This window comes from Thamnophis sirtalis, unplaced genomic scaffold (genome assembly GCF_051295495.1).
Source record: "Thamnophis sirtalis isolate CommonGarterSnake01/CBP01778 unplaced genomic scaffold, rThaSir2_p1.2 scaffold_7, whole genome shotgun sequence".
In the NCBI taxonomy this organism is placed as follows: domain Eukaryota; kingdom Metazoa; phylum Chordata; class Lepidosauria; order Squamata; family Natricidae; genus Thamnophis; species Thamnophis sirtalis.
Window position 1 is genome coordinate 83,471,552 of NW_028261387.1, and position 128,207 is coordinate 83,599,758.

General features: G+C 42.1%; 1 protein-coding gene across 1 annotated transcript; it reads right to left on the minus strand.

The window, feature by feature from the left end:
- Positions 1–6,853: 6,853 nt before the first annotated feature.
- APCDD1L (APC down-regulated 1 like) lies at positions 6,854–69,665 on the minus strand. The gene is made up of 4 exons (XM_087720506.1): positions 69,342–69,665; positions 17,064–17,238; positions 14,049–14,604; positions 6,854–8,038 (listed from the first exon to the last, which is right to left on the minus strand). Exons 1-4 carry the CDS (start codon positions 69,376–69,378, stop codon positions 7,274–7,276), a joined length of 1,533 nt encoding a protein of 510 aa, XP_087576632.1. The 5' UTR covers positions 69,379–69,665; the 3' UTR covers positions 6,854–7,273.
- Between the last annotated feature and the right edge of the window lie 58,542 nt (positions 69,666–128,207).

The following is a 128,207-nucleotide window of genomic DNA, read 5'->3' on the forward strand; positions in this document are numbered from 1 at the left end:
AATTCTGAATTCCCCTCTAAGCCTAAGGATTAACTGCCTCAGTACTTGAGCTGAAAGGCTTGGGTGGCTTTAAGCCAGGCATTCTGAAATGGTATAGGGCAGTGATGGGACTGAGTGCCGAAAAGGGAGCACACATGTGGGTGCGGCACTAAGTGCTGAAAAGGAGAGCTTCGTGCATGCGCTTGTCTGGGACGTGACCCGGAGGTGGAGCTGCCCAGGGGGCATGCGCACGCCAGAAAATGAACTTTTGGTTTTCAGCGCATGAATGTGTGCTGGCTAGCAAGTCATCCGGTTACTGCCGCACGTGTGCATGCACCAAACAGCTGGCCGGAGCACATGCTTACGCCGGAAAATGAAACACCAGCACTTCCAGTTTCCGACACTGCCGCACGCACAAAGGCCAGCTGATAATCAAGTGTGCATGCACACCAGAAACTCGGAAGAATGGGCGATGTGCATGCCAGGCGACATGGCTCCGCGTGCCACCTTGAGCACCCATGCCATGGGTTCACCATCACGGGTATAGGGTTTCCTGCCTGAGCAGGGGGTTAGACTAGAAGGCCTCTAAGGTCCCTTCCATCTCTGTTGTTGTTATTCTTTCATCCCTGTTCGCCAAGTGGTGGCTGTAGAAATAATAAGTGGAGGGCCCAGTGTATATAGTGGAGAGTTAGACAAGGTTCCCTTGCTTAGGCCAGGTAGAGCTGGCTGAACATACACACCTAGCTTTAGAAACTGTATCTTGGCTTAGCACAATCTAGTGCAGAGATACCTTGGTACTCGTCTGCTTTTAAACTACTCGAATTTGGCACTTAACGCATTTTGACAAAGTTTTGTCTCAGTGATTGTCTGGTACTCAACACCCAAGCTAGAACTTGGTATCGGCTGTCTTGTGAATCATTACAGGTAGTCCTTATGACCACAACTGAACCCAAAATGTCTGTTGTTAAGTGAGTTTTGCTCTATTTTACTCCTTTTGTTGCCACAGTTGTTAAGTACAATTGATAAGTTAATACCCGGTTGTTAAGTGAACCTGGCTTCCCAAAAGGGGATCACATGACCTTGGGACCCATCAATGGTCATAAATATGAACTAGTTGCCAAGGATTTGTATTTTGGCCACATGATCATGGAGATGCTGCAAAGGTCGTTAACTGAAAAATTGTCATAAGTCACATTTTTAGTACCATTGTAACTTGGAACAGTCACTAAACAAACTGTTGTAAGTTGAGACCTATATTATTCCTTATGGAAAAAAATTGTTTGGTGCTCATCGTTTTTTTTATCGCACCTCCTGGAACCAATTAATGTTGAGTACCAAGGTAATGCTGAATTGTGGTTTTTGAATTATCTACCATATTTTTGGAGTATAAGATGCACCGGAGTATAAGACACCAAGATTTTGAAGAGGCAAATAAAAAAGTTTTTGCACTCTGCAGACCTCCCCAAAACGGCCCGTTTTTCACAAAAATGGTCCCTTTTTTTCTAAAAAAAGAGAGCATGAATAGCCTTTAGGAGGCTTGTAGTGTGTTCCTGGGGGTGGGGTCCCCCGAAACTTTTCACAAAAATGTGCCTGTTTTTTTTCCCCAAAAAAGAGCATGAATAGCCTTTAGGAAGCTTGTAGAATGCTCCTGGGGGCTGGGGGGAGAAAAATTGAGCAAAAGTTGGCCTGTTTTTCACTCATTTCTGCCCTCCCCAGCCCCCAGGAGCATTCTGAAAGCTTCCTAGAAGCTATGCACGGCCATTTTGGTGAAGGGGATAGGGTTTTGGGAGGGAAAAAATGTTGTATTCTGTGTATAAGACGCATCCAGATTTCCAGCCTCTTTTTTGAGGGAAAAAGGTGTGTCTTATACTCCAAAAAATACGGTATGTCTTAATCTCTTATAAACCTAACCAATTTTGATTTGAGTCAAAGACCAAAGTTAAGCACGTAGAATAGTGGTTCTCAACCTGTGGGTCGGGACCCCTTTGGGGGCCGAATGACCCTTTCACAGGGGTCGCCTAAGTCCATCGGAAAGCACGTATTTTCGATGGTCTTAGGAACCGAGGCACCAATTTTATGGTTGTGGGTCACCACAACATGAGGAACTGTATTAAAGGGTCGCGACATTGGGAAGGTTGAGAACCACTGCCGTAGAAACTTAGCATGAGATGTGAATCCATTCTCTGAAATTTTCACTTGATTTTCTTCCATTTTCATTCCAATTCTCTGAATCTTTGTTCCTATTACTGGTGCATCAGAAGTACAATTGTTATTCCCAAGAATAACTTGGGAATAACAATTCCCAAAGCTTGATTTAATTTTAATTCTAAATTCAAAGTAAGTTAAAATTTTCTAGTAAACTAACTTCAAAGTAAACTAACTTTTCTAGTATCCATCTCAAAATAGCCACACCTATGTTGCACTTAAATTATTAAAACAGTCTGAAGATCATTTGCAGTTAATAGCTCCTCAAGTATACTATATTTGTAAAAAAACAACAGCAACAACTTTTTTTAATTCGTGAAATCCTGAGATCTATTAAGTGGAAAAACAATTGGAAGACCCTCCCCTAGGCTATATGTGGCGTTTGGATTAGCCCCCGTCCCGCCCAATTACCACCAAATGGAAAATTTAATGTAACCGAAGAGAATTTTAATGAAGACAGAATAGCATACATCAATCATGTTTAACATTTTAGCTGCGTTGTATAATTTATTTTCCCAAATGGCTTTGTTTTGTTTCCAACTGCTTACTGGAATGCAAACCCTGGGATCCTCCTCAAAAGCTAAATGTAGCCCAAATTTTAAAAGGTTCATTTCTTGTGAATTATAAGACCATTCAATTTAAGCACTGCCTATCTTCCCCCTTCCCCGTATTTGGAACTTGATATCTGGAACGCCTTTTAATAGATCAAAGGTAGAAGCTTCATAGGCAGAATGTTCTCATTTACAGAGAAACCACCAGGGGTGAAATGCTTCCGGTTCGGACCGGTTCGCCCAAAGCGGTAGTAAAAAAAATGCTACAGGATCAGGTGAACTGATATTTCCAACAATCAGCTGTGATGCGCGATTTACATTAGCTAGAAAGCAAGATTTCCTGCTTTCTAGTTAAATCTAAATCATGTGGAATAGTGGATTCTCCCCCCCCCTCGCTGTTCTACGTAGCTTTGCAGGCGCACTCGGTAGCAGGCTCCACCCACCCACCCAGACTTCATCACGTCCGTTTTTGATGCTTGCGCATGTGTGGAAGGTCCTGCGTGCACGTGACCCGACAAAAGCGCACCGACGAAACCGCGATAAAACCGCGATGTCATAAATACGCCCACAACGCGCCGACAAAACCGTGCCCACAAAAGCGCAATTTAAGTTAAGATAAGGGCGATTTAAGTTAAGGTAAGGGTTAGGTTTAGGTTTAGGGTTTATTCTTTGTTGAAGGTGTGCTGTTGTCGGCGCGCTGTTGTCGGCGCGCCTCTGCGCTCATTCGTTGGCACAATTTTGAACTCGTGGTTTTATTGCCATGGTTTCGTCAGCGCGCTTTTGTCGAGCGCGCATTTGTCGGTGAACCCTGCATGCATGCTCACATTTGCAAACCAGTAGCAAAGGTAAGTAGATTTCACCCCTGGAAGCCACCCTTCTTATGATTTAATTTTGGGAGTTTTGTACTGGCCCATACAAAATTAAGAGTCTCAAACAGTTAAGTGTCAGAAATTGCAAAGATTTAATACTATATCCTGTTGCTGATCAGTAAAAGGAAAGAACGGGCAGTTCCAGGAACAAAAGACTCATTTTCTAGAAGATGAACAGTTGTTTTTATGTACAGAACATCTAAATACTTTCCTTTGAGGTTTTGTTTTTTTAAAAAAATCTGCTGAAATACACTCTATTGTAACAATTATACATTAAGAAAAGCATTACATTTGGTCTCTGGCAAATGGAATTTGGCTCCGATGTTTCTATAAAATCTCATTAACATTTTTTACATATTAATCATAATCCTCTAAGTACACTGTATCATTTGCAGTCATTGCATAGTTGTTCTTTTCATTAAAAAATATATCAGTTTGCAAAAGACTTATCAAAAAAAGCTTTTGAATATACAGAGCTAAAGACAAAATTACAGCAGCTTTTTATTGTGTGATCCCATAGGCATCATCCTGAGTTAATTTAGGTTGTAGAGGATCACTTGTTCTTTCCTACGCTTTGGAATGCTTGCCTATTTTTACTGAAAAATAATGAAAATATTAATTGCTTAAAATGAAATAGCTGCTAACTCAGACTGGGTTTCCACAGGTCTGAAGAAATTTTTGAGCAGTGTGGCAACCCACTGTTGCCTGCTTTGTCAGAAGATACATCTTTGACAGAAATCAAGTCGATGTTGATAACCGAGAAAGCTAAAACAAGCCAAATTTTTTTTTTAGGATGGATAGGAGAAATCACTAGAAGACACCAAACAGCTTCACCGAAGTGTGAGAATCCAGTGCCTCTCGTTTTATGACACACTGACTAGGAATTATGGCCACTGTAGTCATCATGTCTGAAATCTAGCCATTTGAGGAAGTTGGAGACAAAGCCTCCTGAACATTCTCTTTTCTGTTTTACCAAAATAAATCCCCTTTCTTAAACATTATTACTGCTGCAGAACATGGGGCCAAATCCTTTATGCAACCCAAATGCTTGAGGAAAGTCCCACTTGCCCAGGGGTCAGCAACCTGCGGCTCTGGAGCCGCATGTGGCTCTTTTATCCATCTTCTGCAGCTCCCATGTCGCCAGTCAGCTCCACAATCATTTAGGACAGGTAGAGGAAAAAGGATGCCACGTTAGGAGGAGACACTATGGTTTTGTGGTGTTTTTTTTTTGGGGGGGGGGGAAACAGACTTCCAGTCGGCAGAAAAAAAAGGACACCGCGCTAGGAGAGCACTCTATGGTGTGGGAACCAGACTTCCAGTTGGACCTTTGTGGCTCTGAGTGTTTAAGTTTGCCGACCCCTGCACTTGCCCCACTAGTACTTGTGTTTTTAAAATGCTGTTTTGTAGCACATGTGAGCAAGACCTGATGGTTCTCAATGAAGCCCAAACCCTGAGGAGTACAGGTAATCCTCGTCTTACGACCAATAATTCAGCCCAAAATTTCTGTTATTAAGCAAGACATTTGTAAAGCGAATTTTGCCCCATTTTACAACCTTCCTTGTCGCCGTTGTTAAGTGATTCCCTGCAGTTGCTATATTAGTAATGTGGTTGTTAAGTGAATCAGGCTTGCCCATTGACTTTGGTTATCAGAAAGGTACAAAAGGTGATCCACATGACCCTGGGACCCTACAACTGTCATAAATATGAGTCAGTTGCCAAGCATCTGAATTTTGATCACGTGACCATGGGGATGCTGCAATGATCATAAGTGTGAAAAAATAGTTGCCAATCACTTTTTTTCAGTCTTCTTGTAACTTTGAATGGCCACTAAGTGAAGTGTTGTAAGTCGAGGACTACCTGTATGTGCCAGCAGTGCTGACACCCATGGAAAATGGACAGGGCTTTGATCGTGAGCCCCGTCTTGGCTTTTTTTCAACCTCTGCAGATACGATGCACATGTGTCATTGTTGACAGGATTAATGATGAGGGTTTCACTTCCCCTTCCATAAGCACCATGCTTAGCCTTGCTGTAAGCAACATATTCAACACAATACAGAACTTTTTAGATAAATAAGTTGGCATCCACGAATTGTCACCTTGCTGAGAGGTCTACCTTTTTAGCTTATTCTCCCTGAGGACTGAAACCATACAATGTTTATTCCAAAGATAATTTAAAACTGCTTACAATTGGTCAACAGAACAATTATGGGACATCATCATCCCTACATTTTGGGTCTACCCAGTGGTGGGATTGAAAAATGTTTGGTTCTGCGGGCGTGGCTTTATGGGCATGGCAGGGGAAGGATACTGCAAAATCTCCATTCCCTCCCCACCCCACTAACCTGCTTTCCAGCTCCGTTCCCCTGTTCAGGGCAACAAAAGAAGATTGGCTGGGAGGCAGGCAGCCTATTTGCCAGTTTTCCAAACTATTCAAAATTTCCGCTACCAGTTCTCCAGAACCGTGACCCGTCAAAACCGCGGTCCACAAAAGCGCGCTCGACAAAAGCGCGCATTTGACGTCATCACAGCGCGACGAAAAAAATTAAAAATTGAAATAAAAATAAAATTAAAGCAAGCCGATTCACATAAAGGTAAGGGTTAGGGTTAGGGTTAGGGTTAGGTTAAGGGTTAGGGTTAGGTTTAGAGCGTTAGGGTTACATTTAGCGTTAGGTTAAGGGTTAGCATTAGGTTTAGCGTTAGGTTAAGGGTTAGATTTAGGGTTAGGTTAAGGGTTAGGTTTAGGGTTAGGATTAGGATTAGGTTTGGGGGGGTTAGGGTAAGGTTTTCGCTTTATTTTTACATTTATCGATCACAGCGCGATGTTTTCGTCGCGCTGTGATGACGTCACATACGCGCTTTCGTCGAGCGCGATTTTGTCATCCGCGGTTTTGTGGTGGAACCCTCCAGAACTTGTCAGAACTGGCTGAATACCACAACTGGGTCCACTGGGGAAAGGCGTTTTCCCCTTGCTAAGATGGACCATCCGCCCTGGCAAACAGCCTCCTCCTCACTAATGCTCTTAATTTAGGTGTGAATTACATCACACTGTTTTTTCTTATGGCACCTAGAATTCAATTTCTCTCGTCCATTATTATTTCAACAGGGATAACTTTTTGCATTGTAAAAAGTGGCGGCTGCGTATCAGTAAAATCAATACGAAGCAATGTCAAGAAGAAAAATCAGTGAAAGCAATATTTCTTCCATGCACAAGAGATGTTTAAACAATGGGAAGTCTTCGAAGGAATTAAAAAAAAAAACTTTCCTATCTATTTGGGCCCTTCAGGACAGTGTTTCTCAATTTAGGGACTTGAAGATGTGTGGACTTCAACTCCCAGAACTCTCCACCCAGCTTAATTGAATTGTGGGAATTGAAGTCCATGCCTCTTAAAAGTTTCTGAAATTGAGAAACACTGCTTCAGAAACAGGCAGTTGTGTGCATTGAGTCACATGGTGAAAAGTGAGTGATTTTCCACTTCAAAAATCAAGAAAACCAATTTACATGTCTGTACCTAAGCAAGCATGGCAGTAGAAAACACAGCTGTCAAACAGACATATATATTTTTTGCAACCTATAAAAAAAAAAACACCTCTGTGTGTGCTTATTTTTTGGTATGACCTATACACAACCTGACGGTTATCTGCATTTTCTGCTACTCCACAAGCAAGCTTTTAATCCCAGTGGACCAGCAATGTAGCTAGAAACACCAGCAGAGATAAAGGAGTCTTGGATGCTCCATGGTTCACTTGGGCACTTAATCTTTCTGGATCGTGTGGCATATTGTGTCTTGCCAAAGTTCCCGAGGGGCCACCACACTGGAGAAGAGGAGATTGGTAAGAGGTGGGCCGCTTATTGAGCGTGTTAGGACTTGACCCATCCGTTGGTCTCTCACCAATAAAGAGCAGGCTCCTGTCTTTTCCATCTCGTTCGAGGCGAAAGAGTTCATACTCGGAGTGGGGGAGCTTAATACCTAGGGTCGCGCACCCATTGGTGTGGGTCACATCTAGCTCTTGCCCAATGTGCCAAGATCCAGCCTCTCCACAGCTCCCAAAATCAGAGGAGTTCAGCATGGACACGGTGACCTGATCCATAGGGGTCACCCGAGCATGAGTGACCTTGAAGACTAGCTCGGTGCCTCCTCTCACGATGCGGGAGGGTGCTCCCTCATTGTAATGACCCAAAGCGTAGACGGTGAATGTTGGTTGCTTGCAGAGAGGGTCAGAGTAGTGGTGATAGTAGCCTTCCCAGCTACGGTTGTTGGCATGGAAGATGAAGTACCTGGTAAGAAAAAGCACCGCTGGGCGGACTTCGCAGCGAGAGCTAACCCAATGGCCGCTCAACAGCATAGGAAGCTCAGGTCTGGCTGGTAATACTGGCGGGTTATGTTCGTCAGCTCTGTATATCACCCCACAGGCAGGGCAAGGATGGATGTGGTGCTGCGGAAGGAAATGACAGCAACATTTTAATTGCATTGTTAATGTTTCCTATCATGGAGAAAAGACCTTACAGTAGCAAAGATGAGCCTCTGTTTTAAAGACAAATCTCAAGCAACAGAGGGCTTTTTAGCTGTTGATGAATTGGTGATGTGCAATTGAAATGCGATTAGTATTTTATATGGGATGCACAGAGGGAGCTTTGATCACCCCTGCACTAAACTAATTCACAACAGCCTTTTCCACAATGGTCAATGCTGAGGAATGCTGGGAGATTTCATTTAACAGAGTTGAACACTAAAAAAAACCCTAAAATATGAAATATTAACAGAGCTTGGTTTGAACAAGAGGCAATGAAACTTCCCCAGACAGGCCAAAACATTCACTTCCCTAATTCTAGCAGATAATTTGTATTAATATATGTATTTATTTATTTATTTTAATTTTAATTTTATTTATTTATTCAGGGCTAAGACGCTGACAATCAGAAAGGTTGGCAGTTTGGTGGTTCGAATCCCTAGCACCACATAAGTGAGTGAGCTCCGGTTACTTGTCCCAGCTTCTGCTAACCTAACAGTTCGAAACAGTGCTGGGTTGCAGGCTGTACAATCTGGTACGGGCGTACCGGAGCCTGCCCAGAGCACCGGGTACCATTCCGGTACGGTGCTCCGGAGGGCTCGCCCACCTGCTCGAGCTCCTTACCTGTCATTTAAAGCCTTTGGTGCTTCCGCGCACAGCACGTACAGCACCTGCGTGATGCTCCACCGAGCAGCTGGAGCGTCACTGACATGTACAATGCATGTGTGCACCCCACGTGCATGCCACACGTGTCCATGTGGGCAACACCGGGCTTGTTCCAACCATACCGGTTGGAACAGGATCTGGAACTCACCACTGGTTCGAAAGCACATAAAAATTCAAGTTAAAAAAATAGGAACCACCTTTGATAGGAAGGTAATAGCGTTCAGTTTGCCTTCGGCATTTAGTCATGCCAGCCACATTACCACAGAGACGTCTTTGGACAGCACTGGCTTTTCAGCTCTGAAACGGAGATGAGCACTGCCCCCTAGAGAGGGGAATGACTAGCACATATGTGCAAGGAGACCCTTTGTCTTTTTTTATTCTCACTACTCTCAAAATAAAACATTTCTTGACTGTTCCAAAGCCAAAATATGTAAATTGCTTAAGGTTTACTGAACTTTGTAGGAAGAAGTTTGTCACACAGACATATGCTGTATGTTTGATATCATGAATTTGTTAAGCTAATAAACATAACAAAATGCCATGGGTCTGAATTCAGTAGAAATTAGAACCTCTGAATACCAACCACTTCAAGACGATTGTATTAATGGACAAAGTAATATGATGCCTGCATATTGACCTGTTTCCTTTTGTCTGCTGAATTCCAGCTCTCCTATTTCCAAATTGGCCCAAGTAAACAATAGTTGTTGTAGTGAAACACGTCTACAAAACACCAGCTGGGAAAGCTGATTTCGAAGTCATCTTATAAAAATTTGTTTGTTTTAATTCACAACAAGGAAGGGTGTTTTTCTAACATTGTTGATCTGGGGAATTATAGCTAACTATGTTATGTAGTTGTTCAAATAGTTTCTGGTCAGCATTAGACATTAACTCCTGTTCTAATTATCATAGTGGGCACCAAAGGATTTATGACGAATGATACCTGTTTTTGTAAGCTATGAGCTGTTCTATAGGGTTGATTTTGAGAGACACCAGCCTTGTTTGCATGGGAAGGAGATTTAAGTAACACTATACTTAACACCAGGGCAATTTGACGTGTTGACTGAAGTCTGCTGTAATTGAAACATTTTTAACCACCTTATTGCAACTGTCACTCTAAGGAGCATTGGTGCTACAGAGTCTGTAATAACTAAATAGCCCAGTAGTTACTGAAATATGCATGTTCCCTTTTAAAGCAGGAAATTCTTTAATAATGTAAGATAATTTCCCCAAAATAGGAGACAGGTTTTTTTTGTGTGTGTGTGTTAAAATAGGCACAGATTTGGGGAAAATCAAAGAGGTATTTTATATAGAAGCAATTTGGGGTGGGATTTGTTTGTCTATCTGTGTTGGTGTGGAAATGGATGGACGAATGGATGGATAAATGGAAGGAAGAAATAACAGTCCTTAAGAAGTTTCTGCTAACAACTAGTATGGTGGAAGGCAATGGATTTTCCTTCAGATGTAGGAATACCCCAGTTCAACAAAATTCAAGGAAAACCAGAGGTGGTATTCAGCCTGTTCGGACCAGTTTGAGCAAAATGCTAGTGGAAATTTTGAGTAGTTTGGAGAACCGGCAAATACCACCTCTGGTTGGTCCTGCCCTCTTGCCCCCATCATTCCCTGTCCAATGTCCCCTTGTTTTTTAGGTCAGCTGATTCGCGCAGCATAGTGAATTGCCACGCCTCATTTGAGCTAAAAAAAACAGCTCAGCTCACCAGCGCTGACACCAAGGGCGGTCTCTGAGTGATGTGTGCGTGCGCAAAGCGCGCATTAAGTTCACTCTCATAGAACCAGTAGGAAAAGATTTAGAATCCCACCAATGAGGAAAACATAGAATGAGAGTATTAGACTCTTATATCTCAGTAGAAATAACCTGCTACTGAGAAAGACCTTCACTAGATTCATGCTTTGTATTAAACCACTAAGCCAGCTCGGTGATCTTGGGCCAGTCACTCTCAACTCACTTCATTGGGTTGCTGTTGTGGGGGAAATAGGAGAAAGGTTACTGGATACGTTCACCATCTTGAGTTTATAAATATAATAAATGCGGGATATAGATAAAAAAATAAATAACCCCAACCCTAAATGGCCAAGTGCACACAACACCCTAAAATACAACTAAGATAGCTTAGCAACCAGGGGGAATCCAGCCCATGCATCTGTGTGCTTGGAATACAGGTTGTCCTTGACCACAACTGAGCCCAACATTTATGTTGCCATGTGAGACAGTGGTTAAGTGAGTTTTGCCCAATGTTATGACCTTTCTCTGTTAAGGGAATCACTGCAGTGCTTCAGTTAGTAACACGGCTGTTAAGTGAATCTGGCTTCCGCTTTGACTTTGCACGTTAGAAGGTCACAAAAGGGGGTCACATGACCCCAGGACACTGCAACCATCTTAAATACATGCCATCTGTCTAGCCTCCCAATTTTGATCCTGTCACCATGAGGATCCTGCAACGGTCATAAGTGTGAAAAATCATCACAAGTCTTTTTTTTTCAGTGCCGTTGTGACTTCAAACAGTCACTAAATGAACATGTCAAGGCTACTTGTATTTGTTTTATTCAGCAGCTCTTTTCAAGGTTTTCCTCAAAAGTCTTACAGCACCTCAGACTATGCAAGGTTCCTTAAAATTATGTTTTTCCCAGAGCTGATGTCTAATGCTACTGAAACTACAGGTGCCAGGAAGAGAAGCTGAGATCGTTCATACAAAAAGTATGAACCTATTAGAAAAGTTGTTTATATAAAGAACCACACAGAGCAAATGAAGAGTACAGTCACCATGTGCTTTACTGCTCAATGCATGCAGTTTTAGAAGGAATGATTTCAAGGATCCTCTGGGGATCCAAAAAATATAAATGATTTGTCAGGTATTGAAGATATTTGCAAATATTTAAAACCATGTACTCATTATTTTTTCTTTGTTGAAAAATTACAGGGCTTTTTCATGAAATGTGTTTTCTTCATATTAATAGCTAATGTTTAACATTTACATTTTTTACAAGATTCAATAAATAAATATTCTAAGAATTAGTCCATTTTAATTTTTAATCTGGTAAACATCGATACATATAACCCCCACACACAAAAGCTCTTTGGGGGTCTTTTGGAAAAGGGTTCCAAGAGCAAAACAAGAAACCAAACTTTCAGAACTCAGGAACCACTAAATTCATAATTTTAAATCCCATGGACCAGTAATATGAATTAGTGACGGGATGGGGTCCTTCAGGCACTTAGTTTGGCTGCCTGTTAAGAGGAGAGAAGCGCCTGGGGTCAAACCTAGGTTTGCTGTCCATTGCAGCTAGGAATCTCAAATACAGCCAAGAATGAATGTTTGTCTTGTAGTCAGCTCGGGTGCTAGATCGGCCCCCTGCAAACTCTGTCTTTCGAGCAGCCCTGCCAAAGTTTTGCGCAACGTTCACTGAAGCGCCTGGACTCCCAGGGAGGGAAGGGCTGGAGTTACTAAATAGGCGGCCAAGCTAAGTGCCGGAAGGACCCCATCCCGTCAGCGAGCGGAAGTAATTGCTTGGGTGGCCCGTATCCAGCCCAGGGGCTGAAGTTTGAGTACTCCTGATTTAGTGTAATATAAAAAATGCAAAAAACAAATTCTGCGGACCACCAAAGTTTTCCACCGACCACCAGCGGTCCACAGGCCACCAGTTGGTGACCACTGGTTTAGAGTATTTCCAAGCCTTAGTTGGAGTTTTGCTATCCTAAGGTTAGGGTTAACTTAGGATATCACTTCAGCACTGATGAAACTTGCAAAGCCTTGCTTGCAGTCAAAAATCTCTCACTTTCAATTAAACAAAGCTCGTTGGGTTTAAATAGACCGCATTTAACCCTCTTCAAGCAGTGATATTGTAGATGGAAAATATGAAATGTAGAACTGTTAGCTGATTATCTAAGGGGCTGCAATGTAGTCCCTGCATTTCACCACACCTCAGACTGGTTTTAAATTAATTTTACAAAGCATTCCTGTTTACCATCTGGCTTAACTCATGCCTCCATGGTTTTGGCCCAGGGCAACTCCACTTTAATGCCAGTCTGATCATCTGTCTAGGAGGCTGGTTTGTTGGTGTGTTATTCTATCACCCCAGTTGTTGCAATATTAAATAGGTGGAAAATCCGTTTTTTTTTCCCTTCTCTCCCTACACTTTCCTTCTGTTCCCATCTGGTAATGCTCAAGAGGGTTTTTCTGCTGAAGTGCAACGAACTTATCTTAAAGATCAATCATCTTTCTAAATTGATTAGTTATGATTTTGATAAAAATACACATTCTGGGAAGGAAACCAAGCTTCTGAGCAAAAACAAAGCAAAAAAAAAAGAAGGAATCACATTTCAGCTGCATTAAGAGTTGGGTTTCCAGGCCTGCTGTTAATTACATTCAAGGCTTATTTCCTCTAGTAATGACATTTTCATAAGGAATAATGGTGTGTACTACGTTTTCCTTGCTGCTCCTTCTATCGTAGCCTCATTCTAGAAGACGAGAGGGTCAATCTATTATCCAAAGCGCTTGAAGGCAGGACACGAAGTAATGGGTGGAAATTAATCAAGGAAACAACCAACCTAGAACTAAGGAGAAATTTCCTGGCAGAAGAATTAAGCAGTGGAACGATTTGCTTCCAGAAGTTGTGGGTGCTCCAACACTGCGGGCTTTTAAGAAGAGATTGGACAACCATTTGTCTGAAATGGTTTAGAGCACGGGTGTCAAACTCAATCACGTTACTTGCAGGATTGCGACGTATCGGGACATTTTTTTTCCTTTGCAGGTCTGGCCTGCATGTCACGTGTCTGGCCCATGGACCATCAGTTTGGCAGGCCTGGTTTAGAGTTTCCTGCTTGAGCTGGGGGTTAGACTAGAAGACACAGGGAGTCAAGCTATTCTCCAAAGCAGCTGAGGGCAGGCAAGAAGCAATGGGTGGAAACAAATCAAGGAGAGAAGCAACTTAGAACTGTGGAGAAATTTCCTGAGAGTTAGAACAATTAATCAGTGGAACAGCTTGCCTCCAGAAGTTGTGAATGCCCCAACACTGGAAGTCTTTAAGATGTTAGATGTCCATTTGTCTGAAGTGGTGTAGGGTTTCCTGCCTAGGCAGGGGGTTGGACTAGAAGACCTCCAAGGACCCTTCCAACTCTGCTAATCTATTCTATTCTATACCTCCAAGGTCCTTTCCAACTCTGTCATTCTGTTATTCTTTCTATGGACTTTTGGTGAGACCCAACAATAAAAGACCAAGTTAATGATACATTAATGGCCAGCATAGGTCTTACCATAGCGTTCTGCAGTGGGCGCTGATATCCTGTAGGCCGATACTGGAGCCGCTCTGACCATTCAGTGTGAATGTCTCCAAGATACAGCTCCTCAACCTGCCTGCTCCCCTGGTTGTGCTGGAGGAGCAGGGGCTGGTGGTATTTCTCCACCCGTACCAGGCTAAGCTCATGCATGGCAAAGCCAAGGCCAGGGGTGCAGTCCTCTTCCCCTTTAGCACTCAGAAGTTCGTAGAGGGCTCCGGGAGCCCAAGTCCGTCCAGCTGGCAAAAATCCACTGCAACGCACTCCCGTTTGGTTGAGGCGGGCAACCGTTTCCTGCATGGCCCTCTGGCTGTAGAAGACAATGCCAACTTTATGAAGGTGATAATCTGCTTCTGTAGCCCCTAGGGTGATCCACGATGCCTGCCGGAGCCTGATTTTCCCTTTGATGACCAAAGAGTAGGTGGGCTCTCTACAGGAAGGGTCACGGTAGTAAAACTGATAGGCTTTGAAGAGGCGGTTGGCAAAGAATATGTATGACCGAGTAAGGAATTCGGGTCCTGGGCGTACTTCACACCTGAAGACAAGAAGAGGAAATTCCTGTTAGGGGCTGCCACAACGAAGAGGGGCTCAACCTGTTTTCCAAAGCACCCGAAGGCAGGACAAGAAGCAATGGATGGAAACTAATCAAGGAGAGGAGCAGCCTAGAACTAAGGAGAAATTTCCTGACAGTTAGAACAATTAATCATTGGAATAACTTACCTCTAGAAATGGTGGGTGCGCCAACACAGGGAATTTGTAAGAAGAGACTGGACAACCATTTGTCTAAAATAATATAGGGTTTCCTGCTTGAGCAGGGGGTTGGACTAGAAGATCTCTAAGGTCGCTTCCAACTCTATTATTTTGTTAGTTACCAAAAGTAGACATGTACCAACACTGTATTAGTAAACCTGTTAGATATCAAAGATATCTAAAGATACCTAGATATCGAAGATGGTACAGTAGCTAAGCTGCTGGCCAAAATTGTTAAGAGGATAAATTTAGAGAGTTGAGTAGAACTTAGCAAAATCTCTTCATTTCCAGGAACAGCATGACAGGGCCAATGGATTCCCAGAGTTGCATCTGATTTCTTTTTTAAAGGTTATTTTAATTTCAAATATTAACAGAAAGCAGGCCTATGCAAGGCATCAGCCTCTGCCTGCATATTCATTTACAAGAACACTTTTTCATCTCACAAAAGTCCATTGCAAAGGGAGAAAATATCTTTGATAGCTCATTTGCCTTCTGGTAAATGGGCATTTTGTGAATGGCCATGGTTACCAAGGCAGCCATTTTGTGAATTATTCAACTCTGTGGCACTGTTTCGTGAGGGCATGCACCCAATAGTCTCCAAATCTCCTGTCCTGACAGAAACAAAAAAAAAAAGGAATGATTTGTAGAACAAAATCAAGTTCCAACTATTTGGAACAAGTAATTCATCACGGGGGAAATTCCAGAGCTATCAAAAAGTCTGGCATTGTCTCATTTTTTTTCTTATAAAAAGTCTGATCTGCCAAGTCTGCAGGGTTGGCTTAAGGAAAATATAAGTGGCCTCTGGATTGAAAGATGAGATAAATATATCCCATGTTATCGTTTTTAAAAATGGGAAGGGTGGATCCGTGAGCTCTGATTTTCCTATTTCAATAAAGATGATGATGTCAGACCAGACTGGGCATTCTAAGACATTTGCAAGCCATTGCATCTTGAGAGCTAAAATTTGGAGAACCCTACACTATCAATAGCATTGATGTACTAGAAACTGGGGCTGTGCACTTAGGGAAATTCTTCTGGGTCTTATTTTTCATGAGAAGCATTAACAATTCTGCACCAAGACAGGAAGGTCCACACAAAGGTATCTGGAAATGAATCCAAGAGGTGTCCAAGAAATTTTTAGAACTTTTTTTTGTAATTCAACAATTTGCAGATATCTCCGAGCTGATACTTTTTAAACTTGGAATCCTAGGTGATGGATTTGCAGTTTTATATTTCTTTCCTTACCTTCCCAACTGGAGGACTTTAAAGACACTTATTACTACAGGGTCTGATTACTACAACTATGTGTTGATTTCTAAAGTGCCATAAAAGTCACTACTGCAAGAGAGGAACATGTTTACTACCAACACACACACACACACACATTAATACGAAATACTTTCCACGGGTAGAAGAGAGAGGAAGAGAAGGAGAGGAAGTAGGAGAGGAAGAAGAAGTGTGGAGGAGAGGTAAGGTAAGAAGAAAGAGGTAAGGGAAGGTGGGTAGAAGGGAGAGAAAAAGAAGAAGAGGCGGGAGGAAGAGAAAGAAAGAGAAGGAGAGAAGGTAGGAAGGAGAAGAAAAAGCATAGGAGCAGGGAAGAGGTAAGGGAAGGAAGAAGGGGATGGAGACGAGGAAGGAAGTAGAGAAGGAAGGGAGGGAGAAAAGAAAAGAAAGAGAAAACAAGGTGGTGTCTTAGCAGGTGCGAAGGATGGTAAACAAAGCATTTTAAACTATACCTTATAACCTTTCAAATGGAATAATAATAATATAAGAATGGCAAAGAAAAAGAATAATTATGTGAATGTATATCTATAATCTGTATGTAAGAGAATAAATGACAGTAAAAATATAAAGCATAATATAGGTAAATAATATTTGGTCATAAGTAGCTAAGTTTAAATAAATAAAGAAATGTACATAAAAATGGATAACGAATAAGGAGATTATGAATGAAAGATAGAAATGTATAGTAGGGAAAACACTAACTGCAAAGAAACCGATTCGGAACTGCATTATGATATACGATGAAACTTATTGTTCCTATGTTGTTTTTAAGTTATGTGTTTGTTTTTGTTGATGTGCTTATGTGTTTAAAATAAAAAAAAATTATCAAAAAGAAATACTTTCCACATTTTAGCAAAAGCCCACCTTGACAATCAAACACACTGAATGTGTTACACAGACATATAAGCGGTCATGTTATCCTGCTTCACCTCTGTATTTTGAGACAATGTTCATACATACCCTGTTGAGATCCAATGACCTTCTAACCGTGGTGGTAGAACAGCTGAAACTCTCACACCGTCCTGAAGGTGGCGCAATTGGTACTGGCACTGAGGCGTCCACCGTACTTTTTCTGAGCTGAGCTGGCTGATCTGTGCTCTGGGGACATCCCATATTTTCTTTCCAGATACAAAAGCTTGAAAGAAAAATTAGATAGATATATATATTTTAGCATACAGAGTTAGAGAACTCTCAGGAAACAATGCTTCAGTTCCTAAAAAGAAGTGATAGCATTTGTTAATAGAAAGGAGGTTTCCAAGATATCACTTTTCCTCTGCAATTGCATAAAATGTCACAGTGATGTCCATTTTACTATTATGAAGATTATTAAGGCTTGTCTGTTAGAGAACTGAAATAGCAATAGGAATAACTTTTAAATTTAATAATAATAGTTCCAGAGTGCTAATAGGATTCGGCCCCTTCTGTCATGCATATATAAGCATGTGATATCAAAAAACAAAGCAAAGTTTTCAGTACCAGGCAGGTATTTCCACATGTAATGGACATGCAAAAAAGCAAAAAGCAAATTTTGGCAACGGATTCAGATATGGTTAGAAAAAATGATTGGACAAAGATTAGAATTTAAAGCAGAATTATTTTTATTAGGGATTATAACAGAGGGTCTTATTAAGGGTCAACATCTAATATTGCTCATTATGACAGCAGTGAGAATGGTCTACGCCCAACAATGGAAAAGTGAATATACACCTTCAGAGAGAGAGATAATAAAAAAAATATTGGTTTGCGCCGAAATGGATAGATTTGACGTTAGAATTAAAGAATAAAGGAGAGACAGAATATCATGATATATGGAATAGATTTTACCAATGGTTGGAACCGAGGGATAGGAAGTTGGAACACGAAATAAACAGGATTTGTAGACCTGAAATGTGATGTAATATATGTAAATACAAATGAGCAAAAATGGGCAGAATAATTGTAAATAATTAGTAAGGTATGATGAGTATATCTGATATTTGTTCTATATTTTAGTGTGTATGGCGGAAATAATGCCAGGAGGGTTGCACTGTGTCTGATATTTTAATATGAAATGAGTAAAAATTATTTAAAAAACAAACCAAAGTTTTATTGTCTTTCATATTTTATTTTTGCTTTTGAGCTAATGCTGTTAATGTGACTGTATTACTTGGCTAAGATTTAATTGTTTAGCAGTTTCAGCCCAACTCACTGCACAAGGTTGTCGCTGTGGGGAAGATAGGAGGAAGAAGAAGTGTTAGGTATGCTCGCCACCTTGAGTTATTTATAAAAATAATAAAGGAAGGTTTTTTTTAAAAAAAATGGAAAATGCTGCATTATTTATTATCATGGTTTTGCGATACTAATTATCCGTAAACTCTCCAATATCTATTTGGATGGAAGTGGTAAGTGAAGTGAAATGAAACAAAATGAAATTGAAGAATAACGAGATCTTGAGTGTGACATTTAATTTGTATTTTTAGTAAGCCTCATATGTAAACCAACTCTTGCTGAAGGACTATCAAGTGGAAAGTGAAAAAAATGATATAAACAAACCCAGCACCGTCTGCAAAGCTGCAGTCAATCTCTCATTTTTTTAGTAGTATTTTATCTCTGGAGGTCTAGCCAAGAGGCCCAAAATTAAGTCAGCTGACATCCATTTCCAGCTACCATGTTCTATTTACAGGAAGTAATTTTCTGGTGTTCAGTAAGGAACATAGAAATAGCAATAGCACTTAGATTTATATTCCACTTAACAGTGCTTTAAAGCCCTCTCTAAGTGTCAGCATATTGCCCTCAACAATCGGGGTCTTCATTTTACCAACCTCGGAAGGATAGAAGGCTGAGTCAACCTTGAGTGATGCAGTCAGAATCAAACTGTTGGCAGTCGGCAGACATTTGTCCAGAATGGTATAGGATCTTCTGCTTGAGTAGGGGTTTGACTGGAAGACCTCCAATATCCCTACCAACTCTGTTAATTTGTTATTCCCATCCATCACAGCAAATATTAATGAGTGGATTATGGAAATGACTCTATATTATATAGGTCTCCATCCTACATTATCAATGGAGACTCGGCCCAAAGGACTGCATTGTTGTTCCCAATGCCAAATAAAAGTTGTGGGGGGAGGGACTGATTGATTTGACTCACCCCAGAAAAACCTTCCTCTTTTCTTTTGAAGTTCCAAGGATGTCACAGAATAAGGAAAAGGCATTGGAAGGAGCAAGTGAAATTATCAGAAATATACCACAGTTCAAAGAAAAATAAAGAATGAAGGATTAGAAAAACAATGTTAGCTTAGGTCCACTTCATTTCAATACTTTCACTTCAAACATTAGTTCCACTACTTTCACTTCAAACATTAGTTCCACTACTTTCACTTCAAACATTAGTTTCACTACTTAGGAAATTTAGGAGATACATGTTTCTGCTGCCACTGAACAGTTGGCAGAATGAATGATAACACCATCAGCCTTGGGAGCAATTTCCTTCTGGGAGGGGCTGCTACTGAAAAGGCCCTGTCTATAAGCTTTACCAAATTGGCTTCTCCGGAGTGAGAAATTAAAAGGATCGAAGTGAATATGGGAACTTGTGGGAAGTCTCATAGGGAAGGAGTATTTATGAACCCCCAAATGGGTGGCAATTTTTTTTTATAATGTCTGAAATGATATAGAGTCCCTTGCTTGAACACAGAGTTGGACTAGAAGACCTCCAAGTCCCTTCCAACTCTGTTATTCTGATATCTTTTAGGACTTTGGTTTTACAAAGCCAGTAACTTGAGATCGGTCCAGAAACAAATGAGAAGTAATTCATAACCAGATTAACGTATCAACCAAGCAAATGATGAAATACAGCTGCCACATTTGACTAGAACTGGAGTTTCAGTACATTTATCAATATCGTGTGTGTATTCCTGTAATTAGGATGAAAAATGATTAAGGACAAATCAATGTAACCAGATGTTTTCTTTTTCTCAAATGTTAATAGCATCCAATTCACCAGGTGCAGCTGAATAAAGGCACTTCTGAACAATAGCATATCTTGGCCTTCTAGGAGGTCTATGAAATCTAAGACACCCCCCCCCCCCAAGCTATACAACTGAGCTTTCCGCAGGAAATATAACACATCCACAATACTTTGTACCAAGGCTCATGGAATTCACCCAAGTAAGTATCTTGCTCTTTGGAGTCTCTTTTACATCTCAAAAGATGCAGTGCAATGATCACCACGGAAGCCCATGAAAACTGGGATGCGTTTTCCAAAAATGAATTAGAGTTAGAGGAAAGGAAAAGAGCACCACTGATTATAATTAACAGTTCCCAAAAAAAGCAAACATAAAGGAGTTCAAATTCCAAAATCATTATGGATAATTATGTGAATAGTGTTTCAGCACAATCTATCCTCTAATCTCCCAGCTTTTAGCTGGAAATTTAAGTAAGACAAATACACATCTCAAATAAAAATAGAGCTAAAAGAAGCTAAAATAAGTTTAAAAGAGGCTACGTTATTGTGTTCTGCTCAATAGTTTGTGTAACAGCTCCCAAGTACTCTGTAATCTTTATTTGATCATCTGCAACTGTTGTCATCAATTCTGGTAATTTATACATGGCTCCTACCAAGCATTGATATGTTTCTAAAAGTGCTGGCAGCACAAACGACACATATGGAATCAAGATTTGGAATTAACAGTGTCCTTTCTGGAGAGTAAGAATTGTTCTCTAAAACATCTGAGGCAAATAGACTATTTTCCACCAGCAAGTGACAAAATGGTTCAAAGAAAAAGAATAACAAACCAAGGGACTCTGAAACTGAAAAGGGGGTTAACCATTCCTTCCTCAATAGTGCTAGGAAATAATGAGAAACAATGTCTAAACCAGAAGTGTCCAACTTTGGCAAAGTTTAAGACTTATGGACGTCAACTCCTGGAATTCACCAGCCAGCATGTTGTGGAGTTCAAGTCCAGAAGTCTTAAACTTGCCAAAGTTGGACACCCCTGATCTAGAAGATAAAATTAACTCCTGATTTATCTAAAACCAAAGAGGGTGCCCAGATTTTAAAAGTTGCAAAACTAGAGGAGAAATACAAATTTCAAGGCCAGAAATGCATATGAATGATTTATACTGCCGCCATTTTCAATCTCCTCAATCTTCAGAAATATAGGTAGTGTTTGAGTTATAACCACAATTGGGACCAGAATTTCTGTTGCTAAGCAAGGCGGTTGTTGGACTGATTTTACAGCCGTTTTTGCCAGTTGTTATCTGCAGTTATTAAATGAATCCAGCTTCTCTCACTGAGTTTGCTTGTCGGATTTTGCTAGGAAAGTCACAAGTGGCGATCACATGAACCTGGAATATTGCAACAGTCGTATATACATACCCATTGCCAAGTGCCCCGGTTTTAATAGTCTTACCATGGGATGCTGCAACAGTTCATAAGTGCGAGTGGAAAAGTCACTTTTTCCAGTGCCGCTGTAATTTCAAATGGGTGCTAAACAAATGGTCATAAATCAAGGACCACCTGTAGCTGGAAGGTAATCTGTAATCGTCTTCCTATCTTAGTGATGTGAAGTGCCATGGACAAAGAATGGAAATCATTGTCCTGCAATGGGTTCCTGCAGGTCAACAAATTAAAAGTCTTTCACCTCACCCTACCCATCCTTGAAAACAAGGAAAGCAAATGTCCTTGGACTTTACAGGAGTTCATGGAGTGCTGAAGGAAATCGACAAAATTCTTGTGCACTACTGAGGGGAGCTGCAAAGCTTTCAAAATAGCATTTCCTTTCGAAGGCTTGAGTTTCAGGAGTCAAAAAGGATGCGATGAGGCAAGAATTACCTCAGGAAAGTTGCCATAGCATCTCAGGGGAAAAAAACACCTTAGTTTTAGAGCAGTTTCGACTGCAATGCAGCTGAAATGAAAGTAAATCAACTGAGATTTCATGCTTCTATATCTGGTCTCGAGATTGGCTGAAACGATGGAATCAATAATTTCATCTGGAGAGTTGAAAGGAAAGCACATAGAGAATCTTGGCGTCTTGTTCGCTTCACAAAAAAGCTATGCTACAAATGCCAAATAGGCATTATGGGCCTCAACAAAACAGTGTTGTTCCAAGTTGCAGATGGACATGCTTTACCATTGTATTATTTTCTTTCTTCAAGCTACTGACTGACCAATCAACTGATCCATGGACCAGCAATTTGACTTTACCTGTATCAGCACCTTAGTAAGAATAACTCCCTTCGAGAAATCAGAATAGGAAGTCTACATCTTTTGAGAACTGATCAACAAATAAAATGCAACAAAGAAGAGATTTGGTCATCTTTGTCTTCTCTCGATTCTCTGGCTATTTGTTCCAGGACAAAATGCATTCTTGAGTCAGGCAGCAGATAATGGCGTGGCGTGGGGGGGGGGGGATGACGACACCAAAGGCACAATTACACAATTACACAGAACAGGGAGCCAGCCAACTTTCATTCTTCCAATTCTACAATTTCATTCTTCCAATTCTGCAGTCTTCCATTCTACAATTTGGTTGTACAAGGTGCAATGGCAATAAATACTACTACTACTACTACTACTACTACTACTACTACTACTACTACTACTACAACATTGCGTGGCCCAAGAGCTTCAGGGCCATGCTAGAAGTGAGTTGTCCAGCAGCTGTTCAAGCGTGCTGGGTGTGATCCCATTCCTGAAGACCTTATAGATCTAAGACAGGATCCTACAATCAAGTTCTCTGCAGATATTTCAGGATAATAACTCTCAAAAAAATCCTGCTCAGACTAGCCATTGATGTGATTGCAAATTCTTAAGAATTGTAGAGGAGAGCCACATCATCTTAGTAATCTCTGAAAATGAAGTATTAATGAAATACTTAATGAAATTAACTATAACACATTAATGTATTAATGAAAACATCGATGAACCACTATTTACATCAGTAAATGTTTTTAATCAAGGTGGGTATTTTAGCTGTCTATTGATGGCTTATGACCAACTATACGCACAGTGACATTTCAAGTGGTATCTGCTATTACACTTTGAATGAATCCTTATTATGATTCCTTGGCAAATGCATCAAGCCAGCATTGTTTTATATCCCAGCTGCTTTGAAAAAAACTATCAGGGAGTCTAACACATTTTAAGCCTTTTTTTCTGAATTAGAGATAAGGGGAAAGAGAAAAGAAAAAAGCATTGCTATTAAGATTCTTTAATGTCTGTGGAATGGACCTTGAGCGTGAAATAAGCAGCACTGATGGGAGGAGGTAAGAAAGGGTGTTCATAAATATTCCATTTTTTAAAATTAATTCATCAAAATATAAAATATAAAGAAAAATGAAAATAGTGGGAAAATAGGGAAGGAAAAAGGGAAGAGGAAAAAAGTATAGAGCCAAAAGAGAAAATGAAAGAAAAGCATTGACTTCCGACTCTTTATAACACGGTAGAATTAGACAATAACACAAAGTCTCAACTTTTTATTTTTACATAGTAAATATACTAGCTATCTCTGTAACAACAAACCTATTGGTGTTCATAAACATTCCAATTGTTAGAACAAAGCTCTGAGAATATATGCAGTCCAATTTCTTTAGGAAAGAAAAAGGGAGTATCTAAAACTTTAGGGACTAAAACTTGAGATGGCTCCGAGTGGTGGGAATCAGAAGTGGTATTCAGCCAGTTCTCTCCAGTATGGGCAAACTGGTTGTGGCGGCTGCAGGAGGCTCCACCCACCCATCCCGACATAATGCACGAGCACTGTGCATGCGCAGAAGGCGGTGCACGTGCACAGATGAGGCAAGCATGCTCACATTTGCAAACCCGTAGGGAAGGTAAGTGAATCCCTCCTCTGGTGGGAATAGTCTTGAGGGACTATACAAAGAAGACTGGAGAAATTAGAAAGGGGGGAGTTGAAAGCCAAAGTAACTCCACAAAGGAAGCCAAGAGGAGCAGGGAAGAGATTTTAAAAAATAAGGGATTGTAATTGAAAAAAGAGAAGTTAACAAATACAGAAGGAAACCATCTAAGAAGAAAACTGTGGAAAGTTTCTTAATGTGATTCCCAGCCAGTTTTCCGTTGCCTAGGAATTCTGGAAAACATGTTCCTGTCATATCTGGAGGGCTTCGATTTAGAATAGGTTATGCTCTGGCAACAGTTTAAAGTCACTGAACTAAATTAAATATTGACTCTTGCAGATTGGCTGCCTGACTCCCCATAGGAGAAAGATGATGTTTATCACGTTTTTCCCTCTAACTTCATTTTCTGACCTAGATTTCACATAATGGTAGGAAAAATGGATGGAGAAGAATGTTGGAAATGGGAAGATTGGAACAAATCTATCTGCGTTCACAACCTGCTCTGCTCCTCAGCTCCAAGCTCAAACCAACTCAGAACCTCAACTTGGTTGGAGAAGAGAGCTGACGTCACGACGGCACAACGTGTAATCTTGGTGGTCCAAGATCGCAGTCGAATTCCTGCTGCTGGACGGTCTATTTGGACCTAAACCATCCCGCAGAGACAGTGATTGAGAAGGGCACCTCCTGCTGATCTCAGGGACAATGCAAAGTCCCTGAAAGATCCAGGAATAGCCTTTTTTTTCCGGCGACAGAAACACAGCTAATGAAGCTGCTGAAGTTGGGACAGAATGGGAAGAAAGCGGAAAGAGAAAGTGTGTCGAATTGGTGAGGAAATGTTATTATTAGAGGAAGAGACTACCCAAGAAAAAAATTTAAGTTAAGATCAAAGACAAAAGACTGTAGGCGGCGAGATTGATCTACATTGAACTTAGTGTGTTATCCAGTTTCTAATTTCTTTTTTTTTTCCATGGATGGAACTTTTGCAGGGGCTCCCTATTTTTTTAAACTGAATGAATTAATTCTTTCTTCTTCTTTTTCACTTTTGCTTATACCTATGGATTAAAATTCTCCTTTTTTTATAATGCTTGATTTGATTGATTGGATTGTTTTTGATCTCCATTTAAGGGTTTGTTTTCTTTCTTAAGCTTAGAATATAAAGAAGAAAATAAGAAGGATTATAAAGAGGGTTGTAACGACAGGAGGAAAAGCAGTTACACTGCCACTTAGAGGCTGGATACATTGTTTTTTCTTCTTTCTTTTTGATCACTTGAGATTCAAGGTTCTTTCAGCTTGTTTACTGACAGTGATAGTAGGAAGTGCACAAGTTGTTTATACAGGTGCCTTTTGGAAGTTCTATCACTAGCTATTTGAGAGAAGACAACATTTGACTTGAAAGATAATAAATGAACCTGTTTGAAGTTTATTTAAATAGCCTTGAACCCCATAGTGGCAGTATCTGCAAAATTGAAAGAATGGTCCAGCAGGAAAAAGAAACTGTAACATTGCAAATGATTATGTTTGAAATTCAAAATCTATTAGTAGTGACAGAGAGAATTGAAAAGAGATTGGAGAATATGGAATACAAAACAGAAAAAGCTGATGAAGAAACTGAGGATGTTTACCAAATGAAGAAAGTGGAGGACAAAGTTCAAAAGATGGAAGAAAAAAATGAGCAAAGAGATAAGAAAACTGTGGATTCTGACAACAAAGTGAGCATGGTTGGCAATGGCAAGAGCGGAATATGGAAAGGGGAGATGGATGGATTGGAACTCTACCCCAGACTTCAAAGCACAGAAGAAGAAAAGAGGGAAAAATTGATGGAGATAAGGAGAGAAATCTTGATAGAAGCACTAGTGATAACCAAAGATAAGATGATGGAAAGAGCAGGTGTTGGGTTTCAAGCTTTTGTGAGATACGAAAGGAACAGCATGTTGCCAAGGGAGGTTTATACAAGATTTATTAAGAAAGTAACTAGAACATTAATGCTACAAATGGCAAGAGATATAAGATCGTACTATTGCTGGAGGGATACAGGTTGATACAATGAAAATGTACAATAAAAATTAAGCTAAATTTAGTTTATTAGTAGTATGTATAAAATGAAGCGACAATAGCTATAGTTAAATAATGATTAATAATGATAACAATACATATAGATATATTAGTTTGATAATATGAAATTTTATATAAACAATATATGGAGATTATGAGAGGAGGTTTGACAGCTTTATTTAGAATATGTTATAAAGATGTATTGTGATTGGATGATTTTAGGATGATTTAATGGAATGTTATCATATAATTCTATTCTAGATTTTGAATGTTATATATAAAAGGATGTAAAAACAATTATAGTCAAATTAAGGTTGAGATATAATAATTGTGATATACATGAAAGTTGTGACTCAGCAGTTCTGCTGTGAGTTTTTTCGGGATACAAGGTTCATTATGCCGCTGGGGCTTGTGGGAGGCAGGTTTGGAGATAAAAGGACGGATGCTGCCACGCCCCAGTTGCTGGAGTCAACATCATTCCTTCGTGGGTTTCTTGGTTCGTACAGCATTGCTTGTTACACTTGGATAAGTGCTTTCTGTTTCTTGTAACCCTGATTCAAGGCTACACTGGAGAAGTGCATTGCTTAATGTAAGATTCACTTGGATAAGTGCTCTGTATGTCTGTAACCCTGATTCATAGAGACTTTTGGAAGAAGTGTTTTGCTTTCGTTTTCTTCAAATTGAGTTGCCGTAAGAAAGATTTGTTTTCATTACGTTATCTGGTCAAAGACTTGTATTTATGTTATTTTTTGGGCTCGAAGCCAGTTTGAACTGTGAACTGATAAAGAAAAGTCCTTTTAAGTTTGCCTGTCTTGCCGTGTGTTAAGAGCCGTGAAGGTGGGGACAGATCACATGAATATAGGTGAATTTCAAATATGCGATTTGATATGAAAAGCAGGTGGTGACTATGGAAGAGATGCATGGAAATGCTGTAACCAACTGACACACTTTCTACAATTTGTAATGGAAGATGGGTTTTTTTCTAATTTCTATTTTTATGTTTGTTTGTCCTTGTTCAAAAAAACAAATAAAAATTGTTTAAATAAGAACCTCAACTTGGTTTACAGTCTTCCACTTAACAACCATTCATTCAGTGACCTTCCATACTTACAACGGCGCTGAAACAACCGTTTTTTCACACAACCTCTGCAGCATTCCCATACTCACATGATCAAAATTTAGTTGCTTGGCAACTGACTCATATGTATGACGGTTTCAGACAGTGTCCCAGGGTCACATGGTCACCTTTTGCAATCTTCTGACCAGCAAAATCAATGGGTAAGTCAGATTAATTTTATATCCATGTTACTAACTGAACAACTGCAGCAATTCATTTGACACCTGTGGCAAGAAAAGTTGTAACGTGGGGCAAAACTCACTTAAGGTCTCACTTCGCAGCAGACATTTTGGGCTTAACTGTAGTCGTAAGTCAGGGGTGGGTTTCAACCGGTTCGCGGCGGTCCCTGCAAACCGGTTGGTCGGCGAACCCAGAAGTAAGTAACTTCCGGGAACGGCGAAGGGCCCACCCGCCCACCCGCGCTCCTTACCCGGTTTTGATGAGTTCTGCACTTCCACGCATGCGCAGGATGCATAGAGCGCCTGCGCGATCCTCCAGGAGCAGCTGGAGCATCGCACAGATGCTAGTACGCATGCGTGCACCGCACGCGTGCACGAGGATGCCGCCGGCCCCGTTCCAACCGAACCGGTTGGAACGGGGCGAGAAACCCACCCCTGTCGTAAGTCGAGGATTACTTGCATAATGCTGCAGAAGCATGCCAGGAGGTTTCATTATCACTTTCTCTCCTATTTTCCTCCCCCAAATTGAATAAATGGTATAAAAATAACAGCTGCTGAAGCTGTAGACATTTCTAAGCTGCAGCACCCCTGCCAACATAAATTTTAAGATTTCTCTTTCATATTGATTCCCAACCCTTTTTTTATTCTGTAGTGGATGCCAACTCGCTGTGAGGCAGCTTGCCAAGGGACAAGATTTATACTAATATCAAAGAAATGGTGGAATACAATCATTAAAAAACAAGATGCAAAAGGAGGAACAAAATGAAATGTGAATGACAGAAATTAAAGTATTTTTTAAATTATTTTAAATAATTAAATTGAATTGTTGAATTGTCCTGCAGCGAATTGGCCCATTACATTCTAGCAACCTTAGGGCTGCCCCAAGACCCATTTAAAGTAAAATAAAGGTAAAGGTTCCCCTCACCCATATGTGCCAGTTTTTCCTGACTCTAGGGGGCGCTGCTCATCTCCATTTCAAAGCCGAAGAGCCAGCGTTGTCTGAAGACGTCTCTGTGGTCATGTGGTCGGCATGACTAAAGGCGCACGCAACACTGTTACCTTCCCACCAAAGGAGGTCCCTATTTTTCTACATGCATTTTGACATTCTTTCGAACTGCTAGGTTGGCAGAAGCTGGGACAAGTAACGGGAACTCACTCTGTTACACAGCACTAGGGATTCGAGCCACTTTCTGATCGACAAGCTCAGGATCTTAGCCAAAATCAAATTATTTGCCCACCTGTGATGAAAAATAATAAAATCCCATCTAACATTTTTAATTTATGTTGATAAATTTAAACCATACAAACAAAAGTTCCTTTGAGGTCTCCCATAATTTTTAAAAGCAGGAAGGGATTCTAAGAGAAAAAGAACTCTTCTATTGCGGATATAACTAGAAACTTACACAGACTTCCTTTTTCCACCACATGAGGGCATCTTCAAAATAATGTTGAAAATGAATGACACAGAACTTTTATCAGGATAATTTCAAAATTAACTGGAACATTAAATTGGAGAGTAATGAGAAATAAAAACAGCTGTAATAAGATCACTTCCTAACAATGCCTCCAAAGTTATAGTTCTTTGAGTGATAAGACTAAACCTCAACTCTTACTTTCTCACCTTGTTGGAACCAACATTCAGTTCTATCTCTAACTGTAGCATTTCTAAGTGCTCAGAACAGAAACAAATAGAGCACAGGGAGACCAGGATTCTAGTCCATAAGGTTTCAATAAAATGTATTGCTTTAGAAAAGGCATGGAGCAAAACCTGAGTTTATGAAATTGGATTTCAAATGAAGAATTAAGCTATTTAAGAATACTTTGACACTAATATAAAACATTCACTTCAAGTTTCTTACATTCTACCTATATACAAAAACCTGGTCTACTGACATTCAAGGAAAATTGACGTTATATAAGAATCATGACGTTATATAAGGCCAGGTAGAAATTCAGACCATTTGTTTACTTTACTGAACTTTAATCCCATCACCCCCCCCAAAAAAAGCTGTTTTCCAAAGCTACTTGTACTATTTAAGAGCTAGTCAGACAGATCAGACTCTTCTGTTTACAAAAAAAAAAAAAAAAAATACAAAATTCACAATGAATGGGGAGAAATTCTTCAAGGGGGGAGGGGGAAATAGAGCAAAATATTGCTGTTTCTATACCGCCTATACCGAAAGTGATGGCTAATCTTTTTCCCATCGCGTGCCAAAAGCGGGGGGGGAGCGTAGGGGGGTCATGCATGGGCGTGCCCACACCCATAATTCTATGCATGCGACCCCCATGTGCATGCATATGACTCTCACACATGCACACATGCGCATGCGGCCCTGACCTCTCCCCGCTTTTGGCACATGATGGACCTGTTTTCGAACTTCCAGTTTGCACGTTGTGTTGGGTTGTTTTTCATCCTTCGGAAGCTTCAGGGAAGCTTCTGAAGAGCAAAAAAACAGCTGAAAATGAAGGCCAAAGTCAGCTGGCCAACGTGCGTTGGAGCTGACAGGGCAACGCCTTGCGTGTCCTAATAAATGGTTCTGCGTGCCACCTCTGGTTATGGGCCTAGGATGCACTTCTTCAGCTCACCTTGTTCTTTTGCCAGCAACTGATTGTTCTACATCTCTGACAGGTTAAAAACAAAGCTGTCTATAACAATTATGGGTTTCATCTACACTGAGAGGGCAATAAAGGCTGTAATAACCATTATGTAGAATAAACAGGCAGCAGGCTAGCAAAATGCCTTCATGAACACGAACTAGCAGTTATAAGAGATGATGAAAACTCCTTACTTGCGCAACACATGGATAGACTTTACATAGCTTCAAATGGAAAGCTGTGAGCATCCCAGGCAAGGCCAAAAATGCTAGATTCCTGGCACATTATCAGACAAATTCAGACAAATTATCTACCAACAAGCACAACATCTACATACTATTCAAAAGAGACAGTCCAAAAGCTGAAAGACCACAATCTCTTAGACAGCAATCATTACCCAGAGATTAACTCCAAATTTGTCAGATCAACAATCAGGCATTAAACAACACCCCAATCAATGAACTACCATCTCTGACGAACAATCAAACAGTAATAGTCTAATAAAGGAACCATCAAGAACACTGTCACAACCCTCACAAGGTAAGCTACTTGTACATAAATAGAAAGCAAACCCCACTCTCTTCTAGCACTGAAAATGTTACCTAGTTAGGTAATAAAACATCTGCAAGAAAACGAAGGTCAGAGAGCATGAAGGACCCCACAGTTTAACCCAGAGCTACAAGTATTATCTTTTATTAGAGAGGGCAAAGCTAGTTTCTTCTAGTTGCTGCAATTGGGGCCAATGAAGCTGGGCTCTCCTTGCTATGATTGTCTTCCTATAAAACACGGGGGAATCGCATTTATTGCCCCTCGGTCTCATGGACCCTGGTGAAATCAGACTATGATGCCTTTTGAATCTGTAGACCTGGGAAATTGCCAATAGGAAGCAAGAACCAGGAGCTGAAGTCCAAACATACCTCGGCGTTGCCAATTGACGGGAGGCCAAGTCGCCAGACATGATTTCCAATGTGGCAGCTGAAACCAAAGTGGTTAACTAACCTTTCCACTAAATGATGTTCCCAGACTTCCATTCCCTTGCAAAAAAGATAGCATCAAAGGGAGACTTCACTGCTTATTCTGGAATTAAATATGTCATCCTGGCACATGCAGGGCTGGAAGTCTATATTAGTGGTGCTTGTGGTCTTTCAATTATAAGGATGTATGCCCACTTTTCTTCTTCTTTCTCTGCAGCATTTTGAAGAGTGCAACTATTAATCAGGATTTCCAAAAAACCGTTCCGTGTGTGTAAATAATTAAAGTAAAAGGAGCAGCTACCACAGAATAGTAAAAGTAAATGTAAATGAGACGTTTCGTCTGACTGACAGAAAACTAACAGTGGAAAAAGTAAGGCGGATTGCAAAAAGATTGGTTAGATGGCAGGGAATGTTTCTGATATTAGCTAAGCCGAAAAGAACGCAATATGAACTGTCTGATAAATGTCTTTTCATGAGATGGAAACTGATAAATATTCAAAGGCTACAATCCTGAAATAATGGTGGGTTTTTTTTTTAAATAGGGCAGAAAGAAACTGTTCCAGAAGGATAGAATTACAAAAGGCAAGATGCTCTCTGAATAACAAAAGGAATATCATACTTGCTCCCTCTGCCAAATCTCAGAGAAAAATTGCAAGAGAATCTGACTTGGGAGTATGAGTCAGAAAATGGACCCCCATGCTGTTCATGGGACATTCTTAGCTGGAAAGGAGCTTGTCATGCAAACTGCTAAATCCACTCATGGTGGGGTTAGAGCAAATTTGTTTTAGCCCCAAATAGCCCCAGGATTGTTTGGATTAAGCTAATTTCCGTGGTGAGTTAGCACCAAAGGTTAAGCTTATCTTCCCACTATCAGCATAGAGATGAAAACCTAGAAGTGTGTTTCTCAACTTTGACAACTTCAAGATATGTGGGCTTCAACTCCAACAATTCTGAGGCATTCTGAGAGCTGAGGTACACACATCTTAAATTTACTAAATTGAAAAACATGACCCTAGAGGAACCTCATAAAAACTAGGTCATTCCAAGAACTGCTTAATTTTTCTTTCTACTTTGTTTTATGCTACTCCCAACACAGTCCTAGGGAGAGGCTAAATATGTTTTAAAAGGGTGGATGCAGGGAAGGCTATCCCAATTTTGCTAGTAGGGGCATTGATCCCGATTGGGCCTCCAAAGATGTGCAAGCATTTTTGTTGGGTTATATTAGAGCAGTGTTTAGCCACAGCAATAGCACTTAGACTTATATACCGCTTCATAGTGCTTTACCTCACTTTCTAAGCGGTTTACAGAGTCAGCAAATTTCTCCCAAACATCTGGGTCCTCATTTTACTGACCTCGGAAAGATGGAAGGCTGAATCAAACTTGAGCCCTGTCAGGATTGAACTCCAGACTGTGGGCAAGGTTAGCTTGCAATACTGCATTCTAACTACTGCGCCACCATGGTTCCTATGGAACCACCACAGGGTTCTCCAAGACTGTCTCAGAGAAAGTCAAAATCAATTACCAAGGTACTATATGTTGAAAAAATAATGCAATATTAAAATCCAATCAAACAATCACAAGACACAGTAGCAGCAGCGTAGGTGTCCATTTTAATTGTTAATATGATAAATCCAACCCATATGAACTAAACTTCTTGTAGGATCATCCATCATTTTTAAAAATGGGAAAGGATCCTAAGAGGAAAAACTTTAAGAAACACTGCTTTAGATGAAAGTGACGACAGAGAGAACCTCTGTCTCTGTTTTTAGTTTGTGGAAAGTCATTGATGAGGGCTGCTCTGTTCCCTTTGACACCGGCTGAGTGATTTTAAGCCAGTCATCAGGAAGTTGGGAGTTCTAGTTCAAACTTGGGCACAAATGCCAGCTGGGCGACTTTGGGCCAGTCCCTCTCTCTCTCAGCCCAATCCAACTCACAGGGTTGTTGCTGTGGGGAGAATAGGCGAATGAAGAAGTATTTTGTATGTTTGTCACCTGAGTTACCTATAAAGTAATAAAGACGGGATAAAAATCTAATAAATAAATAACATAGATAATTGCAACAATACAGAATAAGTGGAGAACTGTTTTTCACCACTTTTGTTGAAAACAAAAACCCAAATCCCACAAAACATTGGGACTATGATATGCTTAAACAGATCAAAGAATACTAGATGGAACCTATAACAGAACTGAATAACAGAAAATAGAGTTGGAAGGGACTTTGAAGGTCTTTTAGTCCAACTCCCTGTTCAGGCAAGAAACCCTATACCAGCGATGGCGAACCTTTTTTGGCTCGCGTGCCATAAGTGGGATGAATGCAGGGGGGGGTGCAAGAGCGTGCCACACCCGTAATGGAATGTGCAACCCCCCCCCCAGGCACGACCCTCCATTTTTTGCATGCTTTCCCCCCCCCCCCTCCCTAGGCTCCAGAGGCTTTATAGGAGTCTGGGGAGGGTGAAAACTTCCCTGAAGCCTCCGGAGCACAAAAAACTAGCCCTAAGGGGAAAACCAGAAGTTTGGGAACGGACTTCCGGTTTGCTCGTAGGGCCGGTTTAAGCCCTCCGGAGCCTTCAGGGGCCTTCCAGAGGCTTTTAGTCCAGAGGACTAAAAACAGACCTACGAACAAACTAGAAGTGACTTCTGGTTTCTCCGTTGGGTCGTTTTCGTCCTCCGGAGCCTTCAGGGAAGCCTCTGGAAGGCCCCTGAAGGCTCCGGAGGGCTTAAACCGGCCCTACGAGCAAACTGGAAGTCCATTCCCGAACTTCCGGTTTGCCCATAGGGAGTTTTTTTGTGCTCTGGAGGCTTCAGGGAAGCTCCTGTAGGTTCCGGAGAGCCTCTGGGGGGGGGGGGGGATGCTGTTTTCGTTCTCCCCAGATCCTATAAAGCCTCTGGAGCCTGGGGAGGGTGAAAATGGCTTTAAAAAAGGCTGAACTCAGCATGCGCACACTGGCCAGCTGACAGGGCAATGCCTCGTGTGCCCTGACAAATGGCTCCACGTGCACGAGTGCCATAGGTTCGCCATCCCGGCCCTATACCATTTCAGACAAATGGTTGTCCAACCTTAAAAACCTCCCAGGTTGGAGCATTGACAACTTCTGGAAGCAAGCTATTCCACTGATTATTTGTTCTGTCAGGAAATTTCTCCTTCAGTTACCTTAAACATTTTTAAGTCCAGTCTCAATAAAATTGCAAACGATGTTCCCAACAAATTCAAAATGGAAAAAAAAAACAAGCAAATGGATGGAGATTACATCAGTTTTTCATTATTCCAGATTTTGATCAACTAAAGCTTAGCTAATTTAACAATGGGAGGCCCATATCTGTTTGTTAGATTTCCTGTCTATCCTGCCTTTCTTCCAGGCGCTCAAATCCATGTACATATTCCCTCCTTCCATTTTTCTTCCTGTAGTAACAATCCTGGGAGACATATTGAGTTGAAAAACAATGACTGATTCCAAGTTACACAGTGAGGTACATTTTGGGTCTCTTTAATCACTACATCATGAGGGCAAACGAAGGAGAATGAGTTTTAATAAGGAAGAATGAAATTTAAGGATATTAATTTTTAACTAGTTTTAGTTCCCATGTTCTAAAGGAGAATGGAAGTGATTATCTCCACATGCACACATACATTTAATAAAATCTGAAAGCTTTCGCTCCTTAAATTTGAAATTCTTATTCAGATTGCTTCACATGACATGCTACGGCTTAAACCTGACTCAGAATTGTGTTGTTTGAACCTAATTAAAGTCCTCACTTAGTAACCGCAACTGGGACCTGCAACTGTCGCTAAAGGGAAAAAATCATGTGGCTTCGATTTATGATTTTATTTCCATGTTATCCATTAATCCTGCTTCTCACAAGCTTGCTGGGAAGCATACAAATGGTGATCAATGAATCAAGGACACGGGGATGGTTGCAAAATGCTAAGATGTATGCTGATTGTGAAGTGCCTGGAATGGATGGCATTCACAGGACCCTCCACCATTAACCAGTGGAAAGGTTAGTTGTGGGTGCTCCATCACTGGAAGCTTTTAAGAAGAGATGGATAGCCATGGGTCTCCTGCTTGACCAGGGAGATGGACTAGATTACAGTGATGGCGAACCTTTTAGACACAGAGTGCCAAAACTGCGCATGCGTGCATGCCAAAATGGAAGTGTGTGCATGCAAATGTGCGCCTGTGTGCACATGCATGTGCACATGCATGGACATGCATGCACATATGCACAGACATGCAAATGTGCACATGCATAGACAGGTGCACATGGGTGGACATGCATGCATGCGCAGCAGAGACCCGAAGACCAGCTGGCTGGCATTCCAACAACGACAGCGTGGCAAGAGGTAAGATCTTTTTCTTTCGTGAGCTTTTGTTTTGTCCTTTGCAGGGAAACAGAAGCTCACGAAAGAAATGCCATGGAGATGAGCTGGGGCAACGGCGTGCGTGCCAGCAGAGAGGGCTCTGCGTGCCACCTCTGGCATGCGTGCCATAGGCTTCCCATCACGGAACTAGAAGATCTCCAAGGTGCCTTCCAACTCTGGTTTTCTGTTCTCTTCAAACAGCCATAAATGCAAGGACTGGTCACAAAACTATGGGTTGTTGGTTTTTTATTTACACAGTTCTAATTTTGGCCATTAAATGAGGTGGTTGGTAAGTGAAGGCTACTCGTTAAGTAGCACCAATCTGAAAGAACCTCTTTAAGAACCTCATCAAATTTGCAGATGACACCAAGCTGGCAGGAATAGCCAACACTCCAGAAGATAGGTTAAAGATACAGAAGGATCTTGACAAACTTGAACATTGGGCACTATCTAATAAAATGAAATTCAATGATGAAAAGAGTAAGGTTCTACATTTAGGCAAGAAAAACAAAATGCACAGGTACCGTATAGGTGGTACCTTACTCAATAGTAGTAACTGTGAGAGGGATCTTGAAGTCCTGGTAGACAACCATTTAAATATGAGCCAGCAGTGTGCAGCAGCTGCCAAAAAAGCCAACACAGTTCTAGGCTACATAAACAGAGGGATAGAATCAAGATCATGTGAAGTGTTAATACCAATTTATAATGCCTTAGTAAGGCCACATTCAGTTTTGGTCGCCACGATGTAAAAAAGATGTGGAGACTCTAGAAAGAGTGTAGAGAAGAGCAACAAAGATGATTAGGGGACTGGAGACTAAAACATATGAAGAACGGTTGCAGGAACTGGGTATGTCTAGTTTAATGAAAAGAAGGACTAGGGGAGACATGATAGCAGTGTTCCAATATCTCAAGGGTTACCACAAAGAAGAGAGAGTCAAACTATTCTCTAAAGCACCTGAGGGCAGAACAAGAAGCAATGGCTGGAAACTAATTAAGGAGAGAAGCAACTTAGAACTGAGGAGAAATTTCCTGACAGTTAGAACAATTGGAACAGCTTGCCTCCAGAAGTTGTGAATGCCCCAACACTGGAAGTTTTTAAGAAGATGTTGGATAGGCATTTGTCTGAAATAGTATAGGGTTTCCTGCCTAGGCAGGGGGTTGGACTAGAAGACCTCCAAGGTCCCTTCCAACTCTGCTATTGTAAATTGTAAGAGTTTGCATGCTCTTTTAAGACCTCTTCAAATCTCTTTTAGGACTTTCTCATGCTTACTGTTACCCCAGCAAGGGAACCGCAAAAGCGTTTTCCCATTCAGAATGTGTGCTATGCACATTAAAGGTCACCAAGGAAAATGCTAGGTTTAGAAAGCTATTAAAAGTGATACATGCCACAGCACCAGTGACATAAACCAAAATAAATGAGAGGGGGACATGTTTCACTTTCACTCAACAACGGGCTACAAGGAAAAACGCTTATTCAATCAAAGCACAGAACTGAATTTGTTTCAAGAGGCAAGTTCTGGGGCAAACTGTTTATTGGGGTGAGGTTTCTAGATAGTCTGAAATTTCAGCCTACGGTTTTGCCTGCCAGCCGTGGCCATTCTTGATGCATTCCAGCTCCCTCAAATGTCACCGACAGACATTTCAATTAAACCTCAACCTGCCTTGAATGTAATCTAATCACAGAAGCGGTTCGCCCTGAAATTATACCAAAGTTTAGGACTTCCTCATCACAAATGTAGCCTCTCATTTAGATTTTGCATTGATTTTTCCAGGTGGCCTGTTTTTGATGGAATGAGGATGTTGTTCAGTAATTGAAAAATATGTTTATATTAAGGGGAAAGTGTTCTGAAAACCACACCAGCATTCCCCACTAACATAACTACATGAGCATGTAGAAAGCTGCCTAGTATGTCATCAGGCCACTGATCCTTTTTACCTTCTAAGGTAGACAGGTGATTGTCCAGGCCTACCAGGTAATGCTAAAATCAGACAGAACAGAACAGAATGACAGAATTAGAAGGGAACTTGTGAGGGCTTCTAGTCCAACCCTCTGTTCAAGCAGGAAACTATATACCATTTGGGACAAGTTGCTATCCAGTCTCTTCTTAAAACCCCTCAGTGATGGAGCACCTACAATTGCTTAAATTGTTCTAACTGTCTGGAAATTGCTCCTTAATTCTAGGTTGGTTCTTTCCTGGATTAGTTTCTATCCATTGATTCTTGTCCTGCCTTCAGGTGCTTTGGAGAATAATTTGACACCCTCCACCCCTTCTTTGTGGCAGCCGCTTAGATATTGGGACATTGCTATCATATCATCCCTATCGTAGCACCCATATCAAAAGTAAGAACTCTCTACTGATAAGCAGGGTTTATCAAAGTCACTCAATTTCAGAGTGTTTGGTATTTTCCTAGAAATACAGGTAATCCTCAGTTTATGATCACAAAGAGGCCAGAAATTTCATTGCTAAGCATGGCAATGGTTAAGTGAGTTGTGCCCAGTTTTCCTACAGTTTTTGTCATGGCTGTTAAGTGAATCACTGTATTTGTTAAATGAATCATGCAGTCATTAAGTGAATCCAACTTCCTACATTGACTTTCCTTGTTGGGAAGATTGCAAATGGCAATCCCAGGATGTTGCAGCCATCTTTAAATATATGCTGGTTGCAAAGCACCCAAGGTTTGATCATGTGACTACCGGGATGCTATGACAGCCATAAGTGAAAGGACCAGTCAAAATATTTTTTCCAGTGTTGTTGGAACTTCAAATAGTCATTAAAGGAATGGTTGTAAGTCAAGGACCACCTGTTGAAGTGTAGGAATTTGGATGGATCTTTCTAAAGGCAGTCTTATTAACCTGAGGTTTACTTGCCCTTACACAAATTATAAACAAATCATTTTCTGTTACTTGATATTCCAGGCTATGTAGAATACATAGATACCTACTGTTTAAAAATCAAATCTTGGTCTAGGTATCTTAGTATTGTTTATACCAGTGATTATAAACAAATATATGGTGCGAGGAACATGTCTGCCGAGTCCACCGCTCTGGCGTCCGTACAGGGAAAACAGCCAAAAAAGGGAGAAATTGGCCTCAGAAATTGAGCTGGAGAGAGGCCAGGGTCTGAGCAATTTCCTCGGGGGCCTGGCGCTGGCAGCAGACTGGAGAGATATTGCTCTCCAAGGCTGCTCTTTGAGAAAGACGCCGACGCCGCCCGGGAGCCGCTCGGAAGACGCCGCGACCCAGCTGATGACCCAGCTGGCCTTGGAAGGCATCGGAGAGCGTTCCGAGCGTTCGGAGTGTTGGAGAGCGTTTGGAGAGCGTTTGGGAGGCCAGGGTACGAACGACTTCTTGGGGGTCCGACGCTGGCCGCGGTCTGAGAGCCAGCTGGCCGGAGAGAGCTTCGACCGGCCGGAGAGAGCTTCGAGTGTGCTTTGCAGCTGTTGGGCGGGCGGAAATGGCGGCGCTTCGCTGAAGGCTCCGCTTCGGCGTTTTTGGACCTAGGCGTCTCAGGCATTGACAAACAACTCTGGACCAGCGTTTTGCGAACTTTTACGGTCCTAGCCTTGGCCCTATTCCCTCTGCTGATCGAGAGGACCCTGGTGTTTACTGCTTCCGGAGGATTACTGTTATTAAAGGAGGTGGGTGACTCGAATGAGGCTGGGGAGGCAAGGCAGCTTGTAGGGCAGCCTGCTGACGAAATGCTGGAAAAATCACGAGCAACATCTCCAACATCTCTAAAATATAATACAAATAACTTACCCGGAAAGCCTAAGACCCAGGGAGCCAAAAATAGATCAGCTGGCGCTAGGGACTACCTCTGGAGTAGAACTGTGGATTGGAAATGGCGGTGGCGCTCTGTGGGGACTCCGTCGCTTGTTCCATTCTCTAGCTATGCTGGCTTGCGATGGGAGCGACCCACGACTGTGCACCCATCCCCAGGACTATCTTTGGGCCGTCAGGACGCTGCAGCCTCGGATTACGGAGGCTTGGGCGACTCTGGCGGATTCCGGGCTGCATCTTTTGTACCAGCTGTTCGGCGGCGAGGGGGAGAATATCAACGTGGTGGCAGTGGCATTGTACTTTGGCGTCCTTATCGCCTCCCCACCCCTGCCCCCTGTTTGCTTACAGGAGGATTGTGGAACTGGGGAGACCACCCCTGGAAGCCTGAACTCGCACCTTAAATTAACGAACTTGCGCATTTTATAATTTCTTTCCTTTTCTTTTATCTTTTTCTTCCTCCTTTGCATGGGTTATGTATGAGATACGTATGAGATGATTGAATGTCCCACTTTTTATGATCATACTGTTGTAAATTTTGTGTTTTTTAACTTTTACGTGGGGACTGTTTGGGGGAGTGTTTGAGTATGTATGATTCGGAGGACCTGCCGGGAGTTGCGGGGGCCATGGGGGTGGCTGAGGGGACCAGAGACACGGGAGAGGGTCGGGGTATTGCGGTCGTAACAGGGAGGGGCAGATACGGCGGGGACTTTAGGGCAGGCCATTACCGGGGAAGGAGGGTTCGCTACATCACAGAGATCCCTCCTTCCGGCCCTAGGAGCCCCACTCCAAGACCAGATGGCGCAAGTAATCAGGACCCTGGTCTCAGGCTGTTGTCGCTAAATGCCAGGTCTGTTGTACATAAAGCACCTCTCGTCCGGGACTTAATTTTAGACGAGAGGGCAGACCTGGCATGTATTACTGAGACCTGGCTGGGCCCAGAGGGAGGAGTCCCCCTTGTAGAACTGTGCCCAGAAGGATTTCAGGTGCTGCATCAGCCGAGAGCCCAGGGAAGGGGTGGAGGTGTGGCCGTTGTTATCCGGGAGTCGTTAGTTCCTCGTAGGGTCCCTGCTCCGGAGATTGTCGGGTGTGAGTCTTTGCTGTTAAAGTTGGACCTCAAGGGTCAAGTGGGTTTGCTGCTAACGTACCTGCCTCCCAACAGCGTTGCAGCAGCCCTCCCCTCGCTCCTCGAGTCAGTAGCCGAGCTGGCGATTGAGTTCCCTAGGTTGATGGTCCTGGGGGACTTTAATTTGCCGTCGCTCGGTGAAAACTCTGATGGGGCGCAGGAGTTCATGGCTTCCATGACAGCCATGGGCTTGACTCAAGTAATCCGAGGCCCAACCCATTCAGCGGGACACATGCTTGACCTCGTATTTCTCTCGGAGCAGTGGATGTGTGATCTTGGTCTGAGGGGGAGTGACATCATACCCCTGTCGTGGTCAGACCATTGCCTACTGAGGCTCGACTTCCGGAGGCCAAACCCCCACTGTAGGGAGGAGGAACCGACCAGGTGGTTCCGCCCCAGGCGTCTTATGGAGCCAGTAAGGTTCCAGACAGAGCTTGGGGTTATTCCTGATACTTTCGCCCACAGTCCGGTAGAGACTCTGGCTGCTGCGTGGCATTCGGCAGCGTCAGAGGCCCTCGACCGGATTGCGCCACTGCGGCCCCTCCGAGGCGGCGGATCCCGGAGACCTCCTTGGTTCACCGAGGAGCTCCGGGAGATGAAGCGCCGGAGGAGATGCCTAGAGCACCGTTGGAGGTCCGATAAGTCCGCAGCGAACCGAGCAATGGTAACCACCTGCACCAGGGAATATACTAGGGCACTTAGGGCAGCCAAAAGATCACACATAGCCTCCCTGGTCGCATCCGCTGAGTCCCGCCCAGCCGCCCTGTTTAGGATAACCCGCTCCCTATTGAACAAAAGGGAGGCGGGGGAACCCTTGCAGGGCAGAGCTGAAGAATATGCCCAATTCTTAGCGGACAAAATTGCTCGGTTTCGGACGGACTTGGACTCCACACCCGCAGTTCCAGCCGAGACTCAGGGGGATCAAGTTCAACAGCTCTGGGTTGAGTTTCAGGAGGTTACCCCCGGGGATGTGGACAAGGCCATGAGAGCTGTGAGTTCCTCCACCTGTGCTCTGGATCCGTGTCCCTCATGGCTGGTTTCTAACTGCAGTGAGGTGACACGAGGCTGGATCCAGGCGGTTGTAACCGCCTCTCTTCGGGAGGGGAACTTCCCCACCGCACTAAAAGCGGCGGTGGTGAGACCCCTTCTGAAGAAGCCATCCCTAGATCCAGCTGTCCTTAACAACTACCGCCCGGTCTCCAACCTCCCCTTTCTGGGGAAGGTTGTTGAGAAGGTGGTGGCCTTCCAGCTCCAACGGTCCTTGGAGGAAGCAGACTACCTAGACCCCTTCCAGTCAGGCTTCAGACCCGGTTACAGCACTGAAACCGCCTTGGTCGCATTGATGGATGATCTTTGGAGAGCCAGAGATGAAGGACATCCCTCCATCCTGGTCCTCCTTGACCTCTCAGCGGCTTTCGATACCATCGACCATGGTATCCTTCTGCGAAGACTGCGGGAGGTGGGAGTGGGAGGCACCGTGTTACGGTGGTTCTCCTCCTACCTCTCGGACAGGTCGCAGTCGGTGTTAGTGGGAGGGCAGAGATCGTCCCCAAGGCCCCTGAAATATGGGGTGCCGCAGGGTTCGGTCTTATCCCCCCTACTATTTAACATTTACATGAAACCGCTGGGAGAGATCATCCGTAGGCACGGGATTAGATACCATCAATACGCGGACGATACTCAATTGTATCTGTCCGCCCCGTGCCAAATCAATGAAGCGGTTGACGTAATGGACCGGGGGCTTGAAGCCGTCATGGACTGGATGAGGATTAACAAGCTTGTGCTCAACCCAGAAAAGACCGAGTGGCTGTTGTGTTTCCCTCCCAAAAATTTGGCCACTAATCCAACACTCAGGCTGGGGGGTCAAATTTTACACCCCTCAGAGAGGGTTCGCAACTTGGGAGTCCTCCTGGATCCACAGCTGTCATTCGACCATCATATAGCGGCTGTGACCAGGGGGGCATTCGCCCAGGTACGCCTGGTGTGCCAGTTGCGACCCTACCTGAACCGGGAGGCCCTCACAACAGTCACTCGGGCCCTCGTGATTTCTAGGCTGGAATACTGCAACGTGCTCTACATGGGGCTGCCCTTGAGGTGCATCCGGCGACTTCAGCTAGTGCAGAACGCAGCCGCGCGAGTGATCGCGGGTGCACCCCGATTCACCCGCATTACACCTATCCTCCGCGAGCTGCGCTGGCTACCTGTCGATCTCCGGATGCGCTTCAAGGTGCTACTGATCACCCATAAAGCCCTACATGGCAGTGGATCTGGATACTTGAGAGACCGCCTTCTGCCAATTACCTCCCTACGACCTATAAGATCTCATAGGTTAGGCCTCCTCCGTACTCCATCGGCCAGCCAGTGTCGGCTGGCAACTACAAGGAGGAGGGCCTTCTCAGCAGCGGCCCCGACCCTTTGGAACGAGCTCCCCGTAGAGATTCGTACCCTCTCCACCGTCCAGGCCTTCCGCACAGCCTTGAAGAACTGGCTCGCCCGTCAGGCCTGGGGATAAGGACCATTACCCCGCCCGAATGTTGTATGCATGTTGCTTATTATTTTATTATGTGTTGTCGTCTTAGTGTTGTATTCCCCCCTCCCTGGTTTTCTGTGAGCCGCCCTGAGTCCCCTCAGGGAAAAGGGCGGCCTACAAATAAAATCAATTCTAATTCTAATTCTAATTCTGATTGCTAACCTTTTTATCATTGCGTGCCAAAAGCACGTCCACACCCACAATGCAATGCGGGCCCTATCCCCTGTGCACGTGTGCATCACCCCCGTGGTCCCCCTGCCCCCCTGCGCATGCACACATGACCCCCTGTGCTCCTCTCGCCCCCATGCATACATGCACAACCCCCCCACATGTGCACGCTGCCCCCACCCCCTACACATGCACATGCATCTCCCGCAGCCAAGACCCAAAAATCAGGTGGCTGGTGGGAAGTGCATGCAGATAGAGCTGAACTGGGGCGATGACTCACGTGCCCGCAAAGAGGGCTCTGTGTGTCACCCGTGGCACATGTGCCATAGATTCACCATCATAGATCTATATTTTTGGGAAGAAATTATCCAGAATTTAATCAAAACATTTTTCTCATCCCTGCTTAAATTGTCCCAAAATGAGATCTTAGCATGGACATCAGGTGATTCATTCTCCTGACCTTACTTTCTTCCTATCAAAGAATATACAAGATGCTAGTTTGTAAGCCAGTGCTTCTTAAATAGATATTAAGTTGGGCATTTCCTGGGGGTATGGAGCAATATAATTGCTTGTTTGTAAGTCAAGTTAAGGAGTGCTGGTGCTGCTGCTGAGATACTTCTGTGAAACAAGACTCTAATTTTTGTGTAAGAGTAATAACACTATTCGAGACAAATTACCACTGCTAATTATCACTGCTAAAAGGAATGGTCTAGCTAGACATCATATAATTAAACATTGTGAACAACTTTGGGGAAACACTCAAGGACAAAAAGCCTAAGCTATCCAAGCAAGATAAGATAATAATTCATGGAACACCTGAGTTCCATCTTAGCATCTCAGAATTCAAAGGTGTTATTGTAGTGGTTAACACAGGCTGCCAAATCCTTAAGGACTCTCAGCAATGTATAAAAATGATACTTATACATATGAAACAATCTACAATCAAGGACTAAATTTCATTTATTTGAGTTCTACAGCCGCCCATTTCAACAAGTGACCTTTTGTTGAGCCCACCTAGTTCATTTTGAGCAGTTGCAGAAGGCACTCAGGGAAGGAGCCAACCAGATGTCTACCCAGATGTTGTTACAAAGAAATGGTATAGCCACTGAGCCTGGGGGGGGGGGGGGCTCAGCTCCCTAAAGTGGGACACCAGTGACTGTTTCTCCCAGGTAGATCACATTGTCTGGGCCAATTCCAATGGGAGATTGGTATTCTTAATATCTATAATAAGATAATAGATAATATTCTCTTATCTAAGGGAAAAACAGAATTGGAGGCGACCTTAGAGGTCTTCTAGTCCAACGCCCTGCTCGAGCAAGAGAACCTATATCCGTGATGGTGAACCATGTTTCCACGAAAATAAAACAGGGTCTTATTTTCTTTTGACCCCTGCAATAAGTGCTTGGGTTTATTTTCATGGAGGTCTTATTATTTTTGAGGTGCAGGAGATGGCGAGCATAGTCACTGCATGGCTGCTGCTGTGTTGCAGTATTTTCAGTGAGGGCTTATTTTCAGGGGAGGGCTTATTTTAGCACATGCACTCAAAAGCCCGTTTGGGCTTATAATCCAGGGAGGTCTTATTTTTCAGCGAAACAGGACATGGAGCCTGTGCCCACAGAGAGGGCTCTGTGTTCACCTCTGGCATGTGTGCTGTTGCCAGCTGCTCTTCCGGATGCTGTTGTGTGCATGCGCAATAGCCAGCTGGTCCAGTGTGCATGCGTGCAATTGCTCCTAGGTTCTGGTATGTGCATGTGGGCCAGCCAGCTGGTCTTCATGCCAGAACCCGGAAGGGAAAAGCTGTCCAGTGCGCACGCATGTGACAGAACCCAGAAGAGCAGCTGGCTGCCACGCACATGCGCACCGGCCAGCTGCTCTCTTCCAGGTTCTGGCGCTCCAGCATGCACACACACTCACGCAGGCACCTACGCTCCAGTTTCAGCACTCGGTGCAGAAAAGCTCAGCTATTACTGGCCTATATCATTTCAGGCAAACGGTTGCCCAATCTCTTCTTAAAAATCTCCGTTCCATTGGTTAATTGGTTAATTTCACTTTCAGGAAATTTCTCCCTAGTTCTAAGTTGCTTCTCTCTTTGATTAGTTTCCATCCATTGCTTCTTGTTCTGCCCTCTGGTGCCTTGGAGAACAGCTTGGCTCCCTCTTCTAGGATGTAGAATAACAAGCGTTGGAAGGGACCTTGGAAGTCTTCTAGTCCAATCCCCTGCTCAGGCAGGAAACTCTATTGGTATAAGTCAGTGGTGAGTTTCAATTTAGTTTACTACCAGTTTGCTCGAGCCACTGCCACTACTGGTTCGCCCGATCTGGGGCGAACCGACAAAAACCCACCTCTGGTGTAAGTAGGCCAGAGATGGTGAACCTTTTTGGCATCAAGTGCCCAAAGCAGAACGTCCGTGTGCGTGTGCGCTGGAGCCGCGGAAACTCAAAGACCAGCCGGCTGGTGCATGTGCGCGCTGGCCACCTGGTCTCCTGGTCTCTGGCACATGCATGCACACTGAGATGATCTTCATGCACGCCAGAGTGCCAGAAACCATTAGGTGGCTGGCACATGCACGTGGATCAGCCAGCTTGTCTTCGGGTTTCGGGGGCTCCAGCACGTGCAAAGATCAGCTGGCCAGCACACATGCGTGCACTGGAAACCAGAAGAACAGCTGGCAATGGTGTGTGTGCCCACAGAGGGAGCTCTGCGTGCCACCTCTGGCACTCGTACCATAGGTTTGCCATCACGGACGTAGACTGTTTTAGTTTGGCAAGATTTGTATCGATAAGTTTCCAAAAAAGGAAACTGCTTAGAAGAACTTCAATATGTCTTTCTTGGTTCTCAGAGCATGACATCAATGCACTCCCCCCCCCCCCTGCAGATTCTATTCCACCGCAGGCCGATCATCAGGTAAGGCACTGTCCTAATATCCAGTGCAGGTAGCAGTGTTCCAATATCTCAGAGGTTGCTACAAAGAAGAGGGAGTCAAGCTATTTTCCAAGGCACCTGAGGGCAGAACAAGAAGCAATGGGTGGAAACTAATCAAGGAGAGAAGCAACTTAGAACTAAGGAGAAATGTCCTGACAGTTAGAACAATTAATCAGTGGAATAGAAGTTGCCTCCAGAAGTTGTGAATGCCCCAACATTGGAAGTCTTTAAGATGATGTTGGATAGCCATTTGTCTGAAATGGTATAGGGTTTCCTGCCTTGGCAGGGGGTTGGACTAGAAGACCTCCAAGGTCCCTTCCAACTCTGCTATTGTATTTTATTGCATTAAGTACTTACAGTCTGCATCACGGAGAGATTCAAAGTAGCTTGGAGAGGTTAATGATCTCCTCAGTCAGGGCCAGCACCAAAGAGTCCATCAGACTAGCTCTACAAAGATGGCTGGCAGTAAGGAAGAGTGTTGGACAGCAGTTATTTAAACAAGCTGTGTATGATACATTGCCTTCCCACTTAAACTTAACAAGTTCTCTGTTGTGACATGTGAGGTTTTGGGTTAACTGACTTTAACTTAGCCATTGTGGTTCATGTGGCTGGCTATTCCCTAAAGAACAACTCCATGCCATCAGTAAATCTTGCCTCAGTGTAGTGGAATGCAAAAATAAAGTTGAAAAAGAATGCAAGAAGCATCAGCAGAAACATTAAGACACAATAGGGAAGAATACAAATCACAGCATAATCCTTGGAAAGGCGGAAGCAAGAGAAAGAGACTCAAAACAACCCTGCCTTCATTCTCTTTGGTATAAGAAGAGGCAACACAAAATTTTTAACAGGCTTTCGAGATGCTGTTAAGTAATATTAAACATATATTAAGATTGCTGAAGTTGAGAAATACTGCTGTAGGGTATCATACCGTACAGCAGTGTTTTTCAACTTCAGCAATCTTAATATATGTTTAATATTCAGAGTTTACCCATTTTAAAGCAGCTAGGGGTTGAGAAACATTGCCCAAATCAGTACAGTCCCTGGAGTTCTTGTGGTATCAACTTCCTGGCTTGGCCATGTGAAGTACATATCCTTAACATGGACTTTAAACTGCATAGGTAAAGGTAAAGGTTCCCCTCGCACATATGTGCTAGTCGTTCCTGACTCTAGGGGGCGGTGCTCATCTCCATTTCAAAGCCAAAGAGCCAGCGGTGTCCAAAGATGTCTCTGTGGTCATGTGGCCGGCACGACTAAACACCGAAGGTGTCCTGAACGCTGTTACCTTCCCACCAAATGTGGTTCCTATTTCTCTATTTTACATGCTTTTGAACTGCTAGGTTGGCAGAAGCTGGGACAAGTAATGGGAGCACACTCCATTACGCGCTGCTAGGGATTCGAACCACCGAACTGCCGACCTTTCTGTACGACAAGCTCAGCGCCTTAGCCACTGAGCCACCGCGTCCCTTCTTTAAACTGCATATTAAACTGTTAATTAATTGACTATAAGTGGTGATAGGTAAAATGACTCATATGTATCAATATGGATTTATTCCAAATCGAAATAGATCTATCCCTATCAGAAAATTATTAAATATTATATAATTTAGTGAAATTAATAAATTTTCCCTAGCCATATTTAAAGCTTTTGATTTCCAGGAAATGCTATTTTTAAAGCAAATATTAAATTTAAATTTGGGGCTGGTTTTTGTAAGATGCTTCAACATATTTGTGGACCAACTAAAACCCAGATACAATTCAACAGACACAATTCAAATCCCTTTAGGATTTTAAGCAGTAGCAAACAGAATTGTCCTTTATCTTTTCAACACATCCATAGAGATGTCGATAATAACAGTTACATCCAATAATCAGGTTTGTGTGAGGAAAATGATATACTTTTAATTTTCTCAAAAGTTTCTTATTCAATTAGCTATATTAAGGAGATAGAATTTGCAGAAATCAGTTCATTTTCAGACACCATATATGATTTTTTTTCATACCGTGTTTCCCCGAAAATAAGACAGGGTCTTATTTTCTTTTGACCCTCAAAATAAGCATTTGGCCTTATTTTGAGGGAGGTCTTATTATTTTTGATGTGCAGGAGGTGGCGAGCATGGTCACGTTATGGCTGCTGCTGTGCTGCAATATTTTCAGGGAGAGCTTATTTTGAGGGGAGGACTTATTTTCAGGGAAACTGGATACTTCCCTTCAAAATTCAAAAGGAATTGTCTATAATTTTAGGGATTCCAATAGTATCTAAATCTTTAAAATATTTAAGTCTCCTTTTTCTTGTTGTTTACTTCTTCTTTTACCACTTCCGATGTAGAGGGAGATATTTAGGTATTGTTACTAAAATATTAGCAAAATCTTTACAAATAACTTTATATCCATATGAAAGAAATTAAATAAAGAAATGGAAAATTGGGCTTCAAAACATTGCAGCAGTAAAGATAAAAGTTCTTGTGTAGCTTAACTTTTTATTGCAATGTATCCCGGTAATAAATCCAGAACAAGCTTTAAGACATTGCAAAAAAAGAAAGAAAAAGAAATAGAAAGCTTCTGCTTTCATGAAAAAAATACAATAAATAAAAGGATTCTATATAGACCTCAGAAATATGCCCAATTTATAAATATATTATAAGGCAGCATAGTTATGGCATATGATTCCATTTATTATGAAGACTCTTCTAAACAATGGATTCAAATTGAAACTATGTTGAGTCAAATAAGCTTATAAACCAGTGTTCTTTTAATCCAAAACATTTTTCTAGAATAAAACATATTGAAAATGTTTAAGTAAAACAATGCTTCAAATTTGGAAGAATAAATACATAATTTTAATAAAGGATATTTTTTCCTTTAGTCCTTTTGATAATCTATTTCCATCAGGATAATTACTACAGTTTGGTTAAAATGAAATATTTGAGAGCATATCATTTTTATGGACTGAAATATTTTTCTAATAATGATGAACATTTCAATAAAAATGAAATAGAACAGGGTTGTCAAACTCAAGGCCTGGGGGCCAGATACAGCTCATGGGGTTTGGAAGTTTATTGTCATTTGTATGCCGCCCACTCTCTAGGGACTCTGGGTGGCTTACAGACAAACAAGGGAATATATAAAAATTAAAATAGAAATACAATTGTTTAAAATTAAACAACATACATACTACTTAAAGTGGGGCTGGATGCTAATCAACAGCCCCAGGCCTGCCGGAACAGCCAGGTCTTAGCCAGGCCGGAAAGTAGTGAGGGTCCGGATCTCAACGGGGAGATCATTCCATAGGGCCGGGGCAGCAACAGAGAAGGCCCTCCCCCGGGGGGTCACCAGCCGACACTGACCGGCTGATGGTACCCGGAGGAGGCCCAATCTGTGTGATCTTATCGGTCTTTGGGAGGTAAATGGCAGGAGGCGGTCTCTCAGGTCTTAGATCTGGCCCGCGGGGCTGCCCTGAAAACAGCAAAAAGAGCAAAAAGGAGCCTGTTTTGGATGCAGATAAGTGCAGAGTATGCACGGAACTCAGGGAGGGGAAAAAATGGGTTTCCGGCTTCCAGAGAGCCTCCGGAGCCTGGGGAGGCTGTTTTCGCCCTTCCGGAGGCTTGAGGAAAATCTCCAGAGCCCGGGAGGGCAAAAACCTCCCCCCCCCCCGGTGGCGCAGGAGGCCGACTAGGCCTTGCCCACCATGGCCATACCCACCCAGCAACCGGGCAGAGAACCCTTTGCTAAAATTTTTGAAGCCCACCCCTGGAGATAAGGGATCATCACTGAACAAAGAATAGGGGGTTCTCCAGAGCTAGGCTTATTGCACTTATTAACAGGACCAAACCATATGGTTAATCATAAAGAACTGATTATCAACTTTATATTTTAATTGTAAACATTGGAAAACTCTAGGTAACGTAACAGTTGAGTTCTAATCACAAATAAAAAGCAATGAAGCTTCAGAAACAGGAACTACAATTTAACAGAATAACAGAGTTGAAAGGAACCTTGGAGATCTTCTAGTTCAACACCCTGCTCAAGCAGGAAACCCTATACCAGGGCTGCCAAACCCAAGGCCCGGGGGTCAGATTCGGCCCACGGGGTGCTTAGATCAGGCCCGCAAGGCTGGCTGCTCTGGAAACAGCAAACGGAACAAGGAAAAATAAGGAAAGAGGGGAAGGAAAAAGAAAGGAGAAGGAAGAGAGAAGGAAAAAGTAGAAAAGGAAGGAAGGAAGGAAGGAAGGAAGGAAGGAAGGAAGGAAGGAAGGAAGGAAGGAAGGAAGGAAGGAAGGAGGAAGGAAGGTAGGTTATAATGAGAGTGAGGGAGGGTCTGAGAGAAATCTTGCCTTAGGACTTGGCCACCACAGGTGCCCCCAACACAAGTGACGTTGAGCTGGCCATGCCCACCCTAGCCACGCTCCTCCCCTCAGCCACTCCCTCTGAAGTCAAATACAATCTTGATGCGGCCCTCAATGAAATTTGATACCTCTGCCCTATACCATTCCAGACAAGTGGCTGTCCAGTGATGGAGAACCCATGACTTCTGAAGGCAAGCTGTTCCACTGGTTAATTATTCTCACGGTTAAGAAACTTCTCCTTAGTTCTAGGTTGCTTGCCTCCTTGATTAGTTTACATCCATTGTTTCTTGCCTTGCCTTGTGGAGCTTTGGAGAAGCCCTCTACATTGGGGCAGCCCCTCAAATGTTGGAACACTGCTATCATGTCACTCCTAGTCCTTCTTTTCACTAGACTGTATTTCACCAAATTTGAATTTTATGGTTTATCTGAATAGTAAGAGATTCTAATTTGGTAATTACAATTGTTAATTTATATATGGTAAATTTTCACATGTATAGTACCCATTTCTTTATTCACATAACAGATTTTTTTGCATACTCAACTTTTTTTTCTTTATATACATCTTGGATTTATCTTAATGTAGTTACCTGATATTGCTTTGGGGGGAAAAAACTACCTAGCTCCGTGATGGCGAACCTATGGCATGGGTGCCACAGGTGGCACACGGAGCCATATTTGCTGGCATGCCAGCAGTTCGTTCCTGAACTTCCGGTTGGCTCGTTGGGACAGTTTTTCACCCTCCCCAGCCTCCAGAGGCTTTCCTGAAGCCTGGGTGGGGAGGGCGAAAAACGGCTCCAGCAAGCCAACCGGAAGTTTGGGAATGATCCATTTCCAGCTTACAGAGGGTCTCCAGGGGGCCGGGGAAGGCATTTTTTGCCCTCCCCGGGCTTCAGGAAAGCCTCCAGAGCCTGGGGGGGTCATGTGCGCATGCACAGAGGGGTCGTGCATATATGCACAGGTGGGCGGGGAGGATTGAATTGGCAATAGCGCGCACACACACAATTTTGGCATGAAAAAGGTTTGCCATCACTGACCCAGCTTGACTTACCTTGAAGGGCTCACAGTTTGGTTTTATATGTGGAGGTGACAGCAAAACGTGGGCCAAAACTAACCATTTCAGGTTAGAATAGCACTAGCTGAAGAACCAACTGACCCCAGACAGCTCAACTTTACAGCTCATTAACACAACCCACGGATTACAACAGAAGGTTGAACAAGAATGTTAACTTAGCTTGGTGGCATCCTAGGTCAAAAATGTCATATGGTATGATTGGATCTGTGGGCAGCTACACTCAAGTCTTTCAGCCACTCTTACCAACATACCATTGTTGGCACTAGAAAGCTGAGCTGACTTGTGGCTGGACTGGGGTTTACCACAAATTGCAAGATGTCCCTTTCACACATGGAAACACTGGAGCACCGCATAGCTGAGGAACAGGCCATTCTCATTAGTGGGAATGCCTTCAAATTCCTACCCCCAACATTTTTGGCTTTCCTTTTTTCCTACAACTGCTAAACCTCTGTGGCACCATGATGTCCTTTGCACTAAGTTTCAGAACAGTATCAGGCTATTTACAAGTGAAGTTCACTTCCCCACGACAAATGCAGCAAGGGGAAGATGAGGACTCCCATTTTAGCACTCCCTGGAGCAGGGATCCCCAACCCCTGGGCCATGGACCAGAACAAGTCTGTGGCCCGTTAGGGACCAGGCCGTGTAAGCAAGCAAAGCTTCATCTGTGCATGCACAGGATCTAGATCTGTGGTGGCGATCCTAAGGCATGCGTGATCGCTTCCGAACTTCCAGTTGGTCCATTGGGGCTGTTTTTCGCCCTCCCCAGGCTTCAGGAAAGCCTCTGGAGGGTGAAAAATGGCCACAATGAGCCAACCGGAAGTTCAGGAACAAACTTCCAGTTGGCCCATTGGGCCTGTTTTTCACCCTCCCCATTCTCCAGAGGCTTTCCTGAAGCCCGGAGAGGGCAAAAACGGCCTCCCCTGGCCCCCGGAGGCCCTCTGGAAGCTGGAAACAGATCATTTCCAAGCTTCCAGTTGGCCCATTGAGGCTGTTTTTCACCCTCCACAGCCTCCGGAGGCTTTCCTGAAGCCTGGGGTGGGTGAAAAACAGCCCCAACAGGCTAACCAGAAGTTTGGAAATGATCCATTTCCAGCTTCCGGAGGACCTCCAAGGGGCTGGTGGAGGCTGTTTTTGCCGTTTCCGGCCTCCTCAGGCTTTAGGAAAGCTTCCGAAGCCTGGAGAGGGGTCACGCGTGCATGTACAGTTGGGCGGGGAGAATTGAATTGGTCCAGGCATGCATACGCATGCGATAGCCCATGCACATACAATTTTAGTATACAATAAGAAAAATATTCACCATCACTGATCTAGGTAGCACATGAAACCACCCACCCACCCCCGTCCAGGGGGGGGGGAATCCATAGAATTCCTGAAGGTTTGGGGGGGGGGGATCACTGCCCTAGAAAACTCAATACCTTTGGAGTTACGAGTTACTAATTACTGGCTGAAGTGTTTGGGCACTAGTGACTGTGACTACGTAGATGTGCCCTATATAGGGAAGACAGAAATGAGATAGAAAACCAGGGTTATCAAACTGGTGGCCCACGGGCCGGATGCATCACGGCAGGCCCCGCAAAATGTAACATGATGGCAACGTGACACTGTGAGTTTGACACCCGTGAGATAGATACGTTCTTCGTGTAGGGAATCTTCAAACTATTTATCGCTTATGCCAGGAATAGTAGCAACAATTATCTGCAAAGACAGATCACCTGACAGAAGACAAGATCTGAGTCAACAGACCTCACCCGAGTCTTGCTTACTCTGATCTTCTCTGATATTTTTTTTGGGGGGGGGGGTGTTAAAGTCTTAGTTTGAACTACGAAAGAAGGCAAGTATATGTATCCCAAAATAGTGTTGCAGGATCCAATCTGGATCAGTCACCGGGATTAATGGTTTAGCCTTCTGAGCTTTCAGACACATGCTGAAGCCCATCCTTCGGCAATTTCTCTCTCGCTAGAAGTTGCCAGAAGTTCTTAGTTTAAATTCCCAGGGAGGTGATGTTAAGTCCTCAAACTTACGACGCCGTCAAAAGCATTGCCAACTGCAGAACTCCCCTGATTGGCTAAGACGCAAGCAGCCTTTCAGCGGGAAAATGCAGCCTCCTGATTGGTTCAGCTGTTTGACAGCTACTAGATAAAGAGCTGTCAGACGGCCAATGTTGGTGTTGATGGTTTGGGAGTTGCTTTACAATAAAGACTGTTTGTTACTGCAACCTGCCTGCCTAGTTCTCCATACAGAGCAGGATTATACTTTACCTGACCTAACTGCTGAATTGCGAATCTATTTAGCTCTTCAAAAGGATGCTAAGTGTTTTGGGCCAGCTTTCCCCAACCTGCTATTTTCCAGATCTTTAGCACTACAATTCATACCATTTTCAAGAATCTTGACCATGGTTGGAATAATGGTTGTAGCTATTTAATATAGTTTCAGGGAACCAGTCCTAAGGCGGCTGGTTAGCCTCATCACCTTTCTGGAGCTAAGGCTTTGCAATACCTTTTGAGTTCTTGATCCTGTAGGGAGGTTTTAGATCAACCAAAGCACAAAACTCTTTTTTTTTTTTTTTTTTGGAAATAAGCCCAGTCTATTTCAAAAACCATTAACTTCTTTTTGAGTTAAATATATATATCTGTACTATGTCTCCTTGAAATACAAATACTCATTGATCAGTGACAATTTCCAAGTACCACCAGGGAAAACCCTCAAAGAATGACAGAATCATGCTATATTTCAGTGATGATGGATGGAAAAGCTATGTAAACATCCCACATAATAGCAATAGCCACAGCTGGGCAACTTCTACTTAGGAGAGACGCTTTGCAATGTGGAGGAGATCCCACAAAGGACTCCATTTTGAATAGGGAAAGCAGTTCCATCTTTTCCTGAGGTAACACAACTATTTTATGGACTCTCTTTCAGCTGTCTCTGTATGAGGCGTTCACACACAGGGAAGCTGCTTAACTGGCAGAGAAGTCAAGTTCCAAAACACCTATTTCTTAGTATTTGTACAGCCCTAGTAATAACAAGTCGAATGTCGCCAATGTTCATTTCTTGTTCAGCACTTAACCACTCTTTGTTGGAAACATCCCCAGAGACATGGCCAAAATTCTACCTACTCTTTCATTAAGTAGTGGAATTCCAGTGCACTATACCAACTATTTTTTTTTATGCAAGCCAGACCATCTTAACATAAAAGAATCCACACTGTTTATTTAATCCTTACAGTTTCATGTCTGAAAAACATTGGCTAGAAACTGGGTTAAGATGAACAGTTCTCCCTAATTATTTCATGTGGAGAAGAATTAAACGAAACAACATTGAACAAACAAATCACATCTAATAAGTAAAACACATGCTTTCCAACGTCTGCTCATGTTTAATTTGGACGTCTTTTTTTTTATCCATCTACTCTATCTTTTAAAACAATATTTCATGTAGAGAAAAACATGAAACGATGAATGGACGTCCTTGGGAATCTTCTGATCCGAAGCTGGATTGTTCTTCAGGTCTTCATCCCAAGAATAGGGAACAAGCTTTTTTAAAAAAATAGTATTTCTATAAAATAGATTGGGAGAAATGTGAATATATTGTGGTTTTTCTGTTTTCTCCCACAAATGTAGATTGATGAGTAAGTAGATTTTTAAAAAACCAAAAATTGCTAGGGGATAAAAAAATACTAGCACTGGAGCCCTATTTAAGGCAGGCTACATCTGGCAGAACAAACGTTTGGAAACTGATTTGGCTCTTGCTGACTTCCTTAATTTCCTGAACAATACAGACCGTATCATATTAATACTGAACTCATTATCTGTGTTTTTATCTCCATGTAGCCAAAACACCACTATTATAGATTGCAGGGGGTGTCATGCTGGATGGGTGGGGGCCACTTTTCTGCTTGGGGGCAAAAAGATTGTGGGATACTGATGACGGTCTGAGAAGAGCAAAGGGGAGGGAAACTGAACAGCACCGTTTTTATTTTATTTTATTTGGTTTCTCAAGCATGCATGAGAAAACAAGTATAAGTATGAATATAACATATAAACATATAAGTATAAGCAGGTATAAATATATACATAAGAAATGAGTACAAATAAATGGGAACAGTAGGACAGGAATGGTAGGCACTTTGTACTCTTATGCATGCCCCTTACAGATCTCTTAGGAATAGGTTATAGGTTATAGGTTTATTTCATTTATATGCCGCCCTATTCCCGGAGGGACTCAGGGCGGCTAACAAACCCAGGGGAGGAGGTAAAACAGACAAGGCAAAAACAACAAACAGGATACAGAGAAAATTTAAAAACAATCAACAGTCACACAATTCGAGCAGGGAAGGGGACTCATCAACCCCAGGCCTGTCGGAACAGCCAGGTTTTAACGGCTTTACGGAAAGCCTGAAGGGAGGTGAGGGTCCGGATCTCCGCGGGGAGTTCGTTCCAAAGGGCCGGAGCAGCCACAGAGAAGGCCCTCCTCCGGGTGGTCGCCAATCGACATTGGCCGGTAGATGGAATCCGGAGGAGGCCTAATCTGTGGGATCTGATGGGTCTTTGGGAGGTAGTTGGCAGCAGGCGGTCTCTCAAGTACCCAGGTCCAATACCATGAAGGGCTTTATAAGTGACGACTAACACCTTGAAGCGTATCCGGAGACCAATAGGCAGCCAGTGCAGCTCGCGGAGGATAGGTGTAACGTGGGTGTACCGGGTGCACCCACAATAGCTCACGCGGCTGTATTCTGGACAAGCTGAAGTCTCCGAATGCTCTTCAGGGGCTGCCCCATGTAGAGCGCATTGCAGTAATCCAGTCTTGAGGTCACAAGGGAACCCACAATGGGTTGAGGTCAACGATAGACAGTCTTAGGTGAAAATTCAGGGGTTTTTGGGGTGTAACAACAGAATCAGGTAGTGCATTCCAGGTATTGATTACCCTGTTGCCGAAGTCATGTTTTCTGCAATCGAGTTTGGAGCCTTGAGTTTGTAGCTATTGTTTGCTTGTGTATTATTGTGGTTGAAGCTGAAGTAGTCATTGGCAGGTAGGATGTTGTAGCGGATAATTTTGTGTACTACGCTTAGGTCAGACCGTAGGCGGCGTAGTTCTAGGTTTTCCAAGCCCAAAATTGCAAGCCTGGTGGCATAAGCTGTTCTGTTGTGAGCAGAGGAGTGGAGGACTCTTCTCGTGAAATACCTCTGGACTCTCTCAATTGTATTAATATCCGATATACAGTGGAGATTCCAGGTAGACGAGCTGTATTCGAGAATTAGTCTAGCAAATATTCTAGAAAAGAGCATGGTGATAGATTGGCATCCTGAATATTGTATTCCCTGTGGTATAAATAATCAAGCTAGGTATATTTGAAAAGCTGAGCTCTGCTTGGAATAAGAAAATGTGGATCAAATACAGATAATCCTCAACTTACAACAGGTTGTGTAGTGACCGTTTGAAGTTATAAAGGCACTAAAAAAAGCAACATGATCATTTTTGATCACTTTCAACCACTGCAGCATCCCGATGGGCATGTGCTCAAAATTCAGATGTTTTGGAGACTGACTCATATTTATGACGGTTGCTGGGTCCCAGGGTCATATGATCATGTTTTGCGACCTTCTGACAAGCAAAGTCAATGGGGAAGCAGATTCACTTAACAACTACAGAATATTATTAACTCAAGAACTACAGGGATTCACTTAATAACTGTGGCCAAATTCGCTTAAAAATTATCTCGCTTAGCAACAGAAAGTTTGGGCCCCACTGCGGTCGTAAGTTGAGGACTACCTGTAAAGGAAGAGCTATGAATTAATACAGCCAACAAATTCACACAAACATTTTTCCGGACTTATGGTACTTAAGCAACCAAATGGAAATGGCATTTTTCTGTCCAACATTCCCTCTTTGTACCCAAAAGTCAGATCAAGAGCGGCTTTAGCTACTCAGTTCCCTCGTGTGTGGCTTTACCATTTCATTTTGGGTTGAATGTACTCTAATTGCTATCTTCATGTTTAGCTAAATAGGCAGCTTACTTCATATTTACAAGTAAGGGCCATTTAATTGAAATCAGCCTGTGTACTCTGCTGTGGTTGAGCCACAGCTGGCATTAAAAAATCCAACATCTGCTCCAGCAATGGCAAAATGTCTACTTGTCTCTCAAGGCAAGCCTCAAAAGTCGGAACAGTGTTTCCACTTAAACCATGAGAGCCAGTATAGTACAGTGGTTAGCATGTTGGACTAGCAGCAGGAGACCCGTGGGGTGGGCTACTGGGGGGGTTGCAGGGATTCGGGAGAACCTCTAGCTAAGATTCTGTGCAGTTCGGAGAACCCCCAAATCCCACTCCTGGCTGGCCCCATCCACCCCGCGCTTCCCCTCCCAGGAGTCCCCATGTGGCCCGTTTTGGATCCAGATAAGTGCAGGGTGCGCACAGAGGTCGGGGAGGGTGAAAAACAGGTCTAACGGATGTTCGGGAAGGCCGTTTCCAGCTTCCAGAGAGCCTCTGGAGCCTAGGGAGGCCTAGGGAGGCTGTTTTCGCCCTCCCGGAGACTCGAGGAAAGCCTTTAAAGCTGGGGGACGGCAACCGACCCCTGCCATGGTGCAGGAAGCCCACTAAGCCACACCCACCATGACCACTGCCATCCACAGAATCTCACTGTGTGACTTTGGGCCAGTCAGTCTGTCCTAGCTCAAAAGACAGTGTGTCATAGTAGCTAGTGTGTGACACTAGAAACTTCATATCTACAAAAGCTCCCTAAAGATTGTACCAGTGATGGGTTGCAGGCAGAATGCCCCGGTATGGGCCTACCAGAGCCTGGCTGGAGCACTGGGTACCATTCCAGTATGGTGCGCCGGAGGGCCAACCTGCCTGCCCGAGCTCCTTACCTGTCCTTTAAAGCCTTCGGCGCTTCCACACACACACATGATACATACAGCACCTGCATGACGCTCCAACGAGCAGCTGGAGCATATTGGAGGCTTGAGGAAGCATCGCTGGCAGCTACAATGCATGCGCGCGCTGCGCGCGTCCATGTGGGCAATGCCGGAACCCATCACTGGATTATACTGTCTCTCAGAACAACTTACCTCACAAAGTTGTTTGAGGGAGAAAAAACTGGGCAAAGGAGGTATTCATTACCTTAACCTCAAAAAAGCGGGATATAAATTAAATAAACAACCCAGCTAAGTCAAAGACCACCGTGCCATTCAAATCAGAGTTGGTTCAATGATATTACTTCCCCCTACCTGGGAAGAATGTTGTACCACAACGTCTGTACTCTTAAGTTAACCACTACCATGGCAACAGACTTATCAGACCATAGAGAGCCAGGTTGATGAAAGCTTCATAAACTCCTTTCTCATCTTGTGGCATCTCTTTCAATCCTGCTGTTTTGGTCCAATCAAAGATGAGAACTATTATTCCATATATAAGCGAAAGAAAATGATAAGGTTGAGTACCATTGAAATATGGACTGAAGGAAGCATACAGGTAGTCCTCAGCTTACGACCACAATTGAGCCTAAAATTTCTGATGCTAAGCAAGACAGTGGTTAAGTGAGGTTTGCTCCATTTTATCACCTTTTTGCCATGGTCGTTAAGCCAACCACGGCAGTTGTCAAGTGAAATATGGTCATTAAGTGAATCCGGCTTCCCCTATTAATTTTGCTTGTCAGAAGCCATTTGGGAAGGTCAAATGGTGATCACGTGACCCCGGGACAGTGCAACTGTCATAAATACATGCCAGTTACCAAGTGCCTGAATTGTAACCCATGGGGTTGCTACAACAATTATAAGTGTGAACTTTATACTATTGTGAAAACTATCCAGTTTTGGTTACCACATTACACAAAAACTATTAAGACATTGGAAAGCGTGCAGAGAATAGCAACAAAGATGATTAGAGGCCTGGAGACTAAAACATACCCTGTTTTCCCCAAAATAAGACCTCCCTGAATAATAAGTCCAATCGGGCTTTTGAGTATATGAATTATTTTGAAAATAATTCCTCCCGAAAAAATAATCCCTCCCCAAAAATATTGCAATGCAGCAGCAGCCATGATGTAACCACGCTCGCCACCTCCTGCACCTCAAAAATAATAAGACCTCCCCAAAAATAAGGCCAAGTGCTTATTTCGGGGGACAAAAGAAAATAAGACCCTGTCTTATTTTTAGGGAAACACAGTATGAAGAATGGTTGCATGAATTGGATATGTCTAGTCTAGTGAAAAGAAGGACTAGGGATGACATCATAGCAGCATTCCAATATTTGAGAGACTGTCACAAAGAAGAGGGGTCAACTCATTTTCCAAAAAATACTGAAAGAAACAAGAAACAATGAAAGAAACAATGGATGGAAACCGAACAAGGAAAGAAACAAGCTATGCAGTATTAAGGATAAATTTCCTAACAACGAGAAACAATTTAACCGGTGAAACAGGTTGCCTTCAGACGTTGCGGGTGCTCCATCAATGGAGGCTTTTAAGAAGAGACTGGACAGCCACTAATCTGAAATGATATAGAGTCTCCTGCTTGAGCAGGGGTTGGAATAGAAGACCTCCAAAGTCCCTCCCAACTGTGTTATTCTGTTAACTGTTCTGTTAACCCCTGTTCTCACAATCAAAGATGAGACCTAAAAAATGTACAGTTAAGATGAAAAAAAAAATGTATTCAGTTGTTCTGTTTCTATAATGTACTTCTGTGTTCAGATCCCCAACCCTTGTAGTTCATAGCTTTGATGAAGCAGCTCTCCAAGCCAGCTTGCAATGTGCGAGGGAAGTTGGACTTGGTGTTGAGTGCATATATAAGGGTGGGAAAGGATGGCTGTTTCCTTCTTTCTAGCTTGCCACTCTCTGATAATGTTATTTTTGAAACTTTCAGATAAAAATCTAGAGCTCGTAATGAAGTGTGAGGCAATAAGGCCCAGCGACCCTGTTGGATGGACGCATTCGGCTTAGTGTAGGCCTGTCTTTGATCTTGCCTTCACACATGTTTCTCTTTGAATGCAGCCCCCCCCCAAAAAAAAACCCTTTAAATGTCAACTTGACAAGCCAGTTAAAGCTGAAAATTTACTGACTGCACTTGCCATCCAAATTGTTTTCTAAACACCATTTCACCACTGCAGTTAACGCTTTCCAGAATACAACTTCCAATGCAGGCATCTAAAGAAACAGAAATTCAAATATATCTTAAACTTAACCATTGCAAAGAAAGCAGTCACTTCGCCTTTTAGAAGAAAAGTGATTTCTGAGGAGTCTCTGCTGATAATTGCCACATCATAAGTCTCACATAAAAGGTAAAGGTTCCCCTCACACATATGTACTAGTCGTTCCTGACTCTAGGGGGCAGTGTTCTTCTCCGTTTCAATGCCGAAGAGCCAGCACTATCCGAAGATGTCTCCGTGGTCATGTGGCTGGCATGAGTAAATGCTGAAGGCACGCGGAGCGCTGTTACCTTTGGGACCAACAAAGGTAGTCCCCATTTTTCTACTTGCATTTTAATGTGCTTTTGAACTGCTAGGTTGGCAGAAGCTGGGACAAGTAACGGGAGCTCACTCCATTACGCAGCGCTAAGGATTCGAACCGCTGAACTGCTGACCTTTCTGATTGACAAGCTCAGCGTCTTAGCCACTGAGCCACTGCATCCCTCTCATCAATCTCACGTACATAAGGCAAAAGAAGATGTCCACTTGCGTAATGTGCTCTCCTAAAACCAGATTTTGGGGAAAGATGGACAAGTCAGCTTACACCAGAAGCCACTCCTAGAAATGCCTAGAAAGGCAACTGGACATCCTTGGTTTTTATTTTTTTTTCCTTGAAAACATTTTTGCTTCTCATCCAAGAAGCTTCTCCAGTTTCTTCTTGGATGAGAAGTGAAATTCTTGCAAAGGGGAAAAAAAGCACCAGTTGCCTTTTGGAAAACCAACTTTGGGACAACCATGACCTGGATGGTGGAGAATCTCCATAGAGGCTCCTAGAAATATTTATCCAGGACTGGACTTGCAATGGGATAAAATGACATGATTAAAAATGGTGGAGAGTAGGTGAAGCATCTCATGTCAGTTCTCCCATGATTTATGATATGGTGACAACCCCGTATGTCTGGATGAAACTCTTTGAATTGTCCCAATAATCAGATTTATTGCCAGGAAAAACGAGTTAAGTTACAAAATCTTGGAAACCAGATAGCTTCCCTTTTCCCACTGAGTATGTTAAGGCACAGGTTTCTTGATGAGTCTGGGCCTCATCCTGATTGCCTCTTGACGCAGGGGAGATTTGCTGGATAAAGAGCAAAGGAATAAAGATCTCTGCTGGTCCTGCAATATTTTCCAAATGTCCATTCCCAGACTCAGAGATTTCCAGTTACAGGTGTATCGCTCTAACTTTAAACATACCAAATGGAAAAATAGAAGAGCTCCTCTTCATAATGCATATAAAGCACATGTAGGACTTGAATTGTGGCTATAAAGAAAAATCCCAGACTGATGTATACCGAACTTTGTGAAATGCAGGAAAATGCAAGTTATTAGCCTTCCACAATCACCTTCTTTTCAAAGAATTGCTAGCCAGTCCAGGGGTGAAATTCAGCAGTTTCTGGAGAACCAATAACGGAAATTTTGAGTAATTCGGAGAACTGGCAAATACTACCTCTGGCTGGCCCCGGAGTGTGGAGGGAATGGGGATTTTGCACTATCCTTCCCCTGCCACACCCACCAAGCCACACCCACAGAAGCGGTAGTAAAAAAAATGGAATTTCACCACTGAGCCAGTCCATATTGTGGCCTTCATGCACCTTAGGGGGCTATATTGGGGGGAAAACCAGTCCCTTCCTTCTTTCTTTCCCTCACTTCTTCACACATTTCTACCCTCGTCCCTCCTTCCTTCCATCCATCACCTTTCTCCCTCCCTTCTTCCCATCTTCTTCCTTCCTCCCTCCTTCCTTCCTCCCTCTCTCCCCATGAAACATATTTTACAAAGGAGTGAGATTTTTCCTTCCACCAGCAAAACTCAATGGTTAAAGTTCAGTTAATTTGGTATTTTCTCCAGCCCTTCCACCACTAATTCTCTCTCTGAATCCTAAAGGAAGGCAAGGAAAGTTTGCAGAGCATCTTCTGTACTAGCAGCCACCATAGGACGCTTCTGTATTTTCATCTGTTTCATGCAGCAAAATGTTTTCTGTGCATGCATGTGTGTGGTGTGTGTACATGAACATGTGCATGTCTACAGACTTCCTCCCCAGGGTCTAATCAGAGTGTGGGTGTACGTGTGTTTTCTGTGTGCCTTTTGCATGATGGGGAAGCTCTAATCAGTGAGTTTGCATAGATGTTTCCTGTCTGTTTTTGTTTCCCTTCTAGACATATGCCAACTCATAGTGCTTTTACAGCCCTTTCTAAGCAGTTTACAGAGTCAGCATATTTCCCCCAACCATCTGGGTCCTCATTTTACCCATCTCGGAAAGATGGAGTCAGCCTTGAGCCAGTGAGCTTTGAACTGCCAAATTGCAGGCAGCCAGCAGTCAGCAGAAGTAGCCTGCAGTACTACATTCTAACCACTGCACCACCACAGCTCTTAATGTATGTATATTTATGTCAAAATGAGTACTGGGAAGTGGAAGATGCTTGCACATGGTCTGCACTGGGTCGCATAACCAAGAAATTGTAGGAAAGTAGCTTCAAATGGACCAATCACCAACACTATGATTTATGTTACATTGACTCTTGTTTTCATTATAGTACAGTGTTTTTCAACCTCAACAACTTTAGGATGGATGGACTTCAACTCCCATAATTCTCTGGTCATGCTTAAAGCTGTCGAGGTTGGGAAATATTGCACCACACTCTTAAATTCAGCTCATGAAAGGGTAATTCCTATGATCACTCAACATGCTATCATAGCTTAAGACAACGACTTTGATTCATATAACATGCTACAACAAAACCCTACAACCCAATGAACCGCAATCCACAATACAAATCTGTCTAACTTTAGCACAGCACTTTATCCCAATCAAAAACAAGCCATTGTTTCTTCCATCTATTGCTGAAGAATGCAAGGAGGGGTTTAAAAAAAACCCTGAAACAATGAACTTCTATTTTAAAATTCAGCCAGCTCAAAATAATTAGTACAAACCACAACATACAGCAGCACGTAGAATAAAAATCTCATCAGTTAACAACTATTTGAGAGACACTGTTCTTCCAAGCCCTTCTGAATGCCAGGAGTTAACCACACACCTCCTTAAGAAAAAGTTTCACGGCATAAGACCCAAACTAGATGCTAAGAAAAAAAACCTTGCCAAATACCCCTTCAGACAGCAGGTAGAGAAACTGCATAGCGTAATATTAGTCCCATATTTTTAAAACAACCCACACTAAAGGCTGGTAAATATTAAAGGAACTATTATGTCAAACAACATTTTTGCATGCTGGGGGAGAGGAAGCTTAAAAGGTGAGCATGTTGTCTCCATTTGCCTGGACCAAGAAAACTAGCAAGTGATTTGATTCGCTTTCTCGTTTACGGTAATATATCAGAGGCTCAGTCCTGCAACAGTGAGATGGATGCACACAACTAATTACTTGTTTCAGCTGCATCCACCAGCAACAGCATACAATGCATCTCCCTCAAAAGAAGAGATGCCCACCTTTAACCTAAAAAGAGGGTCAACCCTAACACCAATAACACCCATAAGTCCAATTCTAATAAATATTTGCCTATTGCTTTGCTATTGTCCATTACTCTTCTGCATGAAAGCTTGTGGCAGGTAAGCATGGTTTACAACAGAAGATCTGCTATTATATGCAGGAATTGAGATGTCCCAAATTTACTTTTAGAAGGAAGAAATGAAGCCACTGCTTCATTTCAAATTCATTTCTTCATTTCAAAACATTGCAAAAAGAAGAGTGGGAGAAAATAAACCTGATTTTGAATAGGTCAATCAGAAGACTTGTCGTTGTTGGTTGCGAATTCATGTCCGACCCATCGCAACCCCGTGGACAAAGTTCCTCCAGGTCTTCCTGGCCTCTGCCATCCCTCAGAGTCCATTTAAGCTCATGCTGACTGCTTCGATGACTCCATCCAGCCACCTCATTCTCTGTCGGCCCTTTCTTCTTTTGCCCTCAATCGTTCCCAGCATTATGCTCTTCTCCAGTGAGTCCTTCCTTTTCGTTAGGTGGCCAAAGTATTTGAGTTTCATCTGCAGGATCTGGCCTTCTAAAGAGCAGCCAGGGTTGATCTCCTCTAGGACTGACCGGTTTGAAACCCTTGCAGTCCAAGGGACTCGCAGGAGTCTTCTCCAGCACCACAGTTCAAAGGCCTCAATTCTTTGGCATTTAACCTTTCTTATGGTCCAACCTTCACAGCCATACACTGCAACTGGGAGACTAATCAGAAGACTAGAGCCATCTTATTTATTGCATTATCTGCTACTTTGGATTATAACCCTAAAAACAAAAACCTTTTTATCTCAAGCCATCTTAACCTTCTACTTGGATCCAATATGATATTTGGTAATCATGTGATATTTATTAAATTGCTATCTGGTCTTTTGTACCAGAACTCAATGAAATCTACATAGCGTTCCCTGTTCTAACTTTTCCCCACAATGCTAACTCTGTGAAGTAGGCTGGGTAGAAATCAGGATATTGAAAGAAATGAGCGGTATAATGAAATCTGGACTATGACAACAAATGATAAATTAACAAAAGAAATCAAATTTTAAAAAGGGATGATTAAAGTAAACAATTATAATGATATATGCAGTGGTGGGATTCAAATAAATTAACAACTGGTTCTCTGCCATAATGATTTCTTCCAACAACCAGTTCACCAAATTGCTCAGAAAGTTAACAACCAGTTCTCCCGAAGTGGTGCGAACTGGCTGAATCTCACCGCTAGATATATATATGGGAGGGATTTTATAAAAACAGAGTTGATGGAAGGCAAAGGGAATAAACCTACTCAAGAATATATGTTGTTTTGGAGGGGATAAGGGCACAATTCTGCAACAGAGTGATCAATGCCTGGAATTCATTCTTCCCCAAACCCCCAATACTTTATTTAATCTTAGACTGTCTACTGTTGACCTCACCCCATTCCTAAGAGGTCTGTAAGGGCCGTGCATAAGCGCACCAACGTGCCTACCGTCCCTGTCCTATTGTTCCCTTTTATTTGTACCCTCTTCCTGTATTCATAATCATGTTTATACTTATATCTGTTATCTAATACATGCTTGACAAAATAAATAAATAAATAAATAAAACAATTGGAATATATTGTGTATCTTTTAGTTGTCATAGAAGAAGAAATATAAGAAAAAAAATGATTTTGGGGGGTGTTCACTGTAATATTTATATTTTCCCTTTTTTGTATTTAGATTTATATATATTATGTTTGTATTATTTGTATTCAAACTAAAAATTGAAAAGAGAGGGGGAAGATATTTTTAAAAAAAAAACTCACAAAAAAAGTAGGCTAAGTCGAAAAAGTGTGACTGTCCCAAAATACACACTCAGCTTCCATGACTGAGAGTAGAGCTTTAGATACCTCCACTCCTATTCCAACATTTTGGCCACCACACCACCATGCTTTTAACTATGGGTAAAATGTGTTGAACTCTAGCTTCTACGGTTTTTCAACCTTGGCAATTTTAAGATATATCAGGACTTCAACACCCAGAATTCCCCAGATAGTATATGACGGCTAGGGAATCCTGGGAGTTGATATATCTTAAAGTTGCTAAGGTTGAGAAGCACTATTGTAGGATGTAAATATCAGTAGCCTCACATTCTGCACAGGTGCAGAAGTCTCTCATTCATGTATTTTATGTATTAATTTAATCTGTATGGCTACCCATCCCAACAAGTGAACTCAAGGCTCCATCGCTATACCTCCCTTTCCAGATGTTTTTCCATGAAGTAAATGAATGTAAGATTTACACAACTTGCCAGGGAATGTCATGTTTATATACACAAATGTCGACTCTCATCACCATTTGAGCAACTAGCAATCCTTCTTTCTCTGCTTCATGAAGGCCCACTGTGTGCACACAAATATTCTCCTTTATATAGATTGGCACGCCTTTTATATATTCTGCTATCCGTACCAAGAATATCTGCATGCCGTTGAAAGCTATAAAATGCAAATACAGCAAGCGCTGGAAGAGTTTGCAACTTGCATAAAGAGAAGGACAAAAACCCCAATCTTAAAAAATCTCTTTTATCCAGTTAAACACACTCAATATCGTACAATAATGGGAAAAGATGATAGCAATGTCCCATCTACCACCACCGAATGGTCTTCTTATTCAGAAAATTCCGTGACCCGTCAAAAGCACGGACGGCAAAAGCGCGATCGACAAAATCGCGCCTTTGACGTCATCACAGCACGACGAAAAAGATCGAAAAATTCAAATAAAAATTAATAAAAATTAAATTAAAGCAAGCCGATTCACATAAAGGTAAGGGTTAGGTTTAGGGTTAGGTTAAGGGTTAGGGTTAGCTTTAGAGCGTTAGCGTTAGGGTTAGGTTAAGGGTTAGCGTTACGTTTTTCGTTACTTTAACGGTTAGGTTTAGGGTTAGGTTTGGGGGGCTTAGGGTAAGGTTTTCGCTTTATTTTTACATTTTTTGAACTTTTTCGTCGCGCTGTGATGACGTCACAGCGCGCTTTTGTCGAGCGTGATTTTGTCCTACGCGCTTTTGTGGTGGAACCGAAAATTCTTCCATACAAACTTTAGATGTTTTTAATAAACTCGGCAGTCACCTCTTCTTCATTACGGAATCTGATATTTTATTAATTGCTTGAGGAGGGAGCCACTTTTTGAACCCAGCCCAGCCCGGCAAACAAAAGCAGAACCGTAACACTTCATTTGTTTGCGTGTGTCTAAAACCCTTTTGTTGCAATATAACATCTGCAGGCCAAGAGATCAGTGATTTGGGATTTCAAAGGAAAAAGACTAAAGAGCACAAGAAAATAATATTTTTTCCCCACTTAAGAAAACCAGCCAACATATCCATCTGGTGACAGAAGTTCTTTTCTACGAAACAAGACAAAAAAATAGAAGAGTAGGATTTGTATTTATGCCACCTCCAGACTCTTTGCTATATTAGCTACTTATTGTGGCCATTCTTCTAGAATTGGCCAGAATTGGCTTAACACATGAGCCAAAGTTCAACCAGGCTACCCACCGAGCCTGCTGTCAATTCCAGAATATGGGAAGGGAGAAGAAAGAAGAGAAGGGTTCTGAATATGACATTGTCTTAGATTTAGCACATACACAAACACACGCGCACACACCATCTGGTATTTTGGGCACAAGAGACACAGGAAGCCTCATCTATTCTGGGCAACGGACAGGAGGTTTGGATGCTTTTCCTGGTTCCCCATCCATCCTGCATTTGCAAATAGGAGCCCAGGTGGTTCAGCCCACACAGGAAACAGATTTATTAAAGGCTCACACATTATGCTACTTTTGGAGAGGATTCCCCATATTCTCCAGAGCGCAATGTTATAAAGAAGCATCCTTTACAACAAAAAAGCAAAAAAAAAAAAAAAGACAGCGTGCTAAAAGCAAGAAACAATTTGGCCTCTTGAAAAGATGGTGACGGAAAGTCTGTTTATTCCAAACAGAGATCGGCTCTTGAGAAAGCAGCCGTAACTTTCATCCTGCATTAATGGTTCTCCTGACATTCTCAATGCAAAGTGGTCAACAGTTGCTGGTCTTGTTGGTCATTTCATTCTGTGCAGAATTTACTTTCCAGAAGCCAAGAAAGTCAGCACTCTCCCACTCTTTCCAATATATATTACTAGCTGGGAAATCCTGGGAATTGAATTTACCCAGATTGCGAAACACTGAACTAGGGGGAACTGCTCCTCCTCTTAGGCTAATTAAAAGAATACTAAACGTGCAAATTGGTTCAGCCTTTTGTAAGCCAATATGCTAACACAGGGTTTTTTATCTGCAAACAGATGTAATCAGTTTCTCCCACTTCTGGCTGGCATTATAGACTGCCCCATGTCCCAAAGGTGCTAATTTATTTTAAAGGCAACTGTCTCGATTTTTCTTTCAAAGTGTTTCAATTCTCATCCAAGAAGCTTCTTCAGTTCTTCTTCAGTTTCTTGGGTGAGAAGCAAAACGACTTTTTTTAAAAAAGAAAACCAGACAGTTCAGTTGCCTTTAAAATAAAAGCTCCTTTGGGACAACCATGAGCTGGAATGAATGAGAATTTCCTGAGCCATTTTGCCCCACGTGGAATTCAAAGTCCTTTGAATTGATCAAGAAAAATCATTACTTTCTTAACTGCACAGCATAATTATTAATACTGATCCCAACATTCAAACACGGGATGGGAGTGGATTTTCTCTTTGTGAAAGGAGAGCCCTTCGAGTTTACCAAAACAAAATTAGTAAAAGCTTTTGCGGCGTCTTAAAAGTCAGCACATTTATTTTAGCAGAAGCATTCGCGGATTTAGCTACTAAACATGCCCTTTACGCCGGTACCGTTCCGGTTTTTTTTATGTCCAGCTAACTGACCTCCTTCCCTGCAATCCAAGAGCAATTCCGCGGTTAGCTTCTCATAACACCTTCGAACCTCAAAACTTTTCCCAACCCGTCGCAGACTAAAAAGCCAGGCTACCAATCAAGCTTAACTTTCGAGCAGTGGAGAACAGGACCTGTGCTGCTATTCTTGGCGGCGGGTTGAGCACCGTAGGTTGTGTTTTAACGATCCCGCGTTCAGGAACAGGTAACCCGTTTTCCGCAGCGCGATGTGTCCACCGCCTCTTCGCCGGCAGCCCCATAGCTATCAAGCTGCGTGTGCGACGCGCTCGGTTTGACTTTTGACTTGTAACGTTTCAATAAAGGGGAATATCTTGGCCGAATATTTGGAATATCCTTGGTGCTCCCTGAGTTTGCTTGTTTCCTTGCAGACGTTGCATTGCCAAACTAGGTAACCTCATCAGTGCTAGCAAAGGAGCAAGTTCAGAGAGCATCGAGGACGCCTCACTTTAAGGTTTCTCCGAGGCAAATAAACCAAGACCCCATTCCCAGAGCTCGCTAGGCTGGAAAAACCATCCTCGCTGGAACGGGCGTCGCTTTCCCGAAAGACCCCCATTAGCTCCGATTGAAACTCGACGGCGCCAGGGAACGTCAATCCCGGGCCGAACGCCCCACCGCCCGCTCCCCAAATTCACCGCCCAGCCGAGCCTTGCGTAACTCTCACCTAAGAAGAGGGCCACGAGCGCCCAGGATCGCAGCATGGCCAAAGCGGAGCCTCCTCTCTTCAAACGAGCCGATCCCACACAAACACACACAAATTGAGCCGATGGACGAGAGCAGCCGAGCCGCGGGGACGCTCAGCGCGCGTTGCTTCGGCAGAAAAGCCACCTGGCGTCCATGGAGGTGCTGCGGACCCGGGAACTACGCCGAGGCCGCTACCAAAAGAGGCCGCCGAGGGTCGCTCTTTCGGCCGCTGCTCCGAGAGAGCGATTGCAGAGCGCCAAACGCCGCCTCGTCCGGCTGCAGAGAGCGCGCTCCTCCGCCTTCCAGCCCCGTCTGCCGAGATCTCCAAGGCGGCTCCCGGGCCAGTTCCCCGGGCCCGCGCCAGAAGAGGTGGAGACTCCCCAGCCGCACACGCCCCACGCGCCCGGGGCGCCGCCGTCGCCAAAGCTCTCCCCCCCCCAAAAACCTCCCACCCACCCACGCCAGCAGGCAGAGAAGGGGGAAAGTGTCCCGCCGGATTTCCCGCGCACAGACACACAAGACAGGCGGGGTGTGGTCAGCCAGGTCTTGGTAAGTAAAGCCTTAGTAAGACCACCCCTAGAATCCTGCGTCCAGTTTTGGTCATCAGGCTATAAAATAAAGACGTTGAGACTCTAGGAAAAAGTGCAGAGAAGAGCAACCAGGATGATGAAGGCTAAAACATACTATGAACGCCTCACATAATGTTCTTTTCACAGACATTCCAAGAAGTTAAGAATTAGAATTGGAGTGGATCTTGATGGGTCGATTTTGATTATGCAATCCTAAATTGCATTAACAGAGGCATACAATCAAGATCAAGTGAGGTACTAATACCACTCTATAAAGCCCTAGTAAGACCACACCTAGAGTACTTCATCCAGTTTTGGTCACCACACTATAAAGAAGATGTTGAGACTCTAGAAAAAGTGCAGAGAAGAGCAACCAGGATGATGAGGGGGCTGGAGGCTAAAACATAGTATGAACTGGGCATGGCTAGTCTAGTGAAGAGAAGGACCAGGGGAGACATGATAGCAGTGTTCCAGTGTTTGAGAGGCTGTTCCAGAGAGGAAGAGCTCAAGCTATTTTCCAAAGCAAGGCCAGACTAGGAATAATGGATGGAAACTGACCAAGGAGAGATTCAACCTGGAAATAAGGAGAAATTTTCTGACAGGGAGAACAATCAACCAATGGAACAGAAGTTGCCTTGGGAAGTTGTGGGAGCTTCATCACTGGAAGCTTAAGAAGAGACCAGACTGCCATTTGTCAGAAATGGTGTAGGGTCTCAGTGTACCTGTTGGATAACTGGTCCCTGTTTTTTTTTTATGGTTATGGTTTTTTAAGGCTATGGTTTTCACAATTGCAATATATGGCTGTGAAAGTTGGACTATAAGAAAGACTGAGCGCCAAAGAATTGAGGCCTTTGACTATGATGCTGGAGAAGATTGCCTTGCAGTCCCTTGAACTTCAAGACGATCAAACAAGTCAGTCCTAGAGGAGATCAACCCTGAAGGCCAGATCTTGAAGATAAAACTCAAATACTTTGGCCATCTAATGAGAAGAAAAGACTCACTGGAGAGGCTACAGAGATAAGCAAGGGAAGGAAAGAACGCTCTCCATTATAGAGAAATATTACTGCTGTCTACACACAAGAACTAGGAGATAATTTAAAACAAGTGTTTCATAGATTGGTGCCTTCCAATTGGACTGAATTTTGAATCCCCAAAACTCCAGCCAGATTTGTTGTTTGAGTATTATAAAATTAATCCAATGCATCTGGATGGCACCAGGTATGCAAAACGTGGCTTCACCTAAGGTTAACAGGAGTCATACTAACCCAAGATTTTAACTTGAGTCAAACTCAACTTCTGGGTGACCACAACCAGTGGTGGATTTCCAATATTTTTACTACTAATTTGGGTGCGCTCGTGCATGCCCATGATGTTTCTGTGCATGCGCAAAAGTGTCCAGGCGGGTGAGCAGAGCCTCCCACCACCCCCACTACCGGTTCGCCCGATCCAGGATGAACTGGGAGCAACCCACCTCTGACCACATCAATGTAGATGTGATGACAACAATATAGAAGTAGATTGTCATCACTGTCCTCTGAGATGTTGTTTTTAAAAATACCTTTTGAGGTTTTTACTATCCAGTCTGGCCAACAGCTTTGGGATTCTCCAATGGTCCCCCCCATCCAAGTGCCACCTTTGAACATTTAGTCACTTTATGTCCTAGAAAGCCAAAGCTGTCTCGGGGCTGCCTCTTAGCTTACACATACAATTGCAACCTAATCCTTAGGAGAGTTTTTCTATTATATAACTCACACAAGTCAGTTTCCCTGGGATATATCAGACTATTAGGAAAATGACAGCAATCGATGCCAGATTTCATGTTTTGCCTTACATATAAGCAACCCCCATCCCGTCTTAATGATCAGAATCGGGTGATATTTTTGCTTTTGACAATGCATTGAGTTAGCTTCCAACTACCCCAACCACCTCACAACTTTACAAGAACAGAATGTTCTGTAGCAAATCATCTCATAATTTCTCCAGTATCTTTCAATAAAATATTTGAAAATATCCTCGCATCTTGGTCATGATTCATTTCTGGTTCTTCTCTCATGAATCGTGTTATTTTAAACAAATCACCTGTTGGAAGAAATGTCCTCCTGAGTTCAGTTCCAAGTGAGGAAAAAGACACTGGGTTCATGGAAGTTGCTTGGAAAGAAGGTTCATTGATGGACAGGATCACATGGCTTGAGATGCTGGGGAAAAAAGGGAAGAGATGCTGAGAGTGCCCTGGTTTTATGCCCTCTCTGGGCTTTTGAATTTGACCTTATATTCTGATTGGTGGTCAGACTCCCATGGGGCCATGTAGCGGTAACTCTGTAGGCTGTCCTGAGTCTCAAGCTTAGTTGAGTCTTGCTGGGTGATGATGTAATGAAAGGGCTTTGGGATTCCTATTATGGCTCTGCCTCAAGGAGGTAGATCTTTGTTATGTAGAATAGACTGCCCCAGGCCTTAATGGCCCATTGACAAAGGTGTGGGGCTGGATTTTGCCTCCCTTTTAGGGAAAACATTCTGCCCTTTTAATATTTCCTAAAATATTTCATTTTTCTAGGAGAGGGGTGGGTGCTAACTGTGTACACACCAATGGTAGACACTAAATGTAGTGAAATTCATGAAGAATAGTGTAGATCAGTGGTAGTCAACCTGGTCCCTACCGCCCACTTGTGGGTGTTCCAATTTTCATGGTGGGCGGTAGGGGTTTTGTCCGATACTGAAGCACTTTGCTTTTTTTAATTTAATTGACTTCTCTACTTTATAAATCATCATTACTGTGGAACCGGTGGGCGGTTAGAAAATTTTATTACTAACAGAGATACAAACGTTGGCGGTAGGTATAAAAAGGTTGACTACCCCTGATGTAGGTGGACCAAATAAGGTTGGGTGCTGGCAAGAAATATGAATTGGAAGGCACCAATGCATTCCAGTGGTGTCTCTCTATATAAAAAGAAAGAAAAACATTTTCATCTCTCCCAGAAAATCTTCCAGTTAGTTTGTTCTGACCTTGGTAACGGGTTGGCAATTCTTGTAGGACCGTATCTGCCAATAAATTAAGGTTGAGCCAGATTGAAGCTGAGACTGGAATAAGAGTCTCCTCACAGTGGCCCTCTTCCAGGATCCCTCCATTAAGTTTCATTCTGTCTGACGCCATTCTCAGTAGGCAAAATTGTCTGGCTCAAAGACCTAAATCGGCCTCATTGGAAAGAAAACGCCTTGAGAAAGATGTCACCAGCTCTAGACATGAGACTAAATGGATTTGGCTTGTTTTTCTTGCCCTCCTGCCCAGAAAGACACATTCATACTGCTTATTGGCACCAGCTGAAAATACAGCAACCACTAAAGGAGAATGTAAAGCAATTTTTTTTCTTCCAATAAAAGGAAGTAGTATAATCATTTATGTCCCAATTCTTCCAGGTAGACGAAGGATTAAAGCTAGGATAAAATAACTTGGATGAGACTTGTTAACCTAATTTTGCGAAGCTTCTTCTCCGGTAACATTGTACTGCTAACTAGGGCATACAAAACCTTTGCTAGACCAATTCTCAAATACAGCTCATCTGCCTGGAATCCACACTGTATATCGGACATTAATATGATTGAGCGGGTCCAGAAGTATTTCACAAGAAGAGTACTCCACTCCTCTGCTCACAGCAGAATTCCCTATGCCACCAAGCTCAAAATTTTGGGCTTGGACAATCTGGAGCTGTGCCGCTTGTGGTATGATCTAGGCCAGTGATGGGCAACCTTTTTGGCGTGGTGTGTCAAAAATCGGCAAAAAATCGAGCATAACTCGCGTTGTGTGTCACTTGGACAAAAACATAATTTTGCGCAATTTATAGTTGCTGCTAATGGCGCTCACAGTTCCCGTTGGCACTCCGCTGTTCCCTGCTGTGGTGCGGTCATAACCGACAGTCCCAGGAGTAGACTCTCTGTGCCGTCCTGACTGGAGAGAGGCGCGCACTGTTCCCGCGCTCCTCTCCTGCAGGTCCTCCCTCGCCGCACTGATGACGTGTGTGCGCACGGCACGCATGCCTTACCAGCAGCCCCTGCGCTCAGAAAGGGGCGGCGGCGATACAGTAAGTGAGTGTGGGCGGGGGAGATCAAACGTCCCGCCCCCCGCCCCCGTTCCTCCAGCACAGATTCTTTCATCCTCGGCGGCCGTGCAGGAGCCGAGGATGAATCGCATGAAGTCCTGTGCGTGTCACCCCAAATGGCTACGCGTGTCAGCACTGACACGCGTGTCATAGGTTCGCCATCACTGATCTAGGCACAGTACACAAAATTGTCTGTTACAATGTCTTACCTGTCAACGACTTCTTCAGCTTCCACCTCAATAATACATGGGCAAACAATCAATACAAACTCCAAGTAAACCGTTCCAAACTCTATTGCAGAAAATACGACTTCAGCAACAGAGTGGTCAATGCCTAGAATGCTCTACCTGACTCCGTTGTTACATCCTCAAACCCTCACAGCTTCAACCTTAAACTGTCTACCGTGGACCTCACCCCATTCCTAAGAGGTACGTAAAGGGGACATTCATAAGTGCGCCAGCGTGCCTACCGTCCCTGTCCTACTGTCCCCATTAATTTGTACTCATTTCCCTTGTTCATATCCATGTTTATAGTTAAGCCTGCTATCTTGTACATGTTTGACAAACTAATGAATACAAATACAAATGTTTTAATGCCCACCCCAAATTCTCAGTTACCTTTTGAGATGTGTCTCTGAGCATACTTTGATTGATCAAACAGAATTGTAAATGCTTTGTGGAGAATTACAGTATAAAAAAACTCACTGTGTTCAGGAATGAAGTAATTTCTTAAAACTATCCACGTACAGTAGGTAATTAAATTTAGGCTTCAGAGTACTTGTTCCTTCTCCTGGAAAAAAAATGCCCATCAAAATGTGGTTAGAAAATGAAGTTGCTTTTAGAAGGAAACATAATCTATTCCTTTTGGAGCTCTCCCAAACTTTAATGAGATCCAGAAATTAAGTACATCAACTATGAAAAATTACAGAGTAAATGATTTTATTACAACTTTCAACGTTTTGCATCTGATTCTTCCCAGGCAACATTTCCCGATGATATCTGTAAGCTAAAATTAATAGAGCTCAGCAGTGAAATCCCTTTAGGGATGTTTTGCAGCCATTTTCCTCCCTGTTCATTACTATTATTATTTTGTGGTTCTTATTATTAATGGAGAATCGGAATGCATGCCTTTAGTTGCAGGCCTCCAGTATCTCAGAGGCTGCCACAAAAAACAGGGAGTCAGACTATTCTCCAGAGCACCTGAGGGGAGGACAAGAAGCAATGGTTGGAAACTGGTCAAGGAAAGAAGCAACTTAGAACTGAGGAGAAATTTCCTGACAGTTAGAACAATTAATCAGTGGAACAACTTGCCTCCAGAAGTTGTGAATGCCCCAACATTGGAAGTCTTTAAGAAGTTGGATGTGTCAGAAGGGCTCACAAATTCATATAAAATACTATTTGTGCTTTTTCATGTTATAAGATTCCCAAAGTGAAAAACACATACACATTTTGTGGATGGGTGGAAGGATAGATGGGCGGAAGGATGGATGGGCGGAAGGATGGATGGGCGGATGGGTGGACAGGTGAAGCTAACACATTATCAAGAGCCGAGGTGGTGCAGTGGGTAGAGTGCAGTACTGCAGACCACTTCAGCTGACTGCTAGATCAGCAGTTCAGCGGTTCAAATCTCACCGGCTCAGGGTTGACTCAGCCTTCCATCCTTCCGAGGTGGGTAAAATGAGGACCCAGATTGTTGTTGGGGGCAATATGCTGACTCTGTAAACCGCTTAGAGAGGGCTGAAAGCCCTATGAAGTGGTATATAAAAATCTGCTATTGCGATATTGCTATAATAACTTCTCACAATAACAGTTAAGACCATGTCCAATTGAAGTTGGGAGGATAAGCTGGAAATCTATCAAGATGCAAGTATATGGTGTCTCCCCTTTGTAGACTGTTAGATATCCACCCCCACCCCCCGCTGACCGACTGCAAGAGGTTTCCACCAAGGTCCTCTGTTCCGTCGGAAACAGAAATTGAATCTCATTGGCTAAGAGGTCTGACAGATCCCTTTAAAAGGGGACGCTGCCCGACCATTCCCCAGCCGGATGTTTATTTGACTTGCAATAAAGAGCTGTTGTTTACTGAAGCCTTTTGTGCCTCCTTTACCCGATCTAACATAGACTACCACTGAACTCACAGTTGCTAGAGATTATATTTTTCCAGGTCACTCAGATGGTTTTAATTTTAATGTAATGTTTTTTCCTGTGTCTTCAAATATTCCAAATGCATGCAGAATTTCATTAGACATGGTTTTTGCCCAAACTGGTCCACAATTAAGCCACTATAATTTGTGAAATCTGACTAATTTGAAGAACTGAGGGTATTATTTTTATGTTCTTAATCCTACACTGCAGATGTTAAATGATATCTAACACACCTTCCTCCTCCTGTGAGGTGAGTTGGCCTGAGAGAGAACGGCTGGTCGAAGCTCACTTAGCTGGTTTTCATGGCTGAGGCAGTACCTGAGCTCAGTTTTCCGCTTTCTAGCTTGGTGTCTTAATCACTCGACCCGTGATGGCGAACGCGTGCTACAGGTGACATGGGGGAGCCATTTGCTAGGACACGTGAGGTGTTGCCTTGTCAGCTCCAGCAGGCGTGCGCATACTTGCCAGCTGATTTCTGCCTTCATTTTTGACTGTTTTTCGCCCTCCGGAAGCTTCCCTGAAGCCTCCGGAAGGTGAAAAACAACCCAAGGCACAAACCGGAAGTTCAGGAACGGACTTCCGGTTTGCGCATTGGGCCATTTTTCTCCCTCCGGAGGCTTTAGGGAATCCTCCTGAAGGCTCCAGAGGGCAAAAAATGGCCCTAACGGGCAACCCAGAAGTCCGTCCCCAAACTTCTGGGTTGTTGTGGGGGGTCATGCACATAGAATTATGGGTGAGGGCATGCCCACGCACACACACACCCCGTTCCCCCCGCTTTTGGTACATGATGGGGAAAAGGTTAGCCATCACTGCATTAGACCAAACTAGTTCTTTGCGTTAGAACATCCACCACACTCATCTAGCACTTGGTGGCAAAGAGTGAGCAAGTGCTAGAAGAGGGAGGATTTGGGCCTAGTTTTTTCTAGCTGCAGCCTTGCACTTGAGGTATAACAATTCTACCTCTAATTATGGCATAAACATGCCACAGCAACATCCAGCAGCTAACAGTAGTCAATGTCAGCTGTGAAGTTGTGAAACACTGATTTAGATGCTCAAAAGGACTCAAAATATTATTAACGTGCTTAGCTGGAGATTATTCTGCCTTACACAAGTCTGGACAAATTCCTGGTTGTCTTCCACTCTTTATGGTTTCAATAAGAATTTATAGACCCGAAAGCCATCTGCATCACGTTGCAACTCTTCAAGGCCAATGTAAGTGCAATGAAGGGGAACAAAGGCACACAAAGGAAAGGTGTGCCTCCCTGCTTCTCTAAAGGGCACCATTTATAATTGGAAGAACAAGGCAGCCTCTTCACAGATGGCATTCATTGCTGACAAGCACCTCCAGGGATAACTGCTGAGAATGTAAAAGAAATTAATTGCCCAGTGCTCTCTTAGCATGTTTCCCATGATGAAAACATACTGTGGGCTTTGCTGAACAGTATGAAGGCATCCCAATTACATCTTCTTGGTGGTGCTGGAAAGTACAAATTCCCAAGGCAGCCAAAGATGTAAATCTGTTGCAGAAAATAAGCTCCAAATACCACTTTAGAATGCCTTGGTAAGGCCTCACTTGGAATTCTGCATTCCAAGTGTAAAAAAGATGTTGAGACTCTAAGAAGAGTGCAGAGAAGAGCAACAAAGATGATTAGGGGACTGGAGGCTAAAACATATGAAGAACGGTTGCAGGAACTGGGTATGTCTAGTTTAATGAAAAGAAGGACTAAGGGAGACATGATAACAGTGTTCCAGTATCTCAGGGGCCGCCACAAAGAAGAGGGAGTCAAACTATTCTCCAAGGCACCTGAGGGCAGGACAAGAAGCAATGGGTGGAAACTCATCAAGGAGAGAAGCAACTTAGAACTAAGAATTTTCCTGACAGAACAATTAATCAGTGGAACAACTTGCCTCCAGAAGTTGTGGATGCTCCAACACTGGAAGTTTTTAAGAAGATGTTGGATAACCATTTGTCTGAAGTGGTGTAGGGTTTCCTGCCTAAGCAGGTGGTTGGACTAGAAGACCTCCAAGGTCCCTTCCAACTCTGTTATTCTATTATGTTCTATATTTCTCATTTGGGTGCACCAAGCTGAAGGTGCTTGTTCCCCCACCTCATTCTGGCATGGTGAGCATCAGATACAGTGTGTACTTCTTCTGACTCCTCCCTCCATCAATCTTCTAAAAACTCATGTGAAAATAAAACCAGTCTGGGATCTCTGGCCTGGCTTTCCTTCTGAATGACAGATCCTTCCTGCCCTGAGCTCACCACATCTTTCCAAGCACAAGGTCAAAGCGTCCTTTATAGCTGAGGATGGGAAATATATTTGTGGTTTTGGGGTAGAGGCAGAGATGATGTTAGTAAAGGGCTGGGGTAAATGCCATCTTCTCAGCGGACCAAACGACTATTAAAAGTGCTCAGTGCTTTGGAGAACATTGTTGGCCTCCGATTCTTTCTACTAGCCACCTCCCCTACCTGTTCATCCTAAAAGTTCTCCTTTAATGGACTTGACCTGGGGTGCTCACATTGCAGCACTGGTCAAAAGGGCCCAGCAGAGATTATACTACCTGAAATTTCTTAGGAAACAACAACCAAATAGAAAACTGCTGGCAACCTTTTACCACTGCACCATAGAGAGTATTTTAACTTACTGCAGCTGTGAATTGTTTGCCAATTGCACAGTGGCAGATAGGAGAGCACTCCAGAGGGTCAACATCATTGCCCACAGGATCAGTGGTTGCCCTCTCCCCTCTTTGGAAGAGCTTTATAGCTCCCGCTGCCTTAAGAAAGTTCAAAACAGTCTTAATGATCCCTCTCATCCTGGGCACCCTTTTTTTTTAAACTATTACCATCTAGTAGATGGTACAGGATAATAAAACAAGGATCAATAGGCTGAAAAACAGCTTCTATTCCAGGGTAGTAACTATTTTGAATTCTACTGTATAGTGCAATATTAATGCAATAACAGGGGGTTTTAATTCAATTATATAGAATGTGAAGGACAGTGGTGGGTTACGACCAGTACGTCCCAGTACAGGTGTACCAGTGCCTGCCGGGAGCACCAGGTACCATTTCGGTACGGTGCTCCGGAGAGCCCACCTGCCTGACCGCACTCCTTACTGGTATTTGAAGTTTTGGGGGCTTCCACGCAGGCACACGGAGCGCACGGCACCTGTGTGGCACTCCGCTGAGCAGCTGGAGCGTCGCGAGCGATAAGTACACATGCGTGCTCTACACGCATGTGCACACGCGCTGAGCACGTTCATGTGGTGGCCAAGGTGGCGCAGTGGTTAGAAGCAGCACTGCAGGCTACTGCTAGATCAGCAGGTCAGCGGTTCAAATCTCACCGGCTCAGGGTTGACTCAGCCTTCCATCCTTCCGAGGTGGGTAAAATGAGGACCCAGATTGTTGGGGGCAATATGCTGACTCTCTGTAAACCGCTTAGAGAGGCCTGAAAGGCCTATGAAGCGGTATATAAGTCTACTGCTATTGCTATTGCTATTGCCTGGCCCCATTGCACCGTACCGGTTGCAACGGGATCTGGAACCCACTACTGGTGAAGGATGTGTGGTTTTGTTTTATTTTTTATGTATAATATACACTGAAGATGGCATTTAATTTCATTGTACAAGATACAATGACAATAAAGTAAACAAACTTCAATGGCATATTTGCACAACACACTAAGTCATGGAGTGGTTTCGTTGGGCTGTGGATGAAATTAGGATCAAGGAGAAATGTCAGAACCATGGTTTGGGATCATGGCTGCTCGTGTCTTAATTTACTCTGACATGTTGCCTACATACAAAGAATGCTTGTGGTGAAGCCACCGTCACACTCCACGAAAATGAGATGGAAGAAATGCAAAATCGATGCTGTGATGTAGAATTATAAAATCATGCACGTGGGAAATGTAAATAAATACATAGAAATCCAAGCCAAGATGAAGAGGTTTCAGACTGATAAAAAAATAAAATTGTTATAAAATGCCTTTTAAATGATGGATTCTGCTATCATCTCCGAGTGGTGGTGGGCATTCATTCAAAAAGTTTTAAAAAGAGCTAAATGAATGCATGGAAGTTTTGTGCTGTGAATGGCAACTAAAAAAGGTTTGATTCTGCTCTTCTGCATCACAGAGAACGTCACTTAAATTCCATCTGCTGGAGAGAACAAGTGGAAGCGTGCTATTGTTCTCTAAGTCTTCTTAAGATATACATATTTTTCTCAACCCGCACATCGCCCTCAATTGTCCATGGGGAAAACTGTTAACTGAAAATGAACTAAATGGACACACTCGAGGAATTTCCCAACTCATTGATGTGGTCTCACTTTTTGTTCAATGAGTCTGTCAGATACAGGAAATGTTCCCCATTCACAGTTTCCCACTTCCTGCATTAGCAGCTGTCTGTTCAATCTAGAGATGGGACTTTACAAGCAGTTGAAACCTCTGGCTACTCTGCAACCACAGGATGCATATGTGCATATCTCTTGGCTCTAGTTTTGGAATAGAGAAGTCGATGTCCTCATTGCAACCCCTTCCTTACAGCTTGTCCTGGAATCCTCTGGGAAGTGGTTTGCGTGCCACACTTGGTGAAAAGATGAGGAGTAAGCCCATCCTTTGTTGGGGACAACAGCTCCAACAGTTTGCAAAATCCAAAGGGCAATGGCGTGGAAGGGCTCAACAACTTCCTTGTCTCTGGTTTGCCGTTGACTTCCCCTATTCCCATTGAAATGCTTGATCCAAATGCTCTACTTTAAAGAATTCTCGTTCATTCATAAATTCATAAAAGAACTACAACTAGTGAAATGCCCAACTCCTTATAAAAATGTGAATGTAGTATTTCCAATTTAAGCTCAAGCACTGGGCTGGATTTTTCACATCCATGGTACCAAAATTAATCTCATTTTAATTTCTCTTCATCCCACTCCCTGTCTATGGAGGAGAAGAATAATAAACACAAGTTGCTTCCTTCCAGAAATACACCCAAGACCACCCCTGTTTCCCTCCAGCAGGGCAAAGAAATGAGCTCCAAGTAATACATCTTCACAAGCTTAGCATGGATGCTGCCCTACAATTTGTCAAGCTACATTCATGCAGATAACTTAGCTACTCCTTTGTTCGTTGGGTAATGCTTCATAATAGATCATTCTTGGATATTGCTTTTTGAGGTCTTAAAAAGTGTAAGAACCCCTAACTAAGATGTTTCAGCTAGCCGACTGTATAAAGAGGAGAAATAAGGAAGATTTCCATAACGTCTTCTAAATGGGAATGGAGTTTTAATATTGATGGACTCTCTTTATGCAAGCAAATGAATGAAGTGAAGGGGCTTCATCCTACTCTCCATCACTCATGCTTTAATCCCCTGAATTTTTGAATAGTAGATGTTAGAAGAAAGGCAGTTGAAGGGAGCCTTCCTCGTCAAATTTCCTGAGATATAGCTAGCTTTCTTAAGTTAACTTTTGGTTGGAACCCAGAGGGCTATTCCTCACAAAGTCGTACAGCAGAACAATAGGTGCTAGAGGTGGAGCTATCGCCTCAAACTCAGGAGGTTGTAAGTTTGATCCTAGGTAGAGGCAGATGCAGAGGTGGGTTCCTACCAGTTCGCAACCAGTTTAGTAGAACCGGTTCGCCAAATCTACCGAACCGGTTAGAAGAGGTTCCACCAGTGGACCCGGAAAGAAGGCCACACCTACAGAAGAGGTTCCAAAAATTTTTGAAACCCACCACTCACACACACACACACACACACATACACACACTCACACAGAGAGGGAAAGAGAAAGAGAAATAAAGAAAGAAAGAAAAAAAGAAAGAAAAAGTGAGAGAGAGATGAAAGAAAAATAGGAAAAAGGGACAGAGAAACAAAAGGAAGGAGAGAGAGAGAGAGAGAGAGAGAGAACACATGGCTGACAAGCCACTCCCACCAGGTCACATGGCCGGCAAGCCACTCCCACAAAGGAGGCCACACCCACATAGTAGGTCCGAAAATTTTTTGAAACCCACCATGAGGCAGATGTAAGGTCTCCTGCTTGGGCAAAGGGTTGGATTAGATGACCTGCAAGTTCCCTTCCAGCTCTGCTAATCTGTGAAAGTCAAATTGTGGCACAAGCCCAATTAATTTTATTTATTAGATTTTTTTTTAACCCCATCTTTATTACTTGTACAACTGAAGAATGGCAACATTCCTAATACTCTCCTTCCTCCTCCTTATTCTCCCCATAACCACTCCTGGTGGGGTGGACTGAGACAGAGAGAGAGTGACTGGCACAACATCACCCAGCCTAAGGTCGGACTTGAACTCACAGTCTCATGTCTATGGAGATTCTCAGTCATCCAGGTCATGGTTGCCCCAAAGGTGCTTTTTCAAGAGGCAAGTGGACTTTCTTGTTTTTCTTTGAAGATGTTTCATTTCTCATCCAAGAAACTTCTTCAACTCTGACTGGATGGTGGGGAATGGAAGGCTTTATATTCCTTGCATTCTTTTAGAGTCTCCTGGTTTCTAGGCTGGCACCACACCAAACTGGCTTTCTCTAGACTTTTACTGTCCTCTAATGCTAAATTTTCAATCTTTGTTTCCAATATATTGTTGGAAGAAATGTCCTTCTAGGTTCGGCTCCAAGTGGGGAAAAAGACGCTGGAGACATGGAGGCTGCTTGGAAAGATGGTTTTAATGGTGGACAGGACCACATGACTTGAGTCCTGAACAGAAAAGGTGATCACATGCTTCAATGTTGGTGGAGAAGAGACTAGAAGGGAAGGCAAGGGAGGAAGAGAAGCTGACTCTCTGGTTTTATCCCCCTCTGGCCTTTGATCTTGAGCTTGTATTCTGATTGGTTGTCAGACTCCCATGGAGCCATGCAGGGGCAACTCCTAGGCTGCGTTTTGAATCCAGGTTTGGTTGAGTTCTCAGATGCATGTGGTGAGTTGGGTAAAGGGTCAATATCATCATGCCCTAATCCCATCACTCTGGAGCTGAAGGGGACTCTTTATTATGCAAAGTGGACTAGCTCAGGGTTTAATGGTTCATTGACAAAGGGGGATGGGCAGGAAGCTGCAGGCAGCTATTCTGTCTTTTAAAACATGTTTCTTTCTTTTCACATCCAGAGAAATATTCTGCCTTTTCAATATTTCCTAGGATATTTCATTTTTCTGGGAGAGGGCTGGGTGATAACTTCCTACAATACCATAAGCCTAGGGGTTTCCCTCTTCCAGCATAAGTGCTGCTCACAGCAAATGCACTCAGTTACAAAATCATTTGTAATCTTTTAGCCTCTATGCCTCCCCGATGCTTTTATTTTTCATTTGAAGACAGATGAAATTGGAGAGGCGAAACTGCATCATCGATTTCCCTTCCCCTCTCGGTTCCTGCCACGGGTGGGATGTGAAATACGATCGCTTGTGTAAACAGAACCAGAATCTTCCATCTCCTCTCCTGTTCAGCTTGGCTGCTTGAGACTTTCAAAGGTCATCTCTATAATTGAACTTGGAAGAAAGAGACCACTCCTCTCACCCTTGTTTGTGAGGGCATGTGGCTTTTCTGATAGAAGGGTCAAATGATGATCAGCAAGGTTCACATGTCTAATTTAACAGTAAGATCCTAAAACTTTAGTGGGCTCCTCAGATGAGCAATGTAATAAAATTGAAGCTTAATTAAGTGAAATAAATAAGCAGGGTTGGCACCGTCTGAGAAGAGGCAATACACTGCAGATGTCTTAAAAGGTAAAGGTTCCCCTCGCACATATGTGCTAGTCATTCCTGACTCCAGGGGACGGTGCTCATCTCTGTTTCAAAGCCGAAGAGCCAGTGCTGTCCAAAGACGTCTCCGTGGCCATGTGGCCGGCATGACTAAACACCAAAGGTGCAAGGAATACTGTTACCTTCACATCAAAGATAGTTCCTATTTTTCTATTTGCATTTTTATGTGCTTTCAAACTGCTAGGTTGGCAGAAGCTGGGAGAAGTAATGGGTGCTCACTCCGTTATGCACCGCTAGGGATTCGAACAGCCGAACTGCTGACCTTTCTGATCGACAAGCTCAGCGTCTTAGCCACTGAGCCACCGCGTCCCTGCAGGCGTCTTAGTTTTCCTCAGTTTCTGATTGCTTCCTACCAGGAAAATCGCATGTAACACTTAAAACCAACTAGAATTTAATGCCAAGTAACAGCTGGTTCTGATATTTTCAAAAGTAAGGCAATAAGCATCATTTATCTCTGCATCCCTTCTTAAGTGCAACTGCGAACTGCCTCACAACTTAAGTGAACCAATTTGAATGTCTTTAGCTTATTTTTGCATTCTATACAAAAACTGGAATGAAACAGACATCCGGTGGTTTAAACATCAATGATTTATCTTCCTCCTCACACCCACTTGTTTTAGTTTTGTTCTGTCCATCTTTTAAGGGTTTCTGAAGAACCTGCACAATGCTTTATGACCTTGAAATGGTCTAGTAAAGATTTTTTTATCAAAAATAGTTTTTAATATGTAGAAAAGAATTTATATAAGTCAGGGTTCAGCTGTGGAATCCTTGGTACTCTCTGACCTTGGTTGTCTCCTTGCAAACATTTCATTACCCAACACGATAACCTCATCAGTGCTAGTGAGTGTGGGGTTTGCTTTCTGTCTATATACAGTAACTTTCCCTGCCAGTGTTGGTAGGGGTGTGATTTTGTCATTGGTATATTTAGGGTATTGTTTTCGACTTGATTGTTTGGGTCCTAGGTATGTGGTCTTAAATTTCAGTTAGCTGAAAATTCTATGAATTGAAGACTCATATCTGCTAAATTTGAGTGATTTGGGGTAATTTTGGTATCAAAATTTGGGTAATTCTGCCCTAAAATATTTCTCTTTTTTAAAATCGCTGCATAAATCTGAATGGTTTCCTCTACTTTGTTCTTGGCTGGAATGCAATCACCTACCAGAAGTTTTGGATTTTGCAACCTTTAATCCATGACCGTCCTTCCAGAAACTTATAAGAGTTGGAATCCAAAAACATCTGGAAGATACCGAGTTGCCCACCTTGTCTGTTTTGTCTGTTTTGTGAGACGCAGCATTTCAGTGTTTCTCCAGCTGCTAAATACCCAGTGTCACATCTTTAAAGGTCACGCCTCACATAATGTTCTTTTCACAGACATTCCAAGAAGTTAAGAATTAGAGTTGGAGTGGATCTTGATGGATTGATTTTGATTATGCAATCCTAAATTGCATTAACAGAGGGATACAATCAAGATCAAGTGAAGTACTGATACCACTCTATAAAACTCTAGTAAGACTACACTTTGAGTACTTCATCCAGTTTTGGTCACTACACTATAAGAAAGATGTTGAGACTCTAGAAAAAGTGCAGAGAAGAACAACCAGGATGATTAGGGGACTAAAGACTAAAACATATAAAGAACTGTTACAGGAACTGGACATGGCTAGTCTATTGAAGAGAAGGACCAGGGGAGACATGATAGCAGTGTTCCAATATTTGAGAGGCTGCTCAAGCTATTTTTCAAAGCACCTGAAGGCCAGACAAGGAATAATGGATGGAAACTGACCAAGGAGAGATTCAACCTAGAAATAAGGAAGAAGTTTCTTGACAGTGAGAACAATCAACCAATGGAACAGCTTGCCTTCGGAGGTTGTGGGGGCTTCATCACTTGAGACTTTCAAGAAGAGATCCGACTACCATTTATCAGAAATGGTGTAGGGTCTCCTGCTTGAATGGGGGGTTGGACTAGATGACCTATACAGTCCCTTCCAACTCTGTTAATCTGTTATCTGATCTCTTTAAATTATTCAGAGGTGGGCTATCTTTCATCTCAAAACACCCTTTCCTTGTGCCATCCCAATGATCTGAGGATGTAATATTCCAGAATTGTCTTTAAATTATCCTAAGGGGTTCTATCTAATTATCAAAACCATTAACTAATATAGAAAAGAGGGCCACAAAGGTGCACACTAATTTAAGACTAATAAGAATATGCTGCATTGTAGAAAGGATTTTATTTTATTTCTAATCTCCTAGAAAGAAGAATCTAATGAATAAATATCCCACCGCAATTCAACAGGCTGAGGGTGGTTGACATGATAGTACTCAGCAATTAAAGTGTGCCCAAAATAGAATTGAAATAAACATATTAACTATGAAATAGATTGAAAATTAGAAAATCAGCCCAGCTAAAGAATTCATAAACCCCAATGGAAAAAAAAATGATGGCCTTTAAATCTTAGGAAACAGATTGTTCCCAAAAGTTGGGGCAACTGCTAAATAATCCTGGCTGTTTAACTTTGCAAAGAAGAAGAATAGCTTGGTTATGAATTTGCTAATTGTTTTCTAAAACTGCAGGTAAGAGGCTAGATCAGTGTTTTTCAACCTCAGCAAGTTTTATGTTTTATGGTCCGCAACTCCCAGAATTAAACTTGGCCTCTAGTTTCCTCTTCAGTAGAGAAAATGTTGGACTTTGAAGTTGTAATTGTTCTTCCTCGCAAGCCCCCCTACTCATAAAATGAATGGCTGGATTGTCTATATTGTTTAGCAAGGCAGTGATCCTTGTCAGATCAGCATCCTTTGATCTGGAACGGCATTGGTGGTTGAAAGGTCCCAAACGAAGCATCTAACACGCTCTCCGTGTTTTTCTTTTCCACTTGTGCACCCCCTCATGCTATGTCACCCATGTGCATCTTCTTCCACAGAGCTATGCATATACCTACATGCGCTAACATCTGTATTTGCTCAACAGTCCCAGGCCAACACCCACCCAGGTACCTCCAGCTGCTGGCTGCAGAAGAAAAGCTTCTGTTTTTCTCTCACTGACAAGACTTCTGAGGCATTCCTGCTCCCCCACCCCTTCCCCAGCTTTTAAAACCGTTTCCTTCCCTGAAGTGACCCGTGGAGATGGGACTGTGCCAAAAGCAGTATGTGGTCTAATTAATAAGCTCTTGAGCAACTTCAGCCGGACAAATAGAAAAGGACACACACACACACACACACACACACAGAGAGAGAGAGAGAGAGACAGAGACAGAGACAGACAGACAGATAGAGGGACAGAGAGGGAAACAGACGGAGAAACAGAGAGACAGAGACAGACAGACACAGGGAGGGAGAGACAGAGACAGACAGACAGATAGAGGGACAGAAAGGGAAACAGACAGAGAAACAGAGAGACAGAGACAGACAGACACAGGGAGGGAGAGACAGAGACAGACAGACAGATAGAGGGACAGAAAGGGAAATAGACAGAGAAACAGAGAGACAGAGGCAGACAGACACAGAGAGGGAGAGAAACAGAGAGAGGGGGGAGAAAGACAGAGAATGAGAGAGAGAGAGAGAGAGAGACAGACAGACAGACAGACAGAGAGAGAGAGAGAGAGAGGAGATTTGTGTTTACTCTCCTTCCCAAGATCTCCCCCTAGAATTAAAAGGCTATAAACAGATAATTTTGTGGCTGCTAGTTCAGTTACTCATATATTCTTCCTATGTGTTGCTTTCTAGATTCATTTGTCCATTCCACGGTAATCTCTAAATGAAAAACACTTTGCATTTCCTCTTACAAATTTCTAAGACTGCATTATTGTTATAATTATTATTATTAACACTCCATACATATTTTAATCTCAAAACCATCTTGTGAGGAGGATTAGGCTGGGAGACAATGACCTACTGACTTTGCAAGCTGCCCAGGTAAAGGTAAAGATTCCCTTTGCACATATGTGCTAGTCATTCTCAACTCTAGGGGGCGGGGATCATCTCCATTTCAAAACCAAAGAGCCAGCGCTGTCTGAAGGCATCTCCATGGTCATGTGGCCGGCATGACTTAACCCCAGAAGGCACACGGAACACTGTAACCTTCCCACCAAAGGTGGTTCCTATTTTTCTACTTGCATTTTTACATGCTTTCGAACTGCTAGGATGGCAGAAGCTGGGACAAGTAACGGGAGCTCACTCTGTTACGCGGTGCTAGGGATTCGAACCGCCAAACTGCGACTTTTCTGATCAACAAGCTCAGTGTCTTAGCCCCTGAGCCACTGCATCCCTCCTACAGAGGGACTCTTTTTACAGAGAGTGCTGTAAAAAATGGGGCAATATATAAGCCTAAATGCTATTACTATTAATTTACTAAGATATCAGCAGGATGAGCGGTTAGATTTTACTTGTATCCTGCCTTTATTATTTTTACAAATAACTCAAGGTGGCGAACATATTCAGCACTTCTTCCTCCTATTTTCCCCCAGCAACAAATGCTGTGTCTGTAGGCAACTATAACATGGAACTGAATTTTCCTACTAGGAAATTATAGGCAGTCCTCGACTTATGACCACAAATGAGCCCAAAATCTCCTGTAGTTAAGTGAGTTTTGCTCCCATTTTATGATTTTTCTTGCCACAGTTTTTAAATGGATCACTGAAGTTGATAGGTTAGTAATCCAGTTGTTACATGAATCTGGCTTCCCCATTGACTTTGCTTGTGAGGAGATCACGTGACCCCAGCACATTGCATCCGTCATAAAAATGAACCAGTTGCCAGGCGTCTGAATTTTGATCACATGACCATAGAGATGCTGCGATTGTTGTAACTATGAAAAATGGTGATAAGTCACATTTTTCAATGCCGTTGTAACTTTGAACAGTCACTAAATGAACTGTTGTAAATGTGCCGGTACATTTCTTGAACAGGGCTCAATGGTCCAGATGTCCAAGTTTTAATTTGGTACAACCTCTGTGCATTTTGGTTCATTCTGGTTTTCATATGCTTCTCTTCTCTCGTTTCTGACAGAAATTCTCCGAATGTCGCTGCTATTATTGCTGTTGCCTGGAAAATATCAGGAAGGCAAGTGGATTTGGACATTTTCTTAGAAAAGTATCTGTTTCTCCTCTGTAATAAGGCCACGGAAACGTTTGGTCAATGATCTGCTGCTTAGAGACAATAATATTTGAATATTTGTTCACAGCACAGACTGCCATTAACCATGTACAGTAGTATGATGAATATAACAATTTAGTATAGCAATGTAGAGCTGGGTGATCTTCAGCAGTTCCCAATAAATATATGTGAAATCTTGCAAATTAATGTCTTGTATTCCAGGGATTTTCATTTGGATCAACTCCAGCCATTCAGGAAGTTTAGATAGCTAACCTATTAAGAAAAAGAGGCCATCTACTGTACACAATTGGCTCTCCATGTAATGCCTGAATCCAACCCAAACTACTTAACAGTTGTTGGAAGAAATGTCCATCTGGGTTCAGTTCCAAGTGGGGAGAAAGACACTGGAAACAATGGTGGCTGTTTGGAAAGATGGTTTTAATGGTGGACAGGACCACATGGTTCGAGGTCTTTCGAATTTGAGCTTGTATTCTAATTGGTTGTGTGACTCCCATGGGGCCAACGCAGGGGTAACTTTGTAGACAGTCTGTGTCCCAGGCTTGGTTGAGTCTTTCTGGGTGATGTAATTTTCCCAGGTGCGATTTGGTGAGATGGGTAGAGGGCTAATCCTACCTTTGTTGGATCTTGGGTGAAGGCATTTGCCCATGAATAAATCTAGCTATCTCTTTATCTCTTAAGTGTGGACATCTGCTGTGGGCTATTGAAGGGGGTGGGGGCTATTAAGAGTGATTCTGCTTACTGCCTAAAAAAAACATTTCTCATCCAGGGAAATATAATATTCTGCCTTTTTAATGTTTCCGAGAATATTTCATTTTTCTAGGAGAGTGGTGGGTACTAACTTCCTACCCAGTGTTTCAAGATATTCTTAGCAACAAATTTTAGCAATAAATCTTGAACCAATCCTAAATGCCCATGTGAAATATCCCTAGAGGGGATGTTTCTGCCCAGGTTCAGTAAGGAACACTAAGAAATTATTCAGCAGCTAAACGAGCGAGAAAAATTCCCCTAAAGGAAGCGTGTTGGAAAAGCTACCTTAGAATATCAGAGTTGAATATTTGTTCTTCATTAGCTCCTCTGAAGACTGACATTTGATGGACTGCAGGCTTTAATCAAAAATTAACCAACAGCAGGGCAACACAGTTGATTTCATTACAGGAAAATAAATGTAATTGCTGCAAATTAGGCTACTAAAAACATCAGTGTACTTCATCTCAGCTGTCAGATGCTAAAATTATTTTACAAAATCCTGCTGAGTGGTGGAAGTGGGTAGAGAGCATGGTTAAAGCAACATATTTTATGCTGAATGAAAATCTCAGGGAATTTTGCAATGCATCCAATTTTGAGGTTTCTTAGCTCAGTTTTTATTCCAGTTGGAGGCTTCCCTGTGTAAGGACTTAAGAGAAGCAGAGGTCTAGTTCAGTAGATACGTTACATGGCTATATTTTGAAGCTCTTCACTCATCTTTTTAAAGAACTGCTTCTGAAATCTGAAGTTTATTCATAGGAGTCCGTACGACATCATTCTCCTTTCCCAGATATGTGTGTGTGTGTGTATTGTGTCACAACCCCTGGTATGCCCAAATATGGGAGGGAGCATATTGCTTCCTTTTTCTGTCTAACAGTTCACTCTGGGAGCCATCCAGGCAGAAAGCCATTTTTTTAATGTTGCCTTGTTACATTTGTGTTGCAATTGTGCTGATAAACAAATAAAGGGAGACTAGTATAGATCTATTTCAAGCTATTTAGCTCTCATCAGCTAGCCATACCCTTACTGGGAATCGAACCTGGGCAAAGCACAATTGCAACATATTTGTGTGTGTGTGTGTGTGTGTGTGTATGTGTGTATTTTCCAGCATAACTCTGGAATGCCTTGAGCAATTTTAACCAAACTTGGTACACAGATGACTTACTCTCTGGAAACAAATACTGTGGGGGGGTAAGACACCTCTAAGACCCCTCAGGGTGTGTGTTCTGTTAGGATACAGCCTGATGTGCCTTAAAATGGCTCCTACTCTACTGCCGTAAAATGGATTCTACTGTACAACGCAGTGGAGTTGCCATGGTAACGGCTTCACAGTACTGCACAAGGGGGCTCCCTCTGGTAAGGGGGAAAATCCAATATTAGAAATTACGTTTGGTCCGGACATTTTTCCCCTATGAATAAATACCCGGGCAATGCTGGGTTATCAGCCCTAGTTTCCAATAATTACAAGGATATCAGCTTAATGTGGTTTTAATGGCAACCAAATTGAAAAGTAGTTATTTACTACTTCAGTAATTTATGACTCTGTAATCCAATGGACATCATTTTGTCAGGATTATTTGTCACTAATTGTGTTTGGGTTCTTGTATGGTCCAGTTTAGTTTTAGTTTTAGTTTTTTTTAGTTTTATTAAACATTTATAGGCCGCCCTTTTCCCTGAGGGGACTCAGGGCGGCTTACAATAATAGGGGAGGGGAGTGCAGGACAGAACACAAAAAGAAAATGTGAGTAAAAATAATTAGCGGTAAAAACACAACATTCATTCAGCATTCGGGAGGGGCGAGAGTAAAGTCTTATCCCCAGGCCTGACGGGATAGCCAGATCTTGAGGGCTGTGCGGAAGGCCTGGACGGTGGTGAGGGTGCAGATCTCCACGGGGAGATTGTTCCATAGCGTCGGAGCTGCAACTGAGAAGGCTCTCCTCCACGTAGTCGCCAGTCGGCACTGACTGGCGGATGGAATTCGGAGGAGGCCTACTCTATGAGATCTGATGGGACGGAGGGAGGTAATTGGCAGAAGGCGGTCTCTCAAATAGCCAGATCCACTACCATGGAGCGCTTTATGAATGGTAAGTAAGACCTTGAAGTGCACCCGGAGATCAACAGGTAGCCAGCGCAGCTCACGGAGGATCGGTGTTATGTGGGCGAACTGTGGTGCGCCCACAATCACTCGCGCGGCTGCATTCTGGACTAGCTGAAGTCCCCGGATGCTCTTCAAGGGCAGCCCCATGTAGAGCACATTGCAGTATTCAGTTTATTTGAATACAGTGGCACATAGCCCCCAGGTTCTCTTTTAAAATTGCTTTTGCTTGTCAATATAACATTTCTGCACATTTGTCCAGGTTAGTCATAGTTCTTCTCCTAGGAAGCGGACATTTCATGAAATAGTTACCGTACTCATCACATTTTAAGCCTAGGAAGATTCCTATTACCACTTATTTAACCATTCTTTTTCCACTTATTTGTACTGACTTGGCATTGTCTGATGATATAATCTTTGAATATGTTTTTTTCCCCTTAGAACACTTTTTAAAGCTTTTGATAAAATTATTAAAAACAAAAAGTAAAAATTAAGGCAACTAATGTAAAGGAAGAAAAAATAAAGCTTAAAAGTGAAAGAAAGAAATAGAAAAATAACAAAGACGATACAAAGAAGTAGATGTTTACAAGAAGTTGATGAGAAATTTGTCAACCCGCCAGTTACTTCCTACACTAGACTGCTATAGTTTTACTTATTTACTGCAAACCTGGGCAATGTTGACCTTCAAGGTTAGGGACTGTGGTCCAGACAGCAAATTTCCTGACAGCAAAGTTCCACCAACAGCCACAGCTAGCATCTTCAGAGGTGAGATGGTCTGCTACGCAAAACATGGCAACTGAGGCAGGGATTGACTGGGTTCCTGTCTTTATAATCAGGTGGCCTCACTTTTTCACACTGATGAAAGAAATGTCCTTCTGGGTTCAGCTCCAAGTGGGGGAAAAGACACTGGAGACATGGAGGCTGCTTGGAAAGATGGTTTATTGGTGGACAGGACCACATGGCTTGAGTCCTGAACAGAAAAGGTGATCACATGCTTCAATGTTGGTGGAGAAGAGGAGAAGGGCTGAGGGAGGGGCTTGCTAGACTTTTTATAACCTGTTCAGTCCCACCTCTCTGTATCCTGTTCCTGTGTAAAAAATATATTCTGATTGGTTGTCAGACTCCTATGGGGCCATGCAGGAGGAACTCTCTAGGTTGCGTTTTGAATCCAGGTTTGGTTGAGTTCTCAGATGCCATGTGGTCAGTTGAGTAAAGGGCCAATATTATCATGCTTTAATCCCATCCCCTTGGAGCTGAAGTGGAGAAGTCTTTATTGTTAAAGGGACTAGCTTGGCCTTCTTAATGGCCCATTGACAAAGTGGGAATGGGCAGGAAGCCACAGGCAGCTATTCTGTCTTTTAAAGCATGTTTCTTTCTTTTCACATCCAGGGAAATATTCTGCCTTTTCAATATTTCCTAGGATATTTCATTTTTCTGGGAGAGGGCTGGATGATAACTTCCTACAACGCAATGTACTACTACCACTTTATAAAACCCTAGTAAGACCACACTTGGAATACTGCAACCAATCGCTGTAACATTCCAAATGAACTTCTCTTTTTCGAAATGTCATGCTTGTCTCGTGTATGGAAACGCCTTGAGAATGCACAGTGTGGAACACGGCATAAAAGTAGCAACCTGGGAAGAGCCCAGGCAGTTCAGATTTTGGTGTGTGAACACGCTGAACTCGATGCATCAAATAAACCTGTTTCTCTCACCTTCGTGGTATAGAGTCCTGGTCTTTCGTAAGTAGATTACAAAACTCAATCTGCTGCAACACTCCTGCTTGAACAGGGGATTGGACTAGACCTCCAAGGTCCCTTCCAGCTCTATTCTATTCTAACAATAGATTTTTTGGGGGGGGGCGTAATTTTTGGAATGCTGAATCCTGATTGCTGCTTTGTTCATGCTGGGTCCTGGATTTATTTATTTCATTTATATGCAGCTGACTCCCTATTTCAAATGAAGGTTCATCTGAGCAGCTGAGTCTGACTGGATCTGCATAGCTGGCAACTTTGCCTCTGAAGATGCCAGTCACAGTAGATGATAAAACAGCAGGAAATCTGCTACCTAGCCTTCCATCCTTCCGAGGTGGGTAAAATGAGGACTCAGACTGTGGGGGCGATATGCTGACTCTGTAAACCGCTTAGAGAGGGCTGAAAGCCCTATGAAGCGGTATATAAGTCTAACTGCTATTGCTATTTTATCAAACTCTCCTCAAAATAATGTAATTGTTGCTATACCTAAGTGTCCAGCCCAACAGCAAAAGGCCATGGATAGAAGTGTCCAGTTGCCAGACTGGGATGGGGGCAGGGATGAAATGCTACCGGTTCGCCCAAACTCATAGTAAAAAAAAATGCTATTGGTTCAGGCAAACTAGTATTTCCAACCATCAGCTGTGATGTGCAATTTATATTAGCTAGAAAGCAGGTTTTTCTAGCTAATCTAAATTGCATGGCACAGCGGATTCCCCCCCCCCCCCGCTGTTCTACTTACCTTTGCAGGTGCACTCAGTAGCAGGCTCCGTCCACCTGTCCGGACATAATTATATCCGTTTTTGACACTCTGCGCATGGGTACGCACACATTTGTGAACCGGTAGTGAAGGTAAGTAGATTTCACCCCTGAATGGGGGAGATGCCCACATCAACCAAAACAGCCAATAGGAACTGAATAGTTTCTATCCTGACTGCAACCATTTGTTCAATAAAGTACGGTGGTTTTAAGCTGACTTTTAAACAATTAAACCAGCTATGGGTTGGGCATGAGGCAACTGCAATGTCATGTGGACACAGCATAAGAATAACATTTACTGGATAACGTGCCTGCTGGGCTTAAGGAGACACGAAGATAAGGCTTAGACATTTTAGCTGTTTTTACACAGGGGTCAAATTGTTCTAGGAGCCACTTCTGTGTACCCAGTTCAAGCTTTATTTGCTCTTTCCAAATGTTGCTGAAGTTAATAGCTCTGTGTTATGTTTCTTGACATTTTTTACCTCCAAAAATATACATTCTTTTGTGATGTTCCTGATATTTCATTCTCTTTTCCTGGAATTTATTTGGAGATTTGCCATTTAGTAGTAGGCAGTGTGTTAGCTCAGTGTTTCACTGTGATGCTTGTTCCATCTTACACGGGTCAATGTTCAACTTCCTAACTGTGCTCCAAGTTTTCTTTGCCATTTCCTTGCGGTTGTGAGTCAAACTTCATTGTTATTGTGCCCTGTGTTGTTCTTTAAGTAGCATGGCTGCAAGCTCTTTGGTAGTGTTGGAAGAAATATCTGGGGTGCCAAATTGTTGGAAGAAATGTCCTTCTGCGTTCAATTCCCAGTGGGGGAAAAGACACTGGAAACATTGAGGCTGCTTGGAAAGATGGTTTAATGGTGGACAGGATCGCATGGTTTAGAGGTCCATGGCAAAAAAGCAAGAGATGCTGAGAGTGCCTGGGTTTTATGGCTTCTATTGGGCATTGAATTTGAGCTTGTGTTCTGATTGGTTGTCAGACTCCCATGGGGGCCATGCAGGGGTAACTTTGTAAGCTGTGTTTTGAGTCCCAAGTTTGGTTGAGCCTTGCTGGGTGTTGATGTAATGAAATGGCTCTGGGATTCTTATTATGGCTCTGCCTGAAGGAGGTATATCTTTGTTATGTAAAATAGACTGGCACTTTAACTTAATGGCACATTGACGCTGGGGGGGTGGAGACTGAGTTTCTGCCTTCCTTTTAGAGGAAATATTCTGCCCTTTTAATATTTCCTAAAATATTTCATTTTTCTAGGAGAGGGGTGGGTGTCAACTTCCTACAATAGATAAGTTTTCCACAAATGGACCAAGACAGGGAAGAACATTGTTTCCAGAACAATCATTTAGGAGAGAGCGAAGATGAAATCAAGGTAGAAAAACCTTCTTTTCTTATGCTCTGTTGACATAAATAGCAATAGCAATAGCAATAGCAGTAGACTTATATACCGCTTCATAGGGCTTTCAGGCCTCTCTAAGCGGTTTACAGAGAGTCAGCATATTGCCCCCAACAATCTGGGTCCTCATTTTACCCACCTCGGAAGGATGGAAGGCTGAGTCAACCCTGAGCCGGTGGGATTTGAACCGCTGAACTGCTGATCTAGCAGTAGCCTGCAGTGCTGCATTTAACCACTGCGCCACCTCGGCTCTTAAATAAATGGAAATTTCTTTTCCTTGGGACTTTTACAGACATTGCTTGTTTCTCTTTCTTTCCTCAACTGCTCTCAGTGTCTCTGAATACCTTCTTTTTGCAGCCTCTGGCTTAAGAAGTCAACATTCGGAGTTCTGGCATCAGAGGACACCAGCTGTGAATCTTCTTATGGGGACTTGAAAAGTCAAATAAGTAATTTTCCACCTCAGAACAGAATGCAATTTCCCACATGCAATGGAGCGCTGGTTCTCCTTCCGAGAGAGCTGCCTGAGGATAGTACACAGTATTCACCTAGAAATTAAATATTGGCTAATCTTAGACAAAAAATATGAACCTTGCATTTTGCAAGCAGAAAAAACCCCAGCTGTCATGACCAAGATTAATTTGGTGTTGACTCTTGTATTTCATGGTAATCGCTTTTTTAAAAAATTGATGAGTTTGGGAAGAGCAGTAAAAAATATAAAATGAATTTGTCTCTACTCATATCAATAGATGAAAAAATAGCAGCATCTCCTATATTTTAACCCCAAAATAGCTACTTTTCAGCCAAACAAAATTAGTTGACTGTTTATTCTGAAAAACTGCCAATGTTCCTATTCTGCAAATGGAATTCGGTGAAGAATTGGGGAAAATGAGCATCCAAAATTAATTCAGCTTCACACACAATCAGTTTACTTGTTTGGAGTCTTATTGATAATAGTCCCAAGATATAACCCAATCAGGGGTGGGTTCCTGCCAGTTCTAACCTCTTCTATAGAAGAGGTTCCACAAATCTACAGTGCCGTTTAGAACCGGTTCTAGCTCCCTCCCCCCGCTCATCCGCACATCATCAAGATGAAGAGGGAGAGGAGGAGAAGTCCACACGTCTTAAAGCTCTCAAGTTTGAACACCCGTGGTTTTTTTTTCCTAAAGGTTTAGGGGCGCAAGGGTCTTGTAACTTGACAGCTTTAAGACTTGAACACTTTAATGCCAGAGTTTCTGAGCCAACATTTTGGTTGCTAAGCAAGAGCATTGTTAAGTGAGTTTCATCACATTTTACAAGTTGGCCATGCCCACACAGTCACATGGCTGGCAAGCCACACCCACCCAGTCACATGGCTGGCAAGCCACTCCCACAAAGCAGGCCACACCAAAGAAGAGGTTCTAAAAAAAATTGAAACCCACCCCTGAACCCAATGTACGTTGGTGCAAAAATAAATTCCCCTACTAACTCATAAATAGACACAGGAAAGGCTTAGAATCAATATTATTGAACCCTGATGATCCTTCCTATCAAAATATAATCCAACACTAATTCACAAATTATGTGTGATTTGTTTGGTGCTTTGAACATTGCTTGATCACTTCAATTGTGGATCATGGCTTATATTTTAAGATGTTGTATGAATTCAGCCATTGTGGGTTATTCAGCAACTCATGATTAAAACAGAAAAGTGACCCATGTAGCTACTCAAATATTTCATCAAACCAAATATGAAGATTCTCAATCATCCAGGTCATGGTTGTCCTAAAGGTGCTTTTTCAAAAGGCAACTGCACTTTCTTGGAGTTTTTTTTCCCCTAAAGCACCTTCAGGTTTCATCAAATTATCTTTCATCCTTCTATCAGAGGAGGAACGAACCAAGCACATAGTGACTTCTCAGTAGCATCCCTGAGAATGATTCCGTTCTTCAGATAGAAGAATGGGCACCCCACATAAGATTCCCCAACTTGTTCTCTTCTGTCTGGATAACAAATTTAAGTTACAGGGAGGAAGATTGTTTTGGAATGTTAGGAAAAATAACTTCCAAATATCACTTTGATAATGAGTCAATTAACCAGTTCAATAGTGGATTCTCATTCATTAGATGTGTTCAAACAGAGACCAGATCCCCTTCAGGGATCCTTTGATTTGGATTATTCCACTAAGCAGAAGATTGGGCTTCATGACCTAAATGGCTGTCTGTGATCTTAATCATTCCAAATTGGTAACCTCGGTATGATACCTGAAGTTGTCAAGACTTCCCTCAGCACCTGCCAGTCTCCCTATCCCACCTGATTCTATTTTTTTAAACAGGAGACTATCATGCTGCAAAGCAATGCAACATCTTAAGCATTAGCAACAATGCCAAGGGCCCCCACATAGTTCTCAGAAGAAGTCACAGAAAATCAAAATGGTGGGCAGCTTCAACCCAGTGCTTTGTTTAGAAGTGTGCTTGTTTCTCCAACAAAAAAAGAGAGAGAGGATAGCTGAGATGACAGGAGCTCTCTTGAGAGGACATCAATCTCAATGCTTTATTTTCCTGCAAGAAAGTATTTGGCGATTGGCAAATATTTTATTTCTTCATTCATTTCACCTTTTTTCCACACCACAATCAATTGTCTTTTGTGACAGTCCTCTCAACGTGATCTAAAAAGACCAGAGGCGTATAACAGTCCTCAAAATGGAGAACCTCTCATGTAGAGCATGTGCTGGAGCTGGACCAGCAAATTGTTAGTACCTTTTGGGGTTTTTTTGTTGGGTATGACCAAGCAGATAATATAGCAATAGCACTTAGACTTATATACTGCTGCACAGTGCTTTACTGCCCTCTCTAAGTAGTTTATGCTCAGCATATTGTCCCCGACGATTTGAGTCCTCATTTTACCCACCTCGGAAGGATGGAAGGCTGAGTCAACCTTGAGCCAGGTGAGATTCGAACTGCCAAATTGCAGGCAGCCGGCAGTCAGCAGAGGTAGCCTGCAGTACTGCATTCTAACCACTGCACCACCGTGGCTCTTACTGCTAAACTATTGTTCATATCGTTAGAGCCACTCTTCCAAGAACTGGCAAACCTCTAAGTCAGAGGTGTTCAACCTTGGCTAGCTGGGAAATTCTGGGAATTGAACTCTACAAGTGTTTAAATTGCCAAAGTTGGGCACCCCTGCTCTCAGCTGTAATGCACGACTTTCAAACAGTCAGATCATCTTTAATGCCATTGCTTGATCCAATCTCATACCTGCAGTTTGGCAGCAATGTTACACTCAGCATAAATGCAAAAGAAAAAAGAAAAAAAAGCATATGTTTAAGAAGTTTTCTTCTAGAGAATAAACCAAGTGTTAGCAATCAGTGGGATAGAACAGCCCATAAACCTCCCATATCCCATGTTTCTTTACTGTTTGCTCCGCTGAAAGCCATTCAAGCTGAGCCTTGTTATGACTGGCACGGCTGGAAGCCCAGGCTTCTCCATTTATCAAGGACCAGGTGAGTGTTTCATAAAGTTCCCTTTCATATGGATGCTTACTTGGAGACTGGCAGGATTTTTTCAAAGAATTCTCTCCTGCCTCTATGTCTGTAACAGGCTGAATGCTTCTTGAAATAGCCCTACAGGATGTCCTATGATCTATTAGAGCTGTGCAAGGCTTTGAAGCATGGAGGGTGAGCGGGGAGACAGGAAATCTTCAAAGCAGCGGCATTGTTTCCAAAGATCACATGGCCGGTTGATGGACTTGGAGACATCCTTTGCAAAGATGCTGAGACTAGGAACCACACACCCCATTTAAATTCCCCACTTGCCATGCCATTGCATCAAAGAATTGGTAGACCTTTAAATATATGGTGGTTGGTTGCCTTAATCACTACAGTCCCCAGATCTTCTGAAATTCCTAATGACATTGCAACTGTCCAATGTCAACACTGGTACCACTAGGAGCAATTTAAGCGTGTCTCAGTGATGCGCTGGGGGAGAGGGGCAAAATGAAGATATGGGAACATGACAAAAAAAAAGAGAGAGAGATACATGTTTGTGTCGTGGGTACATGGGATGAAATCTATGTTCCAAAAGGAACTAAATAAGCAGTTACTCCATTCAGGAGACTCCCACCATGCATCCTCACCATTTTGCTTCTATTGGAATCCTCTATTCCTTTGGAGAAAGCTACAGTTTTAAATGCAGTGTGGTAGACTTTCACAACTGTGTTGGACTTCCAGTTTAAATGTTTCACTGTTAAACCTGTTTTTCCAAAAAAAATTCCCATACCAATTTTGGTGATAGATGGCATCCATCTCCGAATCTGTAATATCCAGTTTCTAAAATTCTATCAACTCTTCCAGTGCACTCAGAGCACACATCTTCTGAATAGTTTTTTTTATCCCAGAGTTATAATTGCACTCAACAATGAACTAAATGGCCACCGTCTGTGAACTGTTGGACAGCATTACTTGGTCTGTTGTGTGGATGCTTGGGTGACTTAAGGGTAGGGAATTTTTGGTGTGTGGGAGTGTTTGGGGATTGTCATGTGTGTTGAGCCTAGTGTCTGGGTGTTATGTGAATTTTGTTGTATCCTGTGTATATAAGTACAATGACAATAAAGTAAATAAATAAATAAATTTTGCAAGCCTGTTGAAGAAATACAAATGCCCCTCCCCCACCCCTGAAAATAAGAGCTATCCAGACTATTCTGCTGTTTAAAACTCACTAACATAAAGTGAGGAAATGAAAATAAGTCCGACCTGATAGGAATCTTACAAACCACTTCAGATATTAGAGCCAGTTAGGGTGGCATTTTTGTTTGTTTTCTCTTCTGCTAAGAGAAGTCTATATTTAAATGATGATTAGGGATAGTTTCTCCCAAAATATTTCTGAAAACACCGAGTTTCAAATCTTTATGAAGGAAGAAGCCAGCTTAAAAGTGAGCATGATTTGGACAAATGATTTGTACAAGTTGGTTCAAGATATTGTGCAAATTAAAGAGACAGCAAATGGATGTCCATCTAATTCCTAAATACTCCTTGTCCATGATGACCCTCTTGGCCTTAAGAGGGCAGTTAAGACTTGTCCCAGAGGTGCTTTTGCAAAAGGCATCTGGACTTTGCTTTTCCTTAAGACGTTTCGTTTCTCAACCAGGAAGTTTCTTTAGTTCTGACCGAAGCTTCTTGGATGAGAAGCAAAATGTCTTTAAGGAAAAACAAATTCCAGTGTTGCCTTTTCAAAAAACACCTTTGAGACAACCAAGACTTGGATGACTAAGGCATCTTAGTCTATAGGCAGTTAAGAAGTTAAGAAACTGCCTTTATAGGCAGTTAAGAAGAAGGAGGTTAAGATTTGTTTATCTCAAAGGGGTTTCAGCACTAATGGTGAACCATCTCCTTAGTGTTTTGTAAATGGGTTTGCTATTAGGTTTTATTTTAATCTTAAGGTTGGCTTGTTGCATTATTATAAACTGAATCACAGCAGGCAGTATACAAGTTGTATACATTAATAAGTCATTATCAATCTGAATTTAAAGAAATATAAATGGTGGCACTAAATGCATTTGGATGGAGGTGCTAACATTCAAAGAATAAATATACTACAATATGATACTAATGCTGTAGATAAAGTGGTTTCAGTGCTGTGCAGCAGCTGCAGAATTGGGGCAAAGCACCATGTGTTATAAAGACCCTAGTTCTGCTTAATGTGTGAAGCCTACTCAGACCCTAATCTCAATCAGGAATTTACAGGTAGAGTAGACGGGTGAGATCAAAAACAGGACTGGAATATCCATGAAAAGGGCTATAGTTATAAGTGGGAGGGTTTGTGATTGCATTTGTGCTTATAGTTAGCTAGCAGTTGAACTTGCCACTATGGCATTAGCTAATAAATTCTGGGAATTATCCCAATGTACTATCTGGTGAGTACCAAGTTAGGGAAAACCAGCACAAAACATTTTCATTGCAGATACTTCTGGCGCAATTCTGTTTCTGTTTTCCTTCTAGAGGTTTATTGAGGTAAAAGGTAAAGGTTCCCCTCGCACATATGTGCTAGTTGTTCCCGACTCTAGGGGGCGGTGCTCATCTCCATTTCAAAGCCAAAGAGCCAGTGCTGACTGAAGACAACTGTGTGGTCATGTGGCCAGCATGACTAAACGCCAAAGGCGCATGGAACACTGTTACCTTCCCACCAAAGGTGCTCCCTATTTTTCTACTTGCATTTTTACATGCTTCCGAACTGCTAGGTTGGCAGAAGCTGGGACAAGTCATGAGAGCTCATTCCGTTATACAGCGCTAGGGATTCAAATCGCCAAACTGCCGTCCTTTCTGATCGACAAGCTCAGCGTCTTAGCCACTGAGCCACCGCGTCCCTGTTGAGGTAACAGAAGTCTATTTTGTCAAATACTCATCTAATGTACTTCCATTCCATTATTGATGATAGCTCGTACTTTCGGTTTTACGATGATGGACTGCATGCATTAATATGCATTAATTCCACTAACTTTAGCAGAATGATTTGGAGACAAAGCAAAAGGATTGAAACTTACAAATCAGCTAGCTTGAAAACAGTGCAAAGAGTTATGAATCAGGAAAAAAACAACCAGGGAGACAAGTGGAATTCAAATGAGGACTGTGTGTATTCTTGACCTTGAAAATAATTTACTGTTCTTCATACGGTAATAGTAAGCAAACATTTCACCACACCTTAATATCTGGAAGATCTACTATTGGTCAAAGGAAATTGCTCAAGGATTGGATCGAGTCCATGAGCTGCCAACTGGTTTCCTTGCTACAAACCACTGAATATTTTCTTTTTTTCAATAAATCATAAACATTCTCCATTTCAGACAGGAACTTTTTTTTCCTCAGGGTGGAATAGTTTGTCCTTACAAGAGCTGGCAGCTCTGCAAACCGAAGAAGTAAGCTTATAAATGTCATTCAAAATGGAATACACATAATTTAGTGTAAATAAAGTAAGAAATCATAAAATTCCTGTCTTTCCATAATCGAGGGATGTGGAACCTCTTTTAGAATACATATTTCTTAGTGAGCTTGTCAGTTTCCAAAAGCAACATCACCACAGGACAATGAAACAGTCTTCAGGTAGTCAAATCCAGTTTTCAAGATAGCTGATTTTTAAGTTTCAATCCTTTTGCTTTGTCTCCAAATCATTCTGCTAAAGTTAGTGGAATTTTTTTCAGAGTAGCAATAGCACTTATACATATATACCACTCCACAGTACTTTACAGCACTCTCTGAGTTGTTAGAGATGTAATAATACTGCTCCTACAATCTGGGTCCTCACTTTACCAACCTCGGAAGGCTGGAAGGCTGAGTCAACCTTGAGCCGGGATCAGGATCGAACTCTTGGCTGTGGGCAGAATCAGCCTGCAATACTAAATTATAACCACTGTGCCACCAGGGCTCAATAGGCATAGAATTGGCCTGTGAATTTTATTTATTTATATACATATATATTTATATGTTTGTAGGCATGTAAGTATGCCTGCATAAGCCATGCAAAACCATATGCACATGGTTTTTCATAGCAAATAATAGCTGAACAGGACAATTCCTCTTCATTTCACCCAAGCAACTTCGAGTCCAAATAATATCTAGAAGTATTTTACCTTTGACAAAACACTCCTTTCATGAATGTTTCCATTGATACTAATGGTGTATGAAAGGTTGCCTCACCCTCTTTGGCCTTTATTAACTGTGTTTCTAAGCTAGGTACACAAAGTCTAGCAATCACCTTTGCTGTTTGTCAAGGAAGACATCTGCCTTAAGCCCTCCAGTTCTCCAGCAGCTCAATAATGAAGGCTCAGGTTGACAGAACTGTCAAGGTGCTACTTTGTGTTGTAAATACAATCAAATGATAGGCTTAGCAAATTTAAACTAGGCACTCAACCAAATCTGCTACCATCTTATTGGAAAAAAAATGGAGTCTTCGCCATCAATCGTTTTCACAGCCCACCTCCTTGAAAAAGATAAAATAAACTATTTGCCAGTCACAGATTACATGTGCTAAACCTTTTAAAAGAAGAGAAAGCATTGTTCTCTGTAAAGTATTGAGTTCAAGTTAGACTACCAACTGAGCAAAATATAGACATTCATGTTTTCCTTCCCTTCAGTTGCAAAGGCAAAAATAAAGGCATCATTTGGGGATACACCATTTTGTAGTGCGCGTCTGTTAATGTAAGCCCCCATCATCTCTTTTTTTTTCCAAAAAATAATGACAACATAATTAATAACCCTCAATCAGCTGATTGGTTTTGGATGTGGGTTTAGTGCTATTCCAAAAGAACACTAAACCTGTATTCAAAATCAGTCTAAAACACTTACTGAACACTAGAAGCATTTTGTCCTCAAAAGAAATTTGGCGCTCTCCCTCCATCACTTCTCTCCCTGCCCTGTTACATAAGGTTCTTTAGGCAAGCAGATCCAGGTTTGCAATCAGATTTTCCTACTGTCCAAATCAGAGGGGGGAGGGGGAGGGAGGGAGAGACTGTGTTAGTCTAAAATGACTAATTTAATAGCAAATGAGTTGATCCTAATCCCTAAAAGTCACCAGACTGCTTCAGCCACAGAAACATGAAATACACAGGATTTCAACCCTGGCAAAAAAATAAATAAATGTATGTTAGAATAAGAAGGAAAACACTATGTGGAAAACAGAACAACTGAGAATTAAAAAAATTTTGTATAGTTTGGGAACAAGACAAGGTACGGGCTATCACAGAGAAGAGGGAGCCAATATATTCTCCAAAGCACCTGAGGGCAGGACAAGAAGTAACAGTTGAAAGAGAGAGAGAGAGAGAGAGAGAGAGACAGACAGACAGACAGACAGACAGACAGACAGAGACAGAGACAGAGACAGAGACAGAGACAGAGACAGAGACAGAGATGATCCAACTTAGAACCTAGGAGAAATTTCCTGACAGTGAAAACAATTAGATGGAATGGCTTGTTTCTTGAAGTTGTGGGTGTTCCATCACTGGAGATTTTCAAGAAAAGACTGGACAGCCATTTGTTCAGAATGGTATAGTATTTCCCGTCATGGGCAAGAGGTTGGAGCAGAAGACCTCCAAGGTCCTTTCCAGCCCTCTTATTCTATGATCCGAGAGGAAAGGAATAATCAGGAGAATGTGGCATAAAAACAAGCCACTGGGACATGTTAATGCAATGACTAAATGCAAATACGGAAAAGTTTTGAGATAAAGAACCCTGGAAGATACATCAAAAATAACCTCGGTGTTGCCTCTCCACAGTTAGTTCTGAGTTGCTACTCTGAGTAGGATTCACGGATCATAGCTTTGTGTGCCATAATGAAGCTGCACTGCTACATAAATGAAAGCAATTGTTCCAATTCAGCAATTTGGTGTAATCTTTTATTCTTTTGTTTTTGTAAGTTCCTGTTTTTCAGAATCAGGGGCCACCCAAGTAATTCTTCGTTGAAAGAAATATATCTAAAGCAGCTTCTCCCAGCTGTTGTCCTACAGATGTGTTGGACGTTAGCCCTCATTTTCCCAAACTGTCCAGCAGAATCAGTAACTGGAGTCTAACACATCTGGAAGATAACTGTTGCTCTTCCAAAATGTGCAGGCTGTTATCAAAGAGAGCTAATTTTAAATGACACACAAAATGTACTCTTTTTCTGATATGCTTCATTTCCCCTTCACCATTCTTTCCATTTCTCCTCCTTTTCCCTATTTCTGTCCCCCATCCCCCAAGATTTGTCATAAAGCCTCTATTCACTGCCCCCAAGAGTTATTCCTTTCTCTTCCTCTTTGGGGGAGGACTGGTTGTTGCAGAGTTAGGAGTTGTGTTGTCTCTTCTAAGGCAAGAGTGAATAATCTTGAATAATTGATTTCTTGTCTGATACCTCAGACTCCTGCAGACCTAGTCAAAATTAATTCCCACAAGAGGTCACAGTTGAGGCCTCGGGACCAGGGAACTATCTACAATAAACACAACCATTTATCATTCAGCTCTCTTTCTCAAAGACTAAATTCACTTTCAGGCTATCAGTCCTCCCACTAATTTAACCTAATGGCCAGCAAGCAAGTTTACAGATCTCCTGAGTGTGTTGAACTTATCTTTGGGGAGGGAGTGGGGGCTTCAGTTCTATTTCTTTCCCACCATCCTCTCATCAGTAAGATAACCAAGAAAAGGGTTCTGCATCCAACCAGGTTGTAAGGTATGTCAAATGAGTTTCTGTTCAACTGCGAAAGAGGGTTTGGATAACCTAGCCAGATAATTAAGGCTGACACCTTGTTTAACCCACTTTGCTATCAGGCGGTGGGAGGATGAGAAATGGATGGGAACTGAAAGGAGAGGAGGTGGGGTGAGGGGCCCCCCGAGATGTGTTGACTTTGTCAGTGAGAAGTGAGTGCAAATTCTCTTGGGTGGCCTTGTTAAATATGAGCCCCGATTCTTATTTCTCTTCCCTCTTTTTTTTTTTTTAAAGGAAGTGTGGCTCTTCAGATAAGTGGTGCATCAGACAAAAACCAGGGCTGGCAACCGTAAGAAAACACCTTCCATATAGATAATGCTCCTTGGCATGTATACAAATGAGCACCATCTTAGTGGGATGAATAAGAGTAGTCTTCCACAATACCTCATTCTCATCCACTGGTCTCCTGGTGACTATTTCCGCAATGAAGTTGACATGCCATATATGGATAGGCACTCTGGAACTACAATTCCAATCACCTGTCACCATTTGGATGTGTTAGTTGGGACTACTAGGAGTTATAGATCAGCAACTGTTGGGAACCAATAAATTCTCTAACGTTGAACAACATCCAGAGCAAATCCAAGGCTCATTCCCATGTGCATAAACACACACCCCAACACAATATTGTTACTTATACAGCCCAGGTCAGGAGAAGATTCTCTTTTTGTTAGTCTCATTTCCCCATATTCTCCTGGGTCATAATTATGCTTAGCACTGATTTATTTCAACAAGTCCATTTCATTAGCTGTGCCTTAAAGCTAAAACATTCGAAGTTAACCATAATTAAATTTAAGCAGCGTATTACTTCTGATTACTCCCTTAAAAAAAAAAAAACCTATGGAAGGTTAAAAGTGAAAATAATTAATTTTGAACTTCTGCCAGTTGTATGAGAAGAGGATAAAATACATAGGGAGACAGTTACCTAAGGCCCACTTTTAAAAATCACACAAAAAATTATGGCTTATATGCAAATACCAACACTGATTTTATTTCCCGGTTAAAAAACTATTTGAGTTTTCATCTTATCTATCAACATGATGCCTATTCAAATAACTCAAAGTGAATTATAATAGAAATTAAATAGCACTAAACGAAAAAATAGACATTTAGAGTAATTCAAACCTTAACTGAATGCTCTTTGAAAGAGAATTATCTTTGCCGGTTTCCAAAAAAACAAAAAAGGGAGACAGTTGAACTTAGGGGGCGTGCATAAGTGCACCAGTGTACCTAACATCCCTGTCCTACTGTCCTCATTTATTTGTCCCCATTTCCTATGTTCTTATTCATGTTTATTCTTATTCCTGTTATCTTGCACACGAGTGACAAACTAACTAACTAACTAAATGAATAAAAAAGTTGGCACTACAAAGAAGGAATTTATGCATACTGAAAGTTCAAATTTTTTTTTTGCAAAGAAACAAAATATTTTTTTACCTGTCTTCAAGTTAAGGTACAAAGACTTTTTTTTAAAAAAATCACAGCACACAAACATTGCACAATGTCTCTGCAATTTCAGTCTGAACCTGCCCCAAGATAGGCCTTTAAACCTGCTGTCTTCAGTGGCATTCCTCTTCCAGTTGCTTAAAGTGCCTTGTATATTTTACCTTACAGCCTTTTCTCAAAGTAGCTTAGCATACAAGTGTTATCACTGCAGCAGTTGGGACAATAGAAAGTTTGCTTGCCTAAGCCCACACAGTGAATCTGTGGTTAAAATGGAATTTGATCAAGGGATTTTTATAGCATGCAGAGATCACCCTTATGATGACGGTGGTTGGTTGCACAATCAGCCAGATGTTTAGACTGGATTTGGCATTATTGTCCACTTATTGAGTCCTTCCCAAGCACCTGGGCTAAGCAGATGTTGTTATTTAATAATACTAATGGTATCATTGCTGTATGTAAGCTGTTCCAACCAAAGCTGCCTTTTGCAATTAACTGATGGTGATCTTGTCAATGCCATGGTGTTCAAATGGTACTCCAGATAGTTTGGAATTGCACCCCAGGCACCTTTTATTACTAGTACTGTCCTTGCTTTCTTTTGCCACAGTCATTCTTTATATTTTGTGATGCTCTCTAGTTGTTTCTCTTCTCTTCTATTGTCTCCAATATTGCAATGTTCATTATCCAGGTTAAATGTCTATGGAGATTCTCAATCAATCAGGTCATGGTTGTCCCAAAGGTGCTTTTTCAAGAGGCAACTGGACTTTCTGGTATTTCTGAGACATTTCGCTTCTCACCCAAGAAGCTACTTCAGCTTTGGGTTAGTTGTGCCTTCTTTATAAATCCTGTGATCTGTTCCAATACAGAGTTGAAGAAGCTTCTTGGATGAGAAGTGAAAGACCCGTTGCCTCTTGAAAAAGCACCTTTGGGACATTATCCATATTTTTGTTTGCCTTTCTTAACAACTAGCCGATAACCCAGCGTTGCCTGGGTATTTATTTATGGGGTAAAATGTTGGGACCAAATGTAATTTCTAATGTTGGATTTTCCCTCTTACCAGAGGGAGCCCCTTTGTGGAGTACTGTGAAGCCATTACCATGACAACTCCACTGTGCTGCACAGTAGAAGCCATTCTAAGGCACATCAAGCTGTATTTTAACAAAACACGCACACCCCGAGCGGTGTTAGGGGTGTCTTACCCCCACAGTATTTTTTTCCCCAGAGAGTAAGTCATCTGTGTACCAAGTTTGGTTGAAATTGCTCAAGGCATTGCGCAATTATGGAGAGCGGGAGAGAGGGAGGGAGGGAGGGAGAGAGAGAGAGGGAGAGAGAGAGAGGGAGAGAGAGAGAGACATCTAATTTTCCTATCCATGGCTTTTATTAATGTTTGTTACTGTTTTGTTATGTTGTTGTTATTTAACAGGAAGCTTTCCAGAAGAGAGTTTACATTAAAAAAAGAGAAAACGCTAAGAACAACATTAAAACCAAAACACTGTGAAATGTGAAACAATACAGAATACTATACTTCTGATGAGCTCCAAGAAGAAATTCAGGGAATATTTGAGTGTCTAAATGATGGCCTGGAGCTTTCTTATGAATTGCACTGATGGGTCCCAGGTGGGAAGTGTAAAATTGCACTTTAATGGCTGCGAACACAATAAGCTTCACTTTAGAAACCATCTATTATAGTCTGTTATTAATATACTTTATTATTTCATACAATATGGTGAATTTGTCCTATAAAATAGGAGATGGCTTAAACCACTGTGAATTAATAGAATGCTCTTATGAAAGTCTTCATTTCATGTTATCCTGGCATTATATCTAATATTTATAAATGCCTTTTTCCCCCTTGGGCATCTTACTTAGAAGTCCTCATTTTCCAATGTCTTTTTAAAGTCCTCTTGTTGTTGGGAGAAAAACAGCTCAAGAACATTGCATATGGTGATTTTACTTCCTCTACAGAAAGTGGAATAAAAATTTAATATATTCAAAAATATATTAATATGTGGAGTTGCCACCGTTGGAAGAAATGTCCTTCTGGGTTCAGTTCCAAGTGGGGAAAAAGACATTGGAAACATGGTGGTTGCTTGGAAAGATGGTTTAATGGTGGACAGGACCACATGGCTTGAGATCCTGGGGGAAAGGTGGATCACATGCCTCAAAGATGTTGAAGAAGAAAAAAGGGACGGCTTGCTGAGAGTCTCTGGGTTTTATGCTCTCTGTTGGGACCCACCCCACTCCTGTGCAAGAAATGCATTCTGATTTGCTAACAGACTCCCATGGGGCCAGGCAGGGGCAACTCTGTAGGCCAGTGATATGCGGTGAGGTTTATGGCTGGTGAGGCACTGACACAGTGGTGGGTTTCAATTTTTTTTAGACTTGTGGACTTCAACTCCCAGAATTCCATAGCCAGGCATGCTCAGTTCCGATTTAAAGTGACAACATTTGGTTTTCTCCTTTGCGAAAAAGTTTCCTTCATTCTTTTTCTTCTCCTTCCCCCTCCTTCCTCCCTGTCTCCCTTCCTCCCCCCTCTCTCAAACAGACACACGCACACAGAGAAGTTGGATTGGACTATCTCTCCTACCCCCTTCCCTCTCTCATTCACTCTCTCTCAAACAAACCAAACACAGAAGTTGGATTGGAGCCGATCCGAGCCTTTGATTGCAGGCAGAGCCATGTTGTCTTTTCAAACTTGTAATCAGTGAAGCTGGGCTTATATAGTTTTATCCAGCTGTGTGTGTGAGTGTGTGTGTGTGTGTGTGTGTGTGTGTGTGTGTGTTTGAAAAGGCAACGTGGCTCTGCCGTCAATCAAACTACACTTGGGGAGGGATCTACACTTGAGGATGAAGTTTGAATTCCTCCCCCTCCCTCCAACCCCACACGTACCTTTTTCAGCTGTTTCAGAGAGGACTTCAACTCTGCTCTTGCCTGTCATCATGAAAAGAAAAAAATGTAAAAGGAAAAAGGCAAGAGCTGAGGTCAGGCTGAGCTAGTTGCTGTCAGAGTCATCGTGGATGACTCTGCTTAGCTGTTTAAAAAAGCCTCTAAAAAAGCACCCTCTACAGGAGGAGGCAGGAGAATGAGGTGCCTCACCTACGTCAGGAATTTATGGGCTTTTAACCCTTGCTTAACTCTGCTCGAGTTATCATAAAACGCCTAAAGTCAGACTAGATGAGGCATGTCATTCTCCTGCCTCCTCCTGTAGAGGGCACCTTTTAAGAGGCTTTTTTAAACAGTTAAGCACTAAGCAGAGTCATCCACGGTAACTCTGGCAGCAACTAGCTCAGCCTGACCTCAGCTCTTGCCTTTTTCCTTTTACATTTTTTTTTTCTTTTCATGATGATAGTGGTGAGGCTCTGCGTCTCCTGACTGCACGCCCCTGCTATAGGCTGTGCTTTGAGTCCAAGTTTGGTTGAGCCTTGCTGGGTGGTGATGTAATGAAAGGGTTTTGGGATTCCTATTATGGCTCTGCCTGTAGATCTTTGTTATGTAGAATTGGCTGGCTCAGGCATTAATGGCCCATTGACAAAGGCGGGGAAACTATTAAGAGTGAGTCTGTTTCCTGCCTAAAAACATGTTTCTCTTTTAGGGAAAATATTCTGCCTTTTTAATATTTCCCAAAATATTTCATTTCTCCAGGAGAGGGGTGGGTTTTAACTTTTAACCAACACCTCAAAGAGGAGAGGGTCAATCTATTTTCCAAAGCACCAGAAGGAAGACAAGAAACAATGGATGGAAACTAATCAAGAAGTGAAGCAACCTGGAATTGAGGAGAAGCTACTTAACAGTGAGAACAATTAGCCAGTGGAATGGCTTGCCTTCAGAAGTTGTGGGTGCTTCATCCCTGGAGGTTTTTAAAAAGAGATTGAACACCCACTTGTCTGGAATGGTATAGGGCAGGGGTGTCAAACTGGTGGCCCATGGGATGGGTGCATCATGCGCAGGCCACGCCACACCCCAGTTCCATGAAGGGAAGAAACTTCACGAAATATCATGTGATGGCAATGTGATGCTACGAGTTTGACACCTGTGGTATAAGGCCTCTTGCCTGATTGGTTGATTTACCTCACAGAGAATGAGCCAGTTTGGTCTAGGTTTTTTTTAATTAAGTTTTTATTTTTAAACAAACATAGACAAACAAGACATGTAACATAAAAAACATCTTCCATTGCGTAGTGTGTCGATTGGTTACAGGGTTTTTGTGCATCCTTTCCATAGTCATCACTTAAACTTTATATAAAGTCACATATTGTCAATCAAATATATTTATATACATTATTATTATAGTACTTCATTTGTTTTACTATCACTATTATTTCTTCATTTTAAATGAGGTTTTCTAAAAATTGGTTCATTTATATTATAATAATTCATTACATCATCTTCAATATATCCAATGATAAATTATTTTTCTATTCTAAATCATTCTATTATTTTGGTATGGGTAACATTCTCTAGTAATTTTCAATTCCATATTTTTTTTTAATCTGACCACTGATAAAATAAATCCCATATCCTATAAAATTGTTTACCTTCTTGTTCTCTAATTTCATATGTCAACTTACTCATTTCAGCACGTTCCATTATTCATATCATCAATCTAATATATATGTATACAATTATTATGATTATTAAGCATTCATTGAATATAGCTATTATTACATCCTTTTATGTGAAGTACACTAAATTTAAAGTAAATTTATATTATGGCATTTCATTACATCATCCTGAAATCATCCAATGGTAATACATCTTTATATTCTATATATAATTGTTTATCTTTTATAACAAAAATTTTCAACATCATCTCCATAGTCCTCACTTACAGTTTATATAAAATTTCATATTATTATTCTAGTGTATATAAATGCATTATTATCATTGTTAATCATTTATTAGACTATAACTATTATTACTTTGTCTTATACATAATACTCAAAATTTAACTAAGTTTAACTTAATTTTTATTGTGACATTTCATTTCATCATCCTGTATCCTTCCAGCAGTAGTGCATTCCAACATCTCTTGCTATTTGTAAAATCTGCATTCTAATTGTTTTCTTAATAAGTCTTATGTGGACTTCTCTTGGCAGCTTGTTGTTCATTGCATATCTTGTAAAAACTCAAAATCCTCCATCTGTTCCTTCCATCAGCTTGCCTTTGGTTATCACTGGTGCTTCAGCCAAAATTATGCTCATTGTTTCTGCCAGATTTTCTCCCTTTTCTTCTTCCATGTTTTGAAGTCTGAGATAGAGTTCCAGTTTGTCAATCTCTCCTTTCAATATTTCACATGTATCATTTCCCTCTACTCTTGGTTTGCTGTCAATGTCAACAATTTTCTTATCATTTTGTTCATATTTTTCTGCAATTTTTTGAATATCCTCAAATTTCATCATCGTTTTGTAAATATTCTCAACTCTTCCATTCTTTCTGTTCTTTGTTCTATAATCTCAAGTCCCTTTTCAATGTTCTCTGTACTTATTAGTACTTTTTAAATTTCTAGCATAATTATTTGCAATGTTAATTCCTTTTCTTCTTCATGTTGCGCAATTTTTCCAGGTTGTAATCTCTGCCACTAAAACATCCAAAACTTATTGCTAGGTTTCAAACAAATTCACTATAATCTTTCAAGTCAAGGCTTTCTCTTTACTCCAGTCCAGCTACTGATAGTACTCCAAAAGAGCACCTGTATAAACAAATCGTGCTCTTCCCACTGTCCCTTTCAATAAACAAAATCAAGGACTTTGAGATATCAGATATTCAAAGAAAGTAGTGTTTCCAAGCCTCCAGCTTCTAGGTGGCAGCGTTACTTCTTTTTCCTCTGCTTTTACCCTTCTCTTTGTTCCGAATTTGAGAAAAAAATGTTTAAAAGGTAAAATCCAACCGAGCATTGAAAGAGATTCTTGATCCACAGATAGAAAAAGTGAGGAAAAATATAAGAAGGAAAAAAGAGACCAGTCCAATTTAAAAAGTAAGAGGCATTTGCAAGAATTCCATCCATTAAAAAAAAAGCTAAGTTAAAGAAAGATAGATAACACACTAATTTTAATATAGGCTTAATCTGCTGCTTACTCTCTTCTGTCTTCAATTTTAATTCTACTCTAAGTCTTTTTGGGTGTTATCTTCTCTAATAGTAAATTTTTTCTCGCCATTTCGACACACTCTCTCTCCTGCTTTCTTCCCATTCAGAGGCTGTCCCAAACTTCTTCAGCTTCAATGGCTGCTTCTCTTGTAGCTGGAAAAAAAGAGTTTTTCCTGGATCAATCAGGAGCTTTGCAATGTCCCTGAGATCAACAGGACATGCCCTTCTCTATCACTGTCTCTACGGGACGGTTTAGGTCCAAAAGGACCATCCAGCCAGAGATATCAACAGCAATCCTGGAGCCCCCGGATTGCATGTTGTGTCATATCGACATCAGCCCCTCCCTTCCTCAATAGTTTGGTCTAGTTTTTAAGGCACCAGGCAAGAAGACAGAAGACTGTGAGTTCTAATCCCACTTGAGGAATGAAAGTAGGCTGAATGACTTTGGGCCAGTCCCTAGGAGACAATGAGTTCTAGTCTCGTGATGGCGAACCTATGGCACACGTGCCGGAAGTGACACACAGAACAATCTCTCTGGGCATGCAAGCTGTCTCCTGTTGCTCTTCCGGGTTATGGCGCACCAGCCAGCTGGTCTTCACGTGCGCAGGAGCACCAGAAACCAGAAGAGCAGCCATCTGGTGTGCATGCGCACCAGCCATCTGGTCTTTCAGTTTCAAGCATGCATGCACGTGCGAAGACCAGCTGACTGATGTGCATGCGCATGCAGGAAACCAGAATGTCATCTTCCCGGAATGTTCATGCGCACCGGGCGGCTGCTCTTTTGGTTTCCGGCATGTGCATGCATGTTCCCTTTTCAGCACTCGGTACCGAAAAGGTTCACCAACACTGTTCTAGTCCTTCCTTAGGCATGAGAACCAACTGGTTGATTTTGGGCCAGTCACTCTCTCTCAGACTATCTCCCTCATACGGCTATTGTGTGGAAAGTAGGAGGAAGAAGGAGTATCCGTGTTTCCACTATCTTGAGATTTATTGAAATAATAAAGGTGGGATATAAATAAATACATTAAAAATATCATCACACAGAATACTTTAGCCATCGTGTGCTTAACAGTATTTCAGCCAGAATGCTGAAAAAAACGACACTTGTGATATAAATAAGTGAAATTAAAGTATGAGAAACTGATATTGCCGGCGTCTTAAGTAGCTGAGGAGGCTCTATCTTTTCCTACACCAGCCTCAGATGAAGAATTGATCTCTCTCTCTCTTTTTTTTTACCCCTGGAAGACAGCAGATGTTCTACTGATGTTAGCAGCAGAAGCAAACCACAATGAAGTTAGTCTGTCCAAAAAGACCCCAGCAGGATGGAGAAGGCAGAGGCCAAAACTAACATTTCAAGGCCGTGTGGTGAGTTTGTTTTCCATAAGACTCTCTTGGCTTTAACGGGCTGGGCGTATGACTCAAAATTAATGGAATGCAATAATTAATTTCACTTGTCAAGTTTGCCTTACCACATCTTCCGTGTTGGAAGTAGAGTCGCATCATGCTGGGTTTGTAGAATCATCTTCAAATGTATTTAATATGGAAAGCAGGCTACATAATCCAAGGTTGACGCCTTAGAATTGGGGTGGGGGTGGGGGTGGGAAACTCAGCAACCTCAAAAGCATCCTCATCAAATACATGGCGCAGAGGAATTCTAGCATGAGACTGATGACTCTAAGGTTTAAAAAAAGGGAATTATTCAGACAGAAATATATTTTCCTGTTGCCATCAAATTTCTTTATGTCCAAGAAATAACCCAGGGTTGGTATTTACTTACCTTCCTACCGGTTCGCAAATGTGAGCCCGCGCTCCACCTCCGCTCACACGCACCACCTCGCATATGCTTTTGACTTAAAAAGGGCCTAAATGGGATGCCATAGATCTGAAGCGAGTGGGTGGGGCCACCCACAATTTCTGCTACTAGTTCGGGCGAACCGGGCGAATACCACCTCTGAAATAACCCCATCGATTGCCTTCATTTTGGATGGGATCTGGAGGCTTGATTTTCTAGAGCAGAACTTGATCTGCATTGTACAGGTAGTCTTCGATTTACAACCACAATTCAGCTGAAAATTGCTGTTGTTTAAGTGAGTTTTGCCCCCATTTTACAACCTTTCTTGCCACAGTTGTTAAGCGAATCACTACAATTGATAAGCTAGTAACCCGGTTGTTAAGTGAATCTGTCTTCCTCACCGATTTTGCTTGTCAAAAGGTTACAAAAGGGGATCATAGGACCTTTGGGACAATAGCAAGTTCATTTTTCTCGCCAGGTACATGTATGCACCTGAACTAGACTGTGTTGTTTCTCCGGGTCATATAATATGTGTGAATATATGCATAATTTTGCATTGACTTATTTATTCTGTCATAGTTACGTAGTATATATTGGAGGTGGTGACCCTTGGAGAGCTGTGCACAACCAAATTTCATTTTAATGTATGCCGATTATTGCCCATTCAAAGTGACAATAAAGTTACTCTAAGTCGAACAGTCATAATTGGGAACCACTTGCCAAGCATCTGAATTTTGATCACATGATAATGGAGCTGCTACAAAAGTCGTCAGTGTGAAAAATGGTCATAAGCAGGGGTGGGCTGCTGGGGGTTCACAAGGGTTTGGGAGAACCTCTAGCTAAGATTCTGTGCAGTTAGGAAAATCCCCAAATCCCACTCCTGGCTGGCCCCGCCCACCCCTCCCTTCCCAGGAGTCACCACGCAGCGTGTTTTGGATGCAGATACCGTAAGTGCAGGGTATGCATGGAGGCTCGGGGAGGGTGAAAAACGGGGCCTACCAGAAGTTCGGGAAAGCCGGAAACGGACCTGTTTCTGGCCTCCAGTGCCTGGGGAGGCCATTTTTGCCCTCCCGGAGGCTAGAAAAAAGCCTTCTCAGCCCAGGAAGGGCAAAAATGCCCCCTCCACCATGGTGCAGGAAGCCGACTATGCCACGCCCACCCAGCAACTGTGCAGAGAACCCCTTGCTAAAATTTTTGTGACCCACCCCTGGTCATAAGTCACTTTTTTCAGTGCCGTTGTAACTTTGAACGGGCACTAAATGAACCATTTTAAGACGAGGATTACCTGAGATGTCTGCCTCTCCCCCTCCCTCGAAACACACTCATGTATCTTATCCACAAACCTTCCTGTCCTTCCTTGCTTCAGAACAAAGACTTGTCCTGCTACTTTTATTTGTGTACAGGTAGTTCCTGACTTACAACTGTTCCTTTAGTGACTTTGTTCAAAGTTATAACAGTACTGCAAAAAGTGACTGGTGGCTGTTTTTCACACTTAGGAACATTGCAGCCTCTTGGTCACGTGCAGTGATTCACTTAACAAATATGGCAAGAAAGGTTGCAAAATTGGGGCAAAACTCACTTAACAAATATCTCGCTTAGCAACATAAATTTTGGGCTCAATTGTGGTTGTAAGTCAAGGACTAACAACCACAATTATTATACTTAGATGCTGCCCAGCTTGCCAAAGGTGCCTCATTTCTCTGAGCATTATCCCCGACTTTCTCTTCCATAGTACCCTGTTTTCCCCCAAAATAAGACCTCCCTGGATAATAAGCCCCGTCAGACTTTTAAGTGCATGTGCAAAAATAAACTCTCCTCCAAAAATAAGCCCTCCTCAAAAATATTGCAACACAGAAGCAGCCATGGGGTGACCATGCTCACCACCTCCTGCACCTCAAAAATAAGAAGACCTTCCCGAAAAGAAAGCCAAGTGCTTATTTGAGGGGTCAAAAGAAAATAAGACCCTGTCTTATTTTTGGGGAAACAGTATTTAGCAATGAAATTTTTTCCCCTAAAGAAATTCCAGGTAAATGCGTAATAGATGTAGTAGGTTCTGTCTTAGAGCACAAAATCATATCAGTCTCCCCAAACCGTCCCCTTCTAGAGGTATTTGCAACTGAAGTAGTCGGGGGGGGAGGGGAATTTTAGGATCTGTAGTCCTAGCAGTTCAGAAAGGAGATAATTTGGCGACGGCTGTTCCAGTTATATTATTTATTTCCTCCTGTATTTAATTTTAGAAAGACGAAACACCTCTCTCCTCAATTTTTTACAACAGGAACGAATATTTCAGTACCAAATATGAAGGAAAGAATTGATGTTGGAAAACTGAGAGACAGTTCCAGATATGGTACAAGAGCTCTTTTTTTAAAAAAAATGTAGGTAATTTTGTTTTGTATCTTCCAATAGTAAGTCCTGTAGAGAGATATCTGTAATCTGGCAAATAGGGCATATGTATTTTCTCTCAAGATCTTCAGCACCCCAAAACATCTCATGAGCGGCTTATTAGCGGATTGAAATATCTTCTGTTTTTATGTGTCCTTGATTTTTTAATTCTTTTACCCAAACAATATATCCTAAATCTATATCTGGTTTCCTGCTGTCTCCAAGAAGCACTTTGAGGAGTGAAAAGTCAAGCCCAAGTATTTCCTCCAGTCGATGAAAGATTGCTTTCAGGTGCTTTAGGGGTTCATCCAGTGGATGTCCATAAATCAAGATATCATCCAATTGCATACTCAACATTTTTGCACAGCAGTGAACTCACATTTGCAAAAACGCTAAGGAACACCTTGTAATTCACACCAGCCATGGCCTAAAAACAAGGAGGGCCCATTCGTTAGTGTTGAAAACCATTTGGGAAGAGTCATTTTATGCATCTGCCAATACTTTCTAATAAATCTGAAGTTTTAAAACACATGTGCATTCACAAATACCCAAGCATAATTGAAGCCTGACATCAGCTGGTACCTCATTAATTTATATAGCTTGGTGAAATAATTTGTTAACACGAAGATGTACAACTTGTTGAGCATGGAATAGGCAACTCCCAAGTCACTACTTGTCCATCTTGTTAAATCTACAAGGAACATTATTTCGGACTCAGCGTCCCTGGATATATCTTTTACAATTATTATTTTTTTGCATAAATCTGAGTTTGTGTGTGCACCCACAAGATACTGCCTTCCAGTGTATACTGCATGAGTCAAAAAGAGGGCTGTGAAAATATCTACAGACCCCTCACATCCTGGACATAAATTGTTTCAACTTCTACCCTCCAAAGGACATTATAGAGCATTGCACCAGAACAAGGACAGTTTTTCCCGCATGCCATCAATTCTGCTAAAATAACTAATTCCTACAACACTGTCAAATTATTTACTAAGACTGTATTATTATTCTCATCCTTCCTATTACCTATCTCCTTTTCTACTGATGACTATAACCTTATTGCTTGTATCTTACAATTTATATTGTTTTATTTAGTTTCCTAGTATGATTTTGATTGCTTATTTAGTATCCTATGACCATCACTAAGTGTTGTATCTTGTGATTCTTGATGAATATATTTATGATGACTATGATCATGATTTATCACTTATATCTTTTATGTCACTTATATCACTTATATCTTTTATGAGAGCTTATGCACCAAAGACAAATTCCTTGTGTGTCCAATCATACTTGGACAATAAAGGATTCTATTCTATTCTATTCTATTCTATTCTATTCTATTCTATTCTATTCTATTTTATTCTATATTGTATGTTTCCTTCTCTTCTCTATTCTTAATCATAAGCATCACAGTTAACTTGTTCCTGCTTCACAGAGATGATATCTGCCCTTTCCTCCAGTTTCATCAGAGGGTGATTTTTCCCCCCATTGATGCTTATTAAGGCATTCTTTATTTATTGGCTTTAATCTCTTCTTCTATCTACTTGAAAATCAAGGCAACTCACAACCATAAAAATACCAAATGCAGCTTAAACTACAATATATACACTACAACATCTAGCTCAAAGTCTATGAACCATTTTGTGTGAGCCGTGATGGCACAGTGGTTAGAATTCAGTATTGCAGGCTAGTTCACTGCTCACTGCCAGAAGTTCGATCCTGATTGGCTCAAGGTTGATTCAGCCTTTCATCCTTCTGAAGTCAGTAAAATGAGGACTCAGATTGTTGGGGACAATATATTGACTCTGTAAACCACTTAGGGCTTTAAAGCTCTATGAAGCAGTATATAAGTCTAAGTGATACTGCTTTGTTGCTTTAAAAAAGGGATTAGTAAGATTGAAACCAAATAATCTAACTCGGCAATATACAATATGTGATCACATTTTACACATATTACTTGACAAAGAGAAATTGCAGGATTGGGACTACAATGTTTGAGAAGGTAGTGCTTCTTTCTTGAAGACACTTGAAGTCCCTGGAACACTCATTAAGATCCATTAAGACACACCTCAATTATTAAGACATACCTCCCCATATCATTTTAGTATTGCCAAATCATTTCATCAAAAGTTAGCAGGATTGGAATATTTTTGTGAAAGTTCTGCGCTAAGATTCTGATGATCTTTTTGGGAATTTCATGAGATGTTGCCAGTGGTTGTGAAATCTCACCATATTTTTTACAATGTCATGAGAATTCAAACAACTCCACTAGGTGAAATGATGTATGTCAACATTAATTCATAAAAACAATCACATGTATTTTTATAGACATTTCCTCCCCAAATGCATATTTTTCTTTAGTGTGCACATTTCTCTTTTTTAGTAGGCTTGTTTTTAAGCAGTTTTTCAGCCAAGAGCTGCTTCACAAAATTTGAAGACGTACACAAAGGATAACTATGTTCTGGTCTTCATTTCAATTCAGGAAGTTAAAATTCACATCACTAATTTTAAAAATATTTCCAGTAAGAAATCTTACAAAATGATTAAACTGGAGCTTTTGTTATTGGCAATTATCACAATGTTTTCTAATATTGCAACAGATTTCACATAAAAAAACAATCAGATGTGACCAGGTCTATTATTAAAATATTTTCATTATCATTTTATTCAAAAATATTTATGTACATCATATATGGCAGCCTTCCATATACAGATGAAACTTGAAAAATTAGAATATCATGCAAAAGTTCATTTATTTCAGTAATGCAACTTAAAAGGTGAAACTAATATATGAGATAGACTCATTACATGCAAAGCAAGATAGTTCAAGCCTGATTTGTCATAATTGGGATGATTATGGCTTACAGCTCATGAAGATGTCAATGATGGTTTTCTGCACAACTGCCAAGTCAGCAGTCTTTCCCATGATTGTGATTCCTACTGAACCAGACTGAGAGACCATTTAAACCCTTTGCAGGTGTTATGGCTTAATTAGCTGATTAGAGTGGGACACTTTGAGCTTAGAATATTGCACCTTTTCACAATATTCTAAGTTTCTGAGATTGTGGATTTGCGTTTTCATGAGTTGTAAGCCATAATCATCACAATTATGACAAATCACGGCTTCAGCTATCTTGCTTTGCATGTAATGAGTCTTATCTCATATATTAGTTTCACCTTTTAAGTTGCATTACTGAAATAAATGAACTTTTGCACAATATTCTAATTTTTTGAGTTTCACCTGTATTTAAAAAACATATACTCTATAGGGTACGTTTCCAGTAGTTTTCAGCAGTTCTTTTTAATAACTATATAGTGCCATGTCAGGTTTATATCTAGGCTATGCCAAAAATATCCCCCTTCTACATTTATGCAGCTTGGCCAGATTAAATCTGCTGCCACCCAAGTGGTAATGTTGCCTTAATATTAATTTTTATAGGAAACCCTATAACATTGTTTGTTCTCTTTCCCACAAAAGAAAAAATAAATAAATGACAAAGTGCATTGTGGTTGGTCTTTCTTGTACAAACATGCCAGTCCTGAATTTATTGGATGACTTATTGAGAAATTAACAATTTAAAATAGCTGGCACACTTTCTTATATGAGAGCCAATATTTTAAAATGGTAGTATTTGGATAAAAATTACTATCTTTATTGCTTTAAGTGACCGTTTAGAGAATCTTCTCTTCAAAATATGTGAATGTTTCATCAGTTGTTTTGAGTTGAGAAATAAAATACATTGTTTTTTTTAGTTTTTGCTGTTTCCTTCCTTCCTTCCTTCTTTCCTTCCTTCCTTACTACTTCCTTCCTTCCTTCCTTCCTTCTTTCCTTCCTTCCTTCCTTCCTTCCTTCCTACTTCCTTCCTTCCTTCCTTCCTTGCTTCCTTCCTTCCTTATTTCCTTCCTTCCTTCCTTCCTTCCTTATTTACTTACTTACTTACCGTGTTTCCCTGAAAATAAGACAGGGTCTTATTTTCTTTTGACCCCTGAAATAAGCACTTGGCCTTATTTTTGGGGAGGTCTTGTTATTTTTGAGGTGCAGGAGATGGCCAACATACCTCATGGCTGCTGCTATTTTGCAATATTTTCGGGGAGGGCTTATTTTAGCCCATGTGCTCAAAAACTCGATTGGGCTTATTATCCGGGGAAGTCTTATTTTGGGGGAAACAGGGTACGTACTTATGTACATAAGTCCTTCCTTCCTTCCTTCCTTCCTTCCTTCCTTCCTTCCTTCCTTCCTTCCTTCCTTCCTTCCTTCCTTACTCTATCCAAATAACACCTGCTTGCAATAATCTTAAATTGCTTCTATAGGAAAGCTGTGTCTGGTTGGGCCTATGTGAGAAATATCTTCAGTTTACAGTAAAAAAATCTCCCAAATCCAAGCCACGGATTTTCCATCCAATGCATGGAAGGAAAATCCAGCTATCCAGTTGGATGTTGAATAGTTGTGTGCATCCATGTATTGGATTTCTTTCACAAGGGATTTAAATAAAAAGCTGATTTCATCCTTAGTTTAAGCTACTTAAACATCAAAAGCATATTACAGAATGTGATACGGAAGGATCTTGACAGACTTGAACATTAAGCACTATCTAACACAATGAAATTCAATGGTAAAGAAAGTAAGGTTCTACATTTAGGCAAGAAAAATCAAATGTAGCACAGGTGGTATCTGGCTCAAGAGTAGTAACTGTGAGAGGGATCTTGGGAGTCCTAGTGGATAACCATTTAAATATTAGCCAGCAGTGTGTTGCAGTTGCCAAAAAAATCAACACAGTTCTCGGCTGCATAAACCGAGGGATAAAATCAAGATCATGTGAAGTGTTAATGCCACTTTATAATGCCTTGGTAAGGCCACACTTGGAATACTGCATTCAGTTTTGGTCACCACGATGCAAAAAAAAAAAAAAGATGTTGAGAGTCAAGAAAGAGTGCAGAGAAGAGCAACAAAAATGATTAGGGGCTAGAGATTAAAACATATTGCTGGAATTGGGTATGTCTAGCCTGATGAAAAGAAGGCCTAAGGATGACATGATAGCAGTGTTCCAATATCTCGGAGGTTGCCACAAAGAAGAGGGGGTCAAGCTGTTCTCTAAAGCACCTGAGGGCAGGACAAGAAGCAATGGGTGGAAACTAATCAAGGAGAGAGCCAACCTAAAATTAAGGAGAATTTCCTGATAGTTAGGACAATTAATCAATATTTACAATTTCCAATAGCAGAGTTGGAAGGGACTTTGGAGGTCTTCTAGTCCAATCCCCTGCCTAGGCAGGAAACCCTATATCATTTCAGACAAATGGCTATCCAACATCTTCTTAAAGACTTCCAATGTTGGGGCATTCACAACTTCTGGAGGCAAGCTGTTCCATCGATTAATTGTTCTAACTGTCAGGAAATTTCTCCTCAGTTCTAAGTTGCTTCTCTCCTTGATTAGTTTCCACCCATTGCTTCTTGTTCTACCCTCAGGTGCCTTGTGTTCCTAATCTGATTTTTGTGGTGCTGTTTTTGATAGGTTGGACTGTTTTATCCCTTTGTGTAAAGACAGATGCAAAAAATGAGTTAAATAGTTCTGCTTAATAGAATGACTTGCCTCCACAAGTTGAGGGTGCTCCAAACACTGAAAGTTTTTTAAGAAGAGATTGGACAACCATTTGTCCCAAAGGTCCTTTTTCAATTAGCAAATGGATTTCCTGCCTGAGCAGGAGGTTGGACTAGAAGACCTCCATGGTCCCTTCCTTTCAACTTGGTTATTATGTTCTGTTATTTAAAAATTGGCAGGATTTGTGTCAGGATAAAAGGGAAAAACCATTTCTTTTGAACTAAGAATAGTTGGGCATCAATCTACATTGTCTCCCAATTTGGCTGGGAGTAATGTGAAAATAACGTTATAAGACATCACACAGGCATTTTTGTGCCATCATTTGCAGGTACAAAATAAGGATGGACCCAGAGTCAAATTCTTGCTGTTTATACTATTCTGAGTTGAGTTTTTCTATTGAGAAATTGGAAAATTGTTCGCCAATTATATTTATTTCAATTTATAAAGATATTACTAGCAGGTTCTTGGCTTTACAACATGAGAGCAAAAGCTAGACCCCATGGAAGTTTGGCATCACACTAGGAACCGAATATTGTCCATTTTATCCAAAATGGGATAGGATCATGATCGCCAATCTATGGCACGCATGCGGGAAGTTGCACGCAGAGCCATCTCTCCGGGCACATGAGCCACACCTGTTGTTCTGGGTTCCAGCGTGCTGGCCAGCTGGTCTTCACACATAAGGGAGCACCATAAACCAGAAGAGCAGTTGCCCGGTGCGCATGCATGTGCTGGGAAGATGATCTTCCGGTTTCCAGCACATGCATGTGCACTGGCCAATTAATTTTCCCGTGCGCGTGTGTGCCAGAAACCAGAAGGCCAGGTGGCCAGTGCACATGCATGTGCCAGAAACTGGAAGATCGTCTTCCCGGCATGTGCATGCACACCGGGCGGCTGCTCTTCCAGTTTCCGGCACATGCACATGTACGCTCCCGTTTCAGCACTCAGTGCCAAAAAGTTTCGCCAACATTAGGATCTCCTGCCATGGGCAGATGGTTGGACTAGAAGACCTTCCAAGTTCCTTTCCAACTCTATTATTCTATGCTCTTGTGTCTCCCAGCTCATATAATACTAGAGATTTCCTGTCTCTAAATCTAATATTGGATTTTACAGCAAGCTGATAATATGGTGTAGTAGTTAAATCTCTAAGATTTCCTGATGATTAGTCTTGCTTAATGGTCTCCAAGATCAGCCAGGAGGACAAAGAATATCTGAAGGGAGGTGAAGATGAAGACTAAGTTGTCTTAATTGTTCCTTTCATTAGTCCTTCTTGCATGAGAAGCAGCATTAAAAAAAAACTTGACTTTCTTTTGCAAATGTTACCTCAAATGGATTATTTCCATCCTCAAGCAAAATTATTCCATGATGTGTTTCTTTAAAGAAACACATCATGTTCCCCTCGCACATATGTGCTAGTCGTTCCCGACTCCAAGGGGTAGTGCTCATTTCAGTTTCAAAGCCAAAGAGCCAGCGCTGTCCAAAGACATCTAAGTGGTCATGTGACCAGCATGACTAAACACCAAAGGCACACGGAATGCTGTTACCTTCCCACCAAAGGTGGTTCCTATTGTTCTACTTGCATTTTTACATGCTTTCGAATTGCTAGATTGGCAGAAGCTGGGACAAGTAATGGGAGCTCACTCTGTTACACGGCACTAGGGATTCGAACCGCCGAACTGCCAATCTTTCTGATCAACAAGCTCAGCATCTTAGCCACGGAGCCACTGCGTCTTTAGAAATTTCTTTAGAAATCTGATTTTGCCATAATTAGTGACCCATTTAAAATCAGGACCTTTCTTTTGATATAGTTTCTAATTTCAGTACAATAATTTTAGGGAAATTCTACATCTTTTATCTTAATCTGGAATTGCCTTTGTGTATTACAGTCCGATTAATTTTTAACTTTTGTTGGGATCGTTTATTCAAGTCTGTTTTCAGCGTCCGTGTACCCTCCAGGAGGTTACTAGAGGTTTTGGGTTTTCTTTTTTAAAGAAACTATGCTGACTAAAGCATTAAGTCATTCTGTATTAGCTTCATTGTGGGGAATAAAATAAGTTTTGTTAAGAGGGTGAGTGGATCCAGGAGACTTTTTACAACATCCTACTTCAAACAAAGAGGCCTACACATTTTAATGATGAGATTGCTATCTGGCAAGCTTGCACATAAAACTTACATTTTACAATTCACCGGTCAAATCATTAAAAAATGGAGCACAACCTCCAAAGAGAAATTAAGGTTAATGGATCAGAAATAAGTGCAAGAATGTTTATGGTTCAGAAATTAGTAAAAAAAAATATATATTTGCTTTTAGATTTCTGTGCAGGCAAATCATTCAGAGGTCATGGTATTCAGACTTATCTTTGCCATGATCCCAACACTTAACGAGAGAGAAAAAGAAAGAATAGAGAGAGCAAGAAACAAGCAAACTTCCAGGTGGGCAGCTTCATTTGTGTGAACAGTGGGCATGGTGCCTACTACTTGTGCGAGTGGGGCTGCAAGCTCCAGCACCCGCCACTCGGGTGAATGGGGCTGCGAATGCACACCAGCCCTACTGCTCACATAACCCTGTTGCAAATAGCCCACATCCTGGTAATGGGCTGCAGCTCACATGTTGGGACCCTGTGTCTTAACGTGATGCTATTCATGATGGGAATGAACAGTGATAGCAACAATGCCCGGCCTTGTTGCATGCCAACTTTCACAGAAATGATGTCAGAAAGCCTGGCAGCATATGATAATTGGCTGCTGGTATTAACATAAAAAATTTGGACCAGAGGTGGTTTATCCATTTTTTTCTACCGGTTCAGGTGCACATGCACAGAAGCATCCGGGCAGGTGGGCGGAGCCTCCTGCCGCCGCTACTACTGGTTCGGCTGATCCGGGCCAAACCGACAGCAACCCAACTCTGATTTGGATGCATTTTATTAATAGCTTGGGCACACAACTCGGTGGAGAGTATGTAAAGTTCTTGCTATGTTTTATTCTTTTCACTACAACTTTCACTGCCTTTCAAAATGCTGGCACTAAGTTTTAAAGGCTTAAACAATTAGCGAACAGGCTATTGATATTACGAATAGTTCAGATGTCAGCATCAGGTTCTCCATGTTTGATTGGGAGCTAAGCATGCTTAGGTCTGGTTCAATGGTGGGATTCAGCCAGTTCGCACCTATTCGGGAGAACCGGTTGTTAACTTTCTAAGCAGTTCGGAGAACTGGGATTTGGAAGAAATCTTTTGTTTTTTCCCATTCTACAGGGCTAATCCTGGAAGGAAGGCAGGAAGGAAACATTCTGGTGTTGTTTCTAGCCTTATCTTTATTGCCCTGCTTACAGAAAGTGCCTCTCCAATTACATTGGAACAGCTAAGACGAAACGCCCATCAACGTGAGTGATGTTGAGTTGGCCACACCCACTCAATCACATGACCACTGAGCCACACCCACCCAGCTGGTCATTAGAGCAGAGAATCCCACCACTGGTCTGCTTGATACTTGGATGGGATTCCTCCCAGACATACCGTAGGCTAAGCTAAGGAAAAAAGCATCCTAGAAAAATGCAATGCCAAATTACTGCTACAACATTGCCAAAAGAGCTACGGGATGTACCCATGAAGTCACTAGGAGTTGGGCTCAACCCAAAGACTTTTATTTATTTAAGGAACTAACTTCTCCATTCTGGGGCAATCCTAGACAAGTATCTTTGCAGAGGTCATTCTTGAATGCCTCCCATTAAGAACTTGGCCTGGAAGAGGTACAGACTTCATGGTAGTTGCCTAAACACTGTGGAACTTAGTTTCTTTGGAAGCACTTTCTGTGCAAGCCCTGGCAAATAATCAGGACTTTTTTTTTTTGTTCCCTTTCCAGTCTAAGCAGCTATGTACGGTCTTACTTATTACTGGCTCTCCGACTCTTCTGCCTTTCAGCTGGCTGTGCTCTTGTCTGGTTGCTTCTCTGTGGAAACATACCTCTGAAAAAGCCCTAAGATGCATACCTAAAATGAAATTCGGCTAATTAAATTAATAATTTCATATATTTGTTTGTACTGTTGGAAGAAATGTCCTCTAAGTGGGGGGAAAAGACACTGGAAACATGGAGGCTGCTTGGAAAGATGGTTTAATGGTGGACAGGATCACATGGCTTGAGCTCCTGAACAGAAAAGGGGAAATCACATGCTTCCAGATGTTGGGTGACAAAGAAAGAGAGAAAAGAAGGCTTGCTGAGAGTTCCTGAGTTTTTTATACTCTCTGTTTGGCCCCACCTCTCTGTTTCCTGTTCCTGTGTAAGAAATGTATTCTGATTGGTTGTCAGACTCCCATGGGGCCGTGCAGGGGCAACACTCTAGGCTGTGTTTTGAGTCCAAGCTTGGTTGAGTTCCCAAATGCTATGTGGTAAATTTCTGTAGAAGGCTAATTCTACCTTTATTATGTAGAGTAGGCTTGCTCAGGCCCTTAATGGCCCATTGACAAAGGTGGGGGCTATTAAGAGTGAGTCTGTTTCCTGCCTAAAAAAATGTTTCTCCATTTCTTATCCAGGGAAATATAATATTCTGCCTTTTCAATATTTCCCAGGATATTTCATTTTTCTAGGAGAGGAATGGGTGCTAACTTCCTACAATACAAAGCGTCCTTTTTGAATTAAAAAATTAAATAGCTGGACACTCAAAGCCAGTATAGCAAAACTATGAGGCTTTTCAGGCACATGTGTGGGGCAAGCATGGGTTTGAATGACGCAGACCCCATCTTGACAAGACCCAGTGTCTAGTTAGGCAGAAACCTGGGATCCCATTTCATTTTTAGCAGATGAGAAAGTCTGTTTTAGGAGTCCATGCATTGGGAAAGGCAAGCTCCGTGTATAGTTTTATCTCAAGAGCTGAGGAGAAGGGTATCAAGAATTTAATTCCTGTTGGGGATTTTAGCAGATACTTATAGC

What these genes read in the sequence shown, in the direction of transcription:
- APCDD1L (XM_087720506.1), bottom strand. Translation starts at nt 69,378, where the DNA reads ATGCTGCGATCCTGGGCGCTCGTGGCCCTCTTCTTAG. An exon ending in GCTCGTGGCCCTCTTCTTAG is followed by an intron (nt 17,239 to 69,341) that starts GTGAGAGTTACG and finishes TTTTCTTTCAAG; the next exon opens with CTTTTGTATCTGGAAAGAAA. An exon ending in GGTCATTGGATCTCAACAGG is followed by an intron (nt 14,605 to 17,063) that starts GTATGTATGAAC and finishes TCTTGTCTTCAG; the next exon opens with GTGTGAAGTACGCCCAGGAC.